Raw genomic sequence first — 127500 nt, forward strand, 5'->3', positions numbered from 1 at the left:
TTGGACACTGGTGGCCGTAAAGAACCACTGGCACTGCCCACGTTTGGACACTGGTGGCCGTAAAGAACCACTGGCACTGCCATCGTTTGGACACTGGTGGCCGTAAAGAACCACTGGCACTGCCCACGTTTGCACACTGGTGGCCGTAAAGAACCACTGGCACTGCCCACCTTTGGACACTGGTGGCCGTAAAGAACCACTGGCACTGCCACGTTTGCACACTGGTGGCCGAAAAGAACCACTGGCACTGCCCACGTTTGGACACTGGTGGCCGTAAAGAACCACTGGCACTGCCCACGTTTGGACACTGGTGGCCGTAAAGAACCACTGGCACTGCCCACGTTTGCACACTGGTGGCCGTAAAGAACCACTGGCACTGCCCACGTTTGGACACTGGTGGCCGTAAAGAACCACTGGCACTGCCCACGTTTGGACACTGGTGGCCGTAAAGAACCACTGGCACTGCCATCGTTTGGACACTGGTGGCCGTAAAGAACCACTGGCACTGCCCACGTTTGGACACTGGTGGCCGTAAAGAACCACTGGCACTGCCCACGTTTGGACACTGGTGGCCGTAAAGAACCACTGGCACTGCCCACGTTTGGACACTGGTGGCCGTAAAGAACCACTGGCACTGCCATCGTTTGGACACTGGTGGCCGTAAAGAACCACTGGCACTGCCCACGTTTGGACACTGGTGGCCGTAAAGAACCACTGGCACTGCCCACGTTTGGACACTGGTGGCCGTACCGAAGCGGACGGGTTAAGTAATAGGCTCTGTATGTTTTTGCATTAGTAAATTACTACTTCATCCAAGGTACTGATGGAACGAACACTCCCTCTAGTAATATCTTACTTTCTGACCTTTACTTATTCATTACATCAGAGCATCTTGCCAAAGAAACTCAGAAGCTTCCAAGAGTACACAACACATAACTTCATACCACCTGAACACTGTAGCCTTACAAACGAGAGACAGCTTGTTCCGCTTATCTATTGCTTCCTTACATTCTATTACAACGGCATTTTTCCTCATTTATCTATTGTTTCTTTACGTTCTATTACAACGGCATTTTTCCTCATTTATCTATTGTTTCTCTACGTTCTATTACAACGGCATTTTTCCTCATTTATCCATTGCTTCCCTACATTCTATTACAACGGCATTTTTCCTCATTTATCTATTGTTTCTTTACGTTCTATTACAACGGCATTTTTCCTCATTTATCCATTGCTTCCCTACATTCTATTACAACGGCATTTTTCCTCATTTATCTATTGTTTCTTTACGTTCTATTACAACGGCATTTTTCCTCATTTATCCATTGCTTCCCTACATTCTATTACAACGGCATTTTTCCTCATTTATCTATTGTTTCTCTACGTTCTATTACAACGGCATTTTTCCTCATTTATCTATTGTTTCTTTACGTTCTATTACAACGGCATTTTTCCTCATTTATCCATTGCTTCCCTACATTCTATTACAACGGCATTTTTCCTCATTTATCTATTGTTTCTTTACGTTCTATTACAACGGCATTTTTCCTCATTTATCTATTGTTTCTCTACGTTCTATTACAACGGCATTTTTCCTCATTTATCTATTGTTTCTCTACGTTCTATTATAACGGCATTTTTCTCATTTATCCATTGCTTCCTTACATTCTATTATAACGGCATTTTTCTCATTTATCCATTGCTTCCTTACATTCTATTATAACGGCATTTTTCTCATTTATCCATTGCTTCCTTACATTCTATTATAACGGCATTTTTCTCATTTATCTATTATTTCTCTACGTTCTATTACAACGGTATTTTTTCCCATTTATCTATTTTTTTCTCTACGTTCTATTATAACGGCATTTTTCCTCATTTATCCATTGCTTCCCTACATTCTATTATAACGGCATTTTTTCTCACTTATCTAGTCTATTGCTTCTCTATACAGTCTATTATAAGGGCATATTTCTCATTTATCCATTGCTTCTCTATACATTCTATTATAACGGGCATATTTCTCATTTATCTATTGTTTCTCTACATTTTATTATTAGGCCATTTTTTCTCACTTATCTAGTCTATTGCTTCTCTACACAGTCTATAATACGGGCATATTTTTCATTTATCTATTGCTTCCCTGCATTCTATTATAAGGGCATTTTTTCTCATTTACCTATCGGGGGCAACTGTGGCTTTAATCTATCCGATGCCGGCAGGTGACATACGTATAAGTCAAGGCGGAGAATGACGCCAACGCACTGGTTCAAATCCGGTGCCGGGTAACACTCATTATTATTATTATTATTATTATTATTATTATTATTATTATTATTATTATTATTATTATTATTATTATTATTATTATTATTATTATTATTATTATTATTATTATTATTGTTATTATTATTATTATTATTATTATTATTATTATTATTATTATTATTATTATTATTATTATTATTATTATTATTATTATTATTATTATTATTATTATTATTATTATTATTGTTATTTTTATTATTATTATTATTATTATTATTATTATTATTATTATTATTATTATTATTATTATTATTATTATTATTATTATTATTATTATTATTATTATTATTATTATTATTATTATTATTATTATTATTATTATTATTGTCATCATCATCACCATCTTCATCACCATCATCATCATCATTAGCGTTATATTACTGCACTAGGAACAACAGAACAAATAGCTAAACAGAAACATATGCACATTATTATTATTTTTATTATTTTTATTATTATTATTATTATTATTATTATTATTATTATTATTATTATTATTATTATTATTATTATTATCATTATTATTATCATTATTATTATTATTATTGTTACTATTATTATCATCATCATTATTATCACCATCCTCATCACCATCATCATCATCATCATTAGCGTTATATTAGTGCACTAGGATCAACAGAACAAATAGCTAAACAGAAACATAGGCACAAAGAATATCAGCCCAGATAGCAAATCGACTTTAATAAGCAGGTAAATAGCAGGTATACAGAGGAACAGACACCCATACACTCCCCCTCCTCCTCCTCCTCCTCCTCCTCCCTTTCCCTTCTGCTTCCCCATTCTGCCTCCCTCCCACACCTGGTAATTGGAGGTGAGCTGAGTCACCCTCACACCTGCGTTGGGGAGGAAAAGTGATGGGGTGACATGTAAGTGTGGGGGAGAGACAGGCAGTGACACACTATGCATACGGAGTACTAGTAGCGTTGTGACGGCTGGAACAAGGGATTGGACTGAACATGCTCCAGCACTAAGCAGCAGAGAACATACAGTGCTAAGTTATGAATCTCAAGGTGCAATAGGCTCAGCTGTATGAGAAGGAATGCTGGGTTAGTATTTGTACGTGATAAAGACACGATATGGGAACAAGGAGGTAAAGATGGGAAAATTAAGAGGTGTAGGACCATGGGAAATGTGTTGAGTCGAGGGTGGAGCTACAGGGGGAACAAGGAGTATTAAGAGATGCAAGATGTAATAGTTAACTGTATGGCAAAGTGCCTCCTGAGTGCCTGGGTGCTGAAGTTTTAACTGAGTCAAATGTTTTCTTATAATCTATGAAAGGCACGCATAATGATTTATTGTACCAACCGATTTTTCGATCATTTGGTTGATGTATATTTGGTCACGGGTCTCTGTGACTCCATAAGCATTTTGTATATATGAGCTTGTTTTAATTAAATCACCTCAGTATTTGGTTAGGCCCTACAGTTAGACCACCTTCCGCTGCTTTGCCCCTACTCATTCCTTTGAAGGTTTTCGTAATAGCTTACATGGTTACACTTTTAGTTTCCAAGTTCAGCGAATCATTCTCTTCACCATCATATTCCTGCCCACATAGAGGATCACTGTACCACTCGCTATATAATTTTTCCACAATCCAAACTACCTTCTCCATATTATTCGTGATGTTTGCATTTGTTTAAGAAGTATATATATATATATATATATATATATATATATATATAAATATATATATATATATATATATATATATATATATATATATATATCTATATATATATATATATATATATATATATATTTATATATATATATATATATATATATATATATATATATATATATATTTTTTTTTTTTTTTTTTTTTTTACAGCAAAGGAGACAGCTCAAGGGCACATTAAAAAGTAAACAATAATAAATAACTAAAAAAGCCCGCTACTCGCTGCTCACAAAAAGAATCCAAAGAGGTGGCCGAAAGAGAGGTCAATTTCGGGAGGAGAGGTGTCCAGATACCCTTCTCTTGAAAGAGTTCAAGTCGTAGGCAGGAGGAAATACAGAAGGAAGATTGTTCCAGAGTTTACCAGCGTGAGGGATGAAAGAGTGAAGATGCTGGTTAACTCTTGCATAAGGGGTTTGGACAGTATAGGGATGAGCATGAGTAGAAAGTCGCGTGCAGCGGGGCCGCGGGAGGGGGGGGAGGCATGCAGTTAGCAAGTTCAGAAGAGCAGTCAGCATGAAAATATCGATGGAAGATAGAAAGAGAGGCAACGTGGCGGCGGAAATTAAGAGGTAGAAGACTATCAGTAAGAGGAGGAGAGCTGATGAGACGAAGAGCATTAGACTCCACTCTGTCCAAGAGAGCTGTGTGAGTGGAGCCCCCCCACACGTGAGATGCATACTCCATACGAGGGCGGACAATGCCCCTGTATATGGATAGCAACTGTGCGGGGGAGAAGAACTGGCGGAGACGATACAGAACGCCCAGCCTCGAGGAAGCTGATTCAGTGAGAGACGAGAAGTGGTTTCCAGTTAAGATTTTGAGTTAAGGACAGACCGAGGATGTTTAGTGTTGAAGAAGGTGACAGCTGAGTGTTGTCGAAGAATAGGGGATAGGTGTTTGGAAGATTGTGTCGAGTTGATAGGTGGAGAAATTGGGTTTTTCAGGCATTGAAGGACACAAGGTTCCTTTTACCCCACTCGGAACTGATAGTAAGGTCTGAGGTTAAGCGTTCTGCAGCCTCCAGCCTGGAATCATGTAATTCCTGTTGAGAGGGTCTTTTGTTGAAGGAAGTTGAATAATGCAGAGTGGAGTCATCAGCGTATGAGTGGATAGGACAGTTTGTTATGGAAAGAAGATCATTGATGAATAACAGGAAGAGAGTGGGTGATAGGACAGAGCCCTGTGGAACACCACTGTTAATAGGTTTATGAGAAGAACAGTGACCGTCTACCACAGCAGAGATAGAACGGCCGGAAAGGAAACTGGAGATAAAGGAACAGAGGGAAGGATAGAATCCGAAAGAGGGCAGTTTAGAAAGCAAAGACTTGTTCCAGACTCTATCGAAGGCTTTCGAAATGTCTAGTACAACTGAGAAAGTTTTACCGAAACGGCTAAGAGAGGATGACTAAGAATCAGTTAAGAGAGCAAGAAGATCGCCAATAGAACACCCCATGCGGAACCCATACTGGCGATCAGATAGAAGGTTAGAAGTGGAAAGGTGCTTTTGAATCTTCCGGTTAAGGATTGATTCGAAAGCTTTAGATAGACAAGAAAGTAAAGCTACAGGGCGGTAGTTTGAGGGATTGGAACGGTCACCCTTCTTAGGCACAGGCTGTACGAAGGCGTACTTCCAGCAGGAAGGAAAGGCAGAGGCGAAAGAGTTTGACCAGGCAGGGTGTCAGCACAGAAGCACAGTTTTTAAGGACAATAGGAGGCACTGCATCAGGTCCATAAGCCTTCTGAGAGTTGAGGCCAGAGAGGGCATAGAAAACATCATTAGGAAGAATCTTAATAACAGGCATAAAGAAGTCGGAGGGGGGGGATGAGTAAGAGGAATATGCCCACAATCGTCCAGAGTGGAGTTGTTACAGAAAGTTTGAGCGAAGAGTTTAGCCTTAGAGATAGAAGAGACGGCAGTGCTGCCGTCTGGGTTAAGAGGAGGCGGGAAAGAGGAAGAAGTGAAATTGGAGGAGATATTTTTGGCTAAGTGCCAGAAGTCTCAGGAAGAATTAGAGAAAGCAAGGTGTTGACATTTGCTATGGATAAAGGAGTTTTTGGTAGGTCGAAGAATAGATTTGGCACGATTCCGGGCGGAAATGTAAAGGTCATGGTTAGCGGGAGTTCGAAGGCTCTGGTACCTTTTGTGAGCTGCCTCTCTATCTTTGACAGCACGAGAACAACCGCGATTAAACCAAGACATGGGGAGTAGAGAAAGTATGTGGAATGTATGCCTCCATTCCTGAGACAATCACCTCTGTGATGCGCTGGGCACACACAGAGGGGTCTCTATCCTGGAAGCAGTAATCATTCCACGGGAAATCGGAAAAGTACATCCTCAGGTCGTCCCACCGAGCTGAAGCAAAATGCCAGAAGCATCGCCTCTTCGGTGGGTCCAGAGGGTGTACAGGAGCGATAGGACAAAATACAGAAATAAGGTTGTGATCGGAGGAGCCCAACGGAGAGAACAGTTTGACAGACTAAGCAGAAGGGTTATAGGTAAGGAAGAGGTCTAGTATGTTGGGCCGGTCTCCAAGGCGGTCGGGAATACGTGTAGGGTGCTGAACCAACTGCTCTAGGTCATTGAGGAGCGCAAAGTTGTAGCCTTGTTTACTAGGCTGGTCAGTGAAAGAGGATGAAAGCCAAAGCTGGTGGCGAACATTGAAATCTCCTAGGATGGAGATTTCAGCGAAGGGAGAGTGGGTCAAGATGTGCTCCACTTTAAAATTCAGGTAGTCAAAGAATTTTACATAGTTAGTAGAATTAGGTGAAAGATAAACAGCACAGATGTATTTAGTAATAGAATGACGATGAAGTCTTAGCCAGATGATGGAAAATTCAGAAGAGTCAAGGTCGTGGGCACGAGAGCAAGTGATGTCGTTGCATACGTAGACGCAACACCCAGCTTTGGATTGAAATTGAGGATAGAGATAGTAGGAGGGAACAGAGTAGAGATTGCTGTCAGTAGCCTCAGAAACCTGTGTTTCGGTGAGGAAGAGAAGGTGGGGTTTAGAGGAGAGATGGTGTTCCACAGAATGAAAATTAGAACGAAGACGGCGAATGTTGCAGAAATTGATAAGAAAAAGGTTCGAAGAATTATCAAGACACCTCTCAGGTCGGTAGCCAGAAGGGGAGACCTCCCTGGGGGAATTTGTGGTCCCCCCCCCCCCCCTCCAGGCGGGGACTCCGAGGCACTGTTGTTGAACGCCATTTTGAATTTCGAATTTTGGGAAAAGGTGAGTGTTGTGTGAATGTAGTGTGGTGTGGATAGAGAGAGGATCTGTCTTTAGAGAGCATGCTGAACTACTCTCTGGTGTAGATGTGACAATAGGGAAACGGTTAATAAGGTAATGGGAAAGGTCTATGGAGGGCTTCAGCACCCTCCTCACTTCCCATATATACCTCACCGGGAGTGGCTTGCGCCCGTTCGGTAGGTGTCTTCCTATCTACTCCAACCAATATATATATATATATATATATATATATATATATATATATATATATATATATATATATATATATATATATATATATATATATATATATATATATATATATATATATATATATATATATATATATATATATATATATATATATATATATATATATATATATATATATATATATATATATATATATATATATATATATATATATATATATATATATATATATATATATATATATATATATATATATATATATATATATATATATATATATATATATGCCAGTACTCAGGTTTCTCTTGGTTATTTTCACCATTCTTCCACTCTGATGATCGACTACCCTACCTATCAAATGAGCTCAGAAGGCTGAGGGAGGACATAATGGCACTCTCTAAGACAAGGAGGCCTGGCAGTGGCGAGATCAGTGAGGGGGGTTATACCTTCTACTGGTGCGGCATGAGCAATGGCTTCCATGTCAAGGGGCATCTCCAGCCAATTGCTGACATTTGTGGTTGAGGTTGCTCCGGTTGATGAGCGTATAATGCGAGTGAGGCTGAAGCACACACTGGACTTCATGTCTCTTGTTGCAGTGTACGCTCCTACCGAGATGCGTGAAGCTGAAGAGAAGACGTTCTACGCCAAACTCGACTCCGTATTAGACCAGTGCCCTCCCCGGGACACACTCATTGTCCTGGGCGACTTCAATGCTACTACTGGCACTGACAGGGTTGGCTACGAGCTATGTGTTGGTCCCCATGGATCTGGTACCAGGAACATCAACAGCTCTCTCCTCCTGAATATTGCAAAATCCAGAAGGTTGAGAATTGCGGGTTCCTGGTACCAGAGACCAGAGCTGCACCGCTGGACTTGGTATAACGATGCCGGAGGGGTAGCTAAGGAGATCGACCACATTCTCGTAAGTACTCGTTGGAGGATCCTTCAGAACTGCAGGGTTTACCGGAGTGCTGAGTTCTTTGCAACTGACCATAGACTTGTTGTTGCGACACTCAAGCTTCATGTCAGGTCAAGAAGAATCTCGAGATGCAACACTACTGTGTTCCATCTCGAGAGGCTGAAGGACCTGGCATGTGCTCAGGAGTATGCAGTGACGGTCTCAAATCGGTTCGAAGTGCTTGGCACCCTGGAGGACCCTGTAGAGTTGTGGGATACCTTCAAACGTGAGACTCTTAAAGCTGCCAAGGAGTGCAGTGGAGAGCGCCCGAGATCTGGGAGTGGCTCTGGGCCGTACCATAAGGCAGCCTCCTCGACTAAAGAAGCTCTTCGGCCAATTTCTCATACCATAATTTTCGAGGGCCCCTCTCCGTAAGCGAAGGAAAGGTGTTGACGGGCGAAATTGTTGCAATCTGGCAAAGGGCGAGATAAGTACATCTTCGTGAGCCCCTTCGCATATTTTATGCGTCAATTCTGCATTTCTCTCATTAATATAGTAATAAATGATCCAGGAATTATAATAAAACGTATTTGATCTAATATGAATCTGCAAAAGTTTTTAAATAAATGATTTAAAATGTTGTTCAAGACTTTAGGGTTGTATCATGATTTTTAATCCTTGCCGAGTTGCCGTTTCAACACGCCTCCTTGGTCAACTCAAGGAGCTAGGTAGTCTTTTCCTATAGCTCCGATGGGGCTCGAGCACTTTTCTAACGGTCCCTTGCTTGACGGGATGGTAGCGAGGGGCAGAGAAGTGATAACGCCGGCCACATGTGGAGTCCCTGGCTGTGTGCGTGGAGAGAGGTGGAAACCAAGGGGTGCTGACGTCACTCCCCATTCCCAAGGCCTCCCGTCTCATAGGCCTTGTGGAAACACGGGCCGCGCAGGGATGCCAACCCTATCACTCACGCTATGTTCCCAATTATACCTATATTTGCCTTTCAATCAACCATTTTCTTCGTGATTATACGTTGAAAAATATGTATGATTACACTAATATATGTAAAATGCTTCAATTATCAATATTTCCGTGTAGAGATGTTTACAGAGGCTACCAACCAAACTCGGAAGAAGCTCTACCGGAGGAAGGGGCCGAGATCACCTTATCGTATCCGTTACGAAGTAACGGGTTTAAACTGGATAAATTCAGATTCAACAGGGACATAGGCAAAAATTGGTTTACTAATAGGGTGGTGGATGAGTGGAATAGGCTTAGCAGTCATGTGGTGAGTGCCAATACAATTGTCACATTCAAAAATAGACTAGATAAATTCATGGACAGCGATATTAGGTGGGGTTAGATACACGGGAGCTTAGGGTCAAAGGAGCTGCCTCGTACAGGCCTACCGGCCTCTTGCAGACTCCTGCGTTCTTATGTTCTTATGTTCTTATGACACTCTTTAAGGGAAGAGGAGGAGAAAGGTTTAGAAGCTGCCTAATGGTACGGCCGTTTGCCTCGGTGGAGACGCTGGAGAATATTGAGGAGAGTCGCGCTGCCAGACTTGCTGGGAACCGGGACCAATACAGGGCTCTGTCACGTAGGACTAGAGCTCTCCTGAGGAGAAACAAGGAGAGGTATGTCAGGGGTCTCGCTGAGGAAGTCGAGGGCCATTTAAATGCGAATGACCTTCGACCTGCTTGCCGAGCCCTGAAGAAGCTCCGCTCTAAGTCTCCCTCTCAGGTGAGCGCTATCCGAACAGCTGACGGCTGCCTCGTGTCGTACATGGATGGGCAGAGGGCTCGTTGGGCTGAGTACTTTGAGCAGCTGTACATGGCGGACCCTCCACGTGGGCAGTTTCCAGTTGCTGGGTTGCAGGTAGCGGATGCTGACACACCTACTGACGAAAGCCCATCCTCTCTGGTTGAAGTCAGAGAGGCTGTGGCCAAGTTGAGGGGTGGGAAGGCACCTGGCACCTGTAACATCAGTGCGGAGCTGCTCAAAGCTGGAGGTGAGGCCATGATCCGCGGGATGCATGCGGTCTTGACTGCCGTATTGCACTCCGGTACCATTCCTCCTGGCTGGAAGACGGGGTTGGTCGTCCCTATCTGGAAAGGGAAAGGGGACCGCCAGGACTGCAACAACTACCGTGGTATTACATTGCTCAGTGTGCCAGGCAAAGTGCTTGCCCACCTATTGCTGATGTGAATTCGCAGCCAGCTGCTGAAGCTGCAGAGACCTGAAGAGTTTGTGTTCACGCCTGATAAGTCAACAACTGACCGTATCCTAGCGCTTCGCGTACTGGTGGAGCGCCGACGTGAGTTTCGACAGGCGATGCTTGCAGCCTATGTCGATCTCAAGAAGGCGTTTGATTCAGTGCATCGTGAGGCACTCTGGGATCTTCAGCGACCCTGTGGGATTCCTGCGCGGAGTATTGGTCTGCTGACTGGCCTGTATTCTGGGACAGAGTGCTGTGAAGTGTGTGTGTGTGTGGGGGGGGGCATGTCCAGCCTCTTTCCCGTGAATGCGGGAGTGAGGCAGGGCTGTGTCCTTGCCCCATCGCTTTTCAACACTTGTATGGACTGGGTACTGGGCAGAGTTGTGGGCCAGAGTCATTGCGGAGTATCCATTGGCTATACCAGGGTCACTGACCTTGTTTTTGCTGATGATGCAATAATCCTGGCGGAGTCGCTGGAGATTTTGGTGATGGCTCTCGAGGCACTGCACGAGGAGGCGAAGCCCTTGGGACTTCGGGTTTCATGGGCCAAGACCACGGTACAAGTGTTTGGAGGCTAGCTGGATGACACAGTACAGTCTGTTCATGCGTGTGGCGAGGACGTTGAGATCTCAGAAAGTTTCACGTATCTTGGAAGTGTAGTTTATAACAACGGTGAGTCTGGCCAGGAAGTCTTACGGCGGATTGGTCTGGCAGACGGTGGTATGGACTCGCTCAACACGAGTATATGGCGTTGTCGGTACCTGTGCAGAAGGACAAGATCCAGATTTTCAAGTCCCTTGTGCTCCTTGTCTTACTCTATGGTTGTGAGACATGGACACTAAATGGGGATTTGGAGAGGCGGATTGATGTCTTTGGTAATAAGTCTCTACGCAGAATCATGAGATATCGCTGGAATGACTTTGTGTCAAACCGGCGACTACTCCGTGAGACTGATTCGACGTATATTACCTGCATAGTCCGTCAACGCCAACCCGGCTATACGGGCACGTGAAACGTTTTCCGGAAGCTGATCCTGCTCATCCTGTAGCTACTGTACGGTGGACGAAAAGTGGTCAGAGCTCGGTCAGGCCGGAGAGTGTATGGGGGCTGATTTTGCTCCGGCCCGGCCTCATGAGGCGGCCTGAGCAAACACGGTATACTCAGTACGAAGCCATACACACCCCTCTGCATGTTTCAAGTTAATGATGAAGTTGGAGGTATGAGCTATAGCTGCACGTTGCGTCGGCATTCATCTCCGATAACTCAGTCCTTGAGCCTCTGCTGGGTAAGAACCCATTACCACGGATGCAGGGCAAGTGTGACAATTGAGTTACCACAGGTTACCTTCCCGGAGTGCCTATATATATATATATATATATATATATATATATATATATATATATATATATATATATATATATATATATATATATATATATATATATATATATATATATATATATATATATATATATATATATATATATATATATATATATATATATATATATATATATATATATATATATATATATATATATATATATATATATATGCTAAATCAGCTTCCTCGAGGTTGGACGTCCTGTATCGTCTCCGCCAGTTCTTCTCCCCCACGCAGTTGCTATCCATATACAGGGGCCTTGTCCGCCCTCGTATGGAGTATGCATCTCACGTGTGGGGGGGGGCTCCACTCACACAGCTCTTCTGGACAGAGTGGAGTCTAAGGCTCCTCGTCTCATCAGCTCTCCTCCTCCTACTGATAGCCTTCTACCTCTTAAATTCCGCCGCGATGTTGCCTCTGTTTCTATCTTCTATCGATATTTCCTCGCTGACTGCTCTTCTGAACTTGCTAACTGCATGCCTCCCCCTCCCTTAGCTGCACTACGACTTTCTACTCATGCTCATCCCTACACTGTCCAAACCCCTTATGCAAGAGTTAACCAGCATCTTCACTCTTTCATCCCTCACGCTGGTAAACTCTGGAACAATCTTCCTTCATCTGTATTTCCTCCTGCCTACGACTTGAACTCTTTCAAGAGGAGGGTATCAGGACACCTCTCCTCCCGAAATTGATCTTTTTTTCGACAACCTCTTTTAATTCTTTTTTGGGAGCAGCGAGTAGTGGGCTTTATTTTATTATTGTTTTCTTTTTTTGTGCCCTTGAGCTGCCTCCTTTGTTGTAAATATATATATATATATATATATATATATATATATATATATATATATATATATATATATATATATATATATATATATATATATATATATATATATATATATATATATATATATATATATATATATATATATATATATATATATATATATATATATATATATATATATATATATATATATATATATATATATATATATATATATATATATATATATATATATATATATATATATATATATATATATATATATATATATATATATATATATATATATATATATATATATATATATATATATATATATATATATATATATATATATATATATATATATATATATATATATATATATATATATATATATATAGGGGATGAACAGCAGGGTTAGCCGCGAGGCAACTCCCCAGACCGGTATAAAACCTGTCCCCGGCCACTACACTATATATACGTACTCTAAACTCCATAAAAAAAATTAAAACAGGATTAAAAGAGTTTAAGCTTTATACAAAATCAGAAGACCTACACTTTTGATCCGGCATGCATATGTATATTACATCTCAACATGTATATAAAATAAGAAGACACACTTCCCTCCTCCACTACCACTACTACTACTACAACTACTACAACTACAGCATATACTACTACTACTACTACTACTACTACTACAACTACAGCATATACTACTACTACTACTACTACTACTACTACTACTACTACTACTGCTACTTCTACTACTACTACTACTACTACTACTACTACTACTACTACTACTACTGCTACTACTACTACTACTACTACTACTACTACTACTACTACTACTACTACTACTACTACTACTACTACTACTACTACTACTACTACTACTACTACTACTACTACTACTACACTACTACTGCTACTACTACTACTACTACTACTACACTACTGCTCCTACTACTACTACTACTACACTACTACTGCTCCTACTACTACTACTACTACTGCTGTGCTACTAAAGGTAATAGTAAAGATATATAACAGTGGCGATATTAACTTATGAAGATTGTATAATAAATATAGTAATTAGAATAATGCTTATAAGTAACATTGATATTTATAATATATGTCTCTCTCTCTCTCTCTCTCTCTCTCTCTCTCTCTCTCTCTCTCTCTCTCTCTCTCTCTCTCTCTCTCTCTCTCTCTCTCTCTCTCTCTCTCTCTCTCTCTCTCTCTCTCTCTCTCTCTCTCTCTCTCTCTCTCTCTCTCTCTCTCTCTCTCTCTCTCTCTCTCTCTCTCTCTCTCTCTCTCTCTCTCTCTCTCTCTCTCTCTCTCTCTCTCTCTCTCTCTCTCTCTCTCTCTCTCTCTCTCTCTCTCTCTCTCTCTCTCTCTCTCTCTCTCTCTCTCTCTCTCTCTCTCTCTCTCTCTCTCTCTCTCTCTCTCTCTCTCTCTCTCTCTCTCTCTCTCTCTCTCTCTCTCTCTCTCTCTCTCTCTCTCTCTCTCTCTCTCTCTCTCTCTCTCTCTCTCTCTCTCTCTCTCTCTCTCTCTCTCTCTCTCTCTCTCTCTCTCTCTCTCTCTCTCTCTCTCTCTCTCTCTCTCTCTCTCTCTCTCTCTCTCTCTCTCTCTCTCTCTCTCTCTCTCTCTCTCTCTCTCTCTCTCTCTCTCTCTCTCTCTCTCTCTCTCTCTCTCTCGTGACGAACGCACGCCCCGCCGGCCTTCCCTCGCATCTGCCTCGCCGTCGCCTGAATCTTTGATGGGCTGTATTACTATTTCATGTTCCCGGCGCCCGTGACTGCGGCGTGACGAGGCGACGAATAATGGCCGGCGGAATATGGAATGATGCAGGTGTGACATTCCCGCTGACTCGGGAGGGAGGGAGAGGCAGGGAGAGGCAGACGGCAGTGGGGGGGGGGGCGGCTGCGATGGAAGGCTTAATACTCAACTCGCTATCTCTTTCTTTTACGTTTTCTATTTCCCGCTAAAAAAAAAAAATTATGAAATGCATACATGGATTATTATGTGAGCGTGTGTTTCTTGTCTATGTGAAGATGCCTGATAACCAGTCTCATTTTTCTTGAAAACTGAAGTACCTATGTTGAGATTTATTTCCGAACTGCATATATGTTTATAAAACAGACTCACTGAAACTGAGAGTCAGACCGGCCAGCTCAGCCTAATAATTCAAGAATCCATCATAATGTTTCTATCCTCAAGTGGTTTTGTCCGCCACGGTATCAGGGGGCGAATACTGGAACCTCACGTAACTTCCGAGTTCCGAAATATTTACCACACCGGATCTTACGATGTGCCTACGATGATCGTTACGAGATATTATAGAATCAAATATACGAGACAGTAAACATCTCGTAGATTACGTGTCTTGTAAATCCCTTTCATATCTTGCGAGCTCTTTGGATCCTGCCAGCCGATCACAGTGTATTCTACTCTGCATTATGAGAGAAGTGGCAACATTGAAACAATCACAACGCCGATATCTGTAAACAATTGCTCATCAAAGGAAGGGAGACGCAGAAGACACTACACTCGTAAGAGAAGATTTTGCGCTTTTATTTTTAATACTAAAGATCTATGTTTAGGCTAGAGGAGGCGGTGGCTGAGTGGTTAGCTTGCGGGCCCCGCATTCACCGCGTTCTGAACGACGCGGGTTCGAATCCGCCGCTACCACCTGGGATTTTTCAGTCATTACCGAGTAGCTCCATCAACCCGGACTCTAGAAGAACCGTCCAAGTCATTAAAGAATGAGCTCCGGGGGGTAGAATGAGCCAAGAAATGATGGCGCCACTATAAATACTTGCCTGCACCAAGACAGGCTCGGGCCGACCACCAGGTCCCTCAAGAAAGCCTACCGGTGCTACAGGCTTCGACGTTAAAAAAAAAGAAAAAAAAAAGCTGCATGATAAATATTCAGTTTCAAAGATTTTTGTATTATGTAATTTACAAACGTAAAGACTATAGATCATACTCGGTTTCATTTCACCTGTCCATCCCATGAAGGTAAATCCTACCTCATGGTCCATCCACTAGCGTAAATTTTGATAGTTGTGGCACATTTCATGTGCAGTGCTATAAAATTATAGCTCGTGACAGGGTGTGGCCAATGTCTTTGCCTCTTGCGATAAATATTCTCGCAGGTGTTCGTACGATATATATATATATATATATATATATATATATATATATATATATATATATATATATATATATATATATATATATATATATATATATATATATATATATATATATATAAACGACGTTTCCAGTGTCTGGCCCCAGCCGATCTTGTACCTGCTAAGATGAGAATGGATGGGGAGCAAGGAGGAGGGGCACGGAAAGATATTTTCAACTAATTCTTTCTCTTCCTTCACCTTCTCTTCCTCACCGAAACACAGGTTTCTGAGGCTACTGACAGCAATCTCTACTCTGTTCCCTCCTGCTATCTCTATCCTAAATTTCAATCCAAAGCTGGATGTTGCGCCTGCGTGAGCAACGACATCACTTGCTCTCGTGTCCACGACCTTGACTCTTCAGAATTTTCCACCATCTGGCTAAGACTTCATTGTCATTCTATTACTAAATACATCTGTGCTGTTCATCTCTCACCTAATTCTACCAACTATGTAAAATTCTTTGACTACTTGAACTCTAAAGTGGAGCACATCTTGACCCATTCTCCCTTCGCTGAAATCTCCATCCTAGGAGATTTCAATGTTCACCACTAACTTTGGCTTTCATCCTCTTTCACTGACCAGCCTGGTGAACAAACCTCAACGATCTAGAGCAGTTGGCTGAACCAACTTGGTTCAGCACCCTACACATATTTCCGACCGTCTTGGAGACAGGCCCAACTTCTTTCTTACCTCTAACCCTTCTACTTACTTTGTCAAACTGTTCTCTCCGTTGGGCTCCTCCGATCACAACCTTATTTCTGTATCCTGTCCTATTGCTCCTGTACACCCTCTGAACCCACCGAAGAGGCGATGCTTCTGGCATTTTGCTTCCGCTCGGTGGGACGACCTGAGGATGTACTTTTCCGATTTCCCGTAGAATGACTACTACTTCCAGGAGAGAGACCGCTCTGTGTGTGCAATGGTGGCACACATTCCACGTACTTTTCCTACTCCTCATGCTAAAAAGCCTTGGTTTAATCTTGCTTGTTCTCGTGCTATCCAAGATAGAGAGGCAGCTCACAAAAGGTACCAGAGCCTTCGCACTCCTGCTAACCATGATCTTTATATTTCTGCCTGGAATCGTGCCAAATCTAGTCTTCGACTTACCAAAACCTCTTTCATAAATAGAAAATGTCAACACCTAGCTTTTTCTAATTCTTCCCGTGACTTCTGGCACCTAGCCAAAAATATCTCCTCCAATTTCACTTCTTCATCTTTCCCTCTTCTCCTTAACCCTGACGGCAGCACCACCGTCTCATCTATCTCTAAGGTTGAACCCTTCTTAAAACTTTCTGTAAAAACTCCACTCTGGACGATTCTGGGCATATTCCTCCTACTCATCCCCCCTCTGACTCCTTTATGCCTGTTAATAAGATTCTTAAGAACGATGTTTTCTATGCCCTCTCCGGCCTCAACTCTCAGAAGGCTTATGTACCTGATGGAGTGCCTCTAATTGTCCTTAAAAACTGTGCCTCCGTGCTGACACCCTGCCTGGTCAAACTTTTTCGTCTCAGCCTATCAATATCTACGTTTCCTTCCTGCTGGAAGTATGCTTTCATACAGCCTGTGCCTAAGAAGGGTGACCGCTCCTATCCTTCTAACTACCGCCCTATAGCTTTACTTTTCTGTCTATCTAAAGCTTTTGAAGCAATCCTTAACCGGAAGATTCAAAAGCACCTTTCCACTTCTAAACTTATATCTGACCGCCAGTATGGATTACGCAAACGGCGTTCAACTGACGATCTTCTTGCTCTCTTAACTGACTCTTGGTCATCCTCTCTTAGCCGTTTCGGTGAAACTTTCGCATTTCCGCTAGACATATCGAAAGCTTTCGATAGAGTCTGGCACAAGTCTTTGCTTTCTAAACTGCCCTGTTACGGTTTCTATCCTTCTCTCTGTTCCTTTATCTCCAGCTTCCTTTCCGGTCGTTGTATCTCCGCTATGGTAGATGGTCACTGTTCTTCCTCTAAAACTATCAACAGTGGTATTCCACAGGGCTCTGTCCTATCACCCACTCTCTTCCTATTATTCATAAATGATCTTCTTTCTTTAACAAATTGTCCTATCCATTCATACGCTGACGAATCCACTCTGCATTATTCATCTTCTTTCAACAGAAGACCTTCTCAACAGGAATTACAAGACTCCAGACTGGAGGCTGCAGAACGCTTAACCTCAGACATTGCTATCATTTCCGATTGGAGTAAAAGGAACCTTGTGTCCTTCAGTGCCTCTACTCGACACAGTCTTCCAAACACCTATCCCCTATTCTTCGATAACACACAGCTAACACTAAATATTATCGGTCTATCCTTAGCTCAAGATCTCAACTAGAAACTTCACATCTCTCTCACTAAATCAGCTTCCTCGAAGTTGGGCGTTCAGTATCGTCTCCGCCAGTTCTCCTCCCCCACACAGATGCTTTCCATTTAGAGGGGCCTTGTCCGCCCTCCTATGGAGTATGCATCTCACGTATGGGGGGGTTCCACTCAAGCAGCTCTCCTGGACAGAGCGTCTCATCAGCTCTCCTCCTCTTACTGATAGTCTTCTACCTCTTAAATTCCGCCGCCATGTTGCCTCTTTCTATCTTCTATCGATATTTTCATGCTGACTGCTCTTCTGAACTTGTTAACTGCATGCCTCCCCACTTCCTGAGGCCGCGCTGCACTCGACTGTCCACTCTTGCTCACCCTATACTGTCCAAACCCCTTATGCTAGAGTTAACCAGCATCTTCACTCTTTCATCTTTTACACTGGCAAACTCTGGAAGTGCCTTCCTTCGTCTGTATTTCCTCCTGCCTATGACTTGACCTCTTACAAGAAGAGTGTATCAAGACACCTCTCTACCCAAAATTGATCTCTCTTTCGGCCACTCCTCTTGATTCTTTTGTAGGTGTAGTGAGTAACGGGCTTTTTTTTTTTTCATTTTTGTTTCCTTTTTTGCCCTTGAACTACTGTAAAAAAAAAAAAAAAAAAGTGGTAGCAGCAGCAGCAGTAGTTCATCCATTTTGAATCATGAATCTTTAGCGCTATAGATTTTCGCCTTGTCTGCCTCCCCGCAGGTCTCGTGGGCGGTTGGCTGTACATCCACCACAACCTCCTCACCACGCTGGAGGAGGAGGTGTGGAGGCCGCTGGTGGAGAACGACGGCTACATCGACCCCTACGGTGAGTTGAGGGTGTGGAAAGAGAGGGTAGAATGATCTGGGGGCGCAGGTGGAGATAAATGCCTGTAGAACGGGAACCTAACGGATAAATGCCTGTTACGCCACTCCCTTACGCCACTCCCGGTGAGGTATGTATGGGAAGAGAGGAGGGGGTATCAAGACACCTCTCCATCCGAAACTGACCTCTCTTTTGTCCACTCTTTATTTATCACTTTATGAGAGCAGCAGCTAGCGGGGTTTTTTTTACATCTTCGTTTTGTTGCCCTTGAGTTGCTCTCTGTGCTGCAAAAAAAAAAAAAAAAAAAAAAGGTAAGATCAGCACACTCGACCCTAGACTCAGCGCCATCATAGGGGCGGAAGACAACGATCCCTCCAGCCCGCACAGAAAGCTCGGCAAAGCAGACCACTGGAAGACAGCCACTGGAATAAATCGGTGCATAGCCCAGGCAAGGCTCAAATGACTCGATACTCGAAGCTGTATTTAATAAGTAACTTTATCGAGACCGTTGTCAGCATTAGTCAAAACACAGTGGAGTTAATGTCAATGTCCATATGGTCACATATGATAGATCATAGAAAATAATTATATAACAGCATATTTACAAAGATTGATGGTTTATTGTTTGAAAACAGGCCACAGCAATTTACACAATGTACACCTTTGTTGCTGCCCGCCAGGTAACCCGCTCCTGTGCGGGTGTGACATAGCGTGGCTGGTACGCAACGGCACCCTACTGGAGGCTGTGGACGTGTATACGACGTGTGCTGATGGCAGGGTGTTGGCAAGCCTCGACCCTGCTGACTACGACCACTGCTGAGTCCCGTCCGTCCACTTCTTGTGTTTGCCTGTCTCCCTCCTTCCCCTTCCTCCCTGACAAGGCAATCTCCAACAATAAAGTGACGAGCAGGACCTTCACTTCTGGTATTGTACGAAATTATGTAAGGTGAAGCATTTTTTAGTATAATTTACTTTGATGTCGACTGGTGACGGGCAAGGCATAATAATTTATATCGTCAATAGACCTATAAACTAAACTAATCTTTTATCCTTTTACAATAGAGTATACGAGGCAGCTGACAATGATGAGAGTTACGATGTAGTTTATCTTGATTTTAGTAAGGCCTTCGATAAGGTACCTCACCAGAGACTATTAAATAAAGTCAGGGCTCATGGAATAGGAGGGAAGGTTTATGATTGGATTAGGGAGTGGATTAGCGACAGAGGGTTACCATTAACAGTAAAAAATCCGAATGGGGTAATGTTACCAGTGGGGCTCCATGAGTTTCAGTTTTAGGCCCGCTTTTATTCATTATCTACATCAATGACATAGACAATGGGATAACCAGTGACATAGGTAAATTTGCGAATGACACCAAAATTGGACGCACTATATTAGGACAGGGGAGGATGCTAGAGCACTGCAGGAGGATCTAAACAAACTGTCAGCTTGGTCGGAGAAATGGCAGATGAATTTTAACATCACCAAGCGTACTAAATATAGGAACACGGAACCCAATACACGGGTATAGTTAATATAGCCTACAGATAAATGAGAAAGAGGGGAAAATGTCCTGAGGGGAAGATGTAAAATGTCCTGAGGGGAAGATGTAAAATGTCCTGAGGGGAAGATGTAAAATGTCCTGAGGGGAAGATGTAAAATGTCCTGAGGGGAAGATGTAAAATGTCCTGAGGGGAAGATGTAAAATGTCCTGAGGGGAAGATGTAAAATGTCCTGAGGGGAAGATGTAAAATGTCCTGAGGGGAAGATGTAAAATGTCCTGAGGGGAAGATGTCCAGCGCCCCCTCTTAGCGCCATCACTGTTGAATATCAAGGTGTTGGAGCTGCCTGTGTGTCCTGCGCCGAAGGGGAACGCCATGTAATGTGGTGGGACAAGACAGGACGGCATAACACACAAGATATTCGCAAACACCACCAGAGGACCGTTGCCAGATTGTCGTACTCAGCCTCTTGTATTTATCGATTACCAACCCAAAACTGTCCCCTCCACTCCAGTAACTGTCTTCATATATAGTTATCGCTGAAATGGTTAGTTATTGGTGTTTCTTGGCAATAATTATGAATCAGAAGCCAGAAAATTAAATGTTCTGAGTACGATAAAATAGGAGGGAGGCGGGGAAGTGTCGCTCGAGGAGAAGGACGGGCGGCGTGGCGGTGGTCGTCCCAGCAGGCAGGTGGTGGCGACAGTAATTGGTAAAAAAGGAGTTAGATAGACTCTTTCGGGCCTGCAAGGAGAATAGTCGTGTGGTCACGAAATAGCGTCGTCTGCAAATCCGCTGGTGGTCACCTCCCCCAGCAGAGTGAGCAGACGCACCACGTGTGCCCCATCCCCAAGTCACTACCCGCGGGCAAATGGCAGGACCTTCAGCATCATTTGTGTTAAGTGATTACGCGAGATCGGTTGAGAATGCTGCGAAGCTAAGATACATCGTAAAAAATCAGTGCTTTTGGAGGAATAGACTGGTAGACTGGCTGTCTAGCTGGCTGGCTGGCTGGTTGACTGGTGGGTTGACTGGTTGCCTGGTGGGTTGATTGGATGGCTGATTGGTAAACTAACCGTCTGTCTAACTGACCAATTAGATGGCCGACGGGTTGATTGGATGACTGACTGGGTGGTTGACTGACTGGCTGGCTGGTTGAGTGGCTGATTGGTTGTTTGGCTGACTGTCTGGCTGGTCGGTTGACTGGCTGTCCCTCTGCCTGGCCGATCTCCTGTTGCTGACCAGTGATGCCCAGGTAGGTAGCACAGGCACAGGTAAACAGGTGAGGGCAAGTGACGACAGGTGAGGGCAGGTGACGGCAAGTCACCTTACACTACGCACTCTTGGTCACTTCCCTGCGTATACATATACTCCACCCAGCACTGAGCTCTGTCCCTCTGTTTTTTTTTTTTTTTTTTTTTTTAAATTGCAGCCTATTGCGCCGGTAGGCTTCTTCCCGGTGGGTCCTGATGGTCGGTCCAAGGCTTCTTTCCGGTGAGTCCTGATGGTCGGCCCAGCCCGTTCTGGCGCAGGCGAGTGTTTATAGTGGCGCCATCTTGCACTGGCTCATGCTGCCCTCCCAGAGCTCATTTTTGATCCTAGAATCTAGAGTCCGGGTTGATAGGTGGTCTTCTGGGCAGCATGTGGGTAGTTTTAAGCCACTCGGCGACGGCTGAAAAATCCCAGCTTGGTGGCACCGAGCGGGCATTGAGCTCGCGTCCTCCTGAACACGAGGCCGTTACTCTGACGACTCAGCCACCGCCTCCCCATGTGCACTTTTTTTATAGATTTCCTGTGCACTTTGCCTCCACTGAATTTCCTTTCCAATTTTCTTCCCCTGATTGAGCCCCGCCATACGTGTTTACCTCCGCCAGCTCATGTAAATCCCGTTCCAGAGTAATCCCCCGCCACACAGTAAGCTAGGGGACCCGGGGCAATACCCAAATGAGTGTTACCTCATGTAATAATCTGATCAGTCTTGCCTGTAATATTTACCTCTGACAAAATGAGCACTGCAGAGTCGAGACGAAGCAGACGGCCGCCAGTTTTCTCTCCTCACAGCTTCTATCCACTTCTCCCGCTCTTCTGAATTCGCTGGAAATCTATAAAATGACACAGCATCTCTCCCGTGTCGGTTAGAACATCCAACCGCACAGCATAGGCTACGTATCCCATGACGAACACACAGAGCACTTGTGCAGCCGCCACCAAGGTTTGCTTTCATAAGTGACTACCACCACTGACCACCAAGATGGCCGTGCAGGCCCGCGCTACCCCCCACCCCCATTAATGACATCAGCTGCAAAACCTGTATGAGGCTGCTGGGCGCCATTATAGGCCCTTCGAGCACCGCGCCGACTTTGAACTGAGGTATTAAAAACATAATTTTACCTATTTTGGAAGCGGATTCGGCTGCTTTTTAATGTAGCACTGCCTTGCTGCCTTACCTTCGGCTGTAGTAACATGCCACAGAGGGGACACAAAGTTAATCATTACTCTGGTAACCGTTTCCATTATTATTACTCGTATCTGAGATTTTAAAATGAGGTTAAATATTACTATTTCAGCGGTGACAGGTTACTATTTGCTCATGTGAAGGGTCTTCAGCTAAAAACTCCTCAAGGTTGGGATATAAGTTCATCTTTTTTTAATAGCCTGATTTAAAAGGTTGCACACTCTTCATTTTCACGGGTACCAATGTCAGTGTATTATGTTGCCATTTTCCTACAGTATTCTCTAAACCTATTTCGACCCTCAAGCATAATGAAACACGTTCACATGGCCTTAGTATTTTACTGTATTATTGTTCAATCATCAATAAGTGTTTCAATGAAATTTAATTAAATTAAATGTTATTGAACTCATTGATAATCAAGTTATCTTCACAATACCTTGGAATCGCACAGAAAATTCATTGCAGTAACTACAATCGTGTGTGTGTGTGTGTGTGTTAACACAAGAAAGATAGCAGCACGGCGAGTAATGGCATCAGTGTCCCCTCCACCCCCACATAAGTACTTTACACTGGTTTTCTTTCCATATGCTAAAGTTTACTGCAAGCAGATAACGGAAAGAAAGCAAAGTGCCTTTGCATTGATGGAGCTTGGGTAGTGTGTCAGCCACGCGGCCCATGACAAGTATATCAAGGTTCATGACGTTCAGGAGGCAGCGTCCCTCCCTGCAGGCAAAGGTCAGGCAATGAAGGGATATGTAGGTAATAGAAAGACTTCCCCAACTGCTGTCGATATAATATTTTACAGCGATAAGTATTGTTAAATCCATCCATCACAGCAGCAACACTCAAAGAGAAACACCCAGACTTGAGTGAAGTCTCTCAGTACCCTTTGAGCGCTGCCGCCGCTCAAGGTCGTCAGCAGCCCGCCGTGACACGCGCCTATATCACAGGCTACGTGGGTTACTGAGTGCCTATACTGAGACAGTGGCTGATCGTAAGGCTAATAATAATCTCCTGTCACCTTACGGCACACCACAACGGCTGGTGACCAAATTATGGTAAAGTATAAGGGCGAAATGGTGGGTTGGCGACACCTGTTTGTGTAGCCACAAACTGTCTCTTATTTACTTTCCCAGAGCTCGCTGGCTGCTGGCTCCCAGCTGGCTGTTAGGGGAAGGTGTGCAGGTCTGACACAAGTGTGCTCAGTTTCAGTGAACGACCCGTATGGCTGTAAAACAGAAATACAAAAGAGTGTGTGTGTTAGTGTTTGAAAAGCGCGGCGAAAACAGGGCCAATAATGGCGTCCAAATCTTAAGTTGTCGGGACTCTCTCTATCAAAGGACTCTAGGCTCGCAGCGGCCACTACGACCATCGTAGCGCTAAGATTATCGTAACCCTCTCGTAACTCGCCTAAGGTGTATGTTCAAAAGACCCTCGCCAGCAAGAATCTCATTCGAATCTTGGTTTTATTCAAGTATTTACACATTATATATATGAAGTGTGGTGTTTTCTGAAACAGATAATAGTTGTACAGGTAGTTTTAATATGATGTGGTGTTAATATTAGACAAGAATTCTATAGATCTTTGGCAAAACCCGGCATTAGAGAAGGCGGGTGGTAGCAAAGGCGTGGTGGTAGCGGGTGGTACTGGTGAACCGATCGACCCTTTTAACATATTTTTAAGCTGGTTAACAACTGCTAAAGCCATACCTAGCTTCTGCTCTGGTCTTTTCAGGTATTTTCCTTCATAAAGCCTGGAATATATTGTAACAACTCAGCACGGCACGTACAAAAACAAAAAAAGGAGCACACCGATTGTGACTCCAGCCAAGTTCCACAGCCTAGCTCCATTTTTCCTCTTATTTCTCCATTACGAGAGATTATTAAGAATTTGATTTACACATTTATTAATGTACATGCCTTATTTATACATTATAACCTAGAATTACCCATGTAAATAGTTATAACAAAAATATGTAAAAAATTATGTAGCTACTTACTATAGTCTGTTCGGAGCATGAAGGCGGTTCAAGGTGTGGCAGATTCCAGAATTCCCATGAGTGCAGCGCTGCCAGTTCGACCGCCAATTATCAGATTAGCACTCTCTCCCGGCCTACCCACCCACAACCCACCTGTTTATCTCTCTCTCTCTCCCTCTCGACCCGGGGGAGGGACCTAGGGGGACACACCGACCACCACCACCACCACCACTACCAACACCACAACGTGGCAACATGGGAAAAAATCGCTGCCACATGTCATAGAATTTATACAAATCCTTGTCATAATCCTAAACATCGACATTCATTGTACTATGTAGCTAAATTTACTATATACAGAATATATAAAATATCACTTTCAAATAGCACATGGGTGGGAAATAAGAGAAAAAAATGCATGTACGAAGGCTGATTTGGCACCATGGCTAGAGGTAAACGACGATACCAGCTCCACCCTGAACCGCCTTCATGCTCTGAACAGACTATAGCTCAAATTTTCCTACCTGGTCCCCTTATTTCTCCATTAAGAGGGATTATTAAGGTTTCTACTGTACATTCATTAACATATCACTCTTATACATTCATCCCTAGGACGCATTATAGCCTATGCGTTTCATGTCTCACCCATCCTTTGCCTCACATCTAACATTCCTCTATATGTCTACCTAACTTCTTTTTACTTCATTACACTTTTCCTGTATCCTTTTTTGGTTCAGGTTTTAGTTCCAAACAACTATCACTGTTTTACTTATAAGAGAACAATACTATACATTCAATATTGTAATATTATTATTCTAATATTTTTTTATTATTTTTGTTGATTCCTCGTTATTTACTCTTGTTTTCACCTATTTAAGACAATACAATCCTTCCTTAATCTTTTATATGGCTTCTACATAGCTAAATACCCTCCTAAATAACGTAAAATAAGAAGAAGAAAAAAACTGCACTGGAGCGATGTGAATCATATTGCTTACCTGTATCATTTTCCTGTTTGGGGAGAAAAAGGGAAGGTACAGCATCGAACTTTAGAGATCTTATTGCCTGTGGAGACTTGCTGATCAGCTTCCTCTTAATCATGTAGTGCTGTGTGTAGTCTGTTGCCTTGAAACGACTTGAAGAAACTCTGGTAGTATCTGGATTCAACTTACCTTTACGACTACACGCATGAATCCACTGCCTAAACTAAGGACTTTGTTTTCGGAAAACGATAAAATGAAGCTTTCCTAGCTTCTTACACCTGTTATTGTTATTACAGCCGTAAACGGCATAACTTGTCATTGTTCAAAGCAAGAAACTACAATCCAGTAGCGCCGCGGCCACACGTGTGGGTCTTCAGTGACGTCTCTGTTTACATGTGACGTCACGAGCGCGGTGCATTGTGGGAAAACAAGTGCTTATAGAATGAGTTATCCTAATATGTCTCTCATCCTTGGGTGTGTGTGCGTGTGTGTGTGAAAAACTATTTCCATCTCTCTCTCTCTCTCTCTCTCTCTCTCTCTATATATATATATATATATATATATATATATATATATATATATATATATATATAATTCCTCACAGCACACACACACACACACACAAGGAGGTGGAGGAGGAGGAAAAGGAAGAGCAGTAGGAGGAGGAGGAGGAGGAAAAGTAAGGCCATTAAGTCATTTTGTTTAGTAGACAATGGAAGAAGAAGAGAGAGACGGCCGTACCATAAGGCAGCCTCCTCGACTATAGAAGCTCTTCGGCCAATATCTCATACCATAATCTTCGAGGGGCCCTCTCCGTAAGCGAAGGAAAAGTGTTGACGGGCGAAATTGTTGCAATCTGGCAAGGGGTCGAGATAGGTACATCCTCGTGAGCCCCTTCGCATATTTTATGCGTCAATTCTGCATTTCTCTCATTAATATAGTAATAAATAATCCAGGAATTATAATAAAACCTATTTGATCTAATATGAATCTGCAAAAGTTTTTTTTAAATAAATGATGTAAAGTTTTGTTTAAGACTTTAGGGTTGTATCATGATGTTTAACCCTTGCCGAGTTGCCGTGTCAACACGCCTCCTTGGTCAATTCAAGGAGCTAGGTAGTCTTTTCCTATAGAGGGGTTGCACGTGACGTCATCATCAGTGATCAGCTGATCGCTTCTCAGCTGCCCCGCAAAAGGCCCGCCATTTTGGGAGGCAAATATTTACCGCAAGAGAGCTCCTCAGCTTTTCCCCGCCATGTTACTGTGTTGGTGTTTGTGTTAGTGGCCCATCTGTTACTGTGTGGGTGGGTGTGTTAGTGGCCCATTCTATTACTGTGTGGGTGGGTGTGTTAGTGGCCCATCTATTACTGTGTGGGTGTGGGTGTTAGTGCCCCATCTCTTACCGTGTGGGTGTGGGTGTTACTTACTTACTTGTGTTTCTTATTTATCTGGTCCCACTTCCGCCGAAGCGCTCTGCAGGACCCACATATTCAATTCATTAAATTTTCAATATTGATCACAACTTATATGCCATGTTAATTGTCAATGTTTCCATGTCATAGCAGTCAGAGAACAGAAATGTTTTTAGTTCTTTCTTAAATTTGGAGATATCCTTTGTTCTTCTAATGTCAGGAGGGAGCTTATTGTACAGTCTTGGGGCGGCAGAACTGAAAGCGCGCAATCCAACATTTGAAGAGTACCGTGGTTCATGAAGTGTGATTCCAGAAGTGGCTCGGTGAGTGTTAATGCCTTCACCTGGCTGTATTTCGTGTAATAATTCTCTCAAATACGGTGGACGGCCAGTAATCAAAGCTTGGTGTGTCAAAACACATAGCTTAAATACTATCCTTACTTTATTGGCAACCAGTGGAGCTCTATCAGAACAGGAGTTATTCTCTCTCGTGGTGGAATTCCTTTGATTAATCTCGCTGCTCTGTTTAAGACCATCTGTAATTTCCTTAATTGGAGCTTTGGCAGGTTATAGTAGATCGAGTTGCAATAATCCACTCTTGATATAATATTGTTAATCACCAATTTCTTGATAGAATCTTCATCCAGGTATTTCTTGATAAAAGCAATATTTCTAAGGTGATATCCAGCTATCCTTACAACATTATTTATCTGACATTTCAGTGTCAAATTGGAATCCAACAACACTCCCGAGTCACGAACACTTTCAACAATATGAATTTCATTACCACCTATAATCATGTTACCATCACCAAATTAACGTAGAGTGTCCTTCTTCCCCACAAACATGAATTCAGTCTTATCATCGTTTAATTTCAATTGCTTATAATGTATCCAATCCTTGACTGAATTAATAACACTATTGATCTTAGCACTTGTATTTTCAATATCAGTGATGGAAAAGTAGAACTGGGTGTCATCAGCAAATAACTTGAATCCTACACCATGTTGTTGTAGTATCCTGGATAAACTAATCGTGTATATACAAAATAAAATAGGTCCCAGCACACTTCCTTGTGGAACTCCTCTTGTCAGAGCTTCATATTAAGAAAAACAATTTCCAATTTGCACACAATAACTTCTAGTTTGTAAATAACTCTCAAGATACTTTAATGCATTGTCTACCACTCCAATGTTCCTTAAATCTTTTATAAGCAATTCATGAACAACCGTATCAAATGCTGCACTAAGATCTAGAAGAACCAATATAGCACATTTACCCCCCTCCATCATTTCCAGTAAATCATTAACAACAGAACAAATAGTAGTCTCAGTAGAAAATATTGGCCTATATGCAGACTGACTATCAGGCAAGACATGGACCTTCTCCAAGTGTTCCATCAGCTGCTCAATAATTGCATACTCTAATAACTTAGACAAAAAAGGCAAATTTGATACTGGTCTATAAGAGCTTACATTTTGATAATCAAGTTTTCCCTTTAATACTGGTTTTATAACAGCTTGCTTTTCAGAATCCGGAAATTTACATGAAGAAATACTAGTACTGACAATTCTTATCACCATATCCATGAAACTAGGAAAATTATCTGCATCCATGATATCTAATACAGGCAATGGGTCACTGCCACAATATGTTTTCTTAGCTTTCTTGAAAAGTCGAACGAGATCATCCTTCCTAATGATTTTAAAACACTGCAATCTACAATCCACCTCAACATCAGCAACAGGCATAAAAGGTGTGTACACAAATTCCGATACAATATTCATAATCTTACTCTAGAAAAAATTACAAAAGTTATCCGCTAAATCTTTATCACAGAAACCATCGGGAAGCTTTCTTCTCAAAGTAGTACCAGTAAGACTGTTGAAAAGTTGATATAATTTGTTCATATCTGATCCTGCCTCAAGAATTTTAGTATGATAATAGTTTCTTTTACTCCTTCTTATCAAGGCATTATAGCAATTTCTCACATTTTTATAATCCTCCCAGGCCACAACAGATCCCTCATTTCTCCATTTACATTCCTTGCATCGTTTCTCTCTTTTCAGTGTTAAAATTTCACCATTAAACCAGGGAGATCTATCCTTGCCAATAATGACCTTCTCTAGGATCGGACACACATTGTTATATTGTGTCTTAATCACCTCATTATAAATGTCAGTAAGACAATTCACACAATTTGATTTACATAACAAATCATTGTGAACACACTCTCTAGTCATATCTTCATAAAAAGTCTGACTAATTTCACTGATAAATGTAGCAGCAGAGAAACCCACCTTATTCCTAAAATAAATTTTCTTAGTTACCTTACATATTGGCAATAATAATTTAAATGTTATGAGCCTGTGAACTGGGGAAATAGTAAATTCATGTTCAACATCCACCCCACCTATGAGATTGTTTACATCATCACTAATGACTAAGTCTAACATATGGCCAGTTGATGAAGTTATTGAATTCACCTTGTTTGATAACTGATAAGATTCAAGAAGCTCACAGAAAGAAACTGTGTTATGGTTTTCATGATCATCCATCCATATGTTGAAGTCACCAACAATAAAAACTTTAAAAGAAACCATATCAATTGAGTCCAACAATGCACTAAATTCATCAAAGAAAAGATTAACACTTGACCAAGGTGGACTATAAATAACAAGGTATGCTAGTGGGCCATCTATTACTGTGTGGGTGGGTGTGTTAGTGGCCCAACTATTACTATGTGGGTGGGTGTGTTAGTGGCCCATCTATTACTGTGTGGGTGGGTGTGTTAGTGGCCCAACTATTACTATGTGGGTGGGTGTGTTAGTGGGCCATCTATTACTGTGTGGGTGGGTGTTAGTAGCCCATCTATTACTGTGTGGGTGTGGGTGTTAGTGTCCATCTGTTACTGTGTGGGTGGGTGTGTTAGTGTCCATCTATTACTGTGTGGGTGGGTGTGTTAGTGGGCCATCTATTACTGTGTGGGTGGGTGTGTTAGTGGGCCATCTATTACTGTGTGGGTGGGTGTTAGTAGCCCATCTATTACTGTGTGGGTGTGGGTGTTAGTGCCCCATCTATTACCGTGTGGGTGTGGGTGTTAGTGGGCCATCTATTACTATGTGGGTGGGTGTGTTAGTGGGCCATCTATTACTGTGTGGGTGGGTGTTAGTAGCCCATCTATTACTGTGTGGGTGTGGGTGTTAGTGTCCATCTGTTACTGTGTGGGTGGGTGTGTTAGTGTCCATCTATTACTGTGTGGGTGTGGGTGTTAGTGTCCATCTGTTACTGTGTGGGTGGGTGTGTTAGTGTCCATCTGTTACTGTGTGGGTGGGTGTGTTAGTGTCCATCTATTACTGTGTGGGTGGGTGTGTTAGTGTCCATCTGTTACTGTGTGGGTGTGGGTGTTAGTGTCCACCTATTACTGTGTGGGTGGGTGTGTTAGTGTCCATCTATTAATGTGTGGGTGTGGGTGTTAGTGTCCATCTGTTACTGTGTGGGTGTGGATGTTAGTGTCCATCTATTGCTGTGTGGGTGTGTGTGTTAGTGTCCATCTGTTACTGTGTGGGTGTGGGTGTTAGTGTCCATCTATTACTGTGTGGGTGTGGGTGTTAGTGTCCATCTATTACTGTGTGGGTGTGGGTGTTAGTGTCCACCTGTTACTGTGTGGGTGTGGGTGTTAGTGTCCATCTGTTACTGTGTGGGTGTGGGTGTTAGTGTCCATCTATTACTGTGTGGGTGTGGGTGTTAGTGTCCATCTATTACTGTGTGGGTGGGTGTGTTAGTGTCCATCTATTACTGTGTGGGTGTGGGTGTTAGTGTCCATCTATTACTGTGTGGGTGGGTGTTAGTGTCCATCTATTACTGTGTGGGTGGGTGTGTTAGTGACCCATCTATTACTGTGTGGGTGGGTGTGTTAGTGTCCATCTATTAATGTGTGGGTGTGTGTTAGTGTCCATCTTGGACCATCTATTACTGTGTGGGTGGGTGTGTTAGTGACCCATCTATTACTGTGTGGGTAGGTGTGTAGTGTCCATCTATTACTGTGTGGGTGTGGGCGTTAGTGTCCATCTATTACTGTGTTGGTGTGGGTGTTAGTGTCCATCTATTACTGTGTGGGTGTGTGTTAGTGTCCATCTATTACTGTGTGGGTGTGTGTGTTAGTGTCCATCTATTACTGTGTGGGTGGGTGTGTTAGTGTCCATCTATTACTGTGTGGGTGTGTGTTAGTGTCCATCTATTACTGTGTGGGTGGGTGTTAGTGTCCATCTATTACTGTGTGGGTGTGGGTGTTAGTGTCCATCTATTACTGTGTGGGTGGGTGTTAGTGTCCATCTATTACTGTGTGGGTGTGGGTGTTAGTGTCCATCTATTACTGTGTGGGTGTGGGTGTTAGTGTCCATCTATTACTGTGTGGGTGTGGGCGTTAGTGTCCATCTATTACTGTGTGGGTGGGTGTGTTAGTGTCCATCTATTACTGTGTGGGTGGGTGTGTTAGTGTCCATCTATTACTGTGTGGGTGTGTGTGTTAGTGTCCATCTATTACTGTGTGGGTGTGTGTTAGTGTCCATCTATTACTGTGTGGGTGTGGGTGTTAGTGTCCATCTATTACTGTGTGGGTGGGTGTGTTAGTGTCCATCTATTACTGTGTGGGTGTGGGTGTTAGTGTCCATCTATTACTGTGTGGGTGGGTGTTAGTGTCCATCTATTACTGTGTGGGTGTGTGTGTTAGTGTCCATCTATTACTGTGTGGGTGGGTGTGTTAGTGTCCATCTATTAATGTGTGGGTGTGTGTGTTAGTGTCCATCTATTACTGTGTGGGTGGGTGTGTTAGTGTCCATCTATTACTGTGTGGGTGTGGGTGTTAGTGGCCCATCTATTACTGTGTGGGTGTGGGTGTTAGTGTATCTATTACTGTGTGGGTGTGGGTGTTAGTGTCCATCTATTACTGTGTGGGTGTGGGTGTTAGTGGCCCATCCATTAATGTGTGGGTGTGGGTGTTAGTGTATCTATTACTGTGTGGGTGGGTGGGTGTTAGTGTCCATCTATTACTGTGTTAGTGTCCATCTATTACTGTGTGTTAGTGTCCATCTATTACTGTGTGTGTTAGTGTCCATCCATTACTGTTACTGATAGGTGCTACACTGCCACTCGTGGAAGATAGACAAGGGCTGCCAAGTATAGGTCAGTGGGCTTTTTGCGAACCCCTTACGTTCTTATGTTCTTACTAAACACCGCCTGGGGATGCCCGGGGCTAAATTAGTCATATATTCATCATTCTTATCATCAAATATATCTTAAAGTTTGATAATAAATGTATATACTGTATGTCCATCATCATTTGGCAGCCTAATGGATAGTTATATAACGAAGCCTAGCCTCACTGTCCAGATTATTTGCATATTCACTTAAATTGTGTCATGAAGACGGGAGGCACGGACCAGCCATCATCAGGAGGCAGGGGCTCAGCTGATCACTCTTGCCTCCCAAAATGGCTGACAGTTGTTTTTCCTAAAACTAAAGCGAAGCGGTGTGACGTCAGTGCAACCCCTCTATAGCTCCGATGGGGCTCGAGCACTTTTCTAACGGTCCCTTGCTTGACGGTATGGTAGCGAGGGGCAGAGAAGAGATAACACCGGCCACATGTGGACTCCCTGGCTGTGTGCGTGGAGAGAGGTGGAAACCAAGGGGTGCTGACGTCACTCCCCATCCCCAAGGCCTCCTGTCTCATAGGCCTTGTGGAAACACGAGCCGCGCAGGGATGCCAACCCTATCACTCACGCTATATTCCAAATTATACCTATATTTGCCTTTCAATCAACCATTTTCTTTGTGATTATACATTGAAAAATATGTATGATTACACTAATATATGTAAAATGCTTCAATTATCAATATTTCCGTGTAGAGATGTTTACAGAGGCTACCAACCCAACTCGAAAGAAGCTCTAGCGGAGGAAGGGACCGAGATCACCTTACTGTATCCGGCAGAAAGGGGACACCGTTTAAGGGAAGAGGAGGAGGAAGGTTTAGAGGCTGCCTAACGGTACGGCCTAGAGCCTCTCTCCATTTCCAATTCTGCATTTTAAAATAGTCAGTATAGTATTAAATCTAAAAAACAGTAAGTATAAGAGTAAAATATAAGTCATGCACATAATGACATAGTTACCCATCAATTCTGACCCGGCCAGAAAGCCCCCCTCCCAGCACCCTTGCTCTCGCCTCGCGCGCTGATTGGTCCTAATTTCTTATGCCGAACCATAAGAGACTTCGGGAATAATGCTTCCCGGTTGCCCCTACTGCTAACGCGGTTGAAAGAAAAAGCCTCGAGTGACACCAACTTTAATAATTGGAAGGTGGTGATGAAGGGAAAGAGATGTTATTGTTTGGAAGTTTGGAAGTTTGGAAGTTGCTTCACAGCAACTGATGCTCTACCGTCGATACTCCCGGCTTGTCGCCCCACGATATTGCCGGCTTGCGTGTCAGTAGCTCGAGACACCGTTCGTCACCCGAAACATTTTTTGTTCGGAAAATTTGTTCGTAAACCGATTTGTTCATGATGAGAGGCGTTTGTGACCCGAGGTTACATTATATATAAATTTTACAAAAATAAACGCAAGCTGCAGCACAGACACTACACAAACAACTAAAGCATAGTCTTTAATTGTCATTCCTGTGAACTTTTCTACATTTCTTTCAGTGCCTGCAGACTATAGGTAATTTGACTTTGTATCATTCAACTTGCGGTGGCTGAATAGGGGAGGCGGTGGCTGAATCGACAGAGTAACACCATCGCGTTCAGGAGGACGCGAGTTCAATCCCCGCCCGGTGCCACCAAGCTGGGATTTTTCAGCCGCCGCCGAGTGGCTTAAAACTACCCACATGCTGTCCAGAAGACCACCTATCAACCCGGACTCTAGATTCTAGGATTAAAGATGAGCTCCGGGAGGGCAGCATGAGCCAATGCAAGATGGCGCCACTATAAACACTCGCCTGCGCCAGAACGGGCTGGGCCGACCATCAGGACCCACCGGGAAGAAGCCTTGGGCCGACCATCAGGCCCCACCGGGAAAAAGCCTACCGGCGCTATAGGCCGCGACGTAAAAAAAATAAATAAATAAATAAAAAAAATGTGTATGTAGCAACATGATAACCTCTGAGGACATAGTTATCCATACCATGGTATCTCCAATAAGGATGAAAAGAAAACTCAGGAAATGACAGTTTGAGCAAATTTTATGGGAGTCAGCTATCAACTGCACGATACATGCTTAAACCATCATGTAGTCACTTCTTTTGATCAACTGCACCCTTATTTTAAGAATATGGTTAGACATTTTTCAGGAAAAAATAAAATGATGTAAAACATCTAAACCCCACAGGCTAATGGATGGATGGAGTAAAGAGGGGGAAGAGATGGATGGAGGTGTACATGGGGAAAACATAATATGTGACTGATTCCTCCCAAAATAAGTAACTATAAAATACAACATATTTATGATAAAACTTCCATATTGCCTAATGGCTGTCATGTTTTCAGATGATATGTATACATTACTATTATAATTACTATAATATCTCTTTTAATAGTATTACAGACCATCCCTGTACTGATCAAGATTTATAAGAATGTCATGAAACACATCAGATAAAATTCAGTAGTTCTCTTAACCCATCCACTTTGGCTAACTAGAAGCTGTAAGTGGTTGAAAAAAGCTAAATATGGACCAAATACAAGACCACCAAAACAGCATTAAATGAGCCTCTCTTAACCATGCAACTCTAGTATTTTTTTCACTTAAACGTTTTTGTTACAGGGTGGTTTCATTATAAAATAAACCTACTTGTGACAACTGGAATTTAGCCCCAGAAGAATTGAACGGCTATCCTTGTCTTCTCACCAACTCCATCATACACAACATACCTGGCCATCCTTACCATCACACACACACGCATATGTGTGTGTGTGTGTGTGTGTGTGTGTGTGTGTGTGTGTGTGTGTGTGTGTGTGTGTGTGTGTGTGTGTGTGTGTGTGTGTGTGTGTGTGTGTGTGTGTGTGTGTGTGTGTGTGTGTGTGTGAGAGAGAGAGAGAGAGAGAGAGAGAGAGAGAGAGAGAGAGAGAGAGAGAGAGAGAGAGAGAGAGAGAGAGAGAGAGAGAGAGAGAGAGAGAGAGAGAGAGAGAGAGAGAGACACTGACTGACTTAACTGACCAATTTTTAGACCTGGGTCTAGTATGGTGGATGGCCACATGTCACCATGGGCTGCAATTTACTCTATCTTGGGGTTGCAACTTGCAGACACCAGTGGCCATACTGAACCTGTGGCATGTTCACATTTGGAGACTGTGGGCCACACCGAAGCAGACAGATCAATAACAAACGTTTCCAAACTTTAAGATTTAACTTCTAAAAGATATGTGATACTAATGACAAACACTAACCCTCATTCAGTTATACATTTTTTTGATGATACTTGGTAAAGTGTATCTTTTGATGTATTTAAGCTTATGACTGTTGGCTAACATATATGATAAGCCTAAAATTAATGAATTGTAATATAAGCCTCTTTATGAAAAATGGCAAAATCAGTGTACTGATTCAATTGCCATAATTATTGCAACTAGTTATCTCTGAGACATTAGGTTGCCCCTGAATGTTGAGCTCAATTGACAAAGGAATAAATAATAAATATATAAATAAATAATTTCAATCCAGAAAACACTTATAATACCAATTTTCAAGGCTTATTAAGGGGGGCGGCTACGGGGTATTTTTTGAGGAATAAATTTTGAATCAGATAAGTAGAGGTTTTTAGCTCAAAAGGCCCTTGAAAGGGTAAATTGCCGTGTGTGGAGTTCGTTTTCATAAAATTAAAACCCCTCCCCACTGGAGACCATTTTTAAATGTCCCACGCTGTTGCATCATAGCCAGACACACGCGTCAACATATATAGTATCATTCAATGCTTGTACATACGTAAAATTGCATTAGAATATTTTTTCTCAGTAAATTTTGCCACTTGTGATCCTCATATTCCGCACGGCCCGCTGAGCTGGGAGAAGGGAGGAAGCGGCGAGTCGCTCGGCACAGCAGTACATACCTCGCACGACACAAATGAGCAAGGTGCGTTGCAATTTTCCCTCCACTCTAGCCAAAAAACGTCCTTACAAATGATTTTACAAGTGCAAGGCAACCAGAAAAAGCTACAATCACAGTTCGAGAGACAGAATTGCTCAGTACAGTCATGCAGGAACACCTTGACCTTCTGACACCCTCACCTTTGATTGATTAAAACTTTTTTTTATAAAGGGGGACCAGATTCCTTATCATTCTCCAGTAAGTGAACAAGGTATACACAAAATATGTGAAAATTTCATGCCAATCAGACAAATACAAATGGTAAGACCAGGGGAAATGGAAAAAAATCTTTAGGAGCCAATATCTCGAAAAGTAGTTTTTTACACTTCAAAAAATTTCACAAAATCAGTAAAACGTCTGACCGCCTTTTGTTAGGTATCATTTAAAACTACAACTAAAGGGCAATTTTTGCCCGCTATAAAATTTCAAAAAATGTCAAAAGAAAACGGGACACAGAGTGGAGAAAATTATGAGTGACAAAAATTGTAATTATATTTTTTCGAAGACAACACAAGAAATCAAAACTTTTTAGTTGGGAAATGTAGATAGATAAACAAAGTTTCTATGGTATTTTTTTTCAAAGAGATTAAATGAAAAATAAAGTGTGAAACAAAAAAAAGAAAAATATGCTTTGTTTGAGTCTCTCCTAAACTTCACCCAAATTTAATGAAATTCACAGAATATCATACCTTTACACCTCCGTAGCCGCCCCCCTTAAATCCAAATCTTAAACCAACAATTATGAGAGTAATAGTCATGATGATGATGATAATAATAATAATAATAATAATAATAATAATAATAATAATAATAATAATAATAATAATAATAATAAAAAGAAGACAAACAAGAAGAAAAGTAGAGCCACACCTAGCAGAAATTGGTCAAGGTGTCCCATACCCACTCTCTCATACAGGACATAAGTGCACAGAACTACAGGACTGAAACTTTCTTGACATGAGGTTTTGTGCCCAGTGTAACCACAAGATAATGTTCATTTACATAATGCCATTATGTGGTGATGCCTTTTAATGGCCACTTACCATGTAGTATGCTTTTTTGCACCTTTTTAAGACATTCAGAGAAAGTTCTTGAAACTCAGACTCAGATTGTGCAAACCACATAGTAGTATTCAAATAGCATTCCTGTACATTTCTTGTCTGAATTACATACAAGTAAATAAACATCAAAATGTGTTTGACAGGGCAAGTTGCAAGTTGTCCACAATAACACTTTTCATGAAAGAACACTATAGTCTATCGACTCTAACTTGAGCCTTTAGGCGCGGCTCGGGGAAACCGTGCTGCTGCCACATCACTCCATCGCTCTCCTCAGCAGGGGGGGGTCTCTCTCTCTCTCTCTCTCTCTCTCTCTCTCTCTCTCTCTCTCTCTCTCTCTCTCTCTCTCTCTCTCTCTCTCTCTCTCTCTCTCTCTTGCTGTGTGTGTGTGTGTGTGTGTGTGTGTGTGTGTGTGTGTGGTGTGGTGTGGTGTGGTGTGGTGTGTGTGTGACTTAATGGAAGAATGAGATCTGGCAGGCATCAGAGAATATATGGCACTATGGTCAGATAGAAGTAGACAGTAAAGGTGAAGTGAGGGAGACACAGGGATGTCTGGATAAGATGGCATAATACATGGAGGTAAGATGGAGTAGGCAGCTGGTGGTGGTCTGGGAAAGAAATTGTAAGATATAATGGAATACTTAGATCAAATGGAGTACATGAGTTTGCTTAAAAAGAAATATATTTAAGGAAAAGCGTGATTTTACTAGAACATCTTGAGGACAGGATGGCAGTGAAGGCAGGCTAGATGAGGGAAAGCTGCAGCGAGGGCACTGTGTAGCAAGGGCAAGACAGAAGGATACAGTGGGCAGAGACTGTGATGTTACGGGTTGGACAAAGAAATGTGGAAAAGTGTGTCTTGAGGTGGGAGTAAATAAGGTTGGTATGTCCTATATGCAGATGTGTGAGTGATGTCTCCCACAATCTGTTCTGATTGTACAGATCTGACCATGGCAAGACAGAATGACTTATTTTTTTGTTGGAGAGGTCAGACTCAAAGGACTGCCAATAGTTAAACAAGAAGGACTGGAAGGTAGGGTAATGGTCAGAGGATGAAGTGGTTGTAAGATGGGGCCATCTTGACACCAGGGCAGAATGAGCTAAGGAACCAGCACATTTGTTACCCACAATACCTAGGTGATGAGACCCAGCAGAAGCATATAGACTTTTTTGCATGTTGACAGGCAGAATGGCCAGCCTTGGATTTCATGGACCATGCCCTATCCAAGACTGTTAATAAGGGATGGTAAGAGAAAAGGGATTGTAGGAGGAAGAGGATATTGAGAGTGTAAATATGACAAGGAATGAAGAAGGGTGGAAAACAAGGTGTTTTAGAGCAAAGAGGTTAATGTATAATTTGGTTGTAAGGACACAGTATAATAGTGATTTTGGAGATTGAGAATTGATGGATGATGGATGATGATAGTTATTCTATCCAAAAGTCACTATATCTGAAGGTATTATATATTAGGTGCAAGTACTGCATGAAATTGGAAATATTGGGAATGGGAAAAAGGAGCATGGCCGGAGCTAAGAGAATATTTTAAGCCATCTGTAGAAACAGGGGTGCAGCAGGTGAATGGAAATGTGTTCTAGAAATTAGGAGCTTAAGAGAATTGAGGGGATGCTGGACTTACAAGTTAGAAATGATAATGGCAGATTTGAGGGGCAGGTATCCACCAAGGTGGGGAAGAATGGCTATGAAACAGAAGAGTTTCAAGGTTAGGGAAATGGGAGAGGAAGAGGAGAGCACAAATACAGGCAGGAAAGGGGGATGGTAGTTGTGAATGGGAGATAGACTTGTGAGAAGTTGTGGAAATAATGGTGATCTTAGAGATAGAGAATGGATGGATGATGAAAGTTATTCTACCCAAAGGTCATTTTATCAGAAGGTATTACATATTAGGTGCAAGGTACTGTATCAAATAAAAGCCAAATACTGTATATATTGGTTAATACTGATTCATGAAATAAAGACTGAATTAAATGTTAAAAGTAATAGTTTTCTCAAATAAAAATGCTGTATACAGTGAGTGTAAGCAAAGTTTATATGGTCTGGAATATGTGATGTTTGTTATAAGGAGGGTCCATAAATAGAGGGCTTACTGTAAAATATATATACAAGTATGTAGATATGGATATAGTATAGATGAATGCAGACCGATAGATAGATCAATGGAGTGACAGGCAAACAGACATCGAGATACTGATATCATTCAATGTATGTGAAATATTCATTGTATGTATTGTTTGAAAACCTTATGTAAGTTATAAATATATGTGCAACAACATTTCTGTAGTTTGAAGCCTATAAACAAAATAACTAACATTAAAAAAAGCAAACTGAGCTACACAAAGGGTTTATAGAAAGTTCAACACCAGGTTCTGCTGATCCCTGGTATGGCAAGTATTAAAGCATTGTAGTAAGACTAGTACTGCCTGTCTTTCATTTCAGTATACCTAAGCTATTTGAACAGTTTGTGTTACTGTTGATATGTGAAACAAAGGAGAGCTCTGAAAAGTTTCTCCATGTGAGTTGAACATTATTGAGGCAACCTGGGAATACAGAAAGTTCAGCCTTCAACACACAGACCTCTAGTGCAGGTGGCTCAGACAGACAGAAAACACATCAACTTCTCACTATTGTTTTAAAGGAACAGATTTTTTATAGGATTTAACATGGGGTCAAAAGCATACCCTCAGGAAAAAAAATTATATTACATATCATAATCTGCTAAAATGGTTGCATTCATTATTGTTTTCTTTAGCTGAGGCATCTTGCCTGCATTTGGTAGGAGTCACAATAATAATGATCAAGATCTCAATACAACACATATTCTATGGTCTAATTCTAGGCATTTTATACTTATTTGCACTATGAAGGACCAGTACTGAGTGGAGGTCTGTGACATCAAATAGTAATGTTGGTTGATAAATTGATATTAATGTCACAATAAAACCAACAAAACTTATTGAATAAACTCATCAGCAAATAAATTTGTGTATTCTAATGAATTCTGTTTGCTAAAACAAACCTCTAGTGAAAAATATTCTACAAATTTCCAGTCCCTAAGTTACAAGTAGATCACTGTCTCAACCATACTGTCTTCAACCAACTTATTTTTGTGTGCATAATTTCCTATCAAGGTTTCTAAAACTTAATAAAAACTCCTGGCATCACTTGAAGCCTCATTTACAAATCAAATAAGACAAGGCCAACACATGGTCATAGAGTTTTTCAAATGATGTATATTATACTATATAATAAATCTATTAGAAACTTCCCCAAACACCCAAAGCAGGTTTGGCATACAACTCAACTGACACAAAATACATAAGAAGGATTAAGAAATTTGCTGTTATTTTTAGGATACACTCCTTGTACCCTTTTTCTTGTTTTCAGCACCTTTCCTGTATACAGAATTAGTGATTTCATATTAAATAGTTTTTATTAAATTTACTTTACACACACACACACACACACACACACACACACACACACACATGTATTCATTGAATGCAAGGTCATCTTCAGTGTATTATGTCAGCAAAGCTTTTTAACAAGCCTTCTTAACAGGTACTTTATAAATAGTCAACAATCCCATTACAAATAAACTATTGATCATCTGGTGCGCTCAGTCTACTTGCATACATTCCTGGTGCTATGGCTGTCAGGTTTAGTGAGAACAAGAAGCTTAAGCTTGATTGGTAATTGCATATCAATTGTGCTGTACTGAGGTAAGCAGTTAGCAATTTTTTATAGTATACCTCAACATACATTACCCTAAACCAAGCTGCTGCTGCACACTCTCATAAACACAGCTTCCATTTTTGCAGGAATGAGTACAAAGGACTGCACACTCTAGTCTAACAATAACAGTTTAAAAATGAACATCACAGTCAAACCCTCTGAGGCAAACTATGGTCAGTCTGTCAACACTCATGAAATGACTGAGTAAAATTCATCATATAAAGACTCAAAGCCTAAAATGTACAAGAGTCACCCATCCAAACACCAAACACTTTACTCCCATATTTGGGGGGAAATTTAATTTGCAAAGAAATTTATATCTGACTGCTGTGGATACATTTTGTATTTTGCTATAGCATACAGAACAGCTGATGATGTGTCTGTAATATTGCTGATAAACATCACAGCCAAGGTATCACTGTGCTACAAAAAAAAGGACGGATAATTGTTTGTCCACATAAGAGGTGGTGAAGTGATTACTGACTCTTGACTGTATACATTACCAAAGTCTCCCAGAGCACTTTATACCTCATTAGATCACAAATGTAATATAAATAGGAACAGTATGAGGCTAAGATACTGACAGATGGAAAATTATGCCCCTCTCCTTAATATGGATAAATTCACCAAGGTAAGATGAGTTAACTATAGCATTTCCATTTAATATAGGTAACAGCACCAAGAAATTCAAGGCTTTATAAATCATGAGTTCATCACAAAGAAAGTAAAATCGATTTATCATGAATCTGAGTCAAAAGCACAAATGGCACTCTTCTTTGACATCATCTGACGACTCCATCAGATAAATTGATATCTACATACATATGAAGTGAGAAAATAACATATTTCTCCATATGATAAAAAGGAACAGTAATTACATAGCAACTGTTTCAGAACAAGACACTAAGCCTTCAAAGATAAGAAAATGTAAGAGGGAGTTGAATTAAAATTTAAAAGAAAACTGTAGATAAGATAAAAATCATAATCTTTTTGGCTACTACTGTTACAGGAGAACATGGAAGAGTATAACAATTCATTTGAGTGTTTAATTTTGAATGCATGTCTGGTAAGACATGGAATCATAAACACATTCTTGGTCCCACACAACCCAAAATATAGCAATAATAATAAAAAGAAACAAGTCATCATTCAAAACTTTTAAACTTGGTTTGCCCTCTTAACCTTTAGGTTTTTAAGACATTACTGTACTATCACTTTTATGCAGGTAAGTAAATAACACCAATTTTTTCCCCTCTATAGAAGAGATTGAATCACCAGTAAAGATTTGAGTGCTTGAGAGCGTAAGAATTTCAATTTAATAACAAGCACTAACTATGTTCAAGAACATAGGTAATAAAGCATAACTGAGAAAATCCATATTTTATAAATTTGATTCATATATAAACTATGCTTTAAAATTACACCTTCATGTATAGAATGTAGCCATCGATAGATTCATTTTGTATTCGATCTTTCAGTTATCTGCTTGGAACCTTCCAGTTAATTAACCAAACAATTAAATAAAATGTTTTAAAATGACATCATGCACAGCATGTAATCATCAATATGTTTTACTATGTAATGGCAAAACAACTAACTATCCGATGCTGGGAATGTACATTTGATGCAAAAGCATTCACTCGTACTCAAGAAATCAGGTGAGCCAAAATGTAAAACCTGTTGTAGTTCTGAAAAAATAAAAATAAAACATAACTGATGCAGTCGAGAGATCTTGTCCACAACAGTTATTCTGTCCCTGAAGCCTTCATGAGGTATTTTTTCCAAAAAATTAGTAGTTAGACCTTTTGATCATTATCAAGGCCCCAATCACCATACATTTGTACTATTACTTTCAGAACTTTGTCAAGTTCACTGGTGTATGCTGTGACTTCCTTAAACAGAACTTCCTCTGATCCCACTTTACCAAAGTAGAGAGATTTGATGAGGCACGATTTGCTTGGAACAGATTTCACTACCACCTGAAACACATACAAATTTACTTAGATTGTTCAGTAAATATATCACTTTTTTTAATAATAAACTATTTGGTTATTGATCTTATCAGAAGATTCCATCTTTTACAACAACAACAAAAAAAAGTTAACTATTTTAATGAAAATATTTGCTTGCTTATACACACAACTTTCTCACATCATGGCACGTCTTTATCAACTTTATCACAGATGTTATCATCACCGTAAAGAGGGCACGTGACTCCCTGATGTAATTTTCACATGGCAAAGTTCTATGTACCCTTCCAATGCTAAATTTCAATATTTGTACTTGGCAAACATACTGTTGCTGCGTATTCCAGCCTTGGACGTATCACTGTGACAGTCAATTCTCACCTACAATTCTCTTTGTGTTTCTCTGGCAACAAATTATTCAACAGGTACTCCCAGATCATTTTCCATTGACATTTTCTTAATGCTTTCATTTCCCATTGCATAGTTACCAGAAATTCTTTCTGCTTTTTCCAAATTCCATCATGTTGCACTTTCTGATGTTAAATTTCATTTCCCATGTACGAATCCACTCCCATGTCCTGTCCAGGTCCTGCTGCAGTGCCTAACAATCCTCTTCACTTCCAATCTTCCTCAGTAACTTGGCATCATCAGCAAACAAAGTCATATAACTGTTTAATCCCTCCATCATGTTGCTGATATAAATTGCAAATCTGACCAAAACCAGCATTAACCCAGTAGCAGCGACGGGCCAGATTTGTGGCTTTATGGAGTACCAGCGACGGGCCAAATTCCTGCCTTGACATGAACCCCTCAAAATAGAGGATACATAAACTTATCACAAATGCGTTGATACATATAATATAATGGTTTGCATGAGTGACAATTTTTTCTCATAAATTCGCTTAGAGGGGCCTTTAAGAAACATGATCCCCGCAGCTACTGGGTTAATTTCCTTATGGTCACTGTTACCTAAATCCCCTTTAACTTCAACCTCACCAACTGTATTATCATTGGTACATAATACTGCCTAAAATATTTTTTCCTCTTGCTGGGTTACTGACTATTTGCTTTAAAAAGTTATCTTGCACTACCTCAATGAAATGTTCTGGTTCTTGGTCACCCACATAATCATCCCAGTCAATAGAGTAAAAGACTGATAATCCGACATCTAATGCTTCTGAATTCCTGTTGGTTTGCAATTTTCAGCTGAGGGTCAATTTCAGCATTTTGGGCAACATCAAGAAAAATCAAGAAAAAAAAGAGAAAGTAGTGCAATGAACTACCCAATTCTGCACCAACACTTGTTTGGCATACCTGTCTTTTTTCCTCTATTCATGGTTTATGTAAATATTAGTAACTCCTCCTCCTCCTCCTTCTCAAAGGTGCATGGTTTACTGTCTCCAATGACTGCACAACTGAGTGACATGGCTAGTCTCAAAATATCTGCAATGTAACTTAGCTGACATCGCTTCCAGTGTGAAAACTTGCATAGTAAGCATCATGATTGCGTCTGCACAACATAACATGCGTATCGCTGCATTATTGCCACTGTGAAATGGCTTTTGGCCCATGCAGGGTGAGTTACTTTGCAAAAAGTTATTGTACCAACCCTAAAGGTACGGCCACACTGCACGCAGTTTGCTGGGAGGGTAGGGGGTAGCAGAACGCCTAACGGGTCAGAGGCAAGAACACGTTATCTGTCTGAGTGGCCATACAGGGCAGCGGTTCCTCCAAGCTTACCCGCTACCCGCGTCCTGTATGGCCACTCCTATTAGATAACATGTGTTTGTTCTTGCCTATGACCCGCTAAGCGTCCCGCTACCCTCTACCCTCCCAGCAAACCGCGTGCAGTGTGGCTACACCCTAAGGCATGGTCAAGATGAGGATATTAGTGTTTTTCATTCTTCACTCTCTTGGGACCTGATGCAAAAAATACCTGGATAAATGCAAATCTACTAAACACCAATGTTTCATATTGATAAGATGCTATGCTAACTGGCAGATTTACCATGAAGTTTGGTCAGGATTTTGATTATACAGATTATTGTTGGAAAAAATTAACCCTTTTGCGCACGATGAAGTGTTTCGCATCATCAAAGGGTAAAAGGTCCTGGCACACGATGATGTGAAACGCGTCATAAAACTTTAAAAAATTGTTAAAAATTAAGTTTTCAGTGAAAGTTGGTCAAATTTGGAACGTCATTTGTTGGGATAAGTTTCTTAATGGTAACATATGGCAACCTTTCTAAGGAGCGTAGATGAGGAGCTTTGAGCGATTTTTATTTGTTAGCCTACTCTGATGGGAGGGGAAAAAAATACAGTTTTCTCAGTGTAACTCGGGAACTAATAAGCGTATGAGGATTTTGAGGATACCATAAGAATCCTCACTAAATTCCGCTTCAAAACATATATTCGGCTAAAAAAGTTGGCTAAAAAAAATTCGAGCTAGCGAGTGGGAAAGAGTTGATACTTCGGATTTATTGTCTACAATACTCTATACGGAGACTTGAAACAAGTTTGTATTGTGTATGTATGTATATAAATAAATATATATATATATATATATATATATATATATATATATATATATATATATATATATATATATATATATATATATATATATATATATATATATATATATATATATATATATATATATATAGTCATCCTCATTGTCATGGGTATTTCGTTCGGACTTGGCGCGATGCGAAAAACATGAACGGCGGGACTATAACCCTATGGGAAAATATGCATTTGGGGAAGTCACCTCTGACACGTCATATAAAACATGTTTTTTTCGTTCCCAAAAGTAGCCCAATTTGCGATAAGTAGCCCAATCTGGCAACACTGCAGTGTGGTGGCGCGTTAATTTTTTTTTTTAGGATAATGTTGCTATGAGAAAATCTCGACCAATAGCAGTCGTCCCTGAGTGAGCTGCTGGCCAATAGGAAAGCATGATGTCACAGTCTAACCGTGACGTCACTCAGGAGCAACCTAACGTCCATTGCCCAACCTCCCTCCTCTCTGCCTCCTCCTCCTCCTCCTCTGCCTTCCTCCTCCTCTCTCCTTCCCCTCCTCCCTGCCTCCCTCCCTCCTCTCGGCCTTCCTATTTAGCGTCAATGCATCCGCATATATGCGAAACTGGGGCAGATAAGCGGGGGTCACAATTAGTTGATCATGAAACGCGATGTGAGACCATGAACAGCGATGGGTGACTATATATATATATATATATATATATATATATATATATATATATATATATATATATATATATATATATATATATATATATATATATTTTCCTCTATTTTTATTTGCACATGTTCTAGTACAAGTCTTTATGAAGCCATTGATACCAAATTTATTGGGGTATGATATATCTGTGAGGGTAAAATATGTCCGGGGATTTTGAGTATCGCGGCGGCAAAAAAAGGCCGGTCGGGCCCGAGAAATGTATGATGAGTGGAACAGAAACTTATTGGAAACTTACGGTGTGCGAGAGGGTTAAAGCAAAAAATTAGGGTCCATATAATTCAGTCTACTGCATACACAAGCACAAGCAGTTAATGCAACCATTAACCCTTTCATTGCTAAGCACTCACAACGAGACTATCCCCTCAGGCGCGCTCGGGAACCCCAGCCGGGGAAGGGGATCTCTTTTAACCGCTGTATCTCAAAAACTATTCATCACAGTTACAAAACAAAAACACCATTGGAAAGAGGAGGCCAAGATCTATAAGATTCGGTTATGTGAGCCTCTCCTGCAAACGTACAGGCACGTTCAGGGGGTGTTTTTTGCTGTGAGTGCGCCATGCGCTCGCAGCAAGCTTTTAGCACCACCAGCAAGTGACGCTAGTGCTCGCTCTTTTAACCTCTGTATCTCAAAAACTATTCATCACAGCTAAAAAACAAAAACACCATTGGAAGGAGGAGGCCAAGATCTATACGATTCAGTAATGTAAGCCTCTCCTGCGAAAGCACAGGCATGTTCAGGGGGTGTTGCCTGTGAAGACGTACATTTATACGTGCGCGACGGTCAGCCGTAAGGCAACTACTGTAGATTTCTTGATGATGGGGTGCTGGCAGTGCAGTAGTGCCAACTGCAAAATTTACAACTATTTGGTTAAAATATCAGTCAGGTGATAGGTGAAGCTATGCAAAAATGTCGCTATATTGGACAACAACATACACCAGTTGCTCGTCCGTAGATTTTCTGCGCTGGGCTGACATGATTTTCCACCAAATTTAGTGAAGAACCCACTCAATTGGCAATCCTGTGTTGTGAGAATTAGTGTTGGAACACTCTCATATGCGGGAGATTTGAGTGCGGCTGGAGCTCGCAGCGAGCGTTTAGCGCCACCAGCAAATACACCTAACGCCCGCTGCAAGCGTTTAGCAATGAAAGGGTTAAATGCAGTTCTTAGGAGAACACAAAACTGTTTTGTGACTCACCTTGAAGACATTCTGTACTAGCCATGAGTGGTACTGCTTGAGGGTCCTGTTGTATGCATCTGTCGCCAAATGCTCCAACTTGTCAGATGTGATGCCCCTCTGAAACTCCTCACACAAACCATTGATGAAGATGACTGTGAACTCCAGTGCTCTGCAGGCATAATAAAATCATTAAGTCTTACCCCAGTTATATCATGTGATGATGAATTTGTAGATCTGAGACAAAATGCCATTAAGGGGCCCTTAAGACTTTGCAAAATTATGATAGGTAAAAAATCCTTGGTCCTGGTCTGGGATGCCAGATCACGGGGCAGAGCATGTTGTCAGCATAAAAGGTGGGGCGCTGTGTGTGTGTGTGTGGGTGTGTGTGATATATGGGAAAGGGGCTATGCTCATACTGTCCTGTCTCAATATCTACTATTATCTAATTTGGCCTTAAATTCATGAATCATTTTTGCATGGACCACATCCTTTTCCAGGCCATTCCAGTCCTCCACTATTCTTTGTGGAAAGCTGTTCTTATTATCTCTTCTACAGGCAGCCTTTTTCATCTTCCTTTTATGGCCTCTTTGGTCTCTTGCATCCTATGTTATTAGGTCTTCTTTGTCCACTTTTCCATCCCACTCAGCAGCCTATATACCACAATCAGAGTTGGCTGTTGGCTCTCGCCAGGTGTGGGCATGCTCTCCCTCTCTCCTTCCCTCCCTCCCTCCCTCACCCATCCCATCATTAAGTTAAGTGAATTCACACATACATTATACTGTTTTTATTTACATACATACTGTTTTTAATTTGTTTTTAGTTTTTAATAGTTTTAATCTAGTTTTTAACTTTTTACCTTTTATTTTAATATTCTAACCTTTTAATTGGTAATGGCAACTACACTTAACTGCTGGACGAGGCTGTTCCACTCAACGAACCGGCACAATGACACTAGGAATCTGCCGACAATACAACAACACCATACACACTCACGGAAGGTAAGACACAAAAACAGTTATTCCGTCATACACAGTGCCTTCCTGATCACCACATTTATACACATAGCACTATTTCTACACTCACTAACACATACACAAACAACAATCCCACAACAGTCACAAACAAGCACCCATACTCAACAATCGTTTTCACACACCGTGGTTCAGTGTTTCAATCGGTACACCAACAACGATACAAAGGCACACAAACGACACACCATCCTCCTCTTGCTCCTTCTATGCGGAGAAATGGGCGCTATGGTCAACCCTGGCCCTAACTACCCTAAGTACCCTTGCCAACTTTGTAGCAAGGCGGTGAGGTGGGGGCAGAGGGCCATCCAGTGTGATTCATGTCGTGATAGATCCGAGCATGTTGGCTGGTACACGTCAGCTGTATCGGGTCATTCACGCCAACTTACGCTGGACTGATTGACAACAGCGTCTCGTGGAGTTATAATAGATTTTCTGTCAAGTACTAGGAAAAATCAGACCCTAAACTTTCATCACTCCGCTAGGTTCAAAGGATGATACCTACCAAAAAGCTACCTGTTACAGATTGCTATCATGCCATTTCATCAACTTTGGGCATCACTCTATCCAAAAAACAGCATGGGAATTTGCCCCGCAATTTGGTACTTATTGGCTAAAATTTAGGATGAGGCAGAAGGACTACTAGCCTAAGTGAAGATTCCCATAATGTCTGGTTCATTTTCCCTTAACTCTGCACTGATATCAACCCATTCACATTGGTGTGTGCCACCTTGTTTATTTCTTCCATCTCTACTGCCCATCTGCACTATTTCCTCAGCCTCAAGTCTATGACCCTCCAATGGAACCTCTTTTTCTCCGCCTCCTTTCTGTTCTCGTCTTTTCCTTGGCTACTTCTCACAATTCGTTCATTTTAACTCTCTCTTCCTCACTCGAGTCTTTCCTAATCCCTATATTCTTATACTCCTCCTTCCTTGAGAGTTTCATTAATCCTTACAAGCTCCTGCTTGTAATCTAAATCTTACCTTCAGTGGTCATTGCCCTCCTTCCACATATTTGCCAGTCTTCTTCACCTCTACTATTTCTTCATTCAAATTATGACCCACATTCTGAACCTCTCACCAATTCCACAGCTACCCCCTTATCATTCTTTTCTCTCTCATGCCCTAGTGGCAACACTTTTTCCTTGACGCCAAACATAACAACATAATGACACATTTCTTCTTTTCTACAGCATCTCTAGCCTAGGCCTTTCTTCTTAATCACTTTCAATACTGACACTTTTGTTTCTTCCTTAACCCTTTCACGCATCAAAAGTTTAATAAGTTTCTCTTTCCACTGCGACATCTGTCTGGGGCTCGCTAGAGGGCCTCGTGGAATGGCCAGACCGTGCAGCGAAAATTTTAATCAAGTTATTGATTTCACCCACAAGTATTCTTTTTTCCTGGCATTATTATATATCGTTGGTTTTGGAAGAGATTATTCTGCTTTACGAAAGAAAAATATCAAGAAATGGAAATAAATAGCGAAGTTTACCAACTCTGAGAAAAAAATTTAAAGGGACGACAATCGTGCTCACAGGCTGCCTGCTGAGAGGCAACTAAACCATGGGCAATTATCACTTCAAATCCAACGGCACGTGAGTTGACAATTAGTTTATTTTATAGGTCTAGTTTGGATCTTTGATGCAAAAAAAATGTTGACGCGATTCTGAAAGATACGGTACTTTATTTTTTGGCGAATTTTTTTAAGTTTTTGATGCAATTTGAGTCAAAAGCTTATGTAGACGATTCCTTTTTGACGTGAATCGCATCATGGTGTGTGAAAGGGCTAAGTTGCTGTTCCATGATCTCTTTAAAACTGACTTTCTCCTTTTCCTGCCCCTTCTTCCATTGGTTTTGTTTTTCATTTAATTCCGTAACATTCTCCATATTTACCTCCACCTTTTCATCGTACTTTTTCAACATTACCTCATATTTATCACACTTGTGCTTCAGCTCTTGATTTTCTTCCTCCATCAATTTTTGCCTTTCCTCCATTTTTCTGCTTTATTGGCCAAATCATGGCCCATTATTTCCAGTAACATTATCTTATACTCCATTCTGCCAGGAATTAAGCCTTCTTCTTGACCAAAGCCAGAAAAGTCCCACGCCCCAACTGAAAAGCCTTACCCTTGGACGGGCAACAAGTGCAAGCACCAGAGTAATGACTTGGCCTGACCCCGGCAAAGTTTTTATTGAGTTCTTATTCTTAACCCTTTCATTGCTAAACGCTCACAGCGAGCACTAGCATAACTTGCCGTTGGTGCTAAATGCTCGCTGCGAGCTCCAGCCGCACTCAAATTTCCCGCGAATGAGAGTGTTCCAACACTATTTCTCACACCACAGCATTGCCAATTCAGTGAGTTTTCCACACAATTTGGTGGAAAATCATGTCTGCCAAGCGCAGAAAATCTACGGACGAGCAACTGGTGGATGTTGTCCAATATAGCGGCATTTTTGCATAGCTTCACCTATCACCTGACTGATATTTTGACAAAATAGTTGTAAAAATTTGCAGTTGGCAATACTGCCCTGCCATCATCAAGAGATCCTCTTTCTACTCAGTAGTTGCCTTACGGCTGACCGTTGCGCACGTATAAATGTATGTCTTCACAGGCAACACCCCCTGAATGTGCCTGTACATTCGCAGGAGAGGCTTACATTACCAAATCTTGGCTTCCTCTTTCCAATGGTGTTTTTGTTTTTTAGCTGTGATGAATAGTTTTTGAGATACAGAGGTTAAAAGAGCGAGCACTAGCGTCACTTGCTGGTGGTGCTAAAAGCTCACTGCGAGTGCCAGTCGCACTCACAGCAAAAAACACCCCCTGAACGTGCCTGTACGTTCGCAGGAGAGGCTTACATAACCGAATCTTATAGATCCTGGTCTCCTCTTTCCAATGATGTTTTTGTTTTGTAGCTGTGATAAATAGTTTTTGAGATACAGCGGTTAAAAGAGATCCCTTTCCCCGGCTGGGGTGCCCGAGTGCGCCTGAGGGGATAGTCTCGTTGCGAGCGCTTTGCAAGGAAAGGGTTAAGAGTTCTTGATCCAGTGGTGTTCTTTTCAAGGTTTACTCACAAGCCTCATATTGGTGTGTCACCCACTCCAACTTGGCTGCCACCTGACTTGACATTTCCCTAACGTTTGGCTAGGTGGAGAGCCAGACAGCCACTTGGCCTGACAAGGCTCAGAATGACCTTTGAGAGGGATCTTCCACTGCATTTAATTATAGCTATGGGGTGTGAGGCAAGTGGGTGTTATTTTAGCAATTAGGTTACAGTTAGTTTAAATTTCCACCATCAAATTAAGTACCGTATTTTGCGGAGTATAACACGCACCCCAAACTTTAAGACAACCATTTTGGAAAAAATAGTTCTTAAAATGTTCAGAAATATGTACAGTTAAAGAACACTGATGATGTACAGTTTCCCGAAATTTATATATTTTTTGGTGTAACCTGTGCTGCTTGAATTGACAAGTGTCCTTGAGTAAAGCAATGAAAATGGCGGTCAGGCTGGTGTTGTGAGAAATACATCCCCATACATACTGGTGATGCACAGCTTCTGATATCATAATTAGCATATTATTCTCACCATCACTCGTAGGTTATGACAGACAACTAGACAAGACACAATTCATATGGTTCTGGTGACACGCGGCATGCAGCTGTTTGTTGTATGGGTGTGGTTGTGTGGTTTTCAAACAATTCAAATGGCGGCCGGGCTGGTGTTGTGTGAAATAACTTCTTGTACAAGACTCACGATGTACAGTTTCTGATATTATATTTACCCCATTATTCTCACTAATATTAATAATGAACACATGTATATTTTTTTTCCAATATGATTTTTTATGTAGTTTGTACTGCTCAAATTGGCAACAGTGCTCCTTAGTCATACAGATGTTCCAAAAGGCAAAAAAATTAGCTAACATGACCAGGGATGTAATAGCAAGATGTTGCTCTAAGATTTTGATTGGGAAAACTTTTTGGAAAAGTGTAGCATTACCATCTATTTTATATGAAATTAATATCATGGAAGTGACAGCAACAGATATTATTAAATAGAGAATGGGGTTTTTAGGCAAATTTTAGGAGCACCAAGCTATGCACCAGTGGCAACCTTGAGGGGGAAAGTGGGAGCCTCTAGCATAAAAGGCAGGATCAGGGAGGGACAGTTTAAGTACAGTCACCTCTCGATTAACACGAGTTTAAATAACGCGTTTTTGATTTAACACGAGTTGATATTTAAGGAGATACATTTAACTAACGCGATATGTTCAATTTAACACGAGTTTCATCGAAGACGTCACGCTCGATGACGTCACTGAGTGGAGACGCTGTCTTTCTCCTCAGTCTGAAGCTAGCCGACACTGAGTGGAACGCTTCTCTGGAATACGTACACTGCATTTTGACCTCTACTATGGCACCCAAGCATCCTTCCACCTCCTCACAAGAGGTGGAAGGACGAGGTGAGGAGGGAGGAGGGAGAGCGGGGTGAGGATTCGGCAGATGATGACGACGACCAGTGACGCATCAACAAAGTGATGGTGAATGTGAGGATGTATTTTTGTTGTGTCAGTGACTTACAAATGTAATGTAGCAATCCTTTCTTTAGAAAACTTTAACTTAAAGGAGTTATCTTTATCACCAATAGCATGGGTAGTCAAAGGAAGAGAAAGGAGGCAAGTGAGGCGGAGTGGCGGAGGTGAAGGGAGCAGCTAGTGATGGGAGTGTGGGGTAAATGTAGGAAGTATGACAGAGAGAACGAAGATGATGCAGGTGTTTCTGAGTGAGGTGGGACATGAGGTGAATGGGAGGACTGGAAGGGAGTGGATGGTGCTGCTGCTGGGGCTGAGTGGAGAGATGAATGGACAAGTGATTGAGGCAGTGAAAGAGTTCCTGGAGAGCACGTGGCGTGCAAGATGTAGGGAATGATACTTTGCCCCGAGTAGAACATAGACTTTCCGCATGTTTTTGTTTTCTTTCACAGGAGCTGCCGATACAAAGGCCTGGCTGGGGAGAAATCCCAAGCCAACTGCGACATCAAGATCAAGATCAAGATCAAGAAGGGACGGTGGCCAACACAGGTGAAGAACAAATTTAAATAAATTGAGAACATGTGTTTTTGTTGTTTCTGTGACCTACTAATGTATTAATAATGTTTTTTTTTAAGGTTAGAGTAACAAAATCCCCAAAATAGGCAGGCTTTCCCAGTGTCCAGGAACGTAACCCCCTATTACCATTGTTTCCTGTGGGGAAATTATGTTTAAATAACGCGACATCTCCAGGAATGTAACCCTCGTGTTAATCGAGAGGTGACTGTATTTAACCCTTAGAGTATGGGTGGCGATATATATCTCTGGATGTTGTGCACGGGGAAAATTTAGGCATTTAAAAGAGGTGGAAATGGTGTCTTTCTTCTTTCCAATCATTGTATATTCATCTAGTATATATGGTGGTGTAATAAAACTTCTCTCCTAATAATAATAAAAAAAAGTTATGACAGCCGAAAATATTGCGCATTTTCTCATGGCCGTGACGCGTCACGTGGAAGCACCCCCCACTCTCTCTCTCTCTCTCTCTCTCTCTCTCTCTCTCTCCCTACTTGCCCCTCCCTCCTCTGTCAATGTCACTACTATAGCAGTCATCAAAGTCACGGTCACTTTAATTTGCCTGCACTCTACTTCCGCCCGGAGCAGAGGAACTGCTTGACGCGTCACGAGACATGCCAGATGTATTCCGAACAAGAGTGGAAAATGATCTGTGGCCTTCGGTAGGCCGCGCGCTGGAGACGAATGAGAGTGTGTACGGATGCCAGATGCCTCCACCATTCTTCTGAGTCAAGAACTGGCGGTATATTTGAAACGTAGGGAGCGTTGAGTGTGATGATTATATATATGATCCCCGTACGGGTGGGGCGTGTGGTAGCGCACTTATATATACGATCGCCGTAATGTAAGGGTTAAGATACCTGCTGGTGGATGGTAATGACTTCGAGAGAAGGACAGCAGAGATGTTAGAAAACAGACAGGGGAAATGGATGAAAGGGTTGCTAAGTGATATGAGAGAATTAGAAGTTTTTAGAGAAGGCATAAGAAATCAAACAAAGGAAAATATTAAAAACAAAATGAAGGAAATAGATACAACATGTTGGAGAGACGATCTGAATGAAAAGTCAAGTGTGATACTCTACAAAGAATGGAGGAAGGAGATCGGAGGACAAGAGGAAGTATACACTAATGACCAAGCCTCAGAAATACTCTTCAAGTGCAGATCAAACACCCTAAGGCTAAACAACAGAAATAGATTTGAGAATGAGAAAACAGAGTGTAATATGTGTGGAGCAGAAAATGAAGACCTGGAGCATTTCCTACTCTGGTGTCCAGCATACAGTGAGGAAAGACAGAAAGATGTTAAGCTACAACAACCATATAAAAATGAAGTAATCGGAGATCTACTTTTTAATAACACCAACATACATGAATAAAAAATATCTACAGTACCCTCTTGAGTTTCACGCTTGCTTCATTCTGAAGGTATAGCGCTAAACTCGAGGATCACGAAACTCAAGGTATTGAAATACATGAAAAAGCGCTTATTGGTTCCGGCCCATGGAAAAAAAAAAAAAAAATTCGACTTGACTCCCTTGTTATCACAATTTTTTTTACTTTACTTTCTTGTTATCTTAAAATACGTACCTTCATAATAGGCAGAAAACGGGAAGTGAGAACAGGTCGTTCTGAAGCCGCAGTTGAAGGCGGCTGCCTTACAATTGGCTGGCAGTTCTGAATACACGCTTGTGATCCACGTGGTGTCGTCTGCTAAAGTAAGGGCAGTTGGTCGCGGTCACCCGTGGGACAGTTGGACAAAGCTATAGCTTCTGATAGTTTTCTATGTGTTATGGTATAATCTGCTAACTCTTTCTGTTATATATCATTAAGGCTGCGTTTACACCAAGCGAGTCACGTCGAGTCGCGTCATGACGATTCATGACGCATCATGAACCGCCACCCCAGTTTTAACACTGATTTGTATGGGTTTTTGAAAGAAACCGGTTACACCGAATGCATCGAGTCACGTCACATCGCGTCGAGTCACATATAGGACTGGACCTATTTTGACGTCAGTCACAGCGAGTCTGCCGTGGTGTCTTGAAGCATGCTGGTGGAACTCCTTATCAACTTAGTTCAAGAGTGCCCTGCTATTTATGATCACAGTGACCCCAACCACCGGGATCCTAAAAAAGTTGTAGAATTTTTCTGGATAGTTTACCAGGTCTGGGAATAAATGACTGAAGCTTTCAAAATCTGGCCTCTTGGTGTTCAGATGATTGCCAGAGCAAAGCAGTTACTTCAGCAAGAGAATATGCATCCATTCTCCATGAAGTCAAATGGGTGACTGAGTACTGACTTGACTCAGGTTGACGCAGTCGGTGTAAACGGAGATGCGTCAAAACGAATCGCATCAAATGACTTGACGTGACTCGACTTGACGCGACTCGCTTGGTGTAAACGCAGCCTAAATCACTAACATCATAATTGACTTGTCAACACCTGTTGAACATAAACTGCTGCTGCAATCGCAAAATAGCTCGCAGAGAGGTTCAACTTGTTTACTGCTTCCATATTTCCCTCACCGCTCACAAAGACCACAAGCGGACAAAAAAGGACAAATCCAGGCAAATTAACACTTTTAATGCTGTGTATTCCCACAGCGTGCATGCGTGGTGGACCGCAGAATGACTAATTTCATCAGGGAGATATTTCTCACAACACCGGCCAGTGTAGTGGACCTTCTTCTTCTTTTGACCTGTAATGTTTTGTATCGCTTCTTAGGTCCTCCTTTTCCACACTTTTATATTTCACAACATGCACTTAGGGCTGCTTTCACAGCCATTTTGTTTGTATTGATCGTTACCAGTAGCGGGGATCGCCGCTCTAGTATTTCTATGTGAAACTGGCCGATGGGTAGTGATGTGATGTGATGGTGTCGGAGGTATTGCCTTTACAACGGCACCTCGTGGCGGCTGCGGGGTTAGCTTCGCCCTGCACCTTACCACACACTCTCAACACCTGTCGCTTTCTCTGCAGCCACCACTACCCCATAGGCCAATTTCACGTGGAAAACTATAGCGTCGATCGCCGCCACTGGTAACGATCAGAACAAACAGTGACTGTGAAAGCGGCCCTAAGTTACTTAACACTGCGCACTTATACACTTCACCCTCAACTTAGGTGTTTTTCTGTTCTTTTCTTTCCCTGAATTTGGTGTTCTATGCCCTTTTGCTATTTTCCACTGTTACTTTTCACCGTCGCTGCCATGCATTACAGGTCAAAAGAAGAAGAAAAGGAGGAAAACACCGGGAGATCTACAATTTTCAAAGACTTGATAAAAAGATTTTTGGACTGTGGTTCCCCAGCACGGGGTGTTCTCTTATCTTGTTAATCAAGTAGTAAGCAAAGCAGCTCTGCCAGTCCATTTTACGAATCTCTTGGTGGGCCATCTTCCACTGCTCCTCACTCCTCAGCCACTGCCGTCGTCTGTTTGTTTACATGCAGCCGTTCGGTACCCACGTACCCACGCTCATACTCACAACCATTTTCCATTCATAAGGACAACCAACAACTCGCTCCCGGTTGGGCATACGGGCAACCGCGGTTGCCCATACCCCCAATGGTTGGACACCGCCTTTTAAGGCAGCACGCATTACGCCGACGGTAGGTAGACGCAGCTTGTACATGCCAAAGCAACGCGAAACTTGTGGCAGTAATGCGTGAAAGTCGTGATGGTAAGAATTTAGTACTAAGCGCTAAACTCGAGGATCGCGAAACTCGGATAGCGCGAAACTCGAGAGGGTACTGTAGTATTTGGAATTTGTGGAAAATAACAGAAAAGGTAATGAAAGAAGAAAATAATAATAACCATCAGTGAAAAGTACAACACATATCCCAGACAGTGAGAAGAGCACATCATGGAATGCCGTTACAAAGGCTATACTCCCGACCTACAACTGAACTGAAATGAACAATGCAAATGGCAGCCAGGTCGTGTCGGCGCCCAACAGAAAAGCGGGATAACAACAAGGCATCGGCGATCCTCCACCGATTTCATTTTTGTATAGTAGTTATTTGATCGCCCTGTATTCTATGGTAACATATTATACGACAGCTATGGACTACGAAGGATCATAAACAATAATAAAGGTAAGTTTGCAGTTGTTATTGGAAAAGACGAAAGAAAAAAAAAAACTTAAAACACCCCAAAGAAGAAAAAAATCAATAAAAACTCGTTCCTTTGGTGTATAATGTGCAGGGGTAAACTTTCAGGCACTTTTTATGTGAAAAAGGTGCGTGGTATACGCCGCGAAATATGGTACATTTTGCGTTTGTCTCTTCGATATCTACAACATTTGTTCTATGATTTTTTTTGTCCAATGATTATCGTAATTTCCAGAGTAATTACAAGAATAATTTATAAAACGTATATAGCATTAGAACCAGCTTGAAATGCTGTAAAACATTTATTAAATGAGTTTTTATAAATATACTTGAAAAATGGTTGTTTTTTTCATTCTCCGGAGGCACCCCTTAGATTTTTTTTATATCCTTAAGGGGTTAAGGACTTTGAGGTATATTTTCAAAGAATCTGTGACAATTTGCACAGGAGGGAACAATCAGCACATGAAATACATGGGAATTCAGCTCTGGGAAGAGTTGGAATGTCATTGGAGGGTGGGTGAGGAAATGCACCCTCTAACTCTTTGCCTCCATTGATTGACAGGAGAAATCTCATTACCTCATTCATTAAATTCATTTAAGCACATCATCATCATCATGAACACACCTCATATCACACCTCACCTTTTGAGCCAAAGAAGGGCATCCACAGCAAATATAGATGGATCCTCTTTTTCCAGATATATCATGTCATTGAGGAACTTGTACTTCTCAGGTGCCTTGTTATAAGTCTTGTAGAGTTTCTGAAGGAAAATAAGGAATGTCAAAACAAACAATTGGATGGTGAATGGCTACCTTTCCACTTATTTTACAATAAATTTACAACTGGGCCAAGAGCCTACAATGAGTTTTGGTATTAACTAAAATTAATCATCACCTTATCATAAATCAATGAAATTTGATACACTCCACAAGAGAACAAAGATGAAAAATATGCATGCATATGACAAGAATAATAAAACAGTGTGGGAGCAGTGTCAAACGGGGCGTTTTTTTCCAAATAAAATAAAATAAACTACAGAATTCTTATACAGCAACTCTTACAACTAGGCAAGAAATTGTGAGCCCAGGTTCAAATACCAGCCCAGGCAGTCCACCTAGCTGTTCATATTTCTGTGGAGGATGGTCAATAAATGGGTGCCTGGGAAAACTTTGAGATGTAACCTGTGGTAACCTAAATGTAACACTTACCTTGTGTTCTATAGTAATGGGTCCTTAGCCATCACTGGCTCGAGGAACAATGAAACAGAGATGAGCATCGAGGAAAAACACGGCTATAGCATATGCCTCCAACTTTACCTTCAGTATTATGATACACATATTTCATTTCTCCTTGTTTACTGTGAAATATTTTTTCTGCGGTTTTGGGAAATTAATGTTTCAACTACCTAAAGTGCATGAACAAGAGCATCTTGTGAAAGTTGGAGTTGGAGACCTTACCCTTTTGATAGGAACACCTCTTTTGCCAGCATTCATCCCTATCTCTCTGAACATATGGTATCCTTTCAAAGGAACTGAATGCTTACCTTTTTCTAGCATTGCTTGTACTTTAGTTATGCTCCCTAATGTTGCTTTCTACTGATGATTTATTACAGAAAATGTTGATTTGATGTCTGCTTACTAGAGCTTTCCATATTGTTGATACAAAATGGCTGAATTCTCCATATTTATGGCAAACAAAAACATGATGATGTCCAAAAATGTCTAGGAAGGGGTGAGTTTTGTAACTTTTTGTACTTAGGCAGGCTATGCCATTATGCATGGAATACCTTACAGAGCAGTAAATAAAGATCTATGCTACACCTGAGATTCATGTCAGGTTTTGAGAGTTCATAATCATAACAGTTGAAAAGTGAGCATTCCTTGAAAGGAAGACCATGGAGGGCTCATGCAACATGTGTTGCCAATGGTGTTAGTTTTAAATTTTCTCTGTTGACTACATAAGTAATTCTACATTAATCAGATAGCTCCAAAACTTTGCATTTATACTTTAGTAAATAATAAGTGTTATCAATTATAAACAATTCTGATTTGTCCACATTCATAGAGCCATTGTTTTAAAACATTCAATCAATTTTCCTCGGAGGCAACATTTCTCAAGGGAGAACAAGTTAACCCTTTCACCGCGCGGGCTTGGGAGGTGACTGTCTCCCCAGTCGCACTCGGGCAGCCCAAAAGGGGGTCTCTTTTAACCTCTGTATCTCAAAAACTATTCATCACAGCTAAAAACCAAAAACACCATTGGAAAGAGGAGGCCCAGATCTATAGGATTCGGTTATGTATGCCTCTCCTGCGAATGTATATGCACATTCAGGGGTGTTGCCTGTGAACACTTACGTCAGTGCGTATGCGACGGTCAGCCATTTTGAGGCAACTGCGGACATCTCTTCATGATTTGCTGGCAAGGTAGTATTGCCATCTGCAAATTTTACAACTATTTGGTTAAAGAATCAGTCAGCTGATAGGTGAAACTATGCAAAAATGATGTTATATTGGACAAGAACATCCACCAGTTACTCGTCCATAGATTTTCTGAGCTCGGCTGATGATTTTCCATCAAATTTAGTGGAAAACCCACTCAATTGGCAATCCTGTGTTGTGAGAAATATTGTTGGAACACTCATACACGTGAGATTTGAGTGCGACTGGAGCTCGCAGCGAGCATTTAGCACCACCAGCAAATGCGCTACTGCTTGCTACGAGCGTATAGCAATGAAAGGGTTAAGGGTCGAGAGCCTTTCGTTGTAAACCTCACCTTCTTCTTTCCTTACACAACACAGGTTTCTGAGGGCTACTGACAGCAATCTCTACCCTGTCCTCTCCTACTATCTCTATCCTATTTCAATCCAACTGGGATGTTGCGCCACGCATCTAACGCATTATCACTTGCTCTCGTCCCACTCCCTTCTTTATCTCTCCTAAACTCTACAACTATGTAAAATTCTTTGACTATTTGAATAGCACATCTTGAGCACATCTTCTTGACCTCTCCTCCTTCTCATCTAAAATCATTCTCCTCTTCACAGCTTCCCACCAGCCTCTCCTGGTGAACAAGCCTACAACTTTGCTCCTCTCAACCCTACTAGAGCAGTTGGTCCACCCCTGCTACGTATTCTGACCGTCTTGAGATCGGCCCAACATTCTAGAGACCTCCTCCTTACCAAACCCTTCATCCTGTCCTATCGCTTCCTGTATCCTCTGGACCCACACAGAGTGCTTCTGGCATTTGCTTCCTTTCAGTGGGGCGACCTGAGGAGGATGTACTCATCCCGTTTTTTGTTTTTGCTTCCAGAGATGAGACTTTCTGTGTGTGTGACCTCTCTGTGTGCAAGGCGCATCTCTCTGGAATGGAGGCATACTGGGCTCTCTTCTCTACTCCTCTCGCCAAAGCCGTGCCTCATTGTCCTAAAAACTGTGCCTCCCGTGCTGTCCCTGCTCTCTTAGCGTTTTAGGAAGCTTTGCTATTGCGCGGACATCAAAAGCAGCTTTTGATAGTCTGCTTCAATCTTTGCTTTTTTCTAAACCCTCTCTCGGTTTCCCTTCAGGAACTTACGACTTCAAGGCTGGAGGCTGCAGAACGCTTAGCCTCAGACCTATATTTATTTCGATTGGGGGCAAGAAGAAGGTGTCCAACGCAAAAAAAACAAAACAGTTTCTCTCCTCACCTATCCACTTCAATCCAGCTTCCTCGAGGCTGGGCGTTCTGTACCCGTCTCCCAGTTCTTCTGAACTTGCTAACTGCATGCCTCTCCCCCCCCCCCCGCTTGCACTTTCTACGGAGGTATCAGGACACCTCCTCCCCCCTGACTACTTATCTTCCACCTCTCCTTTGCTGTAAAAAAAATAAAAAAAAAAAAAAAAAAAAAAAAGTTTGTTGCTCAAGGAAGGGATCAATTTTGTTGCCTGACATTGAACACCTTCTAATTTAGCAATGTCTTTTGTATAGTGGTGAGACCAAAACTGTACCGCATATTCCAGGTGGGGTTTGACTAAACTATTGTAGTGGGAGTATTACATCCTTATTCTTGAAGAAAAAGTTTCTTTCATGAAGCCCAGCATTCTGTTCACTTTATTTGTTGCATCGATGCATTGCTGTGAGAATTTGAGGTTTGACCCGATTTTGACACCCAGGTCCTTGACGCTTTGAATGCTTTTCAGTTTAACGCCGGGCATTTCGTAATTGAACCCCTTATTTCTTGCTCCAACTTGAAAAACCTGCCACTTATTTACATCACAGGCATCTCCCATCTATCCAACCAAGCTGAAATTTTGTGCAAGCCTTCTTGGAAGCCTTGTCTGTATTCGTCAGTGAGAACCGAGTTACCAATCTTTGTGTCATCTGCGAACTTACTAATGAGATTATTGAATCCAACATCCACATCGTTGATGTAAATAATGAACAGCACTGGGCCATGAACCGAGCCCTGAGGGACACCACTAGTGACAGCCGCCCACTCTGAGTTGAATCTGTCAATCACAACTCTTTGTTGTCTGTTGCTCAGCCAATTTGTGATCCATCAGTGTACTTGAACATCAATACCTAGTTGCTTTAATTCATAAAGTAATTCATGGTGCAGAACTTTATCAATCGGATTCTGGAAGTCAAGATATACAGAAGCCCCCCGCTGTTCACAGGTATTTGGTTCCGCGAGATTCCCATGATCCGCGATCAACAGGACTATAATCAAATAGGGAAAATAGAGTTTTGTTCTACCAGCTCGATAAAAAAAAAAAAAAAAAAAAAAAAAGGATTTCTAAGCATTATTATATAGATTTACATACACAAATCACAAATTAAATATGGACTGTAATAAATGTAATAATTTAACACTCACTCTGTGGTTGGTTGTGGTGAGTGTGAGTGTGTAGGTGGTTGACAGGCGAGTGGTGTTTTTGCGGTAGTTATTGTTCAGAAACTACGAAAAAACGCAATGCGATGAGTACATTAGTTTGGCAACACTGCACTCAGCCCGTGGCATCAGTGTTTATTGGGCCCTTGATAGGTAAGAACGCCGTACTGCTCGTCTTCCACCCAGCCATCAAGTATTAGTGAGTTCTCGTCTCACCCCTTTGTGTTAATATTCATATGTATATCCATATACATCCAGTATATTATTAATTAATTTGAGTGTTTGCTAGGCCCTTAGAAGGTCCATTTGTTGCTGTTCCCAGTAGTATGCCCATACAAACTTCATACCCATTACCCCTCTCTCACTGCTGCAGTCTCCGCCATGTTTGTTTACTCCTCAAAGCAGTAGCCTCGAGTCTGGCAGGTCAGTAAGTATCAATGATTTCAAATGTATAATATTGGGTTTCAGGGCCGTTTTCACAGTCACTTTTCTTTGTTTTGATCGTTACCAATGAGCGGCGATCTCCGTTGTAGTATTTCCACGTGAAACTGGCCAATGGAGTAGTGGCGGCTGCGGGGTTAGCCCCGCACCTTGCCACACATACTCAACACCTCTTGCTTCCTCTGCAGCCACCACTACCCCATCGGCCACTTTCACATGGAAATACTGTAGCGGTGATCGCCACTCATAGGTAACGATCAAAACAAACAAAAGTGACTGTGAAAGTGGCACTTAGTAAGGATCAGACCGTGTATACGCGAGTTTTCATCCGCGTTCAGCAGGGGGTGTCGCAATTACCCTACCTGCGTATAAGCGAATCCGTGAACGGTGAGGCCGCAAACGGCGGGGGGTGTCTGTACAACATCCAGTGATTTGGTTACATCATAAACTGAGAAGCTCATTATAAAAGGTCAGTAGGTTTGATAGGCAGTATCTCTTGTATGGAAGCCATGTTGTGAAACCTTAATTAATGAGTGGCTTTCAAGGTAACTCACAAGTTTGTCTGATTATGCTCGAGTAGCTTACCTACTACTGAAGTTAGACTAATGGGCCTGTAATTACCCAATATTTTTTATCTACTTTCTTAAAAATCAATTAAAATAGCCATTTTCAAATCCAAAGGGACGATGCCTCACAAGGACATATTGAATAGTTGTGAGAGGAAAGTATTTTGCTCTTTGTTTCTTTTAGTAGTATTGGGTATACATTGTCTGTGTAACCGCCATCCGCCCCATGGGGGCGGTAAGGTAGTAAATAAGAAGACCCTTCAGGTTGACTTGACTAATATATTTTCAGTCAAAACCTGTTAACACGAACACACCATCAGTATCACAGAATCAGGAATACGAAATTCACTACATTTTACATCGAAGAGCAATTAATCATTGTTGAGTCACTACATTACATCAAAGTGCAATAAAGCACTGTTGAACAATTAACTCGTCATTTAACCCACACATCAGAATATGGCAATGGCAAGAGATATCATTCAGAAAGAAACAATTATGACTCATGTGTCGGGGTCTATTAACCCTTTCGTTGCTAAACGCTCACAGCGAGCACTAGCGTAACTTGCCGGTGGTGCTAAATGCTCGCTGCGAGCTCCAGTCGCATTCAAATTTCCCGCGTATGAGAGTGTTCCAACACTATTTCTCACACCACAGCATTGTCAATTCAGTGGGTTTTCCATGAAATTTGGTAGAAAATCATATCAACCTAGCGCGGAAATCTACGGACAAGCAACTGGTGGATGTTGTTGTCCAATATAGTGGCATTTTTGCATAGCTTCAGCTATCACATGACTGATATTTTGACCAAACAGATGTAAATTTTGCAGTTGGCAATACTGCCCTGCCAGCACCCCATCATCAAGAAATCTACTCAGTAATTGCCTTACAGCTGACCGTCGCGCACGTGTAAATGTAAGTCTTCACAGGCAACACCCCTTGAACGTGCCTGTACATTCACAGGAGAGGCTTACATTACCAAATCTTATAGATCTTTGCCTCCTCTTTCCAATGGTGTTTTTGTTTATTAGCTGTGATGAATAGTTTTTGAGATACAGAGGTTAAAAGAGCGAGCACTAGCGTCACTTGCTGGTGGTGCTAAAAGCTCGCTGCGAGCGCCAGTCACACTCACAGCAAAAAACACCCCCTGAACGTGCCTGTATGTTCACAGAAGAGGCTTACATAACCGAATCCTATAGATCTTAGCCTCCTCTTTCCAATGGTGTTTTTGTTTTGTAGCTGTGATGAATAGTTTTTGAGATACAGCAGTTAAAATAGATCCCCTTCCCCGGCTGGGGTGCCCGAGCGCGCCTGAGGGGATGGTCTCGTTGCGAGCGCTTAGCAAGGAAAGGGTTAATCACTTGTGGGTTCTTTGTTGTGTGACCCTTAACCACACTGTTTAATATGTAGGGACTCAAAAACATGTTGGATTCAAGAGATGCAAAACTGTAAGGTAAATTTTGTGGCATCAAGAAGCAGTGAATTACTCGGTCAAATTATTTACAATTTTGCAAGTGTATCTGGAGGAATGATGCAAATGATGAGCAATGATGCATCTTGATAACACATACATGCAACTAAAGAGTGCAACACAGTAAGAAACATATATTTCCCTGTGCTATTCTATTTGCCTTATCATAAAAAATGTGTGGCCAACTTACCTCAATGTTCCCTGCCATGTCCTTCTTAACTACATAAAATGCTGCACCAAGTAAATCTGAAAAAAAAAGAGGAATGCACAATGCTATAAGGAACTTGTCAACATGCTATACATAAGTGAATATGCCAATGAAGGCTAAACAAATTGTTTTATAAATAATATCACCAGATTAAAGGTTATGGAATCCTCTTTCATTAAATTACTCAACAATTCTAAATTTATTAGGTTTCAGCATTAAAAAGTTAGAAAAATGAGTGTTTATACATACCTACAATGGACTCGCCTAATCAATGGAATTCTAAACCGTGGATTTGTAAACCTCAGTACTTTACCAATGTCTGTGTTAATTCTAATCGACAGTAAAAACTCAAAAACACAGTTTCCTTGGACCAAACTGGCTCATTTCAAGGGAGATTTTATGATTCACAGCACCCACCTTGAATTCTGCGAGAAAGGGGGAAACAAGGGAAATGAGTGGAGGAAATGGGATGGGAAAAGAACAGAGGGAGGGAGGGAGGGTCAGGTAAAGGTGAGGTAAAAGGGAGAGAGAAAAGGTGTGAGTGGGAGGGAAAGAGATTAAAAGAGAAAAACTGGGAGGGAGGGGAAAGGAAAAGAAGAAAGAAATGAGAAGGAAGGAGAAAAATATGGAGACACAGAGGGAGAAGAAAGAAAGAAAGTGGAGGAAGGAGTGAACCAGGGCAAAGCCTAATGGCGCAATAGGCTGTGAAGGAAAAATAGAAAATAGGTAGGTGATGTAGGTGCTTATTTAGGTGTGTTCCGACTTACGTTCATTTATATTGTTTTCATTTTTTAGGCTAGAAATGCTTATTTCACCACAAAAATATTTGAAATAATAAATATATAAAAATACCTATAAACCACAAAATCCAGCGATATAGCAAAAAATCCGCGATACAAAACAATTTAAAAATCCATGATACAGCGAGACCGCGATAAGTGAACCACAATATGGCGAGGGATTACCGTATATTTGTATGTATGTATGTATGTATGTCTATACATAGAGAGAGAGAGAGAGAGAGAGAGAGAGAGAGAGAGAGAGAGAGAGAGAGAGAGAGAGAGAGAGAGAGAGAGAGAGAGAGATATAGGATAGATAGATACAGTCGTCCCTCAAATAGCACGGGGGTTAGGGACCCAGGATCCCCGTACTATTCGAAAATCCATATAAAATTAGTGCCCCCCTTAGAAACACTCCTGGGCTGTGTTTGAGAGAGGGAATCGGGACTCTCAGAACGTCACGAGTGCTCTCAGATGTGTGACGTGGCAGCACAGGTTGCCAACTTGGCATGTCCGCTGGCTCCCGGCTTTGAGAGGTGGAGCGCCTTCGTGCTGTGATGACGACATCAGCAAACATGGCGGCCCAAACAAACACATATAAGTTTTTCCATTGCATTTCACCTCTCTGTGCCACCATAACCACTACAGCTTCATTTTCATCTTCTGTTGTAAGGAGTTCGTCAGCCTGGACAGCTTGCAATGCATGTTAAACATTGCCAGGAAGACCAGCGTACGCCATTTTGCTGCGAGTGAGACGCCATTACCATAGCAACGATGAGGCTTAGTAAAAGGACGGCCTTTATCTCCACTCTTGCAGCACTCTTGGAGCACTGGCAGTTACTGCGGCAAGAATTTCTTTTACACTATGATTTTCAATGTGTTGGCCCTGAAGGAGTAAGTCGTTTCAAAGGCTGTAGTTGGGACCGAAAGGGACAACTACCTCCCAAACCAAGGACAAAACCCAAGATGATAGATACAGTGAACACTGCTCTCATTCACGTGGTATGCTCTTCCAATGGCAACGTAACTCATCCCAAAACGTAACTTCTCCGAAATCTGAATTCTTCTGCAAGGTGAACACCTATCTCGAATGCTTTGTGGTGCTTTCAGCGGGTGTTTTGGTAGAACAGTGTTGCCACTCACGCCATTGCCATTGGTGCGACGAGCGGAAAATTAAAAAATCCTAAAACAATTCTTCCATGACAATCCGTATAAAACCGAAACCGTACGATTTGAGGGACGACTGTGTATATATATATATATATATATATATATATATATATATATATAGATATATAGATATATATATATATATATATATTTACAGTACCCTCTCGAGTTTCGCACTATCCGAGTTTCGCGATCCTCGAGTTTAGCGCTTAGTCCTAAATTCTTACCATCACGACTTTCGTGCATTACCGCCACGAGTTTCGCGTTGCTTTGACATGTTCGGGTCACGTCGGCGTTATGCGTGCTGCCTTAAAAGGCAGTGTCCAACCATTGGGGCTATGGGCAACCTAAGTTTAGGGTGAAGTGTATAAGTGCGCACTGTTAAGTAACTAAGGACCGCTTTCACAGTCACTGTTTGTTTTGATCGTTACCAATGGCAGCAATCCCTTTCAGTCCTAACTACAGCCTTTGAAACGGCTTACTCCCTCTTGCCGCAGTAGCTGCCAGTGCTCCATGAGCGCTGCAAGTGGAGATAAAGGTCATCCTTTTACTAAGCCTCGTCATTGCTATGGTAACAGAGTCTTGCAGTAAAATGTCGTACGCTGATCTTCCTGGTGACGTTTAACATGCATTACTAGCTGTCCTGGCTGACCAACTCCTTACAACAGAAGATGAAAAGGAAGCTGCAGTGGTGATGGTGGCACACAGAGGTGAAATGCAATGGAAACACTTACATGTGTTTGTTTGGGCCGCCATGTTTGGTGATGACGTCATCACAGCATGAGGCGCTCCATCTCTCAAAGCCGGGAGCCAGCAGACATGCCGAGTTGGGAACTCATGCTGCCGCGTCACGCATTTGAGAGCACTTGGGACATTCCGAGAGTCCCGATTCCCTCTCTCAAACGCTGCCCAGGTGTGTTTCTAAGGGGGGCACTAATTTTATACAGATTTTTTAATAGTACGGGGATCCTGGGTCCCTAACCCCGCATATATATATATATCTATATATATATATATATATATATATATATATATATATATATATATATATATATATATATATATATATATATATATATATATATATATATATATATATATATATATATATATATATATATATATATATATATATATATATATATATATATATATATATCTATATATATATGACGGCTTATGAGACGCACTTTTTTTCCAAAAAATGTCAATGAAAATCACCCTGCGGCTTATAAGGTTAAGGTTCAGCTTTGGGTCACTTGCTAGGGAAGTGTTAGTGCAGCTGAGGCTGTCGCGTCTAATTGCCGAATCACAAGTAACAGATCCCCCAAGGTACCGCAGGACTGCGATAAGCCAGGGAGAGATTGCCGTGAGTGCTTACCGTGCGACGCTGCTCGTACCCTTTTCTCAGAGCCCAGAGCACGTCAAACGTGCGCATTTCACTCCCTGGTGCAGACTGACTGCTACAAAGCCATGGGGCGTACCATATTACAAGTATGGACAGAAGCACCTATGCAGTACTCTGTCGTTGCCTTTGTGGCAGGCCATGATCGAAATTTGGGTTTTCGGGTCCGTAGACTTAAGGGGGGCGACTAAGGGTATTTTTTTACAAATATATTTAAAATCAGACAGATATGTTTTTTTCACTCAGCATGGCCGGGATAGCCAAAATTGCCACGTGGTGAGGTTTGTTTTCGTAAAATTAAAGCCCCTCACCCCTGGAAGCCATATTTAAATGGCCCGCGCTATTGCGTCATGGCCTGACTCGTGCGCCAACACACGCTGTATCATTCAGTGCTTGTATGTACGGAAATTTTGCATTAGAATATTTTTTCTCCGTAAATTTTGTCATCTGTCATTCCTCTTGTGCTGGATCGCAGGGAGGGTGCGAGTTGAGGAGAGGAGTGTGGTGGAGCCAGTCCCTACCCAGACAACAACGTGGAAGGGCACGCAACCTGTTCGTTTGTACTCCAGCCAAATAAAGGTCTTTAGAAATGACGTACAAACGCAAGTTGAGTAGTAAGAGAGCCATCAACATGAAGAAGGCTTATTGAACAAGATGGAGCGGCCAAGACCAGGAAGGGAGTAGTTTCAGAGCTTATGAAGCAAGTCGTGATCCTGCAACGCTCACCCATCGCTCATCACCACCACCAGCTGATTCGCCACTCCCTACACCGAGTACCTCATCACGCCCTTCTCCACCACCACCTGCTTCATCACCACCTACTCCACCACCACCAGCTGCAGAATCATTGCCACATGAAACATCACTGCAGCTCCAACAACAAATTCTGCACAGAGGTGTTCAATTGAACCCTCCTCCTTCTGATACAAGCGAAACTTTCATCACCGTGTCGCTTTCCCAGCTACAGACACTCATCGCGAGACAGAAGTGCCCAGTACAGTCGTGCAGGAATACCTTGACCGTAACCTCTTCTACAATGAGGAAGGTGGCGCCTTCTGACACCCTCACCTGTGAGTGAGTAATACTTTTTTATAAAAGGGGACCAGATGCCTTAGCATTCTCCAGTAAGTCAACAAGGTATACACAATCATATGTGAAAATTTCATGCCAATCAGATAAAAACAAATGGCAAAACATGGATAGAATGGAAAAAAAATCTTTAGGAGCCAATATCTCTCAAAGTGGATTTTTACACTTCAAAAATTTTCACAAAATCAGGAAAAAGTCTGTCCAACTTTTGTTTGGTACCAACTAAAACTACAACTAAATGGCAATTTTTTTGTATTTATGAAATTCCAAAAATACAAAAAGAAAATGGGACACAGTAGAGAAAACTGTAAGTGAAAAAAAAATTGCAATTTTTTTGCTCGAAGACAAAACAACATATCACAATATTATAAATACAAAATGTAGATATGTAAACAAAGTTTCAAGGTTTTTTTTTTTTTCACAGTGATTAACTGAAAAATAAAGTCTGTGAAACAAAAAAAAAGAAAATTACACTGTATTTGAGTCTCCCCTATACTTCACCCGAATTTCATGAAATTCACAGAACGTCCAAAGCTATTGGACGTACCATATGGGCAGGAGGACCCCCTTTAGTCAGCCCCCTTAACCTACACCATATCCAGCTGCCCCCGTGGCTCTATTAACCCGGATACCAGAGGGTTAACTGTATATGTAAATATATAAATATATATATATATATATATATATATATATATATATATATATATATATATATATATATATATATATATATATATATATATATATATATATATATATATATATATATATATATATATATATATGTATATATATATATATATATATATATATATATATATATATATATACCATACACTATACAGTACCCTCTCGAGTTTCGCGCTTGCTTCATTCCGAAGGTATGGCACTAAACTCGAAGATCACGAAACTCGAGGTATTGAAATCCATTTAAAAGCGCTTATTGATTTCGCCCCGTGTAAAATAATGACTTTTTCTGACTTTACTCCCTTGTTATCACAATTTTTTCGACTTTACCCCCTTGTTATCTCAAAATACGTACCTTGTTAACAGGCAGAAAATGGGAAGTAAGAACAGTTCATTTTTAAGCCGCAGTTAAAGGCGGCTGGTTTACAATTAGCTGGCAGTTCTGAATACACGCTTGTGATCCACGTGGTGTCGTCTGCTAGAGTAAGGGCGGTCGCTCGCGGTCACCCGTGGCCCATGGGACAATTGGACAAACCTATATTTTTCTGGTAGTTTTCTGTGTGCTATGAAATAATCTGCTAACTCTTTCTGTTAAAAATCATGAACTCACTAATATCATGATTGACTTTTCAATGCCTATTGAACGTAAACCGTTGCCGCCACCGCAAAATAGCTCGCAGAGAGGTTCAACTTGTTTACTGTTTCCATATTTCCCTCACCGCTCACAAAGATCACAAGCAGACAGAGTAGAACAAAACCAGGCAAATTAATACTTTTAACCCGGCAGCGTCGGCGGACCCATTTTTGGGCTCTCGTGAGTTGGTCCGCTGAAACGGTGGACCCAGTATGGGGCTCGGCTCAAAATGCCTAATTCAAGCTAATTGTAGGCAGTGGCGGCATAGAGCAGCCCACCCTGCATGCCCTGGGTCATTGTGGTGGGTGATTGATCTTGAGGTGGGCTTATTTGTCATAGGTGGTGCTGTAAGGTCATGGCAGACTGGATTAGCTATCCATACATTACTCACTTGTCAAGTTCTCTAAAGTAGACAACAAGCGACTCTCAGCTAGATGCCATGTGTCACGAGACTATTTATTTTGTAACAAACACCACCTAAAAAGAATGGAGTTTGAGTCTAAATAAATATTTTTAACGGCTTTATGGTTATGAGAGGAGTACTCTGATATACGTTCCATGCTCATTTCTTAGTCTCAAAATGCAGTGTAATGGTGCCGTTTCTCGGCCACTTCTCGGCTTTCCCATCGCCGAAGCCCACGGGTTAATGCTGTGTATTCTCACAGCGAGCATGCATGGTGGACAGCAGAATGACTAATTTCATCAGGGAGATATTTCTCGGCCAGTGTAGTGGACCTTCTTCTTTTGACCTGTAATGCTTTGTATCGCTTCTTAGGTCCTCCTTCTCTACACTTTTATACTTCACAACATGCACTTAGGGCTGCTTTCACAGTCATTTTGTTAGTTTTGATCGTTACCAATGGCAGCGATCGCCACTATAGTATTTCCATGTGAAACTGGCTGATGGAGTGGTGGCGGTTGCGGGGTTAGCCTAGCCCCGCACTTACCACACACTCTCAACATCTCTCACTTCGTCTGCAGCCACCACTACCCCATCAGCCAGTTTCACGTGAAATACTAAGCGGCGATCGCCGCCATTGGTAACGATCAAAACAAACAAAGTGACAGTGAAGGCAGCCCTTAGTTACTTAACAGTGCGCACTTATACACTTCACCCTGAACTTAGGTGTTTTCTGTACTTTTCTTTCCCTGATTTTGCTTTTTTATGCCCTTTTGCAATTTTTCACTATTACTTTTCACCGTCGCTGCCATGCATTACAGGTCAAAAGAAAAAGAAAAGGAAAACAACACCAGGAGATCTATAATTTTCATAGACTTGATAAAAAGTTTTCTGGACTGTGGTTCCACAACACGGCTATCTTGTTAATCAAATAGTAAACAAACCAGCTCTGCCAGTTCATTTTACGAATCTCTTGGTGGGCCATCTTCCACTGCTCCTCATTCCTCAGCCACTGCCGTCGTCTGTTTGTTTACATGCAGCCGTTTGGTACCCACGTACCCAAGCTCATACTCACAACCGTTTTCCATTTATAAGGACAACCAACAACTCGCTCCTGGTTGGGCTTACGGGCAACCGCGGTTGCCCATAGCCCCAATGGTTGGACACCGCCTTTTAAGGCATCATGCATGACGCCGACGGTAGGTAGACATGACCCATACATGTCAAAGCAACGCGAAACTTGTGGCAGTAATGCGCGAAAGTTGTGATGGTAAGAATTTAGGACTAAGCGCTAAACTCGAGGATCGCGAAACTCAGATAGCGCGAAACTCGAGAGGGAACTATATGCCTCATATGAAAGTGTAGAGATCAAAATAACAGTGAAAATAGCCATGAACTTTGTATGTGGGAACCCATGCATCTGCGGGTGGCATAAACCTGTGGCTTACCTACCTAGAGTAAATATTTGACATGATCATATTATTGCCCTGCATTTCACGTTCCAAATACTACATCCACACAATCTCTGCATGTCACACAACACACAAAAAGTTAATCTAGACCTGGAAAGTTTTTTTTCTGGCATTGTGGATCAAACTCATGACCACCAAGATGGGAAAGCCATTCCTTAACCAATTGGCCAAAGAGGTACCGTAAACCGGGGTGACTTCAGACAGTTTTCAAGGTTTTTTGCTTATGAAATTTTTGTTTCAAGACCTAGGATCTATGCTGAATGTGCATTTACTGTGTATTGTTAAGGGGTATCATTAAATGGTGCAACATTTTCACGAAACTTAATAGTTTTTGTGCTAAGTGAAAAAATACGGGTGTCTGAAGTCACCCCATGTCTGGGGGGACTTCGGACAGTGGCTATATTTCATTGGGCTTATGTATCTAAGCCTGTTCGCACATTCCGGGGGTTACTTCAGACACTGTTGAACCAGGAAAAAAACTGGCAAAAATCTTGGGAAAGAAGTTCCCACATTTCAGGTCAGTAGTAGCAGGGAAGTAAAAAATGGTCAATAATATATAAAAAAATGTTATTACAAAAAAACTATAAGATGTAGAGCACAATTTAAGTTTTTTGGGGGTAGCTTAATGATTACATAATCATCGCAAGAAGTTTTTATAATGGTAGGGCAACATTCAAGTGTGTTAGGGCTTTTTGAAGTGCACACTATTTTACATCTCATTTATCAGATTTTATCATGATGCATTTCACTAGAAATTTATTCTTGTATATGTTATTTTGTAGGTAAGCACTTCTATTTCATATTTTCATGATATGTAGAATATTCAACATCACTGGACTGGCACCACCACCGCCGTTACGGACCCAAAAGTTAACTTGAGTTCATCTCTGGACGGGCTCCGCGCGGGGCCCGGGCTCCGTTGATGACGTCACTGACGGTCAACGGATCCGAGAAAATGGAATAGTGGGAACCCCGCCTAAGTCACCCCACAATATGCAGTTATATTTAGATGTCCGAAGTCACCCCATATTGAGCCATTTTTTGACGTCTCCATTCGTGACATTTACAGGTGTGTAGGATATGTTAAGCACTCCTGAATCATTCTAACTGTTCTAGTTAAGCATGTTTCTGATTGTTTTCTCTAGTTTTGATCTTGTGTGTAATACAGATCATTCCTGCCAGAAGAAATTTTCCAAGGGGGGTAAATTTCACAAAATCTCAAAAACACACATTGTGCTTGTTTTCAAAACGGAAATGTGTCTCAAGAAAACAACATTCTTATTCGAAAACTATAAGGCAATGGACAAATTCTGACACTAAAATCATCTAGCTTGTTGCAACTGGCTACGAGTTATCAACTTGTCAACTTTTTATCCACTTTTTGTCCGAAGTCACCCCGGTTTACGGTACCCCTTTCACAGGATGAGTTTGGGAGGCTTTCCACATCAGGCGGGTCACTACAGTGTTACAGCTACTATTCATTTGCACAATAAATGATGACTCAGAACACTCAGAAAAGCTTCATATTATCAAATGAAAGAATGACCCCGAAAAAAGGAAACGGTAATAAAGGAAATAAATACCAACACTTTTCAGTAAATTTCCAGACTGTCATCAGTGGGACACTGTTGGACGAATCTATTTTTTCTGGTAGTTTTCAGCATGTTATGAAATAATCTGCTAGCTGTTTTCGTAGCAGATCATTGAATCACTAATAAAATGAGACTTTTCAATGCCTGTTATGCACCCTCTGCAAAATATCTCACAGAGGTTCAACTTGCTTAGTTTCTATATTTCACTCACCATTCACAAAGATCACAATTATATAAGTGACAAACTAGTACAAGACCAGGCAAATTAATGTTTTTCCTGCTGCTGTGTAATCCCCCAGTGCGCATGTGAGGTGAACAACAGAGCAACTTTTTTCTGCGAGGAGGTATTTCTCGCAACACCGGCCAGCATACTGGACCACCGCCGCCATGTCCCGTCTTGCACTGCATATTTCCGCCACCACACGCTGCATAACGAAGTAATTTAAACTACTCAAACCTAACTTGAGGTAACCTACCTAATGGGAGGCTTCACTGCCATCGACCCCCCTTCTATATGTGACGGAAAAACAATATGGCAGTGTGTTGTACGGACACAAAATACATCATAGGGCACCAAGATGTTCTTTGCTGTGAGATGGGTGAAAATCTGAAATAATACGGGCATTTTTCATGGCTATTTTCACTTGTTTTACCATTGAAGAGGACGAGGATGTTTTTTTCTGGGAGGTTTGAAGGTAGGTAGAAGACATTTGTGACAACAGAGGAGCAAGTGGTTGAGTAGGAAATGTTGCATGTATAGCACGGTGCATAAAGGAAATTTTAACCAAGAGCCATTACTGGGCAAAAATTATCTTTGTATGCTATGACCACGGACTCTAGACCCCTTGGCTACACCGGTCCTAATCTAATGACCTAATAACAAGTCCAATGTGCGTTCCTGTACATCACGTGTGTAAATAAAGGAAATTTTAACCAAGAGCCATTAGTCAGTCAAAATTATCTAACCTATATGCTCGCGGATTCCAGACCCCTTGGCTACACTGGTTCTAATCTATAAACCTTAGCAAACCCAGTGTGTTTTTCTGAAATTCACGTGTGTAAGCAAAGAAAATCCCTCCCCCCATCGAGTCCCACGTAGCAGGAAGTCAAGGTTGGCGCCTCACTCCCCTGTCTGCAGCTCACCGTATATCTTGATGAAGGCCGTGGACGCCTCTAGGAACTGCACAGTGTCTACCTTGCCGTCCTCCGTGACTTGAGGGTAGCGGGGAGAGAGCTGGGAGAAGAAGTGAGGGAGAGGAGAGGGAGAAGGCTCAGTCATCTCGTACGTTGTTTATCAGTGACTAGGATCCCCCCCCCCCCTCACCCCGCTCCCTCTGCCCCCAGTGCCAGATTATCGTACTCACCATGTTGTATTTTCCGGATTTTGACCTTTAATTATTGCCGAAAAGGATCAGGAATTAATGATTTTAACGATAACTATATATAATTCTCGTTATTAGGGCCCAGGAGACAATTTTGGGGTCGCAAATCGGTAAATACGAGAGGGTGACCACGACAATTTGACAACGCTGCCCTCTGCCTCCCCCGCACATGCTATGTAGAGTCCCTTGATAGAGAGAGTACCGACAACCTAAGATTTGGACGCCATTATTGGCCCCATTATTCGCCGCGCTTTTCAAACACTCGCACACGCTCTCTCTTGTATATGTTTCACAGCCATACTGCTCCCACTGAAACTGAGCACACTTGTGTCAGACCACAGACTTACGTAGTCTCTCCTACACTTGGAAAGGGGCGAATGGCGAGCGAAGCGAGCCAAATCAGTTGGGGGTTCGGGGTTTTGAAAAATTGGCATATCTGGATGCATTTTCCTGCTGCTTATTCAGCTATGTATATGCAATTAATGAAATAAGAGTGTGAAGAAAAATCCTCCATATAATACCAAAATTTTATATATAGAAATTCAGAAATGCAACACAATTAAAGTCCCAGTTTTTCGTTTTGACTTTCTCAGAAGAAAGTGGATCTTTTGACAGATTTGGGGGAGGCGTCCGACCCTCATTCCCCCTGGGCACGGCGAAGGCCTTAGTGCGGCCCTGTAGAACTATGGTAGAACCCTGCCAGTATGACCCTTGTGAAACCGGTGCTATACTGCAGTCCCTGCAGATGATTAAAAATTCAAAAGTTTAAAACTTCCGTGCAAACAATACAAACAAAAAAATAAAGATGTTTACCTTTAAAAGAAGGGCATCACTGGAGTCTTATCGCTTGTTGGTGGTTCCGTTTCCTTTGCACTTCACCACTACTTGGCCACTGGTTGGCTGATCAAGCAGGGTTATTCCAGTATCTACAGCAACAACTCCACCAGCATCTGAAACAGCATCTCTTCCAGCACCAAAAGTTCCATAATCACTGTCCTCCAAGGGTGTGAGTGTGGCAGGTCTCTTGAACTGAAAAGAATGAAATGAATAAAGAATGAACTGATCAGCAAGAGATAAAACAACAAGTCCCTGGTGCTTGCCAGAGACCATAATAATGTTGATATTACTACTATGTTAGCATGTTCAACATACCTTGGTGGACTGTCTGCTTGGCTGCCTGTAAATGAACCTTTTATTTTTTAAGCCACGAGAAATGTATCCACAAAGAACTCTCTCTGTCGAGTCCACTGCAGCCTGGCTAGATTTTACTTTCTTGACTCTCCTTACTTTCGATCGGACTGATTTCATCCATCTCTCCAACTTGCTATAAAAAAGAAAAGACGTACAACCTTCATGAATTTTGTCTACAAGATGTTGAGAAATGAAAAACTTTACAAACATTCACAAGGCAAGCAACTCAGTAAATACCATTCGTAATGAAAAAAAAGATGGTTACTTACGGTCCATGCCCATGGCCTTTGCCTTTTCTTCGATCAGGGCTCTCTTCTTGGCTCTGTTCAAGTACAGTCTCCTCCTAGGGTCATAAAGGCACTCCCCTCCACCATTCAGCTAAGTCGACACTCCAGTAATGTGACGTTGAAGTCCCAACTGGGCAAAAACGGAAACTGACGAGGTAGTAACGAATATTGACGAGTATGCACGCGGTCCTGACGTGGCTTTGAAACGCACTGTTGACACGAGGCTGTTGACCCTGTTTTACTCCTGACGAGAGCTAGCGTGGCGCTAGCGAGGCAGAAAACTGGAGGACAGGAAGGGTAATTATGACAGACGTAGTAGCCTACTCTCTTAACCCTGGTGTTGACGAGGCTCTGACACGGGTTATCCTGTCTATTTAATGTCTGCCTCAGAGCCTCGTCGGGTGAGGTAGCAACAAGGAGTCCTTGGTCAGCAATACGCCAAATGTTCGTCAGGAGGCATATCAGTCACACTCAAACACACGGGTTAATTTATTCTCGTCAACTTAATCAGTCAATGTTTTATTAAAAATTCAGTCTAATTCAGTAAAAAGAGTTAAGAGTAACCCCCTCAGATCCCGGGGCATTACATATGTACGTACGTATGTACGTACGTACTACATCTGTGTATCATGCAGGTGTCGATCTTCCCACGCAGGTAGGTTACACGTCGCACCGCGCCACGTCAAGCACTTGAAACAACAGATAATAGTTGCTGTTGTTTTTGTCTGACAGGATGAAATAAAGACGTCGGAATATGATAAAAGTAATCAATGCCCCAGTTCGGTAATGAATGAAGCCTCATAATAAGTTTTCATCAACTCAAACGACACGAAGTTTGTCTATCGTCGAAGCTGACACCGTGCAGCACCCGAGTGTAGAGAAGTACTTGAAGGTAATGACGAGGTGAAACGGAGTGTAACAACAAAACACTTCAGTACTGTGCGATGGCCGGGAATCGAACCCGGGTCAACTGCTTGGAAGGCAGCTATGCTCACCACTATACCACCATCGCGTGAAAGAATACGGTGAAAGTATATTATAAACCGCAGGCAACCGAAGTCTGATCTCTCTCTCTCTCTCTCTCTCTCTCTCTCTCTCTCTCTCTCTTATATTGCACACATACACACACACACACACACACACACACTGAGAGGATTTACCGCGTTACAGATGATAAGCTTCAGTTTGTTTCGGGTTCCCTCTTCCCCTTCCTCAATATGTACTTACTAATCTTCCGCATCTTAAGCAATAATTATTCAATTTTGAAACACAGTAACATTCTATTACATTCACACCGTAAGCGAAGAAAATAAAAAAAGAGGATTTCTAGGCGAGGGCAAATACAGGAAGGAGAGATAATTTCCCATCCCTACTTGAATAATTAATGCTTATAGGAAGTATAGCTCCCACGAGATAAATATTTAATAGTCTAACACTACTGAGACAATTAACGATGTAAAGAACGGCCATGGTATTGAAAGGAGGCGAACAACAGCACGCAAGGAGACGGCACAACACATCCCATGTTTAGATTATGTGCGCTGAATGAATGAATGAATTAATAACTAAATATATAACTATAGAAATATATGAATAAATGTATAAATAAGAAAAGCGATTGAGACATTTCCAGTCTTGCAGGAGGATAATTTTTGCAGTGTCACGCCACCAAGTCATGCTCCAGTGCTTTCACCTCTCGCTTTTTTTACTCTTATTCGTCCCCTCACCCCCCCCCCCTCCTGCACACCTTTACCTTCCTTTACCAGCTTTCTCCCGTTGCTACCTCTCTCCACTATCATGTTTTGATACAACAAATTTAACTAGAGCACGCGGAATAAAGTCCCCTGGCTTTACGTTACTTACCAGCAGACACTATGGAAATCTCTGCTCCACGCGCTTTCTAAGATAAAAGCCTGAGTAGGCAATAAAAAAGTTACACCTGCGATGGCCGGGAATCGAACCCGGGTCAACTGCTTGGAAGGCAGCTATGCTCACCACTATACCACCATCGCCTTGTTGTCACAGAGAATCAGTACGCTAATGAAATTTGGGTTTCATCGTGTTGCTTGGTAAGGTCTCTTTTTTTTGGGGGAGGTGCGGTACTGCTGTGAATCGTGGGCTTCCTCGTGTTGCTTGTTTTTTTTTTGTTTTTTTTTGAGGGGGGTGCCTATCATTTTGTCAAATTGTCTGACTATAAGAATATTCACCACGTATCCACTTACAAGTCTAGATATTCATATATTGCTCGGGGTGTCTACCTACACATAGCTACCCACAAGCCACCACCTCTACCCCTCCGTCGTGCAGCACACATGTTGATGGCATCCAAGTTCAAGTTTTCACTACCTATATAATAAACACTTTTACTACCCCCCCCCTCTCTCTCTCTCTCTCTCTCTCTCTCTCTCTCTCTCTCTCACTCTCTCTCTCTCTCTCTCTCTCTCTTAATTTCGACGGATCCATCTATTTGTCCAACCAGATCGTCCATCCATCACTCACGGAACAACTTCAATGCGCCGAGAAAGGCATCCGCATGGCAGTGGGGCAGCGGCAGGGAAGGGCAGCCAGGGTTGGGGCTGGGGCTGCGATGACTATCCCTCATGTGCCTAACACCATAAATATGACCTGCTTGATTGATTGTTTCAAGATTAATTTTGTGCCCTATGTAGAGGGAATATGAGCCTCTATCTGATGACGGCACATTACGCCATGGCTTCATGAACTTGCTACCTTGGTGGCGGGAAAGGTGCTCATAGGGTGCCTTGGCCCTAAGTGCTAAAGAGAGGCATGGGGGAGATTTATGACCAGTGACAAGGTAATGAGGCCCTCCAGTTTGGGCGTGTTGCTCGTCGTGCAGACGCAAGGGCTGACGCCGCCGGAGTCTGTCTGTAAATGTGTCTGACATGTCACTGTACATGGCAGGAATAAGCCGTAAAATGTAACTACAACACTTCCGCTGTCAACACAATGCAACACATTGCCTTCACTACACTACACCTCACTACAAGCAATACATCGTTCATGCGTGCACCAGTATAAAGATAAGTGGAGATTGGAGAGGGGAGAGAGTACGAATAAAAGTATGCGTAACGACTGCGATGGCCGGGAATCGAACCCGGGTCAACTGCTTGGAAGGCAGCTATGCTCACCACTATACCACCATCGCCTTGTTGTCACAGAGAATCAGTGCGCTAATGAAGTTTGGGTTTCATCGTGTTACTTGGTAAGGTCTCTTTTTTGGGAGGTGCGGTACTGCTGCGAATCGTGGGCTTCATCGTGTTGCTTGTTTTTTTTTTTTTTTGGGGGGGGGGTGGGGGGTGCCTATCATTTTGTCAAATTGTCTGACTATAAGAATATTCACTACGTATCCACTTACAAGTCTAGATATTCATATATTGCTCGGGGTGTCTACCTACACATAGCTACCCACAAGCCACCACCTCTACCCCTCCGTCGTGCAGCACACATGTTGATGGCATCCAAGTTCAAGTTTTCACTACCTATATAATAAACACTTTTACTACCCCCCCCTCTCTCTCTCTCTCTCTCTCTCTCTCTCTCTCTCTCTCTCTTAATTTCGACGGATCCATCTATTTGTCCAACCAGATCGTCCATCCATCACTCACGGAGGATTTGCACAAAATTTCAGCTTGGTCGGATAGATGGGAGATGCCCTTTAACGTAGACAAGTGCCAGGTCCTTCAAGTTGGAACGAGGAATAAGAAGTTTGAATATGAAATGCGCGGCGTTAAACTCAAAAGCGTTCAATGCGTCAAAGACTTGGGGGTCAAAATCGCGTCAAACCTCAAATTCTCACAGCAATGCATCGATGCAGCAAATAAAGCGAACAGAATGTTGGGCTTCATTAAAAGAAACTTTGTATTCAAGAATAAAGATGTAATACTCCCGCTCTACAACAGTTTAGTCAGACCCCACTTGGAATATGCGGTACAGTTTTGGTCTCCCCACCATGCAAAGGATATTGCTAAATTAGAAGGTGTTCAGCGTCGGGCAACGAAAATGATCCCTTCCTTGCGCAACAAATCCTACGAAGAAAGGCTTTCTACCCTTAACATGTTCTCTTGAGAAACGTCGCCTCCGAGGAAAACTGATCGAATGTTTTAAAATACTTAATGGTTTCACGAATGTAGACAGATCAACATTGTTTATGATCGATGACACTTTGCGCACGAGGAACAATGGCGTAAAACTCAGATGTAGACAAGTAAATTCAGACTGCACCAAATTTTTCTTCACCAACGTTGTAGTGCGAGAATGGAATAAGCTTCCACCATCAGTGGTCCAGTGTAACACGATTGACTCCTTCAAAAATAAGCTCGACCGTCACTTCCTTCAACTTAATATCAACTAGAGTAGAAATGCAACGTTTTGGAGTCTTCTGATTAATGTAAAATCACTTAGGTTTAAGGACAGACCACCAAGTCTGGACCATGGGGTCTGTGTGGTCTGATTTTCTATGTAAATCTATGTAAATCTATGGAACAACTTCAATGCGCCGAGAAAGGCATCCGCATGGCAGTGGGACAGCGGCAGGGAAGGGCAGCCAGGGTTGGGGCTGGGGCTGCGATGACTATCCCTCATGTGCCTAACACCATAAATATGACCTGCTTGATTGATTGTTTCAAGATTAATTTTGTGCCCTATGTAGAGGGAATATGAGCCTCTATCTGATGACGGCACATTACGCCATGGCTTCATGAACTTGCTACCTTGGTGGCGGGAAAGGTGCTCATAGGGTGCCTTGGCCCTAAGTGCTAAAGAGAGGCATGGGGGAGATTTATGACCAGTGACAAGGTAATGAGGCCCTCCAGTTTGGGCGTGTTGCTCGTCGTGCAGACGCAAGGGCTGACGCCGCCGGAGTCTGTCTGTAAATGTGTGTCTGACATGTCACTGTACATGGCAGGAATAAGCCGTAAAATGTAACTACAACACTTCCGCTGTCAACACAATGCAACACATTGCCTTCACTACACTACACCTCACTACAAGCAATACATCGTTCATGCGTGCACCAGTATAAAGATAAGTGGAGATTGGAGAGGGGAGAGAGTACGAATAAAAGTATGCGTAACGACTGCGATGGCCGGGAATCGAACCCGGGTCAACTGCTTGGAAGGCAGCTATGCTCACCACTATACCACCATCGCCTTGTTGTCACAGAGAATCAGTGCGCTAATAAAGTTTGGGTTTCATCGTGTTACTTGGTAAGGTCTCTTTTTTGGGAGGTGCGGTACTGCTGCGAATCGTGGGCTTCATCGTGTTGCTTGTTTTTTTTTTTTTTTTTTTTTTTTTTTTTTTGAGGGGGGTGCCTATCATTTTGTCAAATTGTCTGACTATAAGAATATTCACCACGTATCCACTTACAAGTCTAGATATTCATATATTGCTCGGGGTGTCTACCTACACATAGCTACCCACAAGCCACCACCTCTACCCCTCCGTCGTGCAGCACACATGTTGATGGCATCCAAGTTCAAGTTTTCACTACCTATATAATAAACACTTTTACTACCCCCCCCTCTCTCCATTCACTTAAAACAAATAAAAGTCCTGGACCTGACAAAGTATATCCAACTCTACTGAAAGAAACAAAGAGCGAAATACTCTCCTCCCTCACAACCGTATTCAATATGTCCTTGCGACAAGGCATCGTCCCTTCAGATTGGAAAAAGGCTAACGTGACACCGATTTTCAAGAAAGGAGACAAAAAAGTACCAGGTAATTACAGGCCCATTAGTCTAACTTCGGTTGTAGGTAAGCTACTTGAGGGCATAATTAGAGACAAAATTGTGAATTACCTTGAAAGCCACTCATTGATTGGGGACTCACAACATGGCTTCCGAAACAAAAGATCCTGCCTATCAAACCTATTAACCTTTTATAACGACCTCTTCACTGTTTATGACGTAACCAAATCACTGGACGTAGTCTATCTTGATTTCCAGAAAGCGTTTGATAAAGTCCCGCATCATAAATTACTTTACAAATTAAAGCAAATAGGTATTGACGGTCAAGTAAACCAATGGATCGCGAATTGGTTGAGCAACAGACAACAAAGAGTAGTGATCGACGGATTTAACTCAGAGTGGGCGCCTGTCACTAGTGGCGTCCGTCAGGGCTCGGTCCTTGGCCCAGTGCTCTTCATTATTTACATCAACGACGTGGATGTTGGACTCAATAACCGCATTAGTAAATTTGCAGACGACACAAAGATTGGCAACTCGGTTCTCACTGACGAAGACAGGCAAAGCCTCCAAGAGGATTTGCACAAAATTTCAGCTTGGTCGGATAGATGGGAGATGCCCTTTAACGTAGACAAGTGCCAGGTCCTTCAAGTTGGAACGAGGAATAAGAAGTTCGATTACGAAATGCGCGGCGTTAAACTCAAAAGCGTTCAATGCGTCAAAGACTTGGGGGTCAAAATCGCGTCAAACCTCAAATTCTCACAGCAATGCATCGATGCAGCAAATAAAGCGAACAGAATGTTGGGCTTCATTAAAAGAAACTTTGTATTCAAGAATAAAGATGTAATACTCTGCTCTACAACAGTTTAGTCAGACCCCACTTGGAATATGCGGTACAGTTTTGGTCTCCCCACCATGCAAAGGATATTGCTAAATTAGAAGGTGTTCAGCGTCGGGCAACGAAAATGATCCCTTCCTTGCGCAACAAATCCTACGAAGAAAGGCTTTCTACCCTTAACATGTTCTCTCTTGAGAAACGTCGCCTCCGAGGAAAACTGATCGAATGTTTTAAAATACTTAATGGTTTCACGAATGTAGACAGATCAACATTGTTTATGATCGATGACACTTTGCGCACGAGGAACAATGGCGTAAAACTCAGATGTAGACAAGTAAATTCAGACTGCACCAAATTTTTCTTCACCAACGTTGTAGTGCGAGAATGGAATAAGCTTCCACCGTCAGTGGTCCAGTGTAACACGATTGACTCCTTCAAAAATAAGCTCGACCGTCACTTCCTTCAACTTAATATCAACTAGAGTAGAAATGCAACGTTTTGGAGTCTTCTGATTAATGTAAAATCACTTAGGTTTAAGGACAGACCACCAAGTCTGGACCATGGGGTCTGTGTGGTCTGATTTTCTATGTAAATCTATGTAAATCTCTCTCTCTCTCTCTCTCTCTCTCTCTCTCTCTCTCTCTCTCTCTCTCTCTCTCTCTCTTAATTTCGACGGATCCATCTATTTGTCCAACCAGATCGTCCATCCATCACTCACGGAACAACTTCAATGCGCCGAGAAAGGCATCCGCATGGCAGTGGGGCAGCGGCAGGGAAGGGCAGCCAGGGTTGGGGCTGGGGCTGCGATGACTATCCCTCATGTGCCTAACACCATAAATATGACCTGCTTGATTGATTGTTTCAAGATTAATTTTGTGCCCTATGTAGAGGGAATATGAGCCTCTATCTGATGACGGCACATTACGCCATGGCTTCATGAACTTGCTACCTTGGTGGCGGGAAAGGTGCTCATAGGGTGCCTTGGCCCTAAGTGCTAAAGAGAGGCATGGGGGAGATTTATGACCAGTGACAAGGTAATGAGGCCCTCCAGTTTGGGCGTGTTGCTCGTCGTGCAGACGCAAGGGCTGACGCCGCCGGAGTCTGTCTGTAAATGTGTGTCTGACATGTCACTGTACATGGCAGGAATAAGCCGTAAAATGTAACTACAACACTTCCGCTGTCAACACAATGCAACACATTGCCTTCACTACACTACACCTCACTACAAGCAATACATCGTTCATGCGTGCACCAGTATAAAGATAAGTGGAGATTGGAGAGGGGAGAGAGTACGAATATATGTATGCGTAACGACTGCGATGGCCGGGAATCGAACCCGGGTCAACTGCTTGGAAGGCAGCTATGCTCACCACTATACCACCATCGCTTTGTTGTCACAGAGAATCAGTGCGCTAATGAAGTTTGGTAAGGTCTCTTTTTTGGGAGGTGCGGTACTGCTGCGAATCGTGGGCTTCATCGTGTTGCTTGTTTTTTTTTTTTTTTTGGGGGGGGGGTGGGGGGTGCCGATCATTTTGTCAAATTGTCTGACTATAAGAATATTCACTACGTATCCACTTACAAGTCTAGATATTCATATATTGCTCGGGGTGTCTACCTACACATAGCTACCCACAGGCCACCACCTCTCCCCCTCCGTCGTGCAGCACACATGTTGATGGCATCCAAATTCAAGTTTTCACTACCTATATAATAAACACTTTTACTACCCCCCCCCCCCCTCTCTCTCTCTCTCTCTCTCTCTCTCTCTCTCTCTCTCTCTCTCACTCTCTCTCTCTCTCTCTCTCTCTCTTAATTTCGACGTATCCATCTATTTGTCCAAACAGATCATCCATCACTCATGGAACAACTTCAATGCGCCGAGAAAGGCATCCGCATGGCAGTGGGGCAGCGGCAGGGAAGGGCAGGCCACTACGTATATATCCATATCAGACCCTATGACATACCGTTTTTCGCAAATTTCTTTCAAACGAAGACTCGGATCCTCATGGGACTTTGGCACAGATTGCTTCACACACTCCGCTAATTTTTGACGTTATTGTGCATTGCCAGATGCGGTTAATTACGGCGTTTACTCTTGACTGTGATGGCAAAACCTGCGTGAGCCACTTACACATTAGAACAGGTGAGGCGTGACGTATTTGTGACGTGTATCCACCACCTACCTCCACCCCTGGCTTCCCCTACTCCCATCCCTCCCTTTCCCTCCCTCCTCCTTCTCCCCCGCACTCTCTCCCACCGCCCTCTTTCTCCCCCCTCCCCCTCCCCCCTCTCTCTCTCTCTCTCTCTCTCTCTCTCTCTCTCTCTCTCTCTCTCTCTCTCGGTATACATGCCATATGAAGCGTTGCACACATACGACTTGTCTATAATGGCGGATAACTCGAAAGTATATGCTAAGTATGGTAGGGTGTTTTCTGCACGCGACCTTAATTCCTGCTCCAGCGTAACTGAATGTTGCTTAAGTGCTGTGTGAGGTTTGTTTGGCAATTATACACCCATTGAAAGTTGTACGAGTATATGACCCTCCTTCCCACAGGTTACGTTGACCGTATGATGGGATGAAGCACGTAGCTGACGCTTGATCATTTATAGGAAATCGCGTAAGAGACGGAAAGGAATAGGGGTGGAATTGAAGCGGGAATTCATTGCAGAGTAAAAACGTGAAACGAAATTGGAGAAATATATGAATAATTTATTCTGATGTTAGGAAAAGACTGCCATACGATGTGTTCATGTAGATATGTTAAAAAGTCATAGAAAACAAAAATTGACAGCTCGCCAAGGCCCTCTAAGTGAAGCCTGCCTGGGGCCGCGGGTGTGCCCAGTTGCTCATAAACCAACGGCTTCACACACCTCACTCCCACCCTGTTTCCTGACCCCAACATTTATTTTTACGAAAACCTGATACCACCAACATCTTCCTGAGAAAATTCTGCATCACATTAGCATAAAATTGTAACAATAATGTAAAATTACCCATACGAAAATCAGAGTTAAGTGAATTATGGAGTACACATTTCTTGCACTTATTTCCCTTCAACTCCTTAATATTCAGCTGGTTTTCGTCGCATCACTTTTTAAGCCCAGATCCTAAATCTGCATGCGTTTCTGCTTCTGATGGTGTGTGGTACGTCCCGAGGTAAAAATATGCATAGGGTCAAAATCGCCTCCGAACACAAGCTGCACCGTTTCATTCGCCTCGGTATTTGTTTACTTAGACTCGCCGCTGCCCTATAGAGGGGTTGCACTGACGTCACACCGCTTCGCTTTTGTTTTAGGAAAACAACTGTCAGCCATTTTGGGAGGCAAGAACGATCAGCTGAGCCCCTGCCCCCTGATGATGAGTAGCCCGTGCCTCCCGTCTTCATGACACAATCTAAGTGAATATGCAAATAATCTGGAGAGTGAGGCTAGGCTTCGTTATATAACTATCCATTAGGCTGCCAAATGATGATGGACATACAGTATTGTTATGCCGGATGTATTACTTGGGTTCCGTGTCGCCGTCACAAGACTCCGTGGGAGGGAGATATGTAAACACTTTGCACAACTTCTGTAGTTTAATATTCTTCCTTAGTAGTACACTTCACTCTTGACTCTTCACTGGCCACTAGCTTGCTATGACTGGGACTGTCTCCTCTCGCCCTCTTCTCCTATATATATCCAGAACAGTACAGTCTAGAACGTTACAGTATATTTTAGATCATACAAGAACATGTAGCAAAAATATGTGCGAGTTGGCAACACTTCCCGCCTGGCGCCTGGCCGCTAGCCCCGCGGGGCGCGGACGGGGCCTTGCTCCCCGCCCCCCTGCTCGCTCCACCCGGAGCCTTCTAGAGGCCCATAGACGCCGGGGGAAGCTTCCAGCACAACAGTATATACATTTATTATCAAACTTCAAGATATATTTGATGATAAGAACAATGAATATATGACTAATTTAACCCCGGGCATCCCCGGGCGGTGTTTAGTAAGAACATAAGAACGTAAGGGGTTCGCAAAAAGCCCACTGACCTATACTTGGCAGCCCCTGTCTACCTACCGCGAGTGGCAGTGTAGCACCTCTCAGTAACAGTAATAGATGGGCCACTAAAACACACAGTAATAGATGGACACTAACACACACAGTAATAGATGGCCACTAACACCCACCCACACAGTAATAGATACACTAACACCCACACCCACACAGTAATAGATGGACACTAATACCCACACCCACACAGTAATTAATAGATGGGCCACTAACACACCCACCCACACAGTAATAGATGGACACTAACACCCACACTCACACAGTAATAGATGGACACTAACACACCCACCCACACAGTAATAGATACACTAACACCCACACCCACACAGTAATTAATAGATGGGCCACTAACACACCCATCCACACAGTAATAGATGGACACTAACACCCACACCCACACAGTAATAGATGGACACTAACACACCCACCCACACAGTAATAGATGGACAGTAACACACCCACCCACACAGTAAGAGATGGACACTAACACCCACACCCACACAGTAATAGATGGACACTAACACACCCACCCACACAGTAAGAGATGGACACTAACACCCACACCCACACAGTAATAGATACACTAACACCCACGCTCACACAGTAATAGATGGACACTAACACCCACACCCACACAGTAATAGATACACTAACACTCACACCCACACAGTAAGAGATGGACACTAACACCCACACCCACACAGTAATAGATGGACACACCCACACCCACACAGTAATAAATGGACACTGACACCCACACCCACACAGTAAGAGATGGACACTAACACACCCACCCACACAGTAAGAGATGGACACTAACACACCCACCCACACAGTAATAGATGGCCACTAACACACCCACCCACACAGCAAGAGATGGACACTAACACACCCACCCACACAGTAAGAGATGGACACTAACACCCACACCCACACAGTGGTGCCGTGAAGACAATGAAGAGTAGTAATAGCCAGTGTGACGTCGACGCCGCCAAACCATCCAGCCGACGCCGGTGTTGTGCGAAATAACTTGACCGACAAATAATTAGTAACATCGGTATCTGCGCATGCGCGGCTAGAACTCGTGAGTATTTCGCACGTAGACGTGCGAAATAATTATCAACCTGCGAAATGATTATAAATAGCCCAGTTCATACTCACACTGTTCTCTTTAGGTTTATAAAGCAACAGTAAGCGTGTAGGGTAATAATAAAGTTTGTGAGATATAAATAAAAGCCTCCTCAAGCAAGATATATCATAATGAGTCTCTAAATTATGATCGTCAATGCACTGATAGGTATTTTTTCTTATGTGGCTTCCTGACCTGCCATTGCAGGCCACACATTCATCAAAAGATAGCCTTAGGTAATCACGGAATAAGCAAGTTTGTTCATACAATCTTCAGTATTATAATAATTAATCAACTCGTGCGTATTTCGCACGTATAGAACCTGCGAAATTATTATAGCTCAGCTCGTGCTCACAGTCATGCACTGATAGATATTCTTCTTCTTGTGGCTTCCTGACCTGCCATTACAGGCCACATGCATCACAAGATAGCTGTGACCGTGGTATCTGAGTTTGTTCATACAATCTTCAGTAATTTAATAAACTCGTGCGTATGTCGCACATAATTTTATTATAGGACCTGCGAAATTAATTTATTATAGCTCAGCTCGTGCTCACAGTCATGCACTGGAAGATATTCTTCTTCTTATGGCTTCGTGACCTGCCATTAAAGGCCACATGCATCACAAGATAGCTTTATGTGACCAGAATCTGAGTTTGTTCATACAATCTTCAGTAATGCAATTAATTGAGCATTTTCACACCATCCCTGGTATAGAAAACGAACTTGTGACCGAGCCTCTTCTTTATCTCTTTCTCTTAATGTCCAGCATCATAGAGTGCTCCCCTAACACATTAACAATAACTTGAGATACTCTCTGTTGATATTGTAACCTTCCTGTAACCTCACCCAGGCGCCCGAAAACCCCGTCAGCGTCCCCAGGAGACTCACCGCTCCTTGTGGCTGGCGTCCAACGTCTGGATGGGCTACTCACGTTACTTCCGGGTCCTTGGTCCCCTGAGGTGCGACTCCCAGGCGTGTGTGCCACCCTGTGTTCCCTCCGAGAGCGACAGCGTGCGTGAAATCCAGCCTCTGGCCACCAGTGCACTTTACTGTGGAGAAAGCAAACCCCTTCCACTTCGGCGGGCTCAGAGAAACACAATCCGCCGGTTTAACGTGGTTTATTTCCTTTGTCACAGTTCCCACACTGTTCCACCGGGGTCCGGCCACTTGTTGACCGTCGAAACCCTCTAATAAAGTCCACAAACCCAAACACCGCCAATGCCAGGCACTTTCTCCAAGGGGGTCCGTGCGCCGCCACGCTACGAGCCTCAGGTCCCGACCGAGGTTCGAATCCAACTGCCTCTGCCTGCCGGCGTCCCCCAAGGCCCTCGTGCGCGCCCCAATCACAGGACTTCCCGCTCGGTGACGTCACTTCCTGGCGGGAACCTCAGGCAGCCGTAACATCACCCCCTCTTGTGAAAAGATGGAGCGTCCTCGCTCCCCAAAAAAAGAAAACACACATCCCGCCCAAATAAAGTAAACTCAACTAAACATGTGCTCAGTCACAAACAAAGTCATCCATCTAACCGGGGAGACGCCGCTCCCTCCTGGGCCTCCTTACCTCCGGCCCAAGATTACCTCCTGCAGATGCTCCGTCCAGGGGACACACCTCCTCGCCCGCGTCCTTCTCCAACACCATGGGCTCCGGTTCCCTCGGGTCCAGGTCCTCCTCATCCTCCGTCACCAGGGGGTCCTCGACCCCCAGCCCCAGGTCCGCTTCCTCCTCCTCCTCGCTGCCCGCCAGCGAAGCTTCCTCCTCCCAGGAGAAGTCCCCGGGACCGTGGTACCGCCAGAGCCGGTCCGCGTGCACCACCATGGCACGCCTGTGAGGCCCCTGTCGTATGCGGAATGTGACGTCAGAAAGGACCCGTTCCACGTCGTAGGGCCCCTCCCAGGGACTCTGGAGCTTGGGAGACAACCCTTTCTTCCTCCGAGGGTTGTGCAACCACACTTTGTCCCCCTCCTTGAAAGGTGGTGACTTGGCCCGCCGATCGTACCGGTCTTTCATCGTCTCGCCCGACACCTTCAGGTTAGCCCTCACCTGATGGTGTACTTGCTGGAGACGGTCCTGGGGGGCGATAGCGTAGGGGGTGACTGTAGTGGGCATCTCCTCGTCCGGCGGCCTGCCAGTCACCAGATCCACTGGCAGCCGGAACTCCCGTCCACACATCAGCCGCGCGGGCGTGTACCCAGTCACCTCGTGTTCGGCCGAGCGGTAAGCCATCAGTACCAGGGGGATTTTCAAGTCCCAATCCTCCTGTCCCTCCTGGCAATACTTTGCCAACTCCTGACCTAGGGTGCGGTTGTAGCGTTCCACCATGCCATCTGACTGAGGCCGTAGGGGTGTGGTACGAGTCTTTTTAATGCCCAGCAAGCTACAGCACTCCCGGAACACGGCCGACTCAAACTCCCTCCCTTGGTCGGAGTGCAACTCGTGCGGCACACCAAACCGGGCAAAGAACTCGTCCACCAACACCCCCGCCACTGTGCCCGCCTCATGGTTCGGGAGAGGGAACGCTTCCGGCCACTTAGTAAAATAGTCCATGGCCACGCACACATAGCGATTCCCCCGAACTGTCTTAGGGAATGGGCTACCCTCTCCATGGGTGCCCCTACCTGGTACACCTGTAAGGGAGCCACAGTCCTTCTCCCGGGGCCCATCTTGGCACAACACACGTCACAACTCCTGCACCACTCAGTCGCGTCCTTTCGCATGCCTACCCAGTACACACGCTGCTTTAACCTCCCGAGGGTCTTACGCACACCGAAGTGGCCGCTCGCACTACCACCGTGAGCCTCGCGCACCAGTTCCTTTCTCATTTTCCCAGGAACTATTGTCTGCCAGAAGGCCACACCGCCGCCACTTGTCTCCCACCGCCTCTGCAGCACCCCATCACTCAGGCGTAGCACTGCCCACTGTTGCCACAACGCCTTAGCTGCAGGGCTCAACGGTGCAACACTTTCCCAAGGCGGTTTTTCCTCGCCTTCTTCCCGCAGTGTCACTATGGGCCCAATGTCCGCGTCCTCCCGCTGGGCCTGTCCGAGGTCCTCTCCCCAACTAGTGTCACTGGCAACCGCGGCAGCCTTCACGCTCACAGGCTCCCCCTCCCGGCGGCTGCAATGCGCACAGTCACTTTCGCAGGGCCGGCGACTTAAACTGTCCGCATTACCGTGCAGTTTCCCCGGCCGGTACTCAATGTGGTAGTCGTGCTGTTCAAGCTTGCCAATCCACCTGGCCAGCTGACCCTCCGGGTTCCTGAGGTTCTTTAACCACCTCAGCGCAGCATGGTCCGTCCTGACCTTGAACTTGGCCCCGTACAAGTACGGATGGAAGTGATCTAGAGCCTGAATCACTGCCAACAACTCCTTACGTGTGACGCAATAGTTCCTCTCTGGCGCAGAGAACTTCCGGCTGAAGTAGGAGACAACCCATTCCTGCCCATCCTTTTCCTGGGACAGAACTGCTCCCACGCCCTCAGCACTAGCGTCGCAGTCCAGAATGTACACCTTTGTGGGGTCAGGGTACGGTAACACAGGGGCATTAGCAAGGGCCTCCTTCAACTCCTCAAAAGCCCGTTGACAGTCCTCGCTCCAGTGAAAGCAGGCCCCTTTCCGAGTCAAGTGGTGGAGTGGCGCTGCGGTCTGAGCAAACCCCTTCACGAACCGCCGGTAGTACGTGCACAGTCCGATAAACCCACGAACTTCAGTCACACTACGTGGCACCGGCCACTCCTTTACTGACTCAACTTTACCCGGGTCTGTTTTCACCCCCTCACTAGTCACTATGTGCCCCAGGAACGGCACTTCCCTCCGGAAAAGACAGCACTTCTTAGAACTCAGTTTCACATTAGCCGCCCTGAGCCTGTCCAGCACTGTTTTTAACCTTTCCAGAGCCAGCTTGAACGAGTCCCCGTACACTAGTACATCGTCCAAGTACACCAGGGCGCTTTTCCAGAGCAACCCTTCCAGCACACGCTCCATCAAACGCTCAAACGTTGCCGGGGCATTCACTAGTCCGAAACTCATTACCTTGAACTGGTACAGTCCTTGCCCAGACGAGAAGGCCGTCTTCTCTCTGTCCTCCTCCGCTACCTCAACCTGGTGGTAGCCGGACTTCAGATCCAAGGTCGAGAACCACTGTGCCCCCGTGAGCGTATCCAGCGTGTCATCCACCCTCGGGAGAGGGTAAGAGTCCTTTGTCGTCACCGCGTTAAGGCCCCGATAGTCCACGCAACACCTGGTGGACCCATCCTTCTTCTTAACGAGGACGACAGCGGCACTCCATGGGCTGCACGACTTTTCAATAACCCCTTGTGCGAGCAGCTCCTCCACGGCTTTTTCCACCTCCAGCCGTCGTGCAGGCGCAATCCTCCGGGGCGGCAACTTGACAGGGCGACTGTCTCCTGTGTGGATGTGGTGTTTTACCAGACTGGTCCGGCCCAGGTCATGGTCTCCCTTCGAGAACACATCCGCATACTGAGTCAGCACTTTTCCCACCTCGTCCACCTGTTCTCCGGACAGGCATACCGAGCTCCTCTGCAATAGATCCTGCAGATGAGGTGGAACCCCAGTGCTACTCTCCTGCGTGCCCTCGACCAGACCTACCGGGTCCATAGTCGTCTGTACACCTTCACACCCGTCCGGAACTAGACTCTCCTTCTCCTTCCCTAATCGGCAGCGGTGGCTGGCTTCGGGGGGTGACGCAGCATGGGCTCGGTGAGTCTCGACAGAGACAGCACACTCCACTGCGCCTCCGCCGCCTTCCCTTAGCGGCACCACGTTGCCTCCGACCGCCATGGTCATATCCCCGAAATCCAGCACCGCCCTGCTCCGCTGGAGATAGTCTAGTCCCAGCAAGTTCTCCCCGACGTCAGCCACGAAGACAGGAAGACACTCCTCCGTGCCGCCCACAGTTACCCTGGCATCCACTGGCCCCCTGAGCTGTGTGCAGTGTCCCGTAATCCCACACAGCTGCTGCCTGGTCACCGGGGGCTGTCCGGTTGCCAGCATGCCGTCCTGCACGAACGTGCGCTCGGCGCCCGAGTCCACCGTCAGGTAGCAAGAATTCCCATCCACTTGCCCACCCACCTGAACGGTCCGGGCGCCCTCAGCGCGGCAACTTAGGCGGATTGGGGCTTCTCCTCCGACTGGCGCTTGCCCCCCTCCGCCAGCCCGTCCCGGTTTCCCGCGGCCTCCTTACAGTCTGTGGCGGGGACCAGGGTACACTCTGAAGTCCGGTGACCCTTGCCACAGTTGTAACAGCAGGGCTTGTACTGAGTCGGCCCCGCTCCCGTGCCGCCAGCCTTTCTGCTGCTGTTGCTCCCCGGGCAGTACTTCCTGGAGTGTCCCTGCTGCCCGCACGAGAAACAGTTCCCCTTGAACTCACCTGGGGGTGGTGAAGGACTAGAGAACGACTTCCCTACGCTCCCCTTCTTCGCCTTCACCTTGTAAGGGCTATGGTTCCCGCTGGGTTTCTCCCTTGTTGTCCTGAGAAACGACTCCAGCTCCAAGCCCCTGGCCAAAGCCTCCTGAAGGTCCTTGGGGTGTGCCTGCTGCACATAAATCCTGTTGTTGATTATCGATAGCGTCAACAAACTGATCCCGCAGGAGGATGGTGATCAGCTCCTCACCTGCCCCTGGGTACGCACGGCGCACCAGCACCTCCAAGTCTTGCGCCAACCGTGTCAGGGTTTCCCCCGGGCCTCTTGTCCGAGCCCGAAACCTGGTCCTGAACACCTCAGACTGGTGCTGATGCCCGTACCTCCGCTCCAGAGCAGCTGTCACCTCGCTGTAGGAGCTCCGTTGGGCGGCCGGCAGCTGGTTCAGAACCTCGAGCGCTGCTCCCTTGAGCGCGCACACCAGCTGCAGGGCCATTTCCTCCCGACTCCACTGACGGGCGCTCGCCAGGAGTTCGAATTGTGTCTTATCTGCCTCCCAAGAGACACTCCCATCGAACTCCTGTGGCCGGCGCCTCGTCCCGTCCCGGAGCCGTCGTGTCGTGGAGCTGGTGCACGAGTGGCAGGACTTTACCGAGCCTGGCGGGGAAGGAGGAGGCGATAACACGTTAGCCGGAGTGCCCAGAGGTTGAAACACGGGTGCCGCGGGCGAGAGTCTTGCCGGAACCAGGGGACGAAACCTGCTCCCGTCATCATTAATGTCACTTCCCCCCTCATCCCCACTGCGCTGCTCGTGTACCCTGAGCGGCATGTTTCCCTGAGGGGCGACAAAGCCTTGGCTAGCACCCATAGCCTCGTCAACATACTTCCTTAACTCTCTGGCAACCCCTTCCACTTCAGCCTTAACCTCGGCCTTAGTATACACCTCCTCAAGCACCTCTTCCTTCACCTCCTTTTTAACACGGTTACACTCCTCCGCTAGGTGTACCCTGAGCTCTTTAAATACCCGCTCGGCACTCCCCGCCACCTCCTCCCGCACACTTGCCAGGCTTTCAGTCATGTCTTCCCTCATGCCCGTCATGTCTCCCCTCATGCCCGTCACAGCCTCCACCTGGGCACTGAGGGCGGCCAGCAGGTCCTCCAGGGTAACTTCCTTCCCTGCCATGACTTAGAACACACTACACACAGTCCGTAACAGTCCTAAGCCCGCCCGCTGGGAGGTAAACAACAGCTGATCCTTTTCCCGCTTTTCCGGTCAGCTGACTCCCCCACGCGGCGTCCACGCAGCAAGACCGGACAAGAAAATGGCGACGCGTGCACACAGGACGTAACCCTCCCACACGCTGCCCGTCGCTCTCACACTGTCCTAACACTCCCCGTAGCACCACACGCAACTCCAGCGGCACCCTCAGACAGACCAACAATATCCCGACACCTGACACCACTGTAACCTTCCTGTAACCTCACCCAGGCGCCCGAAAACCCCGTCAGCGTCCCCAGGAGACTCACCGCTCCTTGTGGCTGGCGTCCAACGTCTGGATGGGCTACTCACGTTACTTCCGGGTCCTTGGTCCCCTGAGGTGCGACTCCCAGGCGTGTGTGCCACCCTGTGTTCCCTCCGAGAGCGACAGCGTGCGTGAAATCCAGCCTCTGGCCACCAGTGCACTTTACTGTGGAGAAAGCAAACCCCTTCCACTTCGGCGGGCTCAGAGAAACACAATCCGCCGGTTTAACGTGGTTTATTTCCTTTGTCACAGTTCCCACACTGTTCCACCGGGGTCCGGCCACTTGTTGACCGTCGAAACCCTCTAATAAAGTCCACAAACCCAAACACCGCCAATACCAGGCACTTTCTCCAAGGGGGTCCGTGCGCCGCCACGCTACGAGCCTCAGGTCCCGACCGAGGTTCGAATCCAACTGCCTCTGCCTGCCGGCGTCCCCCAAGGCCCTCGTGCGCGCCCCAATCACAGGACTTCCCGCTCGGTGACGTCACTTCCTGGCGGGAACCTCAGGCAGCCGTAACAATATGAAAACCTACAGATGATAATATTCTAGCTAAAATCCATTAACTAAAGCTGTGAAACAAATTACTTACCTTCTGGCTTCGACTTATTTCGCAGCTCTGTTGTTGTCAGGCTGCGCATACGCAGATTCCGATGTTACTAATTATTTGTCGTTCGACTTATTTCGCACAACACCGGCCCCCAGGTGCCCCCAGGTACACCAGCCCGACCATCATGCTGCTGGGAGAATTCAGTTCAGGTGCAGTGCAGTGTTGAGGCCCGTCACTCAGGTGGACTCATGGTTGGGGCAAGCGGCAAGGCCAAGTGGCATGGGGCAGTGCAGACGTTTTGATGTTCCCACGCCTACCGCTTCTCGGTCCACCTCTTCCTATCTTGTCTCACCGACTGGAGAGATTAGCAGGTCATCACTAAACTGAGTGACGGCCGACACCGCTTCTACCTGCACCCCTGCCATCAACTGCGACCTGACCCTTTTTTGACCTGGGGTTGACCTGGGGCTTAAACACCTGACCCGTCACCCGGAATACCACACCGCCTCCTTCAGCACTAACGCACTGCATTCCACCACCTCACCTCCCCCCCTATACCCCTTTCACATTGTCCTTTTTTTTTCTATTTTATTTCAATATTGTATTTTTAACATGTATATTTTCAGCTTTACAGCTGCAATCACTTAATAAACCGTTTATTATTATTATTATTATTATTATTATTATTATTATTATTATTATTATTATTATTATTATTATTATTATTATTATTATTATTATTATTATTATTATTATTATTATTATTATTATTATTATTATTATTATTAATAGATGGGTCACTAGCACCTACCCACACATTAACAGATGAACACTAACACCCACACCCACAGAGTAACAGATGGACACTAACACCAACACCTACACAGTAATAGATGGGTCACTAACACCCACACCCACACAGTAATAGATGGACACTAACACCCACACCCACACAGTAATAGATGGACATTAACACCCACACCCACACAGTAATAGATGGACACTAACACCCACACCCACACAGTAACAGATGGACACTAACACCCACACCCACACAGTAATAAATGGACACTAACACCCACACCCACACAGTAATAGATGGACACTAACACCCACACCCACACAGTAATAGATGGACATTAACACACCCACCCACACAGTAAGAGATGGACACTAATACACACACTCACACGGTAATAGATGGACACTAACACACCCACCCACACAGTAAGAGATGGACACTAACACCCACACCCACACAGTAAGAGATGGACACTAACACACCCACCCACACAGTAAGAGATGGACACTAACACACCCACCCACACAGTAAGAGATGGACACTAACACACACACTCACACAGTAATATATGGACACTAACACACCCACCCACACAGTAAGAGATGGACACTAACACCCACACCCACACAGTAATAGATGGACACTAACACCCACACCCACACAGTAATAGATGGACACTAACACCCACACCCACACAGTAATAGATGGACACTAACACACCCACCCACACAGTAAGAGATGGACACTAACACACACACACTCACACAGTAATAGATGGACACTAACACCCACACCCACACAGTAATAGATGGACACTAACACACCCACCCACACAGTAAGAGATGGACACTAACACACACACACACTCACACAGTAATAGATGGACACTAACACCCACACCCACACAGTAATAGATGGACACTAACACACCCACCCACACAGTAATAGATGGACACTAACACCCACACCCACACAGTAATAGATGGACACTAACACACCCATCCACACAGTAAGAGATGGACACTAACACCCACACCCACACAGCAATAGATGGACACTAACACACCTACCCACACAGTAATAAATGGGTCACTAACACCCACCCACACAGTAATAGATGGACACTAACACCCACACCCACACAGTAATAGATGGACACTAACACCCACACCCACACAGTAATAGATGGACACTATCACACCCACCCACACAGTAATAAATGGGTCACTAACACCCACACCCACACAGTAATAGATGGACACCAACACCCACACCCACACAGTAATAGATGGACACTATCACCCACCCACACAGTAATAGATGGACACTAACACCCACACCCACACAGTAATAGATGAACACTAACACACCTACTCACACAGCAATAGATGGGTCACTAACACCCACCCACACAGTAATAGATGGACACTAACACACCCAACCACACAGTAATAGATGGGTCACTAACACCCACCCACACAGTAATAGAAGGCCACTAACACACCCACCCACACAGTAACAGATGGACACTAACACACCCACCCACACAGTAATAGATGGGTCACTAACACCCACCCACACAGTAATAGATGGACACTAACACACCCACCCACACAGTAATAGATGGGTCACTAACACCCACCCACACAGTAATAGATGGGCCACAGTAGTGGGTAATGGTGACAGTGACGGGACCAAAAAAATTCGCAAGCATGATCAAGAATTAGCACCAAAAATGACGTCGAAAAATTTTATACGTTGAATTTGCCGGCCGGGGCAGCCAGCCGCGCGGGCAGCCAGCCGCCGAGGGGACCTCCCCACTACCCAACCGGGGAGTGGTGAAAAGCTATCATTGATCTGTTACTTAAAAGCTAAAGCCTAAACCATAACAAGCTCAGTCTTTATCGCAAACATGACGAGCGCGGACGAACATATAATATACCTTAGTAGCCTAGGATGCCGCGATCTTTATCCCGATAACGTGCCAGGTTCATTTAAAAATTAAATCATACCGTTAAATTTACACCCCGACCGAGATTATCAGGTTGCCTTACACGGTATTTTTATTCCTAGAGAAGTATACACCCTCCATCGAGAAGACAAAGAAGCCATAGTGGAAGTTTACACAGAAACGCTCAATGACACCTCAGGAAAACAGTTGCGGTACTCGCTGTCTCCCTCGAAAAATATAACGAGCAAGCAAATAAGCGCAATTGTGGCTGACCTTAATACATACTGGCAAGCTATTTTAAATGGAGTGTTTGGGTTTACAAATTACAAGGATTATTTTGATGGAGAAGGCGGAATACTGAGTTGGACCAAAAATTTTGTATGCTACCACAAACGCTCTATAGATGGCTGCGGTAATCTAAATTATTGCAAAATAAGTTTGTTATTTAAGCCCAGATTGGCGGCTATTCTTGGATTTATTCCTAATCATTACTATGATATATTCGTCACGGATGAGGAGTCACATTACTCGCTTCGCCAGGTAAATGCCGATTTCCCGCCAGACCCCCACGCCGACGTGGACTATCTCCACCTCTATTGCGACATAATCCAGCCCACGCGATTTGCTAGCCAAACTGTGAACATTTTAGCCACTCTCCCTTACGGTGGGAGTAGCAATTATTACTCAGTGCAAAGACCTCTGTATAAAAAGTTGGCGAAGAACGCTATAGATTCAGTGGCGGTAGTGGTGACGGATCAGTATGGACGAAAAATATACTTCGAAGAAAACCGCTCGGCCACGATCGTCTTGCACATTACACCCACCCACCCTCTCTTTTAAAATCAGTGGGCCAGCAAAAAAAACGCTCACTCATGGCGAGACTTTTGCCATGGGAGAGTGTTATGGGGAAGACCTTATCGATTTATTTCCCCGCGAGCGAGGAGGGAGGATATTTGTGGCCGGTGCGTCAGGATCTGGGAAAACACAGCTAGTGACGCGACTTGTGCGGAAATATTGTGACAAATTCTATCGAGTTCTTATTTGCGGTGCAACACATCATCCCATTCAAGACTTGCCAGAGCTGCAAAATAAAGTAATACTTAGAAAGGACATTATAGACCCAGAACAGGAAATTGATCTCTGTCAGAAAAATAAATCTGTTAGTAGTATATGACGATAACTTTTTACGCGCTGCCAATGATGAAAGCGTCGCCAATGTTTTTATTAAAGGCAGACATCTTGGCCTTAGCTCCATACTCATTTCTCAGAACTTATTTATGCAGGGAAAGTATGCGCGAAGCATATCCCTCAATTGCACTCATTTCGTTTTGCTTAAACAAAGAGATCTTGGTCAAATTGAGCTTCTAGGTCGTCAATTGTATGGTCGTGACAGAGCCAAGGCATTTCTCAGTATCTACAAGCGAGCTGTTGCGGGAAAACCTTACGGCTATCTGCTGGCTGACGTCTGCATAACTACCCCCGAGGTCCTATCACTGAGATCAAATATAGCGATCGTCGGCTCCTGTGAGGTTGTGTACTCTTGGATAGAGTGAGCGATATGCTAGCCCCATCCAAGACACGTCTTTTAAAGTCACTTTATGAAGACCCTCAAGTACCTGGAGGCTTAAGTGGAGTGAGGCCTTTATTTTTAGCAGCGAGAGCCATTGAACCCGACGTTTCTATGCGCGATGTTGAACAGTTTATGGAAGGTTGCAGAACACACACATTACATAAGATACAACCCCATAAGTTTAAGCGACGCGCTATTCTCAGTCCCAAACCGCGAGTTATCATAGCAGCAGATCTCGTGGACATGAAAGAATTGTCCCGCTTTAATGGAGGTCATAATTACATCTTAGTCTGCGTTGATGCATTTTCAAGGTACACCAAAGCCCTGCCTCTTAAACGTAAAGATGCAAAATCGATGGTAATGGCAATGAAGACATTGCTAGAGGAAGACGCTGCTTTCAGTGGGGTCTCTAGGCTCTGTGTTGACCGAGGCAAAGAGTTCTATAATCGTCCACTTCAAACCTATTTGCAAAGTAAAGACATAAAAGTGTACAGCGTTTACTCCCAAGAGATAAAAAGCAGCCTTGCTGAGCGATTTATCAGAACTCTGAAAGGTCGAATATATAGGTATATGACAGCTCACAATAAACTCGAGTATATTTCCATCTTGCAGAAGGTACTCGAGAGCTATAACCACACGCCTCACGCTCATCTAGGAAAACCCCAGCCGAAGTACATGCTATGAAGGACCCGCGAGGAATCATTCGTCAGTTTAAGAAAATGCATAATTATAAAAACAGAGAAAAGCGTCAAGGTAAAGCCAGTCGTGTGCTGAACATCGGGGACTACGTTCGACTCGTGGGCGCGGATAAAGCTTCTAAATTTAACCGAGGCTTTCATATCCAAAACACAGAAGAAATATTTAAAATTGCAAGCGTGGATTATCGACGATCCCCATTGGGTTATACCTTGCAAGATTTATCCAATCAACCCATCCAAGGCTTGTTTTACAAAGAGGAGCTTATCAAAGTTCAGCTACCGGACGTTTTCCCCGTCAGCATAAAAAAATCGAGAGTGGTGAACGGTCGCAAACAATTTTTTGTATCTTGGTTGGGTTATGATCTGAGTCAAGACTGTTGGATAGACGCTCAAGATATTTCCTAATGACCTCGAATTCACCAACAAGAAGAAAAAAAAAAGCACCTCCCTCGCCTTTGTTCACAAGGATCTTGTTTTGTTGTTAAACTCCCCCGACAACCGGAAAAAAGTAATTGCAGTGTTGAACAAGAAACATATAGATTGCTTGTCAGAAGTGTTTCTAAATTTCCTAAAGACTAATCTTACGCGAAATACAAAGATTTTGAAATCCCTGAACAAATATAAAAAACACATAAGGAAACTCGCCAACAAGGGGGTAAGTACACTAAAAAAAAAAAAACTACTGCGAACACAGCGGGGCGGTGCTATACTCTCTGTGTTGTTACCTCTGGCAGCTAGTGTCATAACTGGTCTTTTAACAAAATGAAGGAATATTGTCTCATCCCGAAATCAACAGCAGAACAATTTTTACTCAAGTCTTCTACGGGGAGCCGTAACATAAAACGAAACAGAAAGACGGACGAGGAAAAAAAAGAAAAGAGAGTGCGGAAACCGTTGTCGGGTTCGACGGTCAAGGCGTCAACTGCATTAAAAAATATAAAGAGACGCGCGCTGCAAGATGTATTAACCCCAAACAACCACCCGCCATCTATAGCGGCCATAGGTCCTCGCACGACGTTCCCCACCAATACTATCGATTCGAAACCCGCCATAGATAACAGGATTGATGTTAGAATGAAAGCAGCTCAAAGGGATTATGCCAAAGCTTTCTTAGCTCTCATGAAACATACTCCAGGAATTACATGGGATACAAACGGAAATCTTTTGAGCCCCATTAATAATTTTAACGTCATTGATATATTGCAAACCTTAAGTGACGTCAACAGCAAATTAGGCTTCAAAGCTGATGATATACCATTTATCAAAATGCTGTTCCACAACACAAACTTAGATCCCTCATTGATACGCAATAATAAGGCAAGGAAGCAACTGTTTGGAGGAGGAGGTGGGGGAGGAAGGAGAAGTGCCCCAATTCGGGCAAAGCCACGCCCCACGCCTTCTTTCTCCGCCCCCGCGCGGATGCCGGGTATGACGTGAGAGAATTATCGCGTATAAAAAGGATTTTGTTTTGGGGTGGGATATAGACACTTGTGTGACCTCGCGGGACAGGGAGACACTAAGCGTGAGTAAGAGCGAGAATTAATATATATTTTTCTATAAACATGTCAGACTATCCCATCATTCCTGTGAAGGGGCGAATGACCGATCGCCAGTTCATTGACGACAGTGTGTGTTTAGTAGCCACCATCAACGCCAGCAGTTTTAAACTTAGCGGTATAGCCAAGGACTTGGCTGAAGTGTATGGCTATGCTAATCTCTTTGAAAATCGGAAACAACTTTATAATTTGAACAGAGTCGTTTGGTGTGACAGACCGAATGTGGGGTCGCTGGTAGTGAAGGAACCACCCACGGAATCAAATTATCCCATTGTGGTGGGTATGGTGACTCAATTTTGTCAGGGTGAATCTGTAGAATATAATGACGTGTCAAGATATTTTATTGAAACCAGCAGAGATATGCATTATGTGAACGGTTTAATGTCGGACACCAAGCAAAGCAGACGCGATAATTTTAAATGTTGCCTCAGTGAGCTAGGTGATTATGTAAAGCAGAAAAAAAACATTCGAAAAGTCATTTTTCCTACCGGCGTAGGACGAAGGGGAAAGATGGATCATGAATGGAACGTGGCCTACTTGAAGGAGCTAAGATCTTTTGCCCACCAACTAGATTTGAATAACGTTAAGGTAATGCTCTTGGGGCAGGAAGAGGGGACGAAGAATCTCCCCGCGAAAGCCTCAACTGCCGGGGATGGGCGACAGACACAAACCACTGTGTAGCTATAAAAATGACGTTTTATATTTTTTTAACTAGTGGTCATGCAGTCATCGTCGCGAACAGTGTTTCTTCCGCCTACGGAGGGTGAATTTTCAAGTCTTTTGAGTAGCTTTCCACATCAGGTGGGGGGTGGTTTTGGCAATATTCGAACTGTGCATTTCGCCCATCCTGCAAGACTACATCAAAGAGGTGGCGGTATTTTTAGTACGCTCGCAAACCTAGCCAAGAGTGTAATGCCCTTTCTATTCAGAACCGTTAAGCCCTCAGCGCTTAAGTTTACTCAAGATGTTATCCAGGATGTGAGCAGTGGACAAAGAAGTGTGAGAGGCGCTTTAAAGAAAAGAGGTATTGAAGCCTTAAGTGACGTAGGTGCTAGAATTATTAAAGGAGGAAAAAAAAAAAGGTACTTCGCGAAACAAGAAAAAAAAAATTAATAAAAGGAAAAGTGGTTGCAAGAGAAAGAACAGCGATGTGTTTGATATAATTTAGTAATGTGGAGGTGCGGTGGACACTCATGAAAAAAAAGTGGGGGGGGGGGGAACATTCTGACCTGCGCGCGCGCGTGGGCTTGCCATTTTTTTTAGCGAGTGGTCTCTTATCAAGTTAACACGTCGCCCGCTCCCGCGACCAGTGTCTCCATTAGTATATAGCGGGCGACGAAAGCGACAACAGCATGGCCTCCGCCGCTCCCTCCGTTCCGATTTCTGATTATGCGCTCAGTGTGGTTGACGAATTCCCTAGAATCAACAGACAACGCCAGGTTGAGAGCTCTATTGCGTCTAAAACTCTTGTCGACATTTTACCTGTAAATTTGTCCAGCCACGCCCGGTTAAAAGATAAGTACCTAGAGTTCCGCGTGCCGGGGGTGAAGGGGGCATTTATCGATCTTGCTAAATTAATTCTTGAGTTGAAATTAAGTGTCACTCAAGCTGATGGACGAACAAAAGTCGAGGAGGCTGTCAATGTCGAATTCTGCAATGGCACTGCTAATACCATGTTCAAATCAATTCAGGTGTATGTAGGCGATCAAATGGTTGAAAGTAACCCATAATTAAATAACTGGTCATTCCTAAAAATGCTCACCAGCTTCTCCACGTTAAAACTCAAATCATTCGGAGAAATAGGAAACCTCCTCAAAGATAACAGGTCGGGTGGAGCAGGCGTAGCTGAAACCTATGACGCCGCATACTTCACTAGCCTTGGGAGCAAATACAAGAGACATTTAAAAGATATCAAAGATCACGGTCTTCATCTCACCTTCCCATTAATGTCGGACATTACTTCTTGTGATCAGTATTTATGCGACGACATCCCATTGAGAATAAGGCTTGAGTTAGCTAACGAAGCTTGGTATTTGAACACTGACGGCGATGGGAGTGCTGTGCGTGCCCATATTGATTTTGCTAAACTTTGGGTCACCAGACTCCAACCCTATCCGTCAGCATTGCTTGCATTAAATAAAGAATTAGAGACAGGAAAAATAACGCGTACAATATTTAACAAGACGTTATATAAATCTCTGGTTCTCGGCAAACAGCAGACAAGTATTGTCTGTGACCAACCGAGGGGGAAATGTCATTCCAGAGCGTTTATATATCGTTATGGCTGACATGAGGGCCTTTTCGGGTGTATATAATAAAAATGGCTTGTATTTCAAGAATGCTGATTTGTCTGAACTAACAGTCTCTGTCAATGGTATGAATATGTATAAAAATACGGTTTCTTTTCCCCACGAGTGTACGCGAGTCTATTATGATATTTTAGATAGTTTAGGAGTAGAAAATGACACTTTGCTTGATTACGATAGCTTTAGGAAAGGAAGGACAGTGTTTGTTTTTAGTTTGTTACCGGAAGACATACGAGGCACAGTGCCTCTTGAACACAGTGGAAACTTACGCATAAGTCTTCAGCTTAAAAAAGGCTTGGATGAAAATTTAGTAATTATCTGTTTTAGGGATACAAAGGGAGTGTTGTCAATCAACTCGGAGAGGCACGTGTCTTGCGACACTAGAGCATAATGAATAATCAACAAATTATGAAAGCTCTACAAGGAAGACTTTATCACAATAATATATATTTCTTAGGCTGTCTTCCCGCTGACGATGTAGCGAAATTAAATCTAAGGAGTGAGTCAGACAAGCCCATTGTCTTTATTGCTAATGTGTTAGGCGCGTCGCAAGCTTCGAAAATGTGTCACTGGGTGTTCTATGTTAGTGATAAGTGTATATATTTCTTCGACACATACGCCCTGACCCCATCATTATATTCTAAGTACTTTCGAAGTTTCTTAAATAAGCATAAAGATTATCCTGTTTTTAAACTTGCCGCAAGATTACAGTCGGACAAAACTCTGGTGTGTGGCGTGTATTGCATTCAATTCGTATATACTTATGTAATAAAATAGGCTTAGAGAGGACTAGTCAGTTTTTGAAAGATAATTATGATTTAGGAAATTTTTTGAAGAATGACAGAAAGGTGTTAACATATGCTTATAGAATGTTTAAAATGCCCCCATGTATAAAAACATTTTGTCAATCTAGTCAAGGACTGACTTACAAGCATTGTATTTCTAAGATATGTGGCTAACTTATTAAATGTTACATGATAATAATGTGTGTGTGTGTGTGTGTGTGTGTGTGTGTGTGTGTGTAAAAAATGTAGAGAAGTAGCATGTAGCTTATTCATTTATGGCGTGTGTGTGTGTGTGCAATTATATGTAGTTATTAAAAGCAGGATTCTGTTTTTTTTTTTTTTCGTGCGACGTGACCGGGTGGGTGTGAGTTTGTTCACGCTTTCCTATGTGTAAAAAATGTAGAGAAGTAGCATGTAGCTTATTCATTTATGGCGTGTGTGTGTGTGTGCAATTATATGTAGTTATTAAGAACAGGATTCTGTTTTTTTTTTTCGTGCGACGTGACCGGGTGGGTGTGAGTTTGTTCACGCTTTCCTATTGTTCGGAAGAAGAATGGCTTGTGGTTTTGGGCATGTGCGCGCGTGTTTGCATACATGTGTGGGCGTGTCCCCTATAACCTGGGGTAGCCTCGGAAGAAGAAAAGGCTTGTGGTAGTGTGCGCATATGCCCCAAATAACCCCGGGTAGCTTAGTCAGTCCCCTAACGTTGCGAGAGGAGCGTCATGGAGGAAGTCTTCGCCGTCATGAACTTACAACAACAACAACAACAGCCCCACGCTGCCGCTGCAACTCTTCATGCTGACGATGTTGACGATCAGATAATGGGTCAAGCCGCATTAGAAGTTGAAGCCATGGATAACACATCCCAAGCTGAAGCCGTGGATAACACATCACATCCCAGAAACGGAGGTGAGATATCCGCCTCTTGTATTTTTTTTCTGCGCGCACAAGCGCTGGTGTGTGTGTGTGTGTGTGTGTGTGTGTGTGTGTGTGTGTGTGTGTGTGTGTGTGTGTGTGTGTTTAAAAAAAATATATATATATATATTTCTTGTCATTTCAGCGGATGTTGGTGGTGGTGAGGTGGGGGATGTTCCAGAAACTCCCAAGTCTACCGGTGAACACATCACGGGCGAGTCATTGGGCAACAACAACAACAACCGCGGCGCGTTGGGAGGTGTCGGTAAAATGGGGCGGCGTGTGCTGAGGGAAGGACTTCTGCGACTTCTGAAGGATGTGATACCTCCATTACCAGTGTCTCATCTGAAGAACAACCCACCGGTCAGCGTAACGCATAGTAAGTATTTTTTTATTCTTACAAGAGAGAGAGAGAGAGAGAGAGAGAGAGAGAGAGAGAGAGAGAGAGAGAGAGAGAGAGAGAGAGAGATTGATTTTTTTTGTCTAATAATGTTTATCTTTTCATAAGTCCACGGCAACAACAACAGACACGCTTCGGTGATGGTGTGTCTTGACTCTCCGTCGGGCGCTGAATCGCGAGAGCGGCGGCGAAGTCGTCTGCAGCAAAAAGATCATGAAATGCGTCAATCACGACTGGAAAAAAAAATGCAGCATATGGCGGAAGTGTTGCGGCAGCTCCAGCAGCAGGGGCGTAGCGAGCAGCAGGAGACGCACCAGAGACGACAAGAACGCGACCGGGGACAAGAACGGCGGCGAAGAATGACAAAGAATAATTTGCCGAAGCAGCAAGAACACCGGGACCCAAGACTGTCTCAGAAGAGCCTCCACAAAGTTGGGAGAAAAAAACTTCAGGTGGCCAAACGTGAGGCGGGTCTCTTCTCCTCAGCAGCGGCGTACGGTCGGGGAAAACCAATGAAAAAAAATATCTCTGTGACCAAGAAACTCGTCTTTGAAGACCCACCAGCGCGGCGTGCAACAACTGCGGCCGTTGAAGAAAATCTCGCGCCAATGCAGCTCGTGCGGACGAAACAAATGAAAGCTTCTCAAGCACTGTCCTTCCTTCAGCTTTCAATTCTTTGAATTTTTCTCATAGCATGGACGTGAATAATATTATAAATGTTCTTGATGAGAGTCCTATATTTAGTGCTTAACAATCATTTTTTTTTATATATGTACTCGCTCTGTGTGTATTATTTTTTATATATATGTACTTGTGTTGTGTATTTTTTTCTTCATTTATATATGTACTCGTGTTGTCATCTTTTTATGGGCTGTCTTTGGGCGTGTACGACATAAGTTTGTAATATGTCTCTTTCAATTAGGATTTATTTTGGGGGAGAGAAAAAAAAAAGGGGTAGGATGGGTGGGTTTCCATTGTATTTCTTTGAGCCTGTACGGTGTGAGTTTGTAATATGTCTTTTTTTTATGGCGATTGTGTGTTTTGTTTTTAGGCTTAGCATGTATTTAGTCTGGATTAAGAAAGAACAAATTAGCCTGGATTAAGAAAGAACAAATAAAATAGACTAGATTAAGGTAATATAATAACTTGTCATACCATTTTTTTTCCACTATATTTCAATAAAAATGTATAAAATCTACTTTTCCCATTCCTACCCCCTCACCGAAAAGACAATCGATATAACTCCAGTCAATATGAAAATCAACAGTAACACACACACACACACACACACACACACACACACACACACACACGCATATGCTGGCAAACTGAAAAATCAATAGCGGGTAGAGGGAGAGGGAGGGGTAATGGTACCCTCAGACTGACCATCAAGTCACCGCTCGCGAGGGGTGGGGAATAGAGGGGGACACGCACACACATGCTGGCAAACTGGAAAAAAAATCAATAGCGGGAGGGGAAGAGGGAGAGGGAGGGGGAAAGGTAGCCACAGGCCTCCGCCCAACAAGTCACCGCTCGCGCTAACCGATCCCCGGCAGGAGGGTGACGCCCCGGCACGGTGCGAAAGGACACCCCTAACCGATCCCCCGGCAGGAGGGTGACGCCCCGGCACAGTGCGAAAGGACGCCCCTAGCCGATCCCCCGGCAGGAGGGTGACGCCCCGGCACAGTGCGAAAGGACGCCCCTAGCCGATCCCCCGGCACTGGGGCGAAAGGACGCCCCATACCGATCCCCGGCAGGAGGGTGACGCCCCGGCACAGTGCGAAAGGACACCCCTAACCGATCCCCCGGCAGGAGGGTGACGCCCCGGCACAGTGCGAAAGGACGCCCCTAGCCGATCCCCCGGCACTGGGGCGAAAGGACGCCCCATACCGATCCCCCGGCAGGAGGGTGACGCCCCGGCACTGTGCGAAAGGACGCCCCTAGCCGATCCCCCGGCACTGGGGCGAAAGGAGGCCCCGGCACGGTGCGAAAGGACGCCCCTAACCGATCCCCGGCACTGGGGCGAAAGGACGCCCTAACCGATCCCCGGCAGGAGGGCGACGCCCGGCACGGCGCGAAAGGACGCCCTAACCGATCCCCGGCACTGGGGCGAAAGGACGCCCCGGCACGGTGCGAAAGGACGCCCCTAACCGATCCCCCGGCACTGGGGCGAGAGGACGCCCCTAACCGATCCCCCGGCAGGAGGGTGACGCCCCGGTACGGTGCGAATGGAGGCCCCTAGCCGATCCCCCGGCACTGGGGCGACAGGACGCCCCTAACCGATCCCCCGGCACTGGGGCGAAAGGACGCCCCTAACCGAACCCCCGCGAACGTCACCGCTCGCGCTAACCGATCACCGGCAGGAGGGCGACGCCCCGGCACGGCGCGAAAGGACGCCCCTAACCAATCCCCGGCAGGAGGGTGACGCTCAGGCCTCCGGGGGGAAGGGGGAGACACGATGGCGTGGAAGGGGGTGGGGTTTGGGGTGGGGGTGGGGGTGGGGGGGTGGGGGGGTTGGGGCGATGGTCACTTTGGGGAGCTTTTCACCACTCCCCGGTTGGGTAGTGGGGAGGTCCCCTCGGCGGCTGGCTGCCCGCGCGGCTGGCTGCCGCGGCCGGCAAATTCAACGTATAAAATTTTTCGACGTCATTTTTGGTGCTAATTCTTGATCATGCTTGCGAATTTTTTTGGTCCCGTCACTGTCACCATTACCCACTACTACATCATTGGATAGACAAACACTGAATAAACTAAAGTCCGTATATTCTATGGAAAGTAACAGAGAAAGAACGAGTACGTGCGTACGCGATACAGAGACGGGGTGAACTGGCCCCTGAGGCACTGCCAGCCTCTGAGGGGCCACAACGGTCAAAACCGCTGACACCGCGGGATTAGTGTTGCCCCACTACTGGCCACTAACACACCCACCCACACAGTAATAGATGGACACTAACACACCCACCCACACAGTAATAGATGGACACTAACACCCACCCACACAGTAATAGATGGACACTAACACACCCACCCACACAGTAATAGATGGGTCACTAACACCCACCCACACAGTAATAGATGGGTCACTAACACCCACCCACACAGTAATAGATGGGTCACTAACACCCACCCACACAGTAATAGATGGGCCACTAACACACCCACCCACACGGTAATAGATGGGGCACTAACACCCACACCCACACATTAATAGATGGACACTAACACACCCACCCACACAGTAATAGATGGGCCACTAACACACCCACCCACACAGTAATAGATGGGCCACTAACACACCCACCCACACGGTAATATATGGGGCACTAACACCCACACCCACACAGTAATAGATGGGCCACTAACACACCCACACCCACACAGTAATAGATGGGCCACTAACACACCCACCCACACATAAGTAACAGATGGACACTAACACACCCACCCATAGAGTAATAGATGGGCCACTAACACAAACACCAACACAGTAACATCAAGATCTATAGTATCAGGTCTCCTCACTTTACCTCCACTGCGCAGCCTGTGACGTCAGCTGGCTGTGAGACAGTGAGGAAGACGGGAAACTATTCTATATTCCCCGTTCTCTCATTGCCCTGCCGTTCTCTCTCTCTCTCTCTCTCTCTCTCTCTCTCTCTCTCTCTCTCTCTCTCTCTCTCTCTCTCTCTCTCTCTCTCTCTCTCTCTCTCTCTCTCTCTCTCTCTCTCTCTCTCTCTCTCTCTCTCTCTCTCTCTCTCTCTCTCTCAAGAATACCCCATATTTGCCCCCAGATGTTGATGCTGTCATTATTATTAGTAGTAGTAGTATTGTGTGTGTGGTGTGTGTTTACTCACAAACTCAAATGTACATATAGCAGCTATAATATTTTGTATATCTCCCTACTTCATATTTTTTCTAGATGTAATTCTTATAATGTGCCTTGTCAATGGCTATGAGTAGATACCCTCTACTCCATTCTTATTACTAGCTTACATGTGTGTGTGTGTGTGTGTGTGTGTGTGTGTGTGTGTGTGTGTGTGTGTGTGTGTGTGTGTGAGAGAGAGAGAGAGAAACTGAGAGCGACTGCCAACTAGCTGTTACTGCACGGAGGTTAGAAGAGCGACTGACCCCATCGGCCCCGCTTAACCTACCCTCGAACAGCCTGGTGACGTCATTGCGCCAGCATCTGCGAAAATACGTCGGAAGTGAGGAGACCTGGTACTGTAGATCTTGAGTAACATGGCGGGGAAAAGCTGAGGAGCTCTCTTGCGGTAAATATGTGCCTCCCAAAATGGCGGGCCCTTGAGGGGCAGCTGAGAAGTGATCAGCTGATCGCTGATGATGACGTCACGTGCAACCCCTCTATACAGTATAGGGAGGGATTCCATCTTACCAGTAATAAACTCCCGTTAACTTGTAATGACCAGAAATGTGCTATAGTTGTAATGGTATTTTCCCCCATGTAAGTAGAGTTAACGGGATGTTTGCGTAGCCATATATATGTACGTACATGGGTTTCTACATGACATGTAAAGGAAAGAAGGAAAGGAAAGAAGGAAGGGAGGGAGAAGAAAAGGAGGGAGAAGAAAGAGGAGAGAAAGAGGAAAGAAGGAATTTAAAGTAGGAGAGAGAGAGAGAGGTTAGATAGATTTACATAGAAAATCAGACCACACAGACCCATGGTCCAGACTTGGTGGTCTGTAGTGATTTTACATTAATCAGAAGACTCCAAAACGTTGCATTTCTACTCTAGTTGATATTAAGTTGAAGGAAGTGACGGTCGAGCTTATTTTTGAAGGAGTCAATCGTGCTACACTGGACCACTGATGATGGGAGCTTATTCCATTCTCGCACTACAACGTTGGTGAAGAAAATTTGGTGCAGTCTGAATTTACTTGTCTACATCTGAGTTTTACGCCATTGTTCCTCGTGCGCAAAGTGTCATCGATCATAAACAATGTTGATCTGTCTACATTCGTGAAACCATTAAGTATTTTAAAACATTCGATCAGTTTTCCTCAGGCGACGTTTCTCAAGAGAACATGTTAAGGGTGAAAGCCTTTCTTCGTAGGATTTGTTGCGCAAGGAAGGGATAATTTTCGTTGCCCGACGCTGAACACCTTCTAATTTAGCAATATCCTTTGCATGGTGGGAGACCAAACTGTACCGCATATTCCAAGTGGGGTCTGACTAAACTGTTGTAGAGCAGGAGTATTACATCTTTATTCTTAAATAAAAGTTTCTTTTAATGAAGCCCAACATTCTGTTCGCTTTATTTGCTGCATCGATGCATTGCTGTGAAATTTGAGGTTTGACGCGATTTTGACCCCAAGTCCTTGACGCATTGAACGCTTTTGAGTTTAACGCCGCGCATTTCGTAATCAAACTTTTTATTCCTCGTTCCAACTTGAAGGACCTGGCACTTATCTACGTTAAAGGGCATCTCCCATCTATCCGACCAAGCTGAAATTTTGTGCAAATCCTCTTGGAGGCTTTGCCTGTCTTCGTCAGTGAGAACCGAGTTACCAATCTTTGTGTCGTCTGCAAATTTACTAATGCGGTTATTGGTCCAACATCCACGTCGTTGATGTAAATAATGAAGAGCACTGGGCCAAGAACCGAGCCCTGAGGGACGCCACTAGTGACAGGCGTCCACTCTGAGTTAAATCCGTCAATCACTACTCTTTGTTGTCTGTTGCTCAACCAATTCGCGATCCATTGGTTTACCTGACCGTCAATACCTATTTGTTTTAATTTGTAAAGTAATTTATGATGCGGGACTTTATCAAACGCTTTCTGGAAATCAAGATAGACTACGTCCAGTGATTTGGTTACGTCATAAACAGTGAAGAGGTCGTTATTAAATGTTAATAGATTTGATTGGTAGGATCTTTTGTTTCGGAAGCCATGTTGTGAGTCCCCAATTAATGAGTGGCTTTCAAGGTAACTCACAATTTTGTCTCTAATTATGCCCTCAAGTAGCTTACCTACAACCGAAGTTAGACTAATGGGCCTGTAATTACCTGGTACTTTTTGTCTCCTTTCTTAAAATCGGTGTCACGTTAGCCTTTTTCCAATCAGAATGGACAATGCCTTGACGCAAGGAAAGAATGAATACGGTTGTGAGGGAGGAGAGTATTTCGCTCTTTGTATCTTACAGCAGAGTTTGAAATACTTTATCAGGTCCAGTACTTTTATTTGTTTTAAGTGATTTGATTGCTTTAATGACTTCATCGGGTTTTATTTCAAAGTTAGACAATGCATGCTCGGGATTTAAATTAGTTCTGTTGTTGGTGGTGGTGGTGGGATGACTGTTATTATTTAACTCCGAGGAAAAGTAATTATTTAATAGGTTTTCAACGTGTTGGCTGTCAGTCACTAGTGCACCGTCGCTGTTTATTAAAGGTCAATTCCACTTCTGATCGCCTTTCTGTTGTTTATGTAACTGAAGAAGGATTTCGGATTATTTTACAGTTGGCTGCCATATCTACGCTTTGCCTGATGCACTAATCTTTTTACTCGTCGCCTTGCATCATTGTTTTTAAAGTTTAGCCAGGCGTCCTCTGCATTGCCGTCATCTGATAGTTGCATATCTATTAGTTTTCGTCAGTTTCTACAAAGTTGGCTCTTTTGAAATTAGCACCTTTTTTCAGTCACCGTGTTCTCCTACCGTGACATTACTGACTAGGTTATCTTGGGTCAAACCATTTGGCTTAGATAATTTCCTCAGAAATTGGATCATTCTATGGGACTCACCTTCTGTCCCTGAGTCGATATAGTGAGTCGCTGTTATTAAGTGACTGCTTAAGACGCTGTACATTTCAAGATCGCCATCAAGTGGTGCCCAGAGGCCTGTACAGATATATTTAAATTGACTTTTGCAATGTTTACTCGCACGCACAGTGTTCAACGTTACTGTTTCTTGGTGTTTTGTCAGTAGGTTGCAAGTAGCTTTTTTTGAAAAAAGGCGACCTCACCCCCTCTACAGTTTGATCGTTGTTGAAGAATCTGTGCAGCTCTATGTTATATATAGAGACTAAATCAATATTAGTGGTGTCGATAAATGTTTCAGTTATAGCAATTACGCAAAAATGAAACTAAGAGAGAGAAGAGAGAGAGAGAGAGAGAGAGAGAGAGAGAGAGAGAGAGAGAGAGAATCTTGGCGAGAGTTTCTGGCTATAAAATTGCATGAATTATATAAGATGATTAAATATTGGAGGTGTAGCAGAGAGAGAGAGAGAGATCACCACTTAGTGGTGGATATCTCAGTGATATGGGTAGTGGGTACTCGATCATAGTCTAATAACAATAACAATATTTATTAGCAACCTAAAAAGAAAAAATCGGACATGAAAAATTATCCAGTAACTCCAATAAATAAATAAAATAATGGAAACGGGAGCTGTGATGGAAACGGAAAGCAGGACAAAATGGTGGGAACTTGGGGAGACGGTCAGCGGGGCAGTGACTCAGCGTCTACACACAGGGCTCATACCACATGGAGGCGGGCGAGCACCGAGCGTCACTAAGATCCTAACGGTACCGGTACTAGCGGCAATGCGCAGTGCCGAGTGATCATTAAGCTTCCCGGAACCCAAGTGATCATGATGCTTCGCGGTACCAGTACCGATACCAGGTACCTAGTACTGATAACTGGTATCGGTACAGGTACCGCGAAGCATCATGATCACTTGGGTTCCGGGAAGCTTAATGATCACTCGCCGGTACCTGGTATCGATAACTGGTATCGGTACTGGTACCGCGAAGCATCATGATCACTTGGGTTCCGGGAAGCTTAATGATCACTCGGCACTGCGCATTGCCGCTAGTACCGGTACCGTTTGGATCTTAGTGACGCTCGGCGCTCGCCCGCCCGCCTCCATGTGGTATCACGCGGTATGGGGCCTGTGTGTGTAGACGCTGTCACTGCCCCGCTGACCGCCTCCCCAAGTTCCCACCATTTTGTCCTGCTTTCCGTTTCCATCACAGCTCCCGTTTCCATTATTTTATTTATTTATTCTGGATAATTCTTCATGTCCGATTCTTTTCAATATTTTATTGTTAATAACTATATATGTATACATGCTATTTTTTTTTTTCAAAAAAATTAATATTCACTTGATTCAGAGAGAGAGAGAGAGAGAGAGAGAGAGAGAGAGAGAGAGAGAGAGATTTATATAGATTTACATAGAAAATTAGACCACACAAACCCCATGGTACAGACTAGGTGGTCTGTCCTTAAACCTAAGTGATTTTACATTAATCAGAAGGCTCCTAAACGTTGCATTTCTACTCTAGTTGATATTAAGTTGAAGGAAGAGAGAGTTTTCTTTACAGGAAATTTGTTTGGGAATTTCATCAGAAGTCATTAAGAAAAAAAAACTCCTTTGGGTACCGGTACCGGTACCGGTACTAACGGTACTTGAGTTTTCGGTACCGGTACTACCGGTACTCAAATTAACGGTACTTGCCCATCCCTAAGAAGAAGCAGCAGTGTGAAATGGGGGCTGTGCACGGGGTGTCCCACGCGGTGCAGTGGGGGCGGTGGGAGGAGCCTGCTGACGCTTGGCGAACCCATGCCACACGTTGACTCCTGTCTGTTGACATCGCGGGCATTTCCACTGTGAGGCATCTGGTGGTAGTTGATCTGGCTGATTCGAAGTCGAGGCAGAAGCAGTTGCAGCTGACGGAGGGTTACGGTGGAGGCAGGTGCGTGAATCATGTTGGCCAGAGCACCACGCACACCGCTCAGAAGCAGAGCAATGCCGAGAGATGTGACCAATGCCCCAGCAACGAAAACACCAAGGCTGCTCGTCCTTCATCTTCCGAAGATCACAATCTGGCAGGCAGGGTAGGAAGCTGAGGGTAACTGTTGGCGGCGGAGGGTCAGGAAGACTCCAGGTGACTACCAATCGGTTGAGTGGCGTCCCGTTCTGGTGGAAACATCGTGCTGTGTGTATACCCGGAAGCTCTTTAGCCAAGGAGGGATCGACGCAGACAGGGTAACGAGTAAGGAGGTATGTAGGAAACTTGCGGGGCCGTTCGGGTGAATCCTGAACCTATAGGAAGAGGGACAAAAGCTCCCCCCTCGTCACAGTGTCTACAATGTCCGCACGGCGTCTAGAGATGTATACAAACCGAGACGTAACTGCTGCCATCTTGACCTCAGCCAGATTGCGGTCGAGATGGAAAGTTCGGGTAACCTCAGACAGCCAGCGGATCTTGGTGTCTACAGTTGGACTGCCCTTGAAAAGGAGTTTCACATAATCAGTCCTGGGAGCAAATGCTGGCGCTGCAGGAGCGGACGGTGATGGCTGTTGAGGGAGTTGGATAGGCTGAGGGCGGCTGTGAGTGTCGTAACCTCGGTCGGGTGTGCCTGGTGGATATATATATATATATATATATATATATATATATATATATATATATATATATATATATATATATATATATATATATATATATATATATATATATATATATATATATATATATATATATATATATATATATATATATATATATATATATATATATATATATATATATATATATATATATATATATATATATTCCTTTTTTTGCCCTTGAGCTGTTTCCATGCCTGTGTGTGTGTGTGTGTGTGTGTGTGTGTGTGTGTGTGTGTGTGTGTGTAAATCTCTCTCTCTCTCTCTCTCTCTCTCTCTCTCTCTCTCTCTCTCTCTCTCTCTCTCTCTCTCTCATTTTTGGGGGTTTATTTTAGTTCCTGTTTATCATTTTCTTACTTTGTCTTCTTTTTCTTCCTCTTTTTCTTTCATTTTTTCTTGTTATTTTCTTTCTTTTTCTTTATTTCGTTTTCCATCGAGTTTTCTTTCTTCCTTTTCTTCAACTTCCCTACATTTTTTCCTTTCATTTTCTTCTTCCTCCTCCTCTTCCTCTTCTTCTTCCTCCTCTCCTCACATCCCTTCCTTACATAATTTTTTTTTCTCTTCCTTAATTTTCCATATTTTCCTCGATATATTCTTTTTTTCTTTATTTCTTCTTCGTAAGGATTCTAATTCACTGCTTTCTTGCATCCTCTGTTTTCAGCATATTTCTCTCCATTCTTTTACATAAGGCTCAAATTTAGTCTCTTCTCTTTTCTTTTCTGTCTATCTATCTGTCTATCTATCTATACCTATCTATCTATTACTTACTCTAGGTTCAATATATCTTCCTCCTCCTCCTCCTCCTCCTCCTCCTCCATTTTTCTCCTTTTCCCAGTTCTTATTTTCCCGGTAATGACACTTCTTTGCGAGGTCTTTTGAGCGATGAAAAATTATGTTTCTTAAGACACTATTAAAGTTTGGGAATCATTAAGCTGATGAGTGGCAGCCGGGTTAAGGGGGAGGGAAAGAGGGAGAGGGTTGAGGAGGGTGAAGAGAAGGGTGAGAAAGGGGGTGAGGTGAGAGAGAGAGAGAGAGAAGGAGAAGAGAGAGAGAAGTGAAGGGTGAAGAAGAGGAGGAGGTGCTTGACAGAGAGAGAGGGCAAGGGCGAAAGGGTAGGCCCCTGAAATTGAAGAGAGGGGAAGAGAGAGAGAGAGAGAGAGAGAGGGCTGTAATTTCTCCTTATAGCCCACTTTCCTTATGTTCCTCCAAGGGGAAGAGAGAAGAGAGGGACTCATAATTTCTCATATATAAACCCCACTTTCCCTTATGTTCTCAATTATTAAGCTTATATTCACTCATTTTCCCTTGTAATTTCAAATATTTCACTCATTTTCCTTTGTATTTATAAACACTCACTTTACTCATTTCCATTCATTCCTCCTCATTTTCTCTCATCCTCCACGCATATCCACTCATTCTCATTGATCCTCATTCACCCATACTCAGGCACGCACAGACACTCGGCAACACAAGCCAAGGTCACTGGAGGGATTGGGACGAGGGTGTGATTCTTTGCATTAACCAACTCGTCCGAATGTGTGTGTTTGGCTTAGAGAGAGAGAGAGAGAGAGTAGTTAGATTGCTTGCACGGATGGCCTGACAAAGCTGTAGTAGACAGAGAGAGAGAGAGAGAGAGAGAGAGAGAGAGAGATGAAGTCTATATCCATACATAATCTGTGGAATAATTTCCCAATAGAGAAGAGAGAGAGAGAGAGAGAGTAAGAGAGAGTAAATTTTAAACTCATTCCAACCTCTCTCTCTCTCCTCTCTCTCTCTCTCTCTCTCTCCTCTCTCTCTCTCTCTCTCTCTCTCTCTCTCTCTCTCTCTCTCTACCATCATTGAATTCATATTATTACTGACCTGGTTTCTCTCCTCCTCCTCCTCCTCCTCTCCTCCTCCTCTCCTCCCTCCTCCTCCTCCTCCTCATAACCTCCTCCTCCTCCTATCCTCCTCCTCGCCAACATGCATTTCTCCTTCCTCTCCTCCCATCCATACCTGTTCTTCTCTCTCTTCCTCCTCTTCCTTCTCTTTCCTATGCCTCCTCCTCCTCCTCCTCATTTCTCCTCCCCTCCTCCTCTCTTCCTCTCTCACTTCCTTCCGATTTGGAGGGAATAGAGGAAAGGAGAGAAAAGCACATGGAGAGAGAGAGAGAGAGAGAGAGAGAGCAGAGAGAGATGCTTCTAAGTGATTTGTACGTTTTTTGTTTGTTTTGTTTTTCCCAGAATCTCGACCAATCACTGCTTCCAGTCAAATGAATAAGAATGAGGGTTAGAGTGTGTGTGTGTGTGTGTGTGTGTGTGTGTGTGTGTGTATGTGTGTGTGTGTGTGTGTGCGTGTGTGTGTGTGTGTGTGTGTGTGTGTGGGTGTGGGTGTGTGTGGGTGTGGGTGTGTGTGTGTGTGTGGGTGGGTGTGTTCATGTGCCCAGCGTTCAAATGTCACCGATCAGTCAATCAGTAATTCAATCAGTCAATCAGGCAGGCAGTCAGACAGTCAGTCAGTCAGTCAGTCAGTCAGTCAATCGATAATTCAATCAGTCAGTCAGTCAAGCCGATCGAGCAGTCAATCAGTCAGTCAGTCTGATCAATCAGTAATTCAATCAGTCGGTCAGGCAGTCAGTCAGTCAATCAGTCAATCAGTCAGTCAGTCAGTCAGAGCAGTCAATCAGTCAGTCAATGATCAAACCCATTGACGTCAATCAGTCAATCAGTCAGTCCAAGTCAATTAGTCAGTCAGTCAATAATCAGTCAATCAGTCAGTCAAACAGTCAGTTAATTTGTTAAAGATGAAAAATACAATAAAGAGATGAATGAATGAATAGATAGATAGATAAGAGAGTGATGGGGTCGTGTGAATGGGAAGAGAGAATACGTGCAGAGAGATTCGAGGGAGGAAAGAATTATATGTAAGTGAAAGAAGTTGTGATTAAGGTTAGTTCAAGGTTTCATCAATCAGGCACACATCAGGCAGTCAGTCAGTCGGTGATCAGTCAATCGTGATGGTCAATCAGTCAGTCAGTCAGGCAGTCAGGCGGTCAGTCGATCGATCAGTCGGTCAATCAGTAATTCAATCAGTCGGTCGAGCGGTCAGTCAAGTCAATCAGTCATCAGTCGGTCAGTCAGTCAGGCGGTCAGTCAGTCAGTCAGTCAGGCGGGTAGTCGATCCAGTCTGATCAGTCCAGTCGGTCATCAATTAGTCAGTCAGTCAATCAGTCAATCAATCAGTCGGAAGGTGGTGGTCACATTTTAAGGGTAAAAATGCAATAGAGATAGATGAAATAGATGAATGAATGAATCAAGTGATGGGGTCATGAATGGGAAGAATGCGATGAGAAGAGGTTGAGGAAGAATTTATGTATGTGAAGATTTAACGATTGAGTTAGTTCAGTTTACACAATTTTCACACACACACACACACACACACCTGTTTTTTCCATTAATTCGTATTTTTCTTCTTTTTTCTTCTTTTTATTTTTTATTCTGTTTTTTATTCCTTTTTTTACTTATATGTATTTATTTGTTTCATCTGTTTCTATTTTCATTAATTTTCTTCATCATTTCCAATCTTTTTTCTTTATATTTTCCTTTTTTCTTCATCATTCTTCTCTCTCTCTCTCTCTCTCTCTCTCTCTCTCTCTCTCTCTCTCTCTCTCTCTCTCTCTCTCTCTCTCTCTCTCTCTCTCTCGATGAAAACAATAATAATGTGTCAGAAAGATGAAATGTTGGAAATCGAGACGAAAATTTGAAAAGGCAGAACAAACAGAGGAGAGAGAGAGAGATTGAATGGGGAAAGAAGAAGAGAGGAAATTGAGCTGTTCGAAAATAGAAATGATTTTGTTTTGTGTTTCCTGTTGGCCCCTGCTAGTTACATGAGTTACCGCGGGTTTAAATCTCTGACTATAGTGACTACCGTTGTGTTTTTGGCTCTTGCTTGGCTCATGCTTTGCCCTCTCGGTGTTCATAACTACGTAACCTCTTAAGATTTCATTGTTACGCTTTATTACAGACATTTTCTTCCCTTCCACATTAGCTAACATTGTCTTTTTCACCTTCCTTTTGGTGTCTGGCGTACTAACCCTAACACTTTACAGAGTTTCATCCCTTTCACAGACGTCCAAGAACTATCGACATTGGTGTCTGCCTAAGTCTATATACACCAAGTCCCAGTCATACGCAGGTTTGTGGGAGGAGACACGTCCCGAGGCGTGGTTTATACGTGACACTGCTTGGAGCCAAAACTAGAGAATGTAAGGAAACGAGGTTTAGAAAACGAGGAAAAGGCGTGCTAATTTAAATCAATCACTTCAACATGCCTCCTCTCACCCCACACCGCCGTTTGTAGTCATTCGGAATTACAGTCACACCAATATGGCACAATAAAAGACATATTTTTCGTCAGTGAAGCGCCTGAACGCGCTGTGAAACAGAAAAAGCGAATGCACATCAGAGTGCACATACGGCCCCAACTTTGAGTCACCCCTGAACTAGCAGGTATTTTTCTTTGCTCAAGTGACGTCATTCGCTGCTCCGCCCCTTGACTTGACTTGGTATATATAGACTTCAGGTGTCTGCCTCTTGCCAACCGCGCTGAAGTGAAGGATGATTAATTCGGACGAAACATGTGGGTAATCTTCAATACACGCGAGAATGACTTAAAAATCGAATTAGTGTGTTTAAAATGGGACTCGAACCTCGTCCACGCTGTTCCTCAGAACCAAACCACTCGGCCACCGCATCCAAAATAGTAAAGGAAATTAAAATTGTTACGTGTTTAACTTTGAAATATAAGGCAAAAATGTGAAAAATGTGAGCCGGCAGAGTATGACGAAGCGAAAACCCGCGTGGAAATTGATTAAAAAAATGAAAATGCGGACGAAAAAGACAAAAAAAAAAGTACGTCACTATTTTGAGGCGTGGGCAGCCGTAGTGCCAAGAACATCAAATTAATTACGTTTCTTCGTATTCCGTGATCGTAAATTATTACTTACGTCTAATGATTCTAGGGGTGAAGTTACGTGTTTTATATATATATATATATTAGCCTTAAGTATTGCCACACTCTCTCTCTCTCTCTCTCTCTCTCTCTCTCTCTCTCTCTCTCTCTCTCTCTCTCTCTCTCTCTCTCTCTCTCTCTCTCTCTCTCTCTCTCTCTATCTGTGCCTTTTCTGGAGGACCTGGTGCCTACCTACCAACTCAAACCCAGAACTCCAGTAGGACCAGAAGAGCTTGTACGTTACGTTGTTGGATGTAGTGGGTCTGGACACAGCCTGTGGAATTGGCCTATATTTCACACACTTATAAGTCCTAGGCCCCTCCTGGCCGATCCTTTGCAGTACTGCACATGCCAGTAAAAGTAAGTCGTGAGCGTCAAGCGTCGTCATGTATGCAACGCTGTCCTGCCTCATTGCTGGTGACGTCGCTACCCGCCCCACCATGGGTATACAGGACCTGCGACGCTGACCCAGCTAGAAATGGACCTTGCTCTCGGTGACGACACGTGGTATGGCCCATGTCAACCGCCGAACGTCACTGGCCACCCTTAGACCACATCAGGCTGCCGCTACGTCATCATCCCACCCCACGAGCCCGAGCCAATCTCACGCCCCTCTTACTGCCGTCGCCAATAAGCGCCGTGTCGACTCCTCGTCCGACACCAGTACCGACTCACTGAGACCCCCAGCCCTCAAGACTCTGAAACACAACAACGAGATGCCCTGCGCATCAGTCACCTGCAACTTACTATCGCCTGCAGGTCAGCCATCCCCTTCTGACACGCGCGGGCGGCCCCGCTGCACTCCCCTGCTAAAAGGCCCGCCACACGCATCCGCCAGCGCCCATAACCCCTTCTTCCCTGCCGCCACCACCTCCCCAGTACACCTGCCCCTGTCCAGCCAGCGTTTGCGCCGCAGGCAGGAGACTATGCAAAGCTCGTTTTCCCCAGAGCAGCCCGTCGGTGGAAACAGGAAACTACGGTGGTTGTCAGGAACTCAACAAAGTCTTCCAGTTAGATCGTTGTCTGGCTGAGGGGTGTGAAAATGTCTGCTGTGACGTCGCGCTTCGTCTACATCTCAAAGGCCTGGCGGGGACATCATGCCGGGCGAGTCATGTGGCTGGAGAGTTTCTGTCTCCCTAAAGCTTGACATGCAGGACTCCTGAAGGCCAAGGAAATATCCTAGCTACCTTGTCAATGCAAGGTATCCGGTTGGAGTCGCACCATCGCTGGCCAAGGAACTGATCCAGGTCCATTCACTCGACGATTCCATAGTAAATGGGAGCCCATCAACCGTATCGTGGCACCTGGAGTCTGCCTTCCCTCCTCCGTCCTCCGTTGAGTTCAGTTTTTACCCTTCGCTTCAGCGCTGCCATGAGGCTTCGCAGACTGGAAAATGATAAACCAACGTGTTGTTACAGATGCTGGGGATTGGCCATATCTCCCACTACTGCTCTTCATCCAAGAAATGTGCTTGGTGTGCTCAAGCCCGACGATACACTTTTTACCTGCCCTCACAGTGCCCTCACGCCATGCCACCCTCTTCTGCGTCATCAGCCACCAATGAGTCACCCATGCAGTCCGCGCCCGACACCGCTCACTGGGAATGTCCTCGGTGCCATGAAAAGAGAGGGTGAATGTGTGGCATGGATGTACTGCAAGCGCCGGAAGTCAGCCCTGCCTCCTCCCGCTCCCCGCCACCGTTGGTCCGCTCTCGCTCCCACTGCGCCCACTGCTACAAGCGCCTCAGCCTCGACCGCACACCATGCCCAAGTTGCCTTGGCCGTGACGCCATGTGTCCTCCCTTACATCGAAGTTAACAGCGTAACAGCGCGGATTGATTCCTCAGTCTCGACTGGATGAATTTGGCAACTAAATTCACCGCCGCAGAAGCCCAGCTCGACTTACACTTGTTGAGTGCCACACGAGCCTGATCACCAATGTCACCTCCTCACCAGGAGGTCAGCACACTCGTTGATACCGTAGAGACCGACCGATGAGAGGCGCTGGCCTCCTCCTCCTTCACGTGGAGCACGGCGCTCTGCGCGGCATGACCACCCCCCACCATACGCTTGTGGTTCCGACTTTACATCCTGGAAGTGAGACCTCCAATGGAACAATGGATCTCAGGAAATCATCTCTTGGAATGCGCGTGGCATCAGGAACGTCGCCGAGGCTCACCTTCTCTGAAGGGTTATGTATACCAACATCATCCATCGGTCATCTTTATTCAGGAAGCGTTTGTTGGTCCTCTGCTGGGTGATAGAAATGCTCCCCCGCTTACTGGTTACGTGCCTATGCGGTCACAATGAGAATGGACTCATCAGCTACGTTCACGCTTCTGTCACTCATAAACTCATACGAACATCAGCGGGTGCGGACGCGACATACCAACTGCTGGAAATAACTTTTGGGGTGGCAAGCTTCGTCTGTGTGTGTACTCCGCCCCAGGGTATACTATTGGATGACCTGCCACCATCGCCTCACGGCATGATATACATGGAGAGCGACTTTAATGCCCGTCACCTGACCTTGGTGACGCCTCCCAGTCCCGAATCGAAATGAATGGGCCCCTTACACTTCTCAAGCTTCACATCAGAAGACCGACCGACTTTCGACCGCTGGGACACTGGCGGGCCACCCACTCACACAGGGGAACCTTGGATTACATCATCATCCGGAATCTTGTGGCGTCCCATGTCATCAGTATTTCATCTGTCCCTGTGCTTTTCTCAGACCATATTTGCCCTCAGATTTCACTATTCCTGCCGTCCACTACTACCTGTCCACACACTCATGCCCGCGTCCACCATTCCCCTAAATGCTGTCCCACTTACATATCTTACATTGCTGACCGCCCTGCTTCACTACCTTCACTTTGCCTCCCCTGATGAACTCTACTCTTCCTTGTACGGTCAACGCATGACTTCTACCCCAATGATATGTCACCAGACCGCACATTAAAGCCGCCCCAGGTTGCCACCAAAGTTCAATGATCGATTACTTCGGAGGCTGAACAGAAGGCAGTGCAGGATGGCCTTGCGCTTTCAAGACACCCAACTCCCGACCATCTTTATCAGGTACCAGCGCTCCAGAGACGACTTTGTGGCCTTACAACAGTGTGTTCAGCAGCAAAGATTCATGGCAGTCACTCACCCAGCAACCCAAATCACCTCACTAGCGTGGGTTCCATGTGGCACCTCATCAATAAGCTCGTCCCAAGAAGAAAGCCCACTTGCTCTCCACCACTCCCCAGCTGGTATGCTCGGTCCCTTAATGGAAAGCTTGGTCCGAACAGTCCAAGAACCACCAGCCTCCCTGCGCCTGTTCAGGACGCTCTCGCCACTGGAGCCTGCCTTCGTTCCCCTACGCCTGATGGATGCACTGTTGCGCACAGATGAAGATGATGATGTTCCAATCACCGACGATGAGCTCCAGCGTGCCCTCCTCTGAAAGGCAAGTCAACAGCCCCGGGGAGGATGGCATCACATACGCTTTGTTCTGCGTCTTCTCCAGCAGGTCCCTAGCAACCCTCTTCTTCGCCTCTACAATCTCTGCTTTCTTAGAGGACACGTGCCTCCAGCGTGGACTTCCATATCATTGTACCCCATCCCAAGCCTGGCACTGACAAGTTCCAATCCCTATCTCACTGACGTCGATAGCTTCAGCAAAGGCAGCTTAGCAGAGCGTATCTTCCTCGCCCGTCCCTAATGCACCGTCTCAGCCCAACCTCTCTAACAGACTCTATGGTTTCCTGCCGCATGAGAGGGACTCACCACTGCCCTCCCTGAGAAGCTTTACGCCCGCCTCTCCTCCACCAGTGTTGTTGCATTCCTGGATCTGAAGAGTGCATTTTGATATTGCAAACCGAGAAATCATCCTTGATCAACGTTGACTTTGGCGTGAAAGGACGTTTGCTGAGAGAGTGGATCCGAGGGTACCTCTGCCAGAACTGCTCAGAGTCCTTTTTCAAGGAGAGTGCAGCACCTTACTGGCTACAGTGTGGGCACTCCCCAAGGGAGGTGTTCTCAGTCCATTTTGTTTAATGTTCTTATGCACGTCCTCTCTCTGCTGCCCTAACATCCCAGGAACTACAAGTGACCTATTAACACCGATGACTTTTGCATTCACTCATCCTCTCCACAAAGATCTCAGCTCCTCCTTAACAGTTTTCAATGATGCATCTACTACATGTGGACTTGTCATATCTCCAGAGAGAGAGCAGAATCTTCTCATATCGTATCCCAAAACGCTTCCAGATTTTTACATTGGGAGGTAGAGTTGTCCCTCGCTGCACGCAGTACCTCTACCTGGGGGCACCTGTTAGGATAACCCCAGCCATACCTGCGCGGCAACATCCACCCCATCGTTCAGAACCTCCTGGACAAGCTGCAGCAGTGCTTCGCTCCCGTTAAATGGCTTGCCCCTAACAATGCCACTGGAATCTCCATTCATATAGCCAAGACCATCTACACACTGTTCCTGCGCTCTGTTGTTGACTACCTTTCTCCTGCGTTATGTCAGCTTCCACCATCATCATGAGCCATGAAGATTCCAAAACAGGGTCATGAGATTTATTCTCAGTTGCTCAGTCTCTACCAGGGTTGTCAACATGCAGTCTGAGCTCAACCTGGCACTGTGGACCGAATCTACACTAATGCCACCTACTTCACCGTAAAGTGTCTGCGCTTTCCCCACCTTGCACCTCACTACTCCAACGTCATCAGAGCAGCATTGGTCCCGAACGCACCAGGACACCTGATTCGACCGGGTGCCGCAACCTCATCAAGGGGTGTGTGCCACGCTAATCAGGCTCAACATTAATGTTCCTGCTGCAGACGTCATAACTCTCCGCCTTGGCGTGTGCCTCTACCAATTGTCTCACTCCTGCCTCAAAAGCTGATCTTCCGGCCTGCAGAAACAATTGGCCCTGGAGACGATCGCCAATGTGGCCAATACTGTTCCTTCTGCTCCTCATCTCTACGTTGACGGATCCGTGCAGCCAGATGGGGTGCAGCGTGTGCCGTGTTCTCTCCCACCATTGGACCGCCAGGAGGTGGCAGGTGTGCCGGCCGCAGACTCGCCAATTCGTATAGGTCTACCTATTGTGAGCTTCATGGCCTCCTGGAGGCCGTGACTCTTCTTATTCAGGAAAGACTGAATGGTGTGATTGCCTGCGACTCCAAGTCGGCGCTTCATACGCTCTCTCCTCTCCGCGCCATTGTGCCTCAGTGTAGTGAATAGGATGCTATCAGTTAGCCATGGCCGCGATTATT

General features: G+C 44.0%; 3 protein-coding genes, 1 long non-coding RNA gene and 5 other non-coding genes across 9 annotated transcripts in view; 2 read left to right on the top strand and 7 right to left on the bottom strand.

Moving 5' to 3' along the window:
• The first annotated feature begins 18807 nt into the window (after nucleotides 1-18807).
• LOC126997732 (uncharacterized) lies at nucleotides 18808-20140 on the top strand. Its single transcript, XR_007752363.1, has 2 exons — nucleotides 18808-19106; nucleotides 19784-20140. It is a non-coding gene; the product is annotated as an uncharacterized LOC126997732 (long non-coding RNA).
• Nucleotides 20141-39568: 19428 nt separating this feature from the next.
• LOC126997331 (glycolipid transfer protein-like) lies at nucleotides 39569-76124 on the bottom strand. Its single transcript, XM_050858359.1, has 5 exons — nucleotides 75957-76124; nucleotides 65568-65623; nucleotides 58674-58792; nucleotides 47806-47956; nucleotides 39569-43359 (listed from the first exon to the last, which is right to left on the bottom strand). Exons 1-5 carry the CDS (start codon nucleotides 76090-76092, stop codon nucleotides 43177-43179), a joined length of 645 nt encoding a protein of 214 aa, XP_050714316.1. The 5' UTR covers nucleotides 76093-76124; the 3' UTR covers nucleotides 39569-43176.
• Nucleotides 76125-78613: 2489 nt separating this feature from the next.
• On the bottom strand, nucleotides 78614-78685 carry Trnag-ucc (transfer RNA glycine (anticodon UCC)). The gene has a single exon. It is a non-coding gene; the product is annotated as a tRNA-Gly (tRNA).
• Nucleotides 78686-79613: 928 nt separating this feature from the next.
• On the bottom strand, nucleotides 79614-79685 carry Trnag-ucc (transfer RNA glycine (anticodon UCC)). The gene has a single exon. It is a non-coding gene; the product is annotated as a tRNA-Gly (tRNA).
• Nucleotides 79686-80767: 1082 nt separating this feature from the next.
• Trnag-ucc (transfer RNA glycine (anticodon UCC)) lies at nucleotides 80768-80839 on the bottom strand. The gene has a single exon. It is a non-coding gene; the product is annotated as a tRNA-Gly (tRNA).
• Nucleotides 80840-82769: 1930 nt separating this feature from the next.
• On the bottom strand, nucleotides 82770-82841 carry Trnag-ucc (transfer RNA glycine (anticodon UCC)). The gene has a single exon. It is a non-coding gene; the product is annotated as a tRNA-Gly (tRNA).
• A 2690-nt stretch (nucleotides 82842-85531) lies between these two features.
• On the bottom strand, nucleotides 85532-85603 carry Trnag-ucc (transfer RNA glycine (anticodon UCC)). The gene has a single exon. It is a non-coding gene; the product is annotated as a tRNA-Gly (tRNA).
• Nucleotides 85604-105679: 20076 nt separating this feature from the next.
• LOC126997247 (uncharacterized) lies at nucleotides 105680-108514 on the top strand. The gene is made up of 3 exons (XM_050858244.1): nucleotides 105680-107428; nucleotides 107580-107813; nucleotides 107943-108514. Exons 1-3 carry the CDS (start codon nucleotides 107242-107244, stop codon nucleotides 108512-108514), a joined length of 993 nt encoding a protein of 330 aa, XP_050714201.1. The 5' UTR covers nucleotides 105680-107241.
• An 8376-nt stretch (nucleotides 108515-116890) lies between these two features.
• Nucleotides 116891-127500, bottom strand: part of LOC126997248 (uncharacterized) — a 30631-nt gene continuing 20021 nt past the window's right edge. Inside the window, exons 5-7 of the mRNA XM_050858245.1 lie at nucleotides 124180-124317; nucleotides 122424-122501; nucleotides 116891-117076 (exon numbers count right to left, since the gene is read on the bottom strand). Of these exons, the coding sequence (XP_050714202.1) occupies nucleotides 116891-117076; nucleotides 122424-122501; nucleotides 124180-124317 (402 nt within the window). The remainder of the gene's footprint in view (nucleotides 117077-122423; nucleotides 122502-124179; nucleotides 124318-127500) is intronic.

The sequence above is a fragment of the Eriocheir sinensis genome, chromosome 12 (genome assembly GCF_024679095.1).
Source record: "Eriocheir sinensis breed Jianghai 21 chromosome 12, ASM2467909v1, whole genome shotgun sequence".
Lineage (NCBI taxonomy): Eukaryota > Metazoa > Arthropoda > Malacostraca > Decapoda > Varunidae > Eriocheir > Eriocheir sinensis.

Bases quoted from the DNA above. Each gene is read 5' to 3' on its own strand.
- LOC126997331 (XM_050858359.1), bottom strand. From the start codon at position 76,092: ATGACTGAGCCTTCTCCCTCTCCTCTCCCTCACTTCTTCTCCCAGCTC. The intron at 65,624-75,956 runs GTGAGCTGCAGA...TTTTTTTTTCAG, and splicing joins GGCCTTCATCAAGATATACG to ATTTACTTGGTGCAGCATTT. The intron at 58,793-65,567 runs GTAAGTTGGCCA...ATTTTCCTTCAG, and splicing joins ACATGGCAGGGAACATTGAG to AAACTCTACAAGACTTATAA.
- LOC126997247 (XM_050858244.1), top strand. From the start codon at position 107,242: ATGGAGGAAGTCTTCGCCGTCATGAACTTACAACAACAACAACAACAG. The intron at 107,429-107,579 runs GTGAGATATCCG...TTGTCATTTCAG, and splicing joins ATCACATCCCAGAAACGGAG to CGGATGTTGGTGGTGGTGAG. The intron at 107,814-107,942 runs GTAAGTATTTTT...TCTTTTCATAAG, and splicing joins ACCGGTCAGCGTAACGCATA to TCCACGGCAACAACAACAGA.